Source organism: Gasterosteus aculeatus, chromosome 2 (genome assembly GCF_964276395.1).
Source record: "Gasterosteus aculeatus chromosome 2, fGasAcu3.hap1.1, whole genome shotgun sequence".
NCBI lineage: Eukaryota > Metazoa > Chordata > Actinopteri > Perciformes > Gasterosteidae > Gasterosteus > Gasterosteus aculeatus.
Genome location: NC_135689.1, coordinates 14,605,143 through 14,749,321, shown reverse-complemented (window position 1 = coordinate 14,749,321; position 144,179 = coordinate 14,605,143). Strand labels below are relative to the sequence as shown.

General features: G+C 43.0%; 2 protein-coding genes across 4 annotated transcripts; one reads left to right on the top strand and one right to left on the bottom strand.

The window, feature by feature from the left end:
- Nucleotides 1-34,332: 34,332 nt before the first annotated feature.
- sema3b (sema domain, immunoglobulin domain (Ig), short basic domain, secreted, (semaphorin) 3B) lies at nt 34,333-87,451 on the top strand. 2 transcript variants are annotated; one of them, XM_078093233.1, is made up of 18 exons: nt 34,333-35,048; nt 67,943-68,547; nt 69,760-69,917; nt 71,071-71,133; nt 77,266-77,385; nt 77,787-77,880; nt 77,985-78,104; nt 78,232-78,374; nt 78,493-78,607; nt 79,867-79,936; nt 80,336-80,480; nt 81,125-81,344; nt 81,439-81,530; nt 81,671-81,712; nt 82,058-82,215; nt 82,322-82,377; nt 83,470-83,609; nt 83,977-87,451. In XM_078093233.1, exons 2-18 carry the CDS (start codon nt 68,391-68,393, stop codon nt 84,487-84,489), a joined length of 2,406 nt encoding a protein of 801 aa, XP_077949359.1. In that variant the 5' UTR covers nt 34,333-35,048; nt 67,943-68,390; the 3' UTR covers nt 84,490-87,451. The 2 variants fall into 2 exon arrangements, with proteins under 2 accessions (XP_077949359.1, XP_040049577.2); XM_040193643.2 differs by lacking the exon at nt 34,333-35,048 and adding an exon at nt 61,975-62,599.
- Nucleotides 87,452-103,171: 15,720 nt separating this feature from the next.
- Nucleotides 103,172-143,293, bottom strand: sema3bl (sema domain, immunoglobulin domain (Ig), short basic domain, secreted, (semaphorin) 3bl). Of its 2 annotated transcripts, none has more exons than XM_040194449.2 (16): nt 142,874-143,293; nt 130,360-130,520; nt 126,794-126,856; nt 120,666-120,785; nt 113,224-113,314; nt 111,367-111,483; nt 111,131-111,273; nt 110,156-110,270; nt 110,000-110,069; nt 109,482-109,626; nt 106,487-106,718; nt 106,270-106,361; nt 106,011-106,052; nt 105,675-105,900; nt 105,333-105,460; nt 103,172-104,346 (listed from the first exon to the last, which is right to left on the bottom strand). In XM_040194449.2, the coding sequence occupies exons 1-16, from the start codon at nt 142,977-142,979 to the stop codon at nt 103,831-103,833; spliced, it is 2,367 nt and encodes a 788-aa protein (XP_040050383.2). In that variant the 5' UTR covers nt 142,980-143,293; the 3' UTR covers nt 103,172-103,830. The 2 variants fall into 2 exon arrangements, with proteins under 2 accessions (XP_040050383.2, XP_040050382.2); XM_040194448.2 differs by having other exon boundaries at nt 103,174-104,346; nt 105,333-105,463.
- Nucleotides 143,294-144,179: the final 886 nt, after the last annotated feature.

Here is a 144,179-nt window from a genome sequence, read left to right as displayed (position 1 = left end):
TGTGTAACATTGTGAGTATGTGATGTAGAGGATATTGTCTTCAACAAAGCAATGGATATGGAAATAGAACATAAATACGTGTAACTGCCTTTTGCTGCCGTGTTTATGGTTTAACCTACTTACATTTTTCAACGGCTTTAATCTGCATCAACTGTGTGGTGATGCCAAATGTATTATTCAGTCAGTGCCTTGCTCAGAGTGTGTCTGGGAACCTGCAATTCAATCCCAATACACGCTGCTGAATAAAGACAGTGAACATCTTTGGGGCACTTTGTTGATTTACAGAACCATTATTGTACTAAGTGTGCATGTCACATTTAGATATGAAACCATAACTGTAAATGGCTTTGAGTGGGGAACTTTACTTTTAAAAAGAAAGTTATCAAACACAGCGACCGCTCCGAGAACAGAATTCAGAACCAACAAGCTCATCACGTCATTCTGGCCAAGTTGGTGGTGTGAAAGTGGCCATCTTGATGGATATTAAATAATGCAATTCATTGCTCCTTTAATTATGATTCAAATGTTCTTTCTGGGAAAATGTTATTTTCCAAAGCAATATTCATTATTACGCAATTAATGTTGTTAATTAATTAATTAATTACTATTAATGAATTACTTATAATAAAATAATTTCAGTAACCATGCGTTCACGACAGTTAATTTTATATCAGTATATCAGTATAACAATATCAGTGTATACATTTGTCGATTGTCAAGAAGAGATTGTTCAACAGAAATGAGTTGACAAACAATTGCTTAGGTTTTGGAATCAAAAACTAAGAAATTAAAGTTTCAGAGCAAAACTAGGAGTTTGAGCCCTAATCAAATACTAAAAGGTAAAAGGGTAAAAAGATTTGAAACAAAAGATTTTGAAATGTTGTAATATCAACAAAAAGAAGATCATGAGTTGGCTTCAAATAATAACCTAACATAACAACTTGAATAAATAAACTATTTTTTCTCAACTTACTTAATACGTAACAAGCATTACAACAGCATGACGTCAAAGTTTCCTGGTGGTTTCACATATGACACAATCTCCGCTGTCCAGGGTCAAAGTCTGTGTTTTGTCACTTTTAAATATTTGGCTGGACAAGGAGCCACTTTACTAAGACCAGATAAGTTAAGTTAAGTCATCTTTACTTTACGTCAGACTTGGTAATTATTGATTTCAGGAGGGTTTCCGTTTGCTCCCGTCCCTCGCGTTTTATACCCAGTAGCAACGTGTCTGATGTTCGGTCTCGCTGGACTTGAAGCTGCTTTTCGTTCATTTATTGTATCCATTAGTGGACAGAGAGAATGAGAGAATGTGTGTTCGCTCTCACGCACTCTCATGTGTGCAAATTCATGTGGGTCCATCAGTGTGTGTGTGTGTGTGTGTGTGTGCGTGAGCCATAACTTCGGCTTGTGTATGTTGGGTGGGTCTCAAACAATGAGGGAGTGTGTGTGTTTTTTCATACCTGCAGGATTAGCATGTTGCACGAAGCTAAACAGGCAGGAGCTGAATCCACATAAGGAAGCAGACACACACACACACACACACAGGCTACAGTGTATGTGCCCCGTTTCTGGTCTCACTTTGTTCAACTTTTTATCAAAAGAATCCGTAGAAGTGTTCGCTTCATGAATGTATGTAGTCTGCAGCAGTGTTAAGATTCAGCAGGCAGCAGCAGTGTTTATTGTCCGCCGTTATTAAAAGGGATGTGTGCACGTATGCGTTGAATAAATGTCCCTGCTCATGTTTATTCATCCGCTGCTGAAACTTCACAGCGGAGTTTGACTAACTCTCCGCACTTTGATCTCTGGATCCCTCAAACAGCTGAGTCAGGGAAAAACCCAGGACCAACACACACACACGCACCAAAAAACACAAACACACACACGGCTGAACACAGACACTAAACATCGACACACTTGATTCATACGAATGTACTGCTACACACCGCACAAACACTCAGCGTAGACACATTTTTAAAATTCAAACACACATCCATGTTAACAAGGATCTGTTGCGACAACACACACACACACACACACACCTTACTCAACACAGTGGTGGAATTGCTTACTTATGATAAAGCCAAATGACTCCAAACGGAATATTCATAATTACAAGGTTTTCCTCTGGAGAGCCGTCTACGAGGTGAGCTTATGAATGTTGTTGGTCTTATTACAGCGACATTAGTTTTCTAGACATGCTGGTGGGATCGAGAAAGAAGAAATGGCCTCGTCAGCAGCAGGGTGGTCGGATCTAATGGCCTTGACCCAGGAGCAAGGAAAGCATTTCCTAATGCTGACAACACTGACGTGTGCTTTTGTGTGGCTCTTCATTCGCGTGAATTCCTTGTGAATTCCTTGTGTGGTCAAAATAAGGCAGCGGACTGGTGAAGTGATGGAAAGCGTCGTTTGGGGTTTTAGTCAAGTTGATTGGTCTAACTGATTGAAGCTGTGTTGCTGGCTGCGAGTGTAAGGACGTATGTATCTGGCGCTCCAGAAGAAGCAGCAGTGGGCAGCGGTAAATGACAAATATTAATACGGGACAGATTAATGCGCTTTTGCACGATAAAAGACGTATCATTGAGAATCACCTGCTCAAGTCCCTTTGTCCTTTTCAATGTTGCTTTTGTCCTTTTGGAATAATTATTTCACCTGCATTTATTTCTGCTTATATATCCTGTTGTCCTCAAAAGGAAGGTTGTGGTACTTCACGTAACATAAAAATGAGTTAACAATAATAAGGCCTAGGGTCAAAACAATCTAATGAAATACATGAAAAAATGTATTTGAATTAAAAAGGTGTCTTCGTCCAGGGAATATATTTATAAGGAAGACATTGAAACAAGAAGACAGTCCAGAGTTAAGGCATTTAACAAACAAGCTTGGTGTACTCTGGGGCATTTAAGGATGCTGATATTAATAAAGACATTATTTCTTTCTATTTCTGGCACATTCTTCTGGAGCACTGGCCCATGTTTCTGAACGGTCGCCAGGCCCAGAGCGAAATCTGTCCAGTACTCTCTCCCCTTCAAATGAAATTCTCCTGTTTTCTGTGTTTATTAAAGTATCAGCCTGTGTGTCCGAGTTTCAAGAAGACAAAAAGAAAGAGAACTAACTGAGACACAGAAAAAGAGATAATAGCCCCCGAAGCAGCCTCTCCTGGAGGATGTTAATTATATATTCAGCAGATGGATGCATGTTTCATATTTAATGACGGGAGTTGTATGTCGATCGGCTGCTCAGCCAAATTATTTTAAGCAGTTTGTTCATATGTTAATCTGAAAGTTAATTTTGAAAGATATTTTTACCAATTGATGCAGATGAAACATTAGCAATAATAAGTCAATATATCAGAATTTTCTATAATTTTGAGAGTTAGTGTAGCCGAGAAAGATCTGACAGCTCAGCTGCTGAAGTAGAAGGTTTCTTATAGGAACGGTGTCAAGGACTTAAGGGGATTTATTGGCTCAATTGGAATATATAATCCATTAGTGCGTAATGACTTGAAACTAAGAATCCCTGTGTTTGTGGGATCTTACATGAGGATGAGGATGAGTATGAACTGGGTCGTCGTGGCGCAGGGGGTAGAGCGGGTGTGCCGGGAACCACAAGGTTGTTGGTTTGCGTCCCAGCTGCCCCATGTCTCCAGTCGAGGTGTCCCTGAGCAAGACACCTAACCACCCTAATTGCTCCCCGGGCAAAAATGTAAAAAAGAAATGGGTTTAAAGTGTAATAAAAGCGTCAGCTAAATGACCTGTTATGTAACCATAAGAAGCTAAATCAACACGCCAAACTGCAACAACTTATCATTGCTTTCATCTCACGCAGTGTCTTTGTTTTCCTTCCTCAACCCTCCGCTGCTTCCCCAGGGTGCACTCAGTTTGACAACATCTGCAGGGTGCAAACATCTGCTTTAGACTATTCAAGAACACATTTCGGATCGTATTTGGTTGCAAATTCTTATCTTCTTTCCCGTGTTCACTGTAGCAGATGTTTTATTAAATAAATGCTTTGGCTAAAATGTTTTCCTAAAATGAATCTAAATTGGTTGGCTGTGGAACAACAACGATCGCCCTCAACCATCCCTCTTTCCGAACATTCAACATGCCACGTGTCATCTGAAATGACCTGCATTCTGTCAGCACTGTTGGACATTTACAAATTGCCTTCTGCTTTTTCCGCCATAAACAAAATACCCCGCTTACACTTTTTGCCCTTGAGTCAGCTGTCTCTTCCCCACACTGTTTCTTGCCTTATCCCGCCATCTCCACTTCCAGTCCTCGCTCCATCCATCACTCCTTTCTCTGTCGGCTCAGTGAGCCGGGAAGAGATTTACAGCCCGCAAACCCGACCTCTGTGTCCGCATATGCCAGCGTGTGCGTGTTTTCTACATGTGGAATGAATAACACAGCTTCGTATTCGCATGTGCCTGTATGCTACTAGTAAACAGGGGGGGGGGGATAATGGTCACATATTGATGCCTGTATCTTAAATGTTGAGGTCACTCTCTGAAGCCCCGGGTCGCCCAGCGGGTCAAACTGTCACACAAAACAAACTGGTCGGTTTGCTTGGTTAACAGGGTTCATTTGGGCTGAAGGGAAAGCTGTCAATCAAACCCCAAATTGGAACTTTTAAAGATTATCCCGCTGAGGTTTGCTGAAATTCTCAATGAAATCCCGTTTAGAAAGTCCCTGATTATGACCTTCTCCAATGTCATGTTATTTTCTGTTACTAAACTATTAAGGGTTATAATTAGTAAGATTTTGAGCAAAAAATTCATTTCAGGTGATGATCTGGTGACGTGTTTAACATATGATGTTTATGTGCGATCCGCTCAAAGCAGCAATACCGCTGCAGCACGAATAGAACGTCGAAATACGATGAACTGCAGTTGTCACAGTGTCACCCGACATCCCTAACGTATCACTACCAGTTCAATCATGACTCACGTAAGCCCTTTGTGATCAGTAATCCATATTTATGAGCTAGTAAAAAAAGGGATCTCCCTCGATTGTAATGTCACGACTGCTAGGCTGAAATTAAGAACAAATATGTTTCATCTGACAAAAAAAGAACTCAAAGATATGAATTATTTTACACATACGTAATGACGCTGCACGCACCAGCTTATTTGTCAGCCCAGTGGCCTGACAGGAGGGGCAGTTATTGCCCAGAAGTGCATTTCAGCTCAGTGAGGTCCACAAAAAACGTTTCTAAAGAACAACATTCTGAGAAGCTGTGGGGCATGAAGCGATAACACAGCTGTGTGAGTGTTTCTGTGTGTGTCTCTGTGTGTTTGTATGGCTGCATACATCTGTGTGTGTTACCTAAGTCAAATACCTCACATGCCCGCCTGTTTGTGTGTGCGTTGTGTAGCAACGCAGAATTGTCTTGAAAGAAAGTTACAAGGAACACTTGATCCAGGATCTCCTTCAAATCAGTTTATCCTACTTCTCAAGGTCATGCAGAAAAAAAAACATCCACGTTCAAACCTCCGGGATGCCGGCAGACATGGTTGGTTAGAGCTTATGACAGCGAGAGCTTAATGAAGGGACTCAGATGTGATCATGTATTTAGACTGAAGCCTGGAGGGGAGAGGGCCTGACAGAACAAGCCTCTCATCGCAGCCCAGTGGATGGTGACCAGAGGTGGAGGGAAGGAGGCCCTCAGGATGGATGAGGAAAGAGGGTAAAGTGATGGACAGCAGTGTTTGAGTGGGAGGCCTGGAGCTGGGATGAGATTGAATGACAAAAGAGGCAGCTATTTCTAGGTGAGGACAGATTAACTGAGGGGTTAAGTGCAAAGGCTTCACTCTTCATTTTCCCCTCTTGCCTCCCAGCTTATTATCTAGATGGCTGTCGGTTTATGTGTCAGTTTCTCTGTCGCTCCTTTACAGAGGTTGCTCCCTCCACGTCCTCTCCCTCTCAGTTTAATTGATTGACGTTGGCTCTCGTGCAGCCCTTGCTTTGCTTTCTGCCTTTGACCGTCTCCTCATCACACGGTTCACTTCGTTTGATTCCCCGTGGCCTTTATGTGCAGATGAACACTACAATGTCACACTACATGGTACTATCACAGTAATCACAACCCAGGAAGGAATTTGCAAGAGTCTAGAAGAAACTGGTCTTCAAAAAAATATGAGGAAAATAACTGAGAAGGACACCCGTCAATCCAGGTGCCATCTGAACCTTTTTACCCTCCAACGTGGTCGCTCGGCGTCGCTGCGGTACGCAGATACTGAAGTGCTGAAGTGCATCACACGGCGCATCATTGTCATATCTGGTCGGTGGCGCAGATTACGAGTGTTTAAGAGCTGGTGCAGGTGATACGAATCAGGTGGAGGTAATTTAGGAAATCCCCTATCCCGCATCCACACAGAGCTCGACACGGAGGATGTGAGGAAGGGCATCGGGCGTAAAACCTTTCCCAACTTTGATTTTCATAGCCGATCGCTGGAGGCCAGCTGGATGAAAATAACAAAAAAACAAAAAAGAAGAAGAAAACTATTCACATAGTTGCAGATCAAACATTGTATGGATGTAAAAGGTCAGTAAGCCCTCATTGAGAAATGCAGCGAGATATGCGCACACACACTGCAGGTTTGCCCACATTGCGGATCACGGCTGACTGTAGCAGAAGGGGAATGCGATGCTGGACTGTAATCGGCACGTTGGCCCACATGCTGATTACGACACTGCAGCTCCGACCAGAGCAAAACAACTTTGCAGCACTGAGCACTTTTTTCTAACCGCTTTTCATTACTTTACACTTTTCATCCAGTAATTATTTAAACATGAAATGTGTAAAGGGTTTAATATTTGTCAATATTTGACTCCCCTGGTTGAGCTGCATTTACTGTTTCAACCGAGGAACAAAACCAACCTTTGTAACCCAGATGAAGTTGAAAGCACGTATGTTTAATCATGACTCCTGATTTTAGCTCTAAGCTACGTCTTTATTCTCTGTGCAACAAGCATTCATCTCTATTTTCAATCACACTTTGATAGATCGCAGTGTAAACATACACTAACGTGACAGTTTAATGCATTTGGCTGCTTTTGATTTGCACATCAAAGCCTGTCTGTACAATCTCTGTCTGCATCTCACTGTGTGTCAGCAGGAACCTGTGGTGTGTTTTCTATAGAGACTATACGTATGCATTTAGTTGATGGCAAAGAAGAAACAAATAGTATTCTGTACAAACCACAAAGAAGGTTGTATTGATCACAGGGCTGCACTCCAGTCCTTCCTGCAAAGTCTGACTTTAGCAGGCAACAGCACACAGGCCCCCTTTTCTCTTTATTTAGCTTGTTGATGAAGGGGTGAGTTGTTTGGCTCACATCATGTCGGCTCACACACGCGACCACACACGCGCGCACACACACACGCACACACACAGATGGCCCTCTCTGGTGTGATGAAGCCCTGTTGACAGCATCGTTGATAAAGAACATGGTCCTTTTCTCTCTGTCGTGTGTGTTTTTCGGATCTGGAATGTGAGCGTGAATTTGCATCGGCCTCCTGAGGTCAGCGTGTGCCCGGCTGCTGGATACCTGCCTGTCAGCCTGTCAGCTCTGTAGCTGCGCTGTATACAGTCATTTTCTTTAGCTTCCCCTGTTATTTACTCTGAGCGTGACAGATGCTCTTTGCACCTGCCGAGTCGAGAAAAGAGATTTTCCGCCGCTTCACTTTATCGTCTCCATTTGAAGCATTTCAGACACTTTGTTTGTGTCGCGGCTGGTTTTATGTGAGGGCACCTTATGTGTGTGTATTTGGTGAGTCAGATTATCTAGTTCTATTTGAGTCTACTTACACCTTATTCATTATGCAGAAATAACTTTTGTACAAAATAGATTATTATATACTAGATTGAACCACATTTTCACTGTAACAGCGGAGACACTCGTGTTGCAAGAAATGGTTAGAAGTCACTGGTGTTTCAGTTGTGTGACTGTGAATTTGGCAACTGCATCAGGAACCGCTTGTGTGCCAGTGCGTCAGAGGACAGGTATTTCCTATGGCAGTGAGCCAAGAGATTGAAACCGCAGGAAGGATGTTAGGTGTTGTCTATTCAGACAAAAAGACGGGAAGAAATTGAGGGGGATTTAAAAAGATAATACAATTGGGTTGTTACATCCGTATCCAAAAGCAAAATATATTAGTTTAAGGTTTCAAATTTGGCATTACGATGCTTTTAGGCCACAACTGTCCTCTGCAGAAATCAAACCGTACAGTACATCAGTACATCCTCACGGGAGATGAGGGAGACAAGTGTCACGAGAGATTTGAGGTGAAGAAAGAAAAACTAGTGTAGGGATGACGAATGTGATAAAAAAACAGCTTTTGCAGAGTGTCTTTACCGTGTCCTTGCTCTGCTAGCATGAGCATTGGTTTACATTAGGTGAGGAGACGGATGGTCACATTTAATCACATGGAAGTGACTTTGCACACACATTGGCTTTTCATCTGTTAGTTGTTTCAGAAGAAAAAGGACATTTAGGTTGTTAAAGATGAGATGGATGTTGAATCTGAAGTCATTACAGGGGGAACAAGGCTTTAGCTGGCAGACTGTGACCAGGCTCGTCTGCCTGCCATCGTTCGTCCTTGGGATGCAGAGACAATGAGACAAGCGATAAAGGACATGGACGGCTGTTATTATGCCAAGAAAAAACACATTTCCTCCCTAACCTCTAAGAGGTCTGGACAACAGATCAAAGCCATACACAATGTCACCCTTAGATGACTGCTCATCGCTACCCAGCCGACTCATTGGAAACACAGTGTCAGGACAGTGCAAAAAAAAGCAATAAAATAAAATTGTGTGGCAGAGCCGGAGAAAGAAAATGAGACACATACAAAAGATGGAGTTGAGTGCATCTAAAGAAGAAACGCCCTGGAGGTAAAGTGCTAAATTACAGGCATGCGTAGAGCGGCCCCGTGTTTGTCTTAAGATCGCCTTCCCCCATCTCCTTTTTCTCACTCAACCCCACACTTGATATGCACACACACACACTACGCACTGGCCTTTTGAGACAAGATAAAAAAAACTGATCTGGAATGCAAATGTTGTGTATTGCATTCAGATGTTCATCAGGAACAATTCCTAATCCAATCTAATCTAATTGGGGCAGTTGTGCCCGGCCCATAGCGGCCCGTCAGGAGTCGGTCAAAGTAAAACTTGAATGTGAATCAAACAACTCCTGTTTCTACTGCTATCAACTATCTGAATAATACGTCTGTGAATGATCATTTCAATCAGGTGTGTCTTTCAATTAAAATAAATTCAGCATTCACTGAAAACTGTTGGTATTTGGATGTGAACAAGCCAATCAGCGTCCCTTTCAATGACTTCCATAGGATCTAAAATGGACAGCAGGAGAGACTAGAGGGAGCGACACATTTTAAATCTATTAAACGTTCATTTTAAAGCACATCATTAATGGTTGAAGTGTGTTTGACGTAAGCATGATATATTTTGTTACATATGTCGAAATATAATAAAAATGATTCATAGCTTTAGCTCAGGATTCTTCCGTCCATTGGAGTTATTGGGGATATAATGTCACCAGAGGGGAAATAGGGAAATGTATGGAGGAGATTTATCCTCAGGAGGCTTTCAGCATCGTGTTTTCTGGAAACTTTTTCAGTGACGGTGAAGCTGTTTTATTCTTCGGTTTGATTGAGCCATTTATAAAAAATGAAAACTCTTATAATTAGTAATTGTTAATCTTTAAAGCGTTTCATTGGTATTGAAAGATAAATAATTAGAGTAATTTCTTGATTGTTAATGATCCACTGCGTTATAGAATAATGTTATAATAATTTTTTCTTTTTCTGAACGCTATTGTACAATCTGTGCAACATTAATATAACTGAAATGCTTTTTGACTCCCAATCATAAATTAGGTTTCATTTCTATTTGTCACAAGAATGTATCACATTTTGGGGTTTTCGCTGATCCAAGAGACCTCTTACTTCAATAAAACTACATCAACTACATCATCATCATCCCTGCTGCATCTCAGAGTTTGCCTCAGTTTATTTGTGTTACTCTAATGCAGAAAAACAAGACTTCCCTCACTGATTTTGTGGTATTTTGGCACATTCTACACAGCAATCGTATTTTTCATTTCTTTGATGGTGTTTTTTATGTAATGTATTACATGACATGTTATGCCATGTAATAGAATGAATGTGTACAAGTGATCATTCCCTTTAATATTGTAATTGTATTATCGCTCTAAAAAAACTGCAATCAGATCTTTTTTTTTAATAGTTTAACACTACATAACAAAATATTTACATTATAAACAGTAACATTTTCATGCTGAAAATCAATATAAATTGAAACAGCTGAGGTATTTTGTTTTGTTTAACCTCTCAGATTCATAATGCAACGTTATGCTGTGGCTGCTAACAATACTGTGCCTATGTGGCAAACTAAACAAGGGCACTTAGGCCTAATTACTGAGGAAACAGTCTCCCGGCCGTATGGGTGGGAGTATGGATAAAGGAATAATCCCCCCTAATTCAGGCTGACGATAAGGGAATTCTTTAAATAAAGAAATCCTAATAATAATAGGACACTTTCTTGGGGCAAAACCCCACTAAGCTCCCCCGAATCCGATTACGCTGCATCATAAGGTTTTTTAGGTGCAGTTCCTCCCCCTCTTCCTCCGCATGTCCTCCAGCCACCCTGCTGCCCCCCTGCTGCACTCTCCTCCGATTGGATCAGCCCACACTGGCTGCACGCTGACCTCGAGTACCATTGGTCGGTCTTGGGACGTAAGGTATGAAACCTCCTTCATTAGGCGTTGAATCAAAGTAGTAAGTATTTCTCAGGCACGCAAACTACTTAATATAAGAATCTTTTCCTTAACCCGGTTCCATGGCTGCATTTGAGAGCCAGATTTGAATGTTTCATGGCTGCGTCATGACTACTACCATGAGGAGGGGGGTCATCTTGCGGTTTGTGTGCTCTAAGGGCGACGCAGCATTACGCAGCTCGCCACACCTTGATGAACACACACACTTAGTCTCCAATAAATCATGTTGATATGCCAACCGAACCTTCATTCCTTTCCTGCACAGACCCAAACCTATCATTTACCTCCCCAGTAGTTTGCAGGTTTCGTATTGCTCCTAATTCCTAACATTACGAGACTTACCAAGTGCTAATTAGGTTGCGTTCATACACAAGAGCTCATAAAAGCAAGTGACCATTGATATAAAGAATTTCAGCATCTGTCTTTTTAAAGTTTTTACCAATGTCAAAAAAGGTAGTAATTGTATAGTATGCAATAAGACATATTGCATTTTTATTATTACATTCATATATCTACGTATCAGTCACACTTGGCGTACTAATACTCAAAATGTGTCCGTGTTGTGCTGTGAGAAAGCAAAATAAAATCCCCAAAACACACAACGTTTGTGTTAGGTGCCTTTTTTTCAGGTTGCACCTTGACATTTAGTCCGCGTCTGGGTATTGTGTCACACTGTGTCTTCTGCACCTCCTTATTGTTCTGAGTCATGTTTACGGAATAAACACGGCGCCGTGCCCCGGAGGTGGAGAGGCATGCCTGTGCAGATCGCTCTCTTTACTGCCTCGCTCATCTCTCCGGCCCCTAACCCTTAGCCTTTGACCTTTAACCCCATATATACTGACTGCCAAATAACAGGTTATTTCTAGGGACTAAATGTGAGCTGAGATCACAGAAAATTATGTTCAGCATCTTGTTTAGATAAATGTGACGATCTCATTCCAGCATTTAAGATAGCTGGTATGTTTCAGTATCTTACAAAAAAACGGCTTCATGATCTTACATCCGAACAACTCTACCTAACTATCGACATGACCTTCTAAAATGTCGACACTGCAGGATGAATCACAGAATCGGATGTCGAGGGTGTCTTCAAAGTGTTGATTTACCTTTGCACCTGCGACCGCTCCTCTTCTGTTCTCCGCGTACTCTGGTCCACGTGAAGTAAGTTCTGACCGTGCTTCCCCGGGGCGAGATTACCTCACAGGCAGTTTCACCTCAATTCTTCCCTTGCCGTCGGCCAAACAGGACTCTACTTGTTCAGGTGAGACAAGATACCGTTTGCTCCTTGGAACGATACTTTTGAACAATAACCCCTTGAATCATTTTGTAAAAAAATGTTAAAATACTGTAAATTACGAATGATTCTTTAATGTTCATAGTCCTGTAAACATGCTAGTAATACTAGGAATTATTGATATCATTTAGATAATTAATTTATGTTATCAATAATTTATTTAGATAATTCACAATGTATTCCGAACCACAAAAATGCATATTTGGTGTTCTAGCACCTAAAAACATCAGGCAGAATATTCTTGTTGCAACACTAAAATAATCTGACAAAAAAAACAATTTCTTCCAGTTTTTAAAGTTAATACTTTATCCGTACCTCTGTGAATGAAGGATTACAGGGATGACAACTACAGAGATTTATTGTGCTGTATTTACGCAAGTAAATTGCGATGGATAATGAATATTTCCCCTACATGTAATTTTATCCATTTTATTGCCTCTTAATTTGTCCATTAAGTTATTACATTTCGAGTTCAAAAGCCAAGTGAATTTGCCTTTGAAGTATGAGGACCAGCCCAATGTTTGAATTAGCAACCTTCCTTTAATGTTTTCTAAGCTGAAGGTATCCTAGTTTCACCAGTGATTGGCATCTAGCATGAAAAACGATCTGTTTTCCTTTATCAGTCGTGGTGTTGAAAGCAAGTCCAGTGTGAAAGACTTCCTGGATACTTTTGTTTCACCAGGGTTGTAAATGTGACATTGAAGATTTGTTCGACGATCGGAATGTGGTCCAAATAAATTGTAAATGGATCCGTGCTCGTCCTAAACATCCTATACTATTAATTATCTGTGACAAAACGTGTCGTAAATCGTTTTTGTTGCTTTTCCTGGTTCTATTCTTTGTCACAAATGCTCTAACTTCATAGAGAGACTTATAAACAGTTTGGTTTCATGAATGTTTGTTAATCATTATTGAAAGACTTAGACACAGCTGTCAATATTAAAACATATAACTGTACTTCAGCAGATTACTTTGCCAGGCATCATATTGACAAATACCACATTCCTGTCCATCCTATTTACAATATCCTGAAATACCTTATAAGTATGCTGGAAGTAAACTCTATTATATCACCCATTTCCGACATGATTTGACAGTTATTGCCTAAAATATAAATCCAAAATAAAAAAAAATGCCTGAAATGAAACCACAAATAAACTAAATTTATGTCATCAACTGACAAACTTCTTGAGTTAGTTGTTGCCTTCATACTTACACACATATTTTAAGTGAACGTACCTGCTCCAGTTCCATCAATCAATTTCAACCGCCATCACAACGAGATTCATAGTCCTGTCAGTGCTGAAAGGTTTATTGAGCCTCGTGGGTTCGGTCCGGCTCGTTCCATGATGAAATAAGTTGGGTGAGTAAGAGGATGCAGCTGAGGGTCATTGAGAAGCAGGAGGGGAGACACTCTTCCTCACATGTAACCACATGCACAGAATGGCTTGTGCATTCACATAAAACACACATACACTGTACATGCACACAAGCCGCAGCATGCTGAGTTACACATGAAGAATCATGCAAGTTACAATGTTCGTTGGGATGAATTGCATTGAAATACTGTTTCATGGAAACTGAATTCAGTGACAGTATATTCTAGATAACAGCTATGAGGTATTTTGTACCTAATTTTGTTGACTGGTCTCTGTCAAACTTTGTTTCTTGACCTCTTACCTTCTTGTATCCATCCCCGCTCTCCCTTTACATACATGAAGACTTTACGCCATGAAGCTCTGCTGTGTTGTGCTCAATAGCCTCAGATTACAGAAAAGCAGACGAGCTGATATAGTTAAAATCAAATTGGCGGCATGCACATTTCTTAACGTAAATGTGTGCAGCACATATATGGAATGTAATGTGATAATAGGAAAATGATACAGCAATTATTTTGTGCAACCTACAGTATTTTATTGAAAAGGAACAACAGGAACTACAACATGTTGAACATAAGTGAAAGTGAAAGCCAGTGAGTGAATAAACAGAAATGTATGTGTCAGACTCTAAACGCTTAGCACAACACTATTATGCAGAGTGAAAGATGCGTGGCAAGTAAGTAATGATCTAATCATCTGTAACATTTCTGCCACTGAATATTTTTTTAAATTATCCAATGTGGTGACTTGTGTCATTTTAGCTGATTAATTTACACCAAGCTGCCAGGTTATTAAATACACTTTCCAACTAAGACAGTTTATTAGAACACTTCTGCAATAAACCCTTAATCCATCCAAGCCTTTGTGGGAACTGAAGGTACCTCAGTCAAGTTGATGAAAAATGTTTTCACCAACCAGCAGGCTGCTGCAAACAGTAATCATAGGAAAAACAGCTTGGAAGCTCACCTGGGGCCTCATTTATAAACGTTGCGTACGCACAAAAGAAGGCGTACGCCGCTCTCTACGCAATAATTGGTATTTACAAAAAGCAAACTTGACGGAAAAATGTGCGGTCCTTCACGCAAGCTCGGACCCATGCGTACGCACAAAAACGGGTGAAATGAGAACCGTCGGCAAATGCAAGAAGTGCGTAAGTGTGTAAAACTAGACTTTTGTGTAAAATGCCAATACTGCCTCTCATAAATAACACGAACACCCGTTTGATCGATCTGCAGCGTAAAACAAACAGAAATACAAATTAACACATTTTTAAAAAGAAAAGTGAAATATGTTCTGCAATAATATTGGCATGTTATGAAATTCATCCTCAAAAAGCTGTTGCTTGTCAGATGCAATCAAACGGACGGTAATAAAATGCTATGATGTCGTCACAATGCGTAATAATGCGCGAGATGGCTGATCTTACGCTGATCTTGCGCTCTTAGAAGATGTGGCAAATGGAAGGATTGGCGCTGTAGTGCAGCGCACCATCGGCCTGTTTAAGGGCAGACGGCGCTGCCTCGACTGCACTAGCCGGAGGTTATTGTTTACTCCTGAAAAGGTGTGCAAAACCGTGCTGGCGTGTGCTGTGCTACATAATGTGGCACAGCTTCCAAACGTGCCTCGACCCCCTGACGCCGATGTTGGCCCAGACCCTGTCCCCGACCCCCAATCATTGCCGCCAGTCTCTCATCAAGAGGGGACAGCTCCGGTGTCCCCTCCCCCCCCCATGGCAGACACACTTTGGCGATGGCGCACTAAACGCTTTTTTGCATCCACTTTGATGTCAGACCATTTTTTCTTTATTTCGGCCGGCCCGAGGTTGTGAGGCTGCAGCGTTGCTCTGCAACCTTTTGCCACTCGAGTGCCTTTTTGGCATTAGTGATGTTCACGCTGTGCCCCCCAAAGAGCATTAGACTTCTCCTTTCCACCTCCCAATGATCATTTCCACTTCACACTGAGTGAAGTTATGTTTCTTCGTTTTCCTCTCAGTGTTTGTCATGATTTCGCAATCGCTGAATATTAATTTGTGGGCGTTCCACAGACTATATATGGGCAAGCCGCAAAAGCTGCGCTGCATTTAGAAGTGATTGTGATTTATTAAGGGAAAACTGCGTAGGACGTGCACCTACGTTTCATCCGTACGCCACTTCTGGCGCAAATCCTACGCAAGGTTTTATAAATGAGGCCCCTGGGAATTTCATCCTGGTGATTAACACTGAGGCCAGCTGATTGGATAAGCCCTCCTTCATTCTACCTGCAATTACCTCAATCACCTGTTCCAACTGGGAGAAGGGACTGTGAGCCAGGACAGACGGGTAGATGTACTCCGTTAAGGCATGCGACATGAAATGTTTGGTAGTAATATATGAGAAGTTTTCTCTTAAATATAAAAGTTAAAGATACAATATCCTTTGATGTTGCACACCGAGAGTAGTAAGTGAGTAAGTAGGAAGTATGCTGGTTGATATCGCCGATAATAGGACAGCATTCGATGTGTGATCAAGGTTGGCTTATATTTTACAATTGAAAAGTGCATGTGGAAAAGTCCATTATATTATTTTATGATATAAAAGTATGTAATTATACATAATGATCCCTCACGCACTAATTTCCTACAATCTGGCTTCACCATCTACGTCTCTAAATGCTTCTTAAAAATGTTTAAGCATGTTTCTGTGCAGGTGACACATTCTCCTCCACAAGCTCGTTTTAACCGTTTTCAGCTTGAAGGCTCGTGGGTATCGAAACAAAGACATTACTTTATTCATGAACTAGGAAGGAATCTCTTATTTCCTACACACATTTCAGCGAGCGGAGCTGTCTTAACTTGTTGGGGCTCGCCAGGGGACATTATTTACACATTCTGGGAGCAAGAAAACGTAGATGTTTTAGGAACGCTTATTTGTTTGTCATTTAATTCCTAAAAGTGAATGTCAGCCGTATCACAAAGCAAATACCATAATAACGCCTGTTATCTGCTTTTGGTTTTGAATTTTTCAAAACTCAATGAATGCAAGCAGGTGTAGCTTTCACTAATTTGACATATTGTGAGAAGGTTGCGGTTCGCTGCTCTCTCTTGCTCACACATGAACTGTGCTCGAACGACAAAAAGGAAAAGTTTCTATTCAAAAACTACAAGAAAGGGAAAGAAAACGGCCGCAGTTTGTTTGGAAAGGAAACGCAGCAGAGCAGAAGCGCCAGCTGAGTATAAATGCAGAAAGGAGTGCAGGGGTGAAAGCGGCGAGACAGGAGGAAAATGGTGTGTGATAAAAGAGAAGCAGGAGGTGTGTGTTTTAGGGGTGAGAGGAAGAACTCGAGGTCAGACCTCCCCCCCGGTAAGTGGACGGGTACAGACCACATAGTCTACAAGAGGTCCTGACAAATCACATATTTGAAATCGCTGCTGATGTGAAAAATGTTAGCTGGCTTTTTGGCCGTCTGGTATCTGATGTTTTCACTTAGAGGCCGTGTAAGTGGGGAAAAAATGATTCAAAGACTTCTTCAGAACCATTTAGGCTACCGTGGAGCGGGGACATAAGGTCACATCATCCTTCATCGCTTCAGTCTAAAGAACCGCCACTGATAAACTGACTCCTTCTCTTTCCTCTGAGAGAAATGAAATGTGTCCAAGCTTTGGTCAACCTATTGGCATTAATACCAAGAAACTGTCCTTGAGAGAAATTTGGGCTTTATATATATTTACATGTTCACCTGAGGATGTTAATATAGTAATCTAGTCAGTTTTGTTTAAACCCTACATCTCAACACCAGACAGATTTATTTTCACTGGTGCCACTTTTTCTGTAAAAAACATCTGTAGAAATGATCACATTGCTGTAACATGTTACTTGTGTTCATGCAAGGATTTAAACTAACCTTTACGGAGCCTAAATGTGAGACTGTAAGTGAAACGGAACACACACATTAAAGCCTTGAATGGAGAAAGGCAAGTTCACTAGAAGAGAGAAACATTAGTCACTTCATCATGGATGTTAACCATTCATTAGTGAATTCTTGCCTTTCTGCTCGGAGACAACACTCCATTCAGTGCTCTCTAGGCTTCAGAGACAGCGATGCATGTGTGGTCAATGGGTCTGAATTTCTACACCTTCACAAGTCATTTCTTGCAGGCAGCAATGGGCTGTTAACCCTGAATGGCACGTGCACGGGTGTGCGTGTTGCACACGTACCTGCTCATGCATGTGTTGCTCTCACAGCACAAGTGTGCTTGTGCTCAAGCCGGATGGCGTGAGATAACAGAATGCAGCGGTTACTGAGCCTTCACAACTGCTGCAAAACATTTAAAACTATTAACATTTGGTATAACTTGTATTTTGTTTCGTTTTAAAGCCAAAGGGAGGACAGATCCTTTTTTTGAAAGATTAAACACATGGGCAATCCAAATGTAATAGTGTCTCCCATGTATTAATCTAAAGTAATTATTCATTTATATCTGCTCTAGATACAGCACAAATATAGCGGCGTCCTTGGAAGTGGACGTTCTGCCGGTTGAGGCCTGAACGATAGAACTGAACATAGAAATAAAAAAAAAGAAGAGTTTTTCAAGGACTCTAATCTATACAGCTGCAGACAGACCGGGGTGAGAGTCAAAGGAGTAAAAGGGAGGTTAGAGGCGTAATGAGCGATCTAAGAGAAGAGAGAAAAGCTTAAAAAGTGAATTGGGTGACAGGATGAAGGGACACAGTGAAGAAGTCCCCCTCATGGCAGAAAAGAATGGCAAACGGATTAAGCGAGGAAGAAAGCTACAAAAGAAACACACACACACACACACATGGGTTCTAAAGTCTAGACCGGGTGTTTTGTCCACGAGGTAGCTCGTTTTTCCGGTTTCAGCGATGGCTATTCAGTGATCTGAATGCATGCACAGCTTTACGCATGACTGAGTTTGCATTGCATAAAATATTCAGGCCACATATACATGCGTCTGTCTGCATGTATGTGTGCACTCAGGAATTTGGGCAAGCTTTTACATAAGCACAGTAATACATGTCTGACATTTTTCAAATGTCAAGGCATATTTGTTTCTCTTTTTGGTTCAGTCATGGAAAAGTGTAGAAAGAAAAACGTATACACTCTGTTCGAGTACTTCATCTCTATTCAAATCAAATCAATCGTATCTCTCATTATCTTGTGACACATCTCTTTCAACACTGTATATTTCATAATACCCCCATGCAGTAGCTTATTCATCTAAATACATTTAATAATAGTCCATAGATCTATATGCTAAAATGATTTAGGAAAGTCCTATATTTTGAACAGGCATGTCCTTACATTGTTCAGGAGCTACTTTTAGCCTCCGTGTCCCCGGATACAGATGACTCACTGCGGATAACAGTCGCTGGTCAAACTGAAAGGAGTTTGGGGAGAAAAGAAGTGAGTGAGGGAAATGCAAAAAGGAAACAATGGAGAAAGAGGGATGGTGATTTTTGACATTATTGCTAATGGATGAAGCAGGTGAGCCTCCACTTTAGCGGTGTGGAGATAATGAGTGTGAAGTCATGTCTGTAATATTCTATTACATATGTGGGAAGTTGACTATGAAGAGAAGAATAAGGTAATGAGACAGAAAATCTAATGGGGGACAATTGGACCGGGACGGAAGAGAAATACGAGGGGAAAAGGCTGAGAGTTAATTCACGTGCCAGCAGTGTCTGGGAAAAGTTACACAAGTTTCACTTTGGTATTTTGCTCATGATAAACTTTGCCCCAAAATGGCTTAAAAAAGATAAGGCCCACTCAACACTTTATTATTTTTTTAGCTATATACTGTCATGTGCATCCTCTCCACCGTCTCCATCTTTTGTTTTTGGTTTAACGTCAACAACAAGAGCCATGGAGGCCAGCAGTAAACAGCATTTGGATTCACAGCACAATTGATCCGCACACAAGCAGCAAGCGGTGTCATGTGGCGCCCGGCCGCCTTCCGTCTGGCCGTACTCCCAAGTGACGTAAATTAAAAAAGGACGGCAGCTTGGAAGAAAGAAACAAATGAGTTGAACAGCTTTGAAGTGAAAGGTCCAAGAAAAGCATGAAGATGGAATACACGCTACATCCAAAATATGTGCAGCCCAAAATGTGCAGATAGACTTCAGATGAGAGCATTGGGCCTCATTCACCAATATCACCAATATCAATACCAAAGTTTTTTTCTTACATTTGTTCTTAAAGTTCCTAAGAAAAGTCTACAGCGGAATCGTTGCCCCGTTGCTCCTATTTATCAAAGGTCAACGCCCCGTCAATGCCCATAAAAGGGCATGAGATGGCCCGGCCGTGTGCACGCTCAGAGAAATGTCAAAAAGACGTGGGAAAGACGGCGGAGGCCTCGACTCCAAAAGAAAGATAAGCTTCAGAGAGATATTGCTGCAAGAAGTAAGTGCAAATCGCAACATCATATTTAGTAGCGTCAGCAGTGGCCACTAAGCGCTAAATAAAACCCATGCAGTGAATGCTGTATCGGACAACAACGGTATAACTACTTATTTTGCGCAACATGTCAGCTCTCAATTGCGCGTACGACTGCTCTTGGTTGTGCGTAAATTCTGTTCTTACCTGAGAACAAATCCCAAATAAGAAAACATTGGTGAACGCCAGAATCTTCGTGAAAACTGCGTAAGGGGGATTAAGCACAAATTTGAAGAACATTTGGTGAATGAGGCCAATTTCACTTTTGATCAATGCTGTAAGACAATATTTAAGGTTCATTTATTGTTATTATGCAACACAGGGTTGCGCAACAGAATTCAGTTGTAGCCATGTTTAATACAACAAACGTGATGAACAAACTAATCAAATCAAAGACCGATGTTACTTCCAGTAAGCCTTATAAATCTTCTTTCTTTCTAAAATGTCTATTCTTTTGACTGAAATGATTGTGAAGATGGAACCGTAACGTGAATCCACTCCCATTTGAACCTGTACGCTTATCTGATTGTTGGCACACTATTTGAAGGTTAGACGTTTAAAGTAGTTCACATTTTTGGCATTTTGTGGTTAGAACCTGCTTTCATTTTATTGCATTTTCTTTTGTAGTTAAGAATACACAGAATATTGAGGGGATTACTGACTGGCTTGGAGTGCAGTTTATTTCCAGACAGACTGACTAAAATAAAGGAAAATTGCAAAACATAAATGCAAACGTATAATTGTACGTGTCTGATAAATCACAAAAAATATCAGAATGCCCATTTCACTCCATGAGGATCAGCCGTACAAGAGCTAATGTTGTGTAAACTTTGAATAATATGTGTTTTCTTGCAAACCTTTGTGAGAAGGACAACGTGGATAAATTATGGGAAGTTCGCTGGAAGCTGCTGACGGTGTAAAAATTCTAGATTCCCAACTGAAAACAGGCAGAGCGTGTGATAGCACCATACCACGACCTCTCCCAGGGTCAGGTATTCCACAAGGCCCTCCGAACCAATCTGCACGTGTTTACTGTACATTAGTCAGTGTCAGTGGCAGACAGGTAGGGACAGATTCACAGCACACGTTGCACTCTGTTGAGCCTCGCTGTGCTGTTCCAATTGTGTTGCTGCTTCATTTCACTTTCAGGAAATACACATTTTTTTCTTTAAAAAAAAAATGTATTGTTTAAACTTACAACAACGTCAAAGGCAATTGCTTTTTTTGCCACAATTGTTTTAATGTTCTGTTTTCAAGAAAAAAACTAATAATGAATTATGGGTATTTAAAGTACAGAATGAAAGCAGAGGAAGAGGAAAGTGGTAAAATAAGGAGACATGTGAGAAAACAGTTCAAACAAGAACATGATTATACAAAAAATGTAAATAACAGGAGTAGTTGAGGAGAGAAGACTGTGTGTGTGAAGGTAAATCTGAAGGTCACAGTGAAAGTTTATTATGATACGGGGTCACAGACTGTTCCCCTGCTAGTGGAACGGACGGAGGAATTGTAAGAACGCTGCAGGTGCAGATGAAAGGAGGCAGAGAGGGAAGCAGGACTAACTTAAAAAGGGAGTTGAAGGGGAGTAGCCCAGATGGAGGAGAGACATACAATAACCATACAGGAAAGATGTGCGAAGGAGGAGTACAAGAGAGATGAAATGATGGGAAACAGGAAATCTGAATTAGCTGCGGAGCACGCTGCATCGACAAGCTAACGGCACAGCTCACAAGATGAAAAAAAAAAACATATGGGTGACATGCATACATGTTGAAGGACATCTTGGTTAAACTCTTTTCTGTTTTCTGTTTGATTGTAAAAAATAATCGCTGACGCGTTGCAAAAAAATACCTTGTTTGAAACCTTTGTTTTGAAGACACCCTCGGTACTTGAGTTCAGTACGTCTGTAACTACAAGAACCATGTCAATTCTCCTTACCTAAAGGTCGTCTGTGATGCACTCAACGAACTTACCATAAGTGTGTAAAAACCAAAAAGCACAACTCTGGCATCATTCAGAAGTGGGGACTTTGGTTAAGGCTCATTAGCAGCAGTCGGCGGCTCTGTGGACTCATACGAGGCGTGTTGGTGTTCTGGTTGGACCTGGATCACATTTTCAGGCCTGTCAAACTCTGAAAGGAAGTTATTGTTATGGGGTCTTGTGAAACAGTTGCAAAACTGTCATCTGGAATTGTGTTTTAGAAGTAAAAGCTGCTTTCACTTTTTATGGGGTGTTCCTATATGGTACACACGCACTCACACACACACACACACACACACACACACACACACACACACACACACACACACACACACACAAAGCTCTCTCTCCCTGGAGGGCTGCAGGCAGGGAAGGAGGTGACCTTGAGCAAACTATAAAGATGAAGCGATGCACGTTGCAGTGCAGAAGAAGCGTGAAATGATTTGCAGCGAGAGCCACAACAGAAAGACGCTTGCTTTCCTTCAATGAGTCATTGTTCCCTCCAATTGGTGAGGACACGCTACAGAAATGACAGTCTCATGGGTCAAGAATGAAGTGGGTGGTTGTGAGTAATAACCGATGCGGCCGGACTGCTTTTTGAGATGTTTATGAGGGTTGTCGTTAGGGATCAATGCTGCTGTTCCAAGGTGCCACTGACATTTGTTCTGTAGGTAACAATCTGCGTGTTCACAAACACAGGAAGTGTTGACCCAAATTAAAGGTTTGACACTGTAACTTCCTCCCTTTCCCGTTTAATTTGCGTTGAGTGTTACTTTGTCATCTGTTGCTCGGTCTGTGGTAGATTTTTCATTGTCAGCCCTGTTGTGCATCACCAGACAATACGTCACTAAGGTTCAATACAAAAAATGAGTTCTTTGTTTCTTTGATAGGGTCAAATTATTATCTTTTTTTTAATCTGCAGATATCTTTTATTTGTATGTGCTTGAGACAGAAAAATGAAAGATAAAGTGTGTATGACTGAGGCTGATAGTTTGCCTATAATTGACCTGCCTCTGCTTCTCGCATAATTCAGTTGTCTTTATTTATTATTTGGGAGCTTTGTTATTCATCCGGCTGTGTTTATTGGACAAATGTTCATGTTTGCTCGTCTCTGTGATGGAAACTTTTTTTTTTTTTTTACCGCAGTTACTGGTTTGCATATCTCTTGTATTTGTCACTTGACAGAAAAGGAAATCCTATTCAACCCGCTGCGAGTCAGTACCACCACACTTCAGTCAAGACATGTGTTTGTTGTTCTTAGATTCTTACCACAAGAGGAAAAAAATGGCAATAATCTCCAGTTGTCATACATGTTGGTGAAGTTTGTGTTTGTGTCCCGTCTTACGTCTGATTTTGATACTTCCTGTTTTATTGTGGCGTCTAAACCCCTCTCGTTTCAGGTGCCTTGCCCTTCCTCAGGTGTCTCCTGTTGATTGTCTCCCCTGATTCCTAATTGTCTCCACCTGTTCCCTCACCTCCCTCATGGATACTTATTGTCTGCGTCTCCCTTTGCCCTGTGCCAGTGTGTCTTGTAGTTGTGCATGTCCACACCTGCGTTAGTGTTGTGTTTGTGAAAGGATCGTTGTATTTGGTATATTTAGATATAGGAATTATTGGAATAAATCTCCTGCAGTCAAACCTCTCTGCGTCCTTGTCCTCCTCCCCGGCTCCGGCCCGACTGACACCAGTATTCAAAAGTGGAGCCATTGGAAAAGATGTTTTAGAGGTCCATAAGACCCTGCCCTCTTATGTGCTTTTTTACCCTCAGAAACATTATTAAACATGAGTTGAAGTCCACAATGTGTAGATTAAATAACTTCCAATACAGCATTAGTTAGTTGTGCTTAATTCCAACCTCCTCCAGGCACCAGGAAATCAAGATGGCCAAATGCTGAAGGTTCAAAAACTGTGACGTAGAAATGACATCAGTGAGACCTAAACAGCTTCCTATTCAGCGCCTAAGGGCAAATATGTTAAGATTGGCCTCAATCAAAGTTTGAGGTTTGAAAGGACATATGCATGAATGCAGCATTAGCTTATGTTCAAACCGGCTGCAGGAGGGATCTCTGATTCCAAAGTGACCAGACAGCAAATGGAGGGAAGCAGTACGTGTTGGCAAGACAGACTTCAGTTCACCTCCACTTGCTTTATCCTGAATCCGTTGAAGATCTAAAGATGAAGATGGGTAACTGGCTGCGCCTGCACCTCCCTCTTTGCTCTTTGCTCGTCTCTCTCTAATATTGTTGCAGGTGTGCCGGTTTATGACATCATTAACCATTTAACAGCAGCTCTGTTTCACCTCTCACCTTCGGTGTGCAGGTGGGGAAACGAGGGAAGGATAGTTAGAACGCCTTTGAAAAAAGAACCCTTTAAAATATATGGCCGAGGGAAAAAGAAATACGATTTTAATATTAATGAAATTCACGGTTTAGCTTGAGACTCGTTTCTTGTTTAAGCACTGCATGATTCCTCATACTTTTCTTACTCTGGTTTGTGATGCTCGTGGTCTTTGCTGCACGACATCAGCTGAATGTTGATCGATCAGATTACACTCAACTGAGCAGTAAATAACTTCTTTATTTGAATTTGAGTGATACGATGATTTTATCTTCTATTTTCTAATCTTCAGGTTTGGGTTTAATCCATGCATGGGAACCTCCTCCAGTTCATCGGCTTGTTTTACCATTACCACGCTATCGGTGTATATTCTATTTCCCCGCCGTGTCTCTGTATCAGCATTTCTGTTTGTGTTTGCAGAAAGTGTGTCTGCAGGTCCTTTGTCCTGGTCTCATGTCTGGGACACTGGCCAGCACGTCACTGGTCTTGCGTGTGCATTCAAACGGCCATGACTCTTGTATCTCCCTGCAGTGCACTTACATAAGCCTATTTAGCCACCTAAGGGGATCCTCGCCTTCCTCCTCATCTCGCTCCCTCACTCCTCCCTGCTCTCCTTCCCTCTTGATCCCACTTACCCACCCACTCATCCCTTTAGCGCACAGACTTCAGCAAAGGGTTTTACCCGTGCTTAAGGTTTTTTTGGCCAAGACTTTAATCATGTTTGGCACAAGTTCCCAGTCTTGAACAATGGTGACGTCTATCCCCAGTGCCACTATATCCGTGTCTCTCTCTGCTCTCCATCTCTTCTACTGTCTCCATCTCTCATCTGATCCATCTGGCAGCCATTCTCTCCCTCTAGGTCACTTTCTTATCCTGTCTGCACACTTCTCATCCTCCATAAAACCCTATTCATCCCACCTTTGCCTGTATCCATCCAGCGTTTACCTTCCTCCCCGCCCTCCAGCACTTAGGCTCAATCCCTCCATCCTCGCGTATCCCTGCAGCACTCGCATACAGCTGCTCCCTCATTCCCCCCTTTGTTTGGGTTGTTTGGGGATTATATCAACCCATACTCGTTTTCAATTCATTCACTTTTTAGGCTGTATACATTTCATTTAGAACGCTACACATAACTCCTTTGATTCTCTTAACTTTCCATATTTAGTTCCCCATATCCTTCCATGTGTCTTTTGTTTCAACCATCATGCCTCCTCCAACAATGTCCCCATCATTACCATTTCCACTACCAAACATGACTGCAGGGGGAAGATGGGGAAGGACCATACCAGTCGTGTGCATATGCACAGCTCTTAGCAGCTGAAATCAGAGTTTAAATCCCTTAATAAACAGATTAAACCAATGAAAATAATGTAAAAGACACAAAGTTAAAAGTGTCTCATGCAATCAATTTCCACCTCTTACCATAAAACCCACTCCCTTCATCTGTATAATGAGTAAAGGTCATTGCAGCTGCCAATAAGAAACAACCATAGATTATATAAGCTTGTCAATAATAATGCCAAAAATTAAAAGCACGGAAAACTGAAGCACTACTATTAGTATTTGAGAGAAAATATTCACTGAAAGGAATCAACCACAGCGTTTAAAAAAGAAAAAAGACAAACCAGATTGCCAGAAAAAGCACTGCCATGTTTATCTAGCCTTTAAAGCTTGCTAACCTTATTCCTATCAAATGTGTGTTTAGAGATAACAGTTAAATAGATCCGGCCACTGAAAGGATTGATTGTTGTTTGACGCTGGATGACATGTGAAATAGATGAGGGAAATACTCCTACCAAGAGTAAGTGTGTGCTATTAAAGACCTGCCAACCGCGATCAGCTACGTCCAATCCATGCTCCGGTTACTGGGAGGTGCACGATACGAACCAGCGTCTGAGACAGCAGGGATTCAGAGTCCTACTCACCAGATATTCAAATTCCAGAAGTATTTGAACCCTTCTACTAGTCAGGCTATTTTGAGGTCTGGGAGACTGTCCCAGGCTTGACACTGTCCCCTCTGGCCTGTCCTTTCTTTGGCAAAGACCTTAAAAGGGCTGTTTATGGACTCCGACTTGTTTGTAAAGACGTGGTTAGAATAAGGTTTACGTAAGAGTGAGAAGCTACGGGGTCCTCACGAGTACAGCAAGACAGAGACGTGTCTCATTGTGTGTGTGTCTATCCGTCACCGTGAGAGACACCGTGGCTCGCTGCTCTCAAGGTTTCTAGGTGTGGGGCTGTTGTGTCGTGCCACTTATCAGCGTTTACATGTCCTTGAATAACACTGAAAAAACACACACACACACACGCACACGCAGGCAGAGACACATCCGGGTCCACATTTTGAAGCAAATTGACACATAACTCAGTTTTGAAACGTGGTGAAGCACGAAGGAAAAAGATTGGGAAGCATGCGAGTATGTATAATGAAAGCACAGACAAAGACAATTTGGCTGGACGAGGATAAATAAAGACGCACGGCTCACACACACACACATAAAGTTAAACACACACTCTAGTTTCCCACGGCACAGTGGAAGTGTATTTGGTCTGCTAGCGCCATGCTTATCTCTCTGTCTTGTCATAACAGCTCTGTGCGTTTCTCTGTGTGTGTGTGTGTGTGTGTGTGTGTGTGTGTGTTTGTGGTAGGCAGGGTAGATGCATGCATACATAGACTAAGATGCAGAGAAGCACTTGGCCCATGCAAAGGTCAAAATGGCCTCACACAGGAAGTAATATTACAGCAACCGATAACCAAACTTACTGACAACATATTGAGATGCACACAAAAATACACACACACACACACACACACACACACACACACACACACACACACACACACACACACACACACACACACACACACACAAAGGAGGAATTAGCTTCCGTCTCGCTTTGGATAAGCTAAATGACATGTAATGTCATGCGTATAACAGGCTCATTAGTCTGCTTTTATAATACTGATTAGATAATTGCTTCGATTGAATGTTCTTGAATTATTGTTGATTGCTGTGCTGTTTTTTCTTTAGTAAAAAAAGGAAATAAAAATACATGCACATCCGTCATCAGCTGCATGGAAAACCTTTTCCGATACCCAACTGTGACAGGAGAACTGAAAGGAGTAACCGAGAAAGAGAAACTTAGTGGGAGAAGTAGAAGTTGTGCAGATTTCAGTTCAATATCTTAGAGAGAAGAGAATTTACAACAAAGACCCAAAGTTGGTTTTTGCTTTTTCAAATAAATAAAAAAACAGAAATTTGGAAAAAAGTTTCTGCACTGAACGAGTTGGTAAAATAAGAGCTCGATGCAACAAAGGGTGATGGAAAACGACTTAGCTATTAAATGAAACGTGGGAGTTAATTGTCCACTGAGCCGGGCTTTTCCATTGCTTAAAAAATGAAAAAAAACTTGCTTCCGACCAAAGGAACTGGGATCGGCAACCGTTTTGATTCCTCTCAGACTTTAGTACAACCGCTGCAGCCCCATTTGAACACAGCATCACACAGCAGAAATACAGGTGGACAGAAAATACAGAGGGAGACGGACTGCGGGAGGCAAAGAGTAAGAGGAAGGAAGAAGCCATTTAATGATAGCGATGGATACATGAGTGAGGGCGTGGAGGAGATAAAGAGGTGCACAGCGCCCAGCTGTCCACGCTACTTGGTCTGGAAGAACAGAAGATAACCAACGTGGAAATAGCTCGGACCTGCCAAGTCTATCTGCTGCAACGGAAAACCTTCACAATCACCAAACGACAATGGAAAATAATGCCACGAGTTTTAAAAGGCTTAAATGCAGCGGGCCTCCGGGTTCCATCTTTTTTTCTTTTCTTTCATGTGAAGTTAAAATAGTTATTTCTATTAGCGCGGCGCTCCACGTTGAACGTCGCGCCACATTATTTGTTCAAGTTTGATGCTTTGTTGTCTCATCCAAACACGCCGACCTCCTCCCTACACGGACACTTCAACAACATCTTTCTTCTGCGTCTTACAACTTGAACGTAAACACACGTTTGCTGAAATGTCTTTGTAACCGTCCAGTCGAGAAGGTCTTCTCATAATAGCGGGTTTAGGGTGGGCTGAGGAGATAATTTAAGAGAGTAGAATGAAGATGGATGGAGGGGTTGAGGGGAGAGGAGCTGGAAGGGGCGTAGTTCAGATACTACAAGCTACTGATTCCAGTGTTTGGACAGGCAGTTTATCTAATTAGAGGGGCCCTGAGCGATGAGCAGCGCAGGGAGTGAAGGACGCTCAGGCCGGTGTTTACCTTCGGACGCCACAGGACTCCTGTCCTCCCTTTAGTGAGGAGTGAGAAATGAGAGCTGGCTGGGGCTGGAGTTTCTTACCAACAACAACAACAACAACAATGTTTATTATCGGAGGTACCAAATAAACTCCTTTCCACTGCAGAAACCTTTGAAAAAGTTAAAAAATCCAACCTGCATTTGGTTTATTATTTGGTTTATCCTTTTTCCTCAAGTAATTTCTTTTTGTGTAATTCCTGGATGCTCCCCAGCCTGGTCACACAGAGCCAAGAGATACCGACGCGATTCTGCTCTTAACTCACTTTGGACTTAATGTGCTCGGCCAGTTTGTTTTTGTGTCATTGTCTTTCAGTTCTGTGCTGTGGATCACTGGCTTTTGGTTCTGGATCTTGACCGTAAATCCCGGGAGAATTGCCCAGAACACAGGAAACACGTTGTCCTGCCCTCTCTCCTCCTCGTTCTTTCATGTATCTCAGTATCTCTCCCTCTCTTTCTCCCTTTTCCATGGAAGCAGAGCGAGAGAGAGAGAGGGAGGGCAGATTGCTGTGGTCTCAAATGTCAGAGAGTCATGGGTTTCCCAGCCGGGCGATTCCACAGGCTGCGCAGGGCATCGGTGGCTCGTGTGCGACGGACAACAACACACGTAGTCCAACCGCAAGACTTTAAAAAAAAGTCCAAATTTTCAAGTCTACACACGCATACTTTCCTGTTGCCACCTGTCACTCACACAGACACTCACACAGACACACACACATTCAGGTGTTTTTTCAATCAACGCAGCTGTGTGCTCTCCAAAGCAGTAAAATGGTTTTCAGGTCCAGTGTTGGCAGGCTTTGATGAATCCAACACACCACTGAGTCCTGGTTCATTCTATCTGCCTACAAAGGCTCTGACAGATGGCCGCTGGACTGTTATTGGGCGCTGCAACTGCACCTGCTTCACGTGTGCGAGCGCACAAGCACACATGGACACGTTCAAATACATTTTTACAGATCATGGAAGAGAGGAGTACAAAGCAAAAGGAATTTGTGCTGCTGTGGAAAATGGGCTTTCCTGTTCCATTCAATTATTTTGGAAGTGAATGGATTTAAAGAGTTCTTCAAATCCAAACTTTCTCCAATATGCTGAACCTAAAATAATCCGGCTCGACTTTGGCTCTTAAAGTTACTAATACTATATTTCATAGTGAATGAAATACGTTTTCTTGCCACGTCTGCTGTTGTGATGTTTTTTTCCGTGTAGGAGTAACATAAGTTCTCATTGAATATTCACTGTTACTCCAAATCTCCTTCATGCTCTCCTTTGGTTGAAAGAACTCTTCCTTTTAAAATGACTTGTTTTATTAAATCTACAAATGCAGAAGAGGATTCTGTGAAAGGATACTTAATTTCTATCCTCTTTTGATATTGACATGAATATAGATGAGGGCCTCTGCAGTATCTGTGTTCTGGTCCGGCAGGAAGCTGCAGGAGTGTTCTGGAGGTCAGAATCTATCAGCTTCTCTCTTCTCATCTTCATGACATAAATCATTAATGAGGTGTGTGTGTGGATCTGCCAGCTCCTCTTCCTGGTCAGTCCCGGGCCTGCAGTGCACAGCAGTGTGTGTGTGTGTGTGTGTGTGTGTGTACCAATCCACCTTTGTATGCTTCTAAATGAGTTGTGCTGCCTTAAGCTTGTGTACCTCTGTGTGTTTGTATGTGTGAGCACGATTCTTTTGCGTGACTATACTGTGTGTGTGTGTGTTCTATCATGTACGTGTTTTTATTTTTGTGTCCATTTTTGTGTGTTTTTGTGTGTTTTGAATCCAACAACTTCATATCAGTTAGTCTTTAAGGGATACAGTTGTCATTGAAATTACAAAAATATTTACCTTCAATTCAATTTTTAAAGTGCTGTACTGTGGTGCTTTGGGAGGGCGAGTTGAGAGAAAGGGAGAAGAGGACAAAGGAATGAACTTGTTTTTAAACAACAAATAAGTAAACATACACACTGCATGGTGCGGATTTGATTGGGTCTCTTTTGCAACTATTGTTGTTAAATGAAAGTTTCTGGTGATGATAAAAATACATCTTACCGTAATATCTTAATAAAGCTTACCAATAATTTAGGTTAAGAGCATTAAAAAGCCCAATCCAACAACTTCATATCAGTTAGTCTTTAAGGGATACAGTTGTCATTGAAATTACAAAAATATTTACCTTCAATTCAATTTTTAAAGTGCTGTACTTCCACCTGCAAAATAAGAGTGAAAAACTCATATTAGCTTCAAAGGGAATGTTCAAAATAAAATCGATGATGGCAATTTATTATTGAACCTAAATCAGATGTTGAGGTTAAACAGCTGATTGGTAGAATTCAAGGCGCTTTGTGGCTTTTCAAGGAGATACGGAAGTCAGTTTATTATCACATTTTCCATGTAGCTATAAATCCAACGAACACACTAAACGCACTCAATGATGTTGATCCCAGACGATTAACCCCAGATTTGTCATTGTTAAACTTTTTATTTTTAGTTCTTACATTTTTCCAATATCTGTCCATGGCCTCAAAGGCCTGTTTAAGCTTTGAGTAAAACAGTAAAAACATACAAACGACTTACTGTTACTCTTCTCTCTGCATCACAATGTCCTGTCAATCTAAATGAATGAATGCAGGCATGAAAAGCGGTGAACTTGGCTCTCTGTGTGTCTGTGTGTGTGTGTGTGTGTGTGTGTGTGTGTATTGAAGGAGTGGCAGAGAATAAACTCAGCGATTAGGCGACAGGACAAAGGACAGAAGAGGCAGAGACCTTTGCAGAAAGCCAAGTGTAAATTTCAGGTGCATCTTTATGAGTTTGTGGGTTTCTGTGTTCGTGCTCGAGCACGAGTCTGGCTGCGCGTGTGAGGCCAGATGTCAGCGCTGACAATAGCCTGTTGAGACCTGGGGGGAGACGGGCTTCATTGAAAGTGGCCTTGAACAAACAGAGAATAGAGACGGAAGAGTAGAGGAAGGTAGGCAGGGAGGGACGGCCAACGTGGGATGGAGAGAGAGAGAGAGAGAGAGAGAAAGAGCTGGAACAAACGGAGGGAATGTGGGAGAACATGTCGGAATGAGGCAAATGTGGATGAATGGAGTCAAGAAGAAATACGATTTGCACGGAGAGCTGCATATGTGTAAAAATGGAGGGGAAAAGGAATATGTGGAAGAGGGGAGGAGTTAGACGAAGCCTAATTGGAAGCGAGGGGGGAGAGGAGAGGGATTAGGGAAGTGAATGATTAAAGATTGAGCAATGAACAGAGATTTGAGGGAAGAAAGAAGCGGACAAAAGAAGGGTGGGCTGAAAAATAAATGGGTAAAAGGAAATTGGGATGGATGGAAAAATGGAAGGATTTAAAAAGGCAGGAGGACATTTTAGATAAAGGAAGGAATAGAAAGGGAAACCGCAGGCTTCTCTCAGTAAAGGTTAGCTTTGATGGACGAAAGAGGCCACAGGGTTAAGTGTGTGTATGTGTGTGTGTGAGAAAGATACACAAAAAAGAAAAAATGCACATGCTTCCATGTTTATGTGTGAAAAGAAGGGAGGGATAGGGGGTGTTGCTGATGTGTGTGTGCGTGTTTGTATGTGCATGTGTGTGTGTGTGCACTCGCTGGAGTAGTAGGCGTATGAAATCAATAATTGCTAAATAAATTATTAGCCAAAAAATTTCAAAAGGCACCAGCAAAAACAAATGATTCAAGTACTCACAGGCTAAGAGATGGATGTGTGTGTGTGTGTGTGTTTCTTTTGCTGCAAAGGAAACAATGTGCCGGATCAGTCGTGGCGGTGTTGATGTTTTCAGCACGGCGTGACAGTTTTACACGCTTGCGTCCGGTCGGCAATCAGAGAGCGTTTTACAGGCTTATCAGCCTTTTATCTGGGGTGAGGTATCACTTTTATGTGAAAAAACAAAACTCCTTCATACATGAGAAACAGTCTATTTGTTGATTTTAAAATCAACATATACATTTTACGTACTTATTTCTTGAACAAATTAATAATCTGTATGCTATCCGCCGTATCATTCTAAAGGTATCTAATAATAATGTGTCTCTTAAAATCCATAGTAAGTAAATCTCTGAAAATTGGTGTAATACTGTATTCAAATTAGTGACGGCTTACTGTTGGATGGGAAGTAGTAAGAAAACAAAGAAAGTGGCCAGCAGACATGCATGCTTTTATAATGTGAAACAATACAAATGGTATCTTCTGAATCCTATTTTATTGGGGTCTTCATTTTTTACATCAAATTAAAATAAAATAAAAACTAAAAATCAATAAAACATGTATGTACTCTCTTCATAAAATAATGACCGGAGGGTTGATGGAGCAGTTTAATTTATAAAAATCTAAATGTATAAATTGCTGTAACCTTTGGTCCATATAACAGAAAAGCTATTTGAACTGTCCTGGTTGGACTGTAATGTTGCTTTAGTCAGCACATCTGGATGAAAATCTGCGCGCACATCTGTTTATAGCATTAGTATTAGAATTTAATTTAATTTTAATTTAATTTTCTTTACTATTTCCCTCTTCTTCCTTCTATTGTATTTCAAATGCTGGTAGAAATGGACACATCAGCAGTTCACCAGTTGTCTACACACACACACACACACACACACACACACACACACACACACACACACACACACACACTCCTCTCAGTCTCCAAGGACCTACCGGCGGCTTATGTGTGGGTGATAATGAAAGCTGCTGACTGGCCGTTGTGATTGGTTCCTCTGCAGCCTCCAGAGACGGCGTCTCAATGGTGCCAGCTAGACGCCAGACAGACACACACATTACGTTTACGCGCGTGTGTGTGTGTGTGTGTGTGATACGGTCAGTGTGTTTCCATGCTCTTGTGCCCACATGAATGTCCCATCAGCGGTGTATGTGTCTGTATGTGTAATTGGACGAGTGTGGATCTCTGTCAGTGGGACATGAGCATCTGTGTGTGTGTGTGTGTGTGTGTGTGTGTGTGGCTGCATCACTGATACTGCGCCGTGCCCCTCAGTCTGCGGCCTGATTATAAACACAATAAATGAGTCCATGTTGTGTTGTAAAGGTGTAGGCTTTCCCCCGGCTTCATGCCGTCTCTGTTTCTATCCGTCTCCTTTGGATTCCGTCTCTGTCCCTTGTTCTCCGTCTCACTCTCTCATAGATTCTCGTTGATGTAAATATCAGGACGCCGCTCCTGATCTCGTGAGTATATAATTACAGTAAAAAGACGTCACTGTAAAGCGGCAGTGTTAAACCTCTGACCTGTATATCCACACTGTTGACAAATAGCACGACAACCGTTCGGACCTTTGACTTTCATTTGAAAGAGCAATGAGCCATTTCATCCTAGTAAGCTAAACGTTAACATCCATTTCCTCCACTGAATGCCAATCTAAGAAGTGACGAGAGGCTCGCGTCTTGATAACAGTATTTACAATGTTTCCTTGTTTCCGCATCGATCACATCGCGGCTCATTTTCAGTGTGGTTACATGACTGCATCCTCAAACCAAGCACGTTTTCCCATTGAGCGATTCGAGTTTGGCCCAAGTCCCGATATTGTGGCAAAGCAGAGAGGGAAGGATCAAGGCTGTTGGCGTTCAGGCCCTTTTTATTTATTTTTTTCAAATAATGGGAGAACACTGACCTCATGGATGAGATTTTTGTTTGTGCCTTGCGAAGGAACTCGCACCCTCATCCCAATCAAACTCTGATCCGTATCACGACCAGGTCTGCCAACGGTTTGCTGGATCAAACCAGCAACCAGTTCTTCAACATGCCGACACACGGACCCACAACTGAACACAACACTGAGCCTTTAGTGATGAACCGTGTTGAATCACAATAGAGGGAGGAAGACACTGCGGCTGGGTGACACAGCAATGGTGTGCGTCTACCTCTGGACTGTAGCAGAGGGAGTGGCATTAACGCAAGAGCAGCGTGTGTGTGTGTGTGTGTGTGTGTGTGTGTGTCACAGAGAGAGCTCTGCTTTCATGCCTTGCTGAGCAGTCAAAGAGTATCGCTCACAGAGATCAAGCCAAAGGAGAACAAGTAAAGTTAGGCGGACAGACCGAGACGCGAGGAGGGGGACAGAAAGGAGAGGAAGAAAAGACAGAGAAAGAGTTGGCTGAAAGCAGCTTCTGTCTTACGTCCCACCCCCTGACTGTCCTCCCCTCCTCTCTGCCCGGCCGGGAGCGACAGGGAACAGAACAGGAGAGCAGGGAGAGAGAGAGAGAGAGAGAGAGAGGGAGAGAGAGAGAGGGAGATACAGAGGGAGCTCAAGCACGCTCGCTCTTTAGCGCAGGACCTTCAGGACCTTTGGAGTGGTGCGCCAACTCACACTGACACAAACACGTGCTGCATTTCACTGAGGTGCTACACACCTCAGAGGGAGAGACACTGAGAGCATTAGAAGTAGCCCATTCCAGCCGGTTCCTCTGGACTATTTGGCCACGATGGCACCTGCCAAAGGGGAGAGTGACTAGGAGGAGCTGAGGACTGAGCCAGGGGAAGCTGCGGATGAAGGTGAGGGTTTGATTCTCTGACGGGATCTATGTCCATATGACGTACGTACATTAATTAAAGCTCAAGGAACTACCGAGGTAGGTGGTAGATTGTGTGTTTGACTGTGGGGGTGTAAATATGAAAGTGAAATGTCTTTCCAGAGCATTTCTGTTGCACTTATTTATTGTGCATTTATTGGTTTTTAACAGCCGAGTGTTAAAAGTGGGATGATTTCTGTTTCCTGGAGTTATAGAGAAACAGGGGAATAGCTGCTGGAGGTTTTTGTGATCGAATTACTCTGCTCATGATGTCAACTCTGCTGGTTTGGTGTTTGGTGTTGATCATTGGGGTGATTTCCTTGAGTAACACGATAGCATGGCTGGACAAAGTCAACCCAGCTTAATATGAGAGGAGGTCTGTTGTATGTTGGGGGAATGTGTGTCTTGGATGTTTTATTTCCTGATGGTCCACCAGCAGAAGTTTGGGATTTAAGAGGAATTATTTTCTGCAGAGAATCTTTTTCAGATGGAATTTCGTTAAACACACTGAAGTTGTGTTTCCAGTCTGCGAACATAACAAAATGTCTTTGTGGATGTTGTGGGTTTGGAATGTTGAAGGCTCAATTAAGCATTGGACGAAGTTTAACAGAGAATCCGTGTTTATTAAAGAAGTCCTTGGGTCCTTTCGCCTGCGCTCATTGTGTTTCTCGTCCCTCCGTGCTGCCACGCTGCCACGTTTGTTCTCTAATCTCATTTACTTCTGCCTTTTTTTGCAGGTTTCCGTTGAAATCCCACAACTAATGACAGAGGCTTATCCCGTGCCACTCTGCCTTACTCTCATCCTTTCTACCACCCCTCTCTTTCCTCCCCTTCATCCTCGGTTTGACAATCCATCTTTTTTTCTTTCTTTATAAAGCTTTAAATATCTGTTCTCTTTCATGCTATTTGTAGTATCAGCATCTCCTTTTTATAGCCTTCAGCGGCATGTTTAGTGCGTGAGTGGGTGTATACGTGATTTAAAACTCACAGGTGTGCATTTTGTCTGTCATCTCTCCTATTCAGTCTGGTAATCCCAGGTCTGACTGGTCTGCATAACCCCTCCACCCCAAACCTACTTCCACTATGCACAGTAACCCCCCACTACCATGCCATTGAACCTCACATGTACCCCTCTACCTTTGCACTGAGGTGTGTTGTGTCTGCAGTCGATGGTCCAACGAGGTGTTAGTCACACGATAGTTAACTGGTGTTAATTCTGGTCTTGCTTGAATGGAAAGCCTGGTACGCTGCGTAAAAGTGTGACAAATGTCCTTTAGTGTCGCGGGAGTCAGCGTAGGTTGTGTTGTTTGGAGTTTGACAGACGTTTACCGGACCTCTTAGGCTGCGCCGCATCTTCGCCACAACCACACCCTCAATGGGTTTGTTGGGGGTGAAGTTATATTGTGTGTATTGCCAACAAGGGACGAACACAAGTGAAATGAGACAGACAATACACTCCGCTGCTTTGTCCGTCGTGCCAGTTCGGACAATGATATTTGTCATTCAAAACTAAAGCGGCGAAATGCTTTTTGGGACCGGATCACAACCTCGTTTTTTGGGGGCTAATCTTGTAGGATTAAAAGAAAGAAGTAAAAAGGTCTCAAGTAGAGTAGAGAAGGAAGAACGCAAAAGGAGTCACCCAAAACAAAGCTCCTCACACTGTCAGGCCTGTAGAGATCCAGGACGGACATGTGGTCAACAAACAGGCTGAATGTGTTCTTTACTGAAGATACAAACTACATCAAAACAAAAATATAAACAGAAACATGGCAATTATTTAATTTTTTATTGACAGCGGCTTTGAAAACAGTTCTTCGGTTAATAGTTGCCACGGTGGTTATGAAAAGTTATATAACTGTTTATGACTTGGTGAACTCTTCCGTTAGCAGGAGTGCGAGGTTCAGTTTGTTAACTTCACTTTTGAGAAGTTACTCTGAAGAGAAATATTTACCACTTAAAACGTCTGTGTTTGCGCTGAACTTTGGACATTGAAAGCCCTTTGTTCTTTGCTGCAGTGATCTGTGCACCTGATATGCACGAAAAAGGTGTTTAGGCAATAACGCTACTTTGTTAACTTTGGGAAAAGATTATGGTTTTGGGTTTAGTTGGAAATGCTTCATTAAATCCAGGCAAAAAATCTACGTTTGTGTTAAAATAAGTACTGAAGGGTGTTACTTAAGTATGAGGGTACATGAGAGATAATGATGATAGATCTTTATACGCCATCTTTCCTCGTTTCTGATTACGTTGATTATTGGTTGTATATTAATGCAAAACATTTAGTACGCAAAGCTGCAAACACGTTTACTGTTGTATATCTGTTCTCTCTCTGCATCGGCTGCTCTGCCCTGGTGGCTCACGCTGCTCGTTCTAAATTGCCAGCTATTCTTCTGCGTATTCATTAAACACTGCCGCTGCTGCTGCTGCAAATCAACAACATAATACTTCTTTTGTGTGAGTATTTTTTTCCGGAGCAGACAGGCGGAGGGTTTAAAACACCGTATGAAGAATAGTTTTTACCACCTGGTTGGATTCAGTCTTCAAGTTTGTTCAGTCACGTGACAAGCGAGAGCACCAACGTGGACATTTATTTCAACCCAAAAGCTCCTACGGGTTCAAGGTGCGTCTGCTGATTGCCTGCTGATGAATTGACCACCAAGGTAACTTCATGGTTAAAATGGCTGTGCGCTGATCCACTGCCACACCTCAAAGCCATTAACCCCCGTCTCAACCCGTCCCCGCTGAAGAAAGTCATTAACCTTCCTCTTAACCCTTTCCGCAGCCTGAAATATCTACCTAGTCAGCAGAAAGTATAGATAAAAATGACCAGATTCAGGACAGTGTGGTACCTTATATGTATGTGCACATACTATAGACCACAGGAAAAATACGACCTGGATGCCTATTTGTCATTTCAAGGCTCATGAGAATATTTTGACGAATAATGAAAGATACAGATAAATGATGGAGAGAGAGAGAGAGAGAGAGAGAGGGAGAGGGAGACCGGGTAGAGATGCAGGTCTTTCTTTGTTTGAAATATTTAATGAGTGTCTCTCCTCTCTTGAAATATTGACTTTTTCCCGTATAGCCAGAGGGGACAGGCGGTAGCAGAGGTTGTTCCCTAATTTAAATAAAAAGCAAAAGACTGTTGGCATCAAACTTTCAGTAGATTCTTATAGTTATTTATTTATTGTTTTCGTTTGCAATCCATAAGCTAAAAAACAACGACATGGCACTCGTACTTGGTTTGAATGTAGCGGCTAATGAAGGGTTAAAAACTGTGCAGTGTTTGTGTGTGAGAGTTTGTGTGGAACTCTAGACGTTCTGATTGTGTGTTTTACAATGGATGAGTCTGTGGATAATGACTCTGTCTGCATACATGTGTCTGCATACATGTGCATGCACCACTGGGTTTGTGTACAGTATTTACTGTGTTATTCATGTTCTATTGTTCAAAACACAAGTTTCCACACTCATAGCATGAGCAGAAAGGATAATGGTGCTTGTAAGACGATTTTAAAAAGACAGATTTGTGTTCTGATCTAATGTTCACTGCTTCCTGCAATAGTTAGACGCTCATCTGCTGAATTTAAATGTAAAATTTGAACCTCTAGCTGCAAGGTCAGCTCTGGAAAGTAAGCACAAAAATACATGAATACAAAATATCAATGAATAAATGAATGCGCTAGAGTGAATAGCAGAACAGAGTGATGATATATTTGCTGTTTTTACTGTTCAAAAGAAATAATGTGCATGTTTGTTGTTATACATTTAATCAAAGATTTGTTTGTACTTGTCTCACATTCATAAATGTTACAAACATTTTGCACGCTAACTGACAGTCAAGACTTTCCACTATGCGGAAGTTATAGAATGAGATAGCAGATAATATATCCCATGTTTTAAAGGCGTCATTTGATATGCACAGATAACGGACGGATGCATTACAAAAGAGTTGAACCCGAGGTCATGAAAACTCTCAAAGTCATCACTTTGTTAGAAAGTCTGGTCTGACGTAAATGAAATGAAGAAAAACACTTTAGCCGAAGTCAGGCATCAACTTACTGTGAGTCGGTTGTTAAACGATAGAGAAAAAAGATGCTGCACAAGTGGAGGATTTCCATGAGAAAACACTGCAGCTGAAACTGGAGAGAGAACATCTTGTAAATGGAGCTTGGGCTGATTTTGTTTGGCAGAACAAACTTTCTGCAACTGGGATGCTCCTCTTACCTCTTTATGTTTACACGGACTTCCATCCCCACAAAACCGTCTTCCACAAATTGAATTGTATTTCATCACATCTGAATCTTTTTGCATTCCCGACTGATCCATTTTTCCTGAATATATTAATATATACATAGATTGCAATAGTGGCTTGAAAATAGCTTGTACATTGAGCATTCATAATTAAAAACAGAAGAGGTTACGCTTTGAGATCCATTCATGAATCTGGATATCTCTACAATTTCCCGACCATCTTGAGAGGAACTGTTCCATGACAGATTTATTTCACAGCAGACCTTGTGACGGTCCATTGCGGGGCAAACAGACGTGTAATTAATGAGATTTATTTATTGCCCTGTTCCATTTAAGAGGGTCAGGGCATGCCGACTCACTGGAATGGCCGTTATACAGCAGGAACATAATGAATTTGATCAGTTATAGCCGTCGACCCTGCAGGTACACAATAAAGGTGTTCTGCTGGTCGGCAAACAGACATTTACAGCTTCGCAATGCGTGACGTTATTATGCTTCTAGGAATAATATCCTGTGACCCGTCAAAGATTTTTTATCTAGACTAACATTAAAAAGATTTTAATGGTCAAATGTCTAACATCCGTTACCGACCCTTTTGGTCCTCATGTGTAAAAACACCATCGGGTAAAAGGGTTTCTGCTTCTCTAAGGATACTTTCTTTGTGCTCCTTTTCCTACCTTTACACACACACACACACACACACACACACCCTTCCTGTCTTTCCTAATTTCTTTTTCCCTCCTTGAATGCTCATGTCTGCGCAGCGCTGTAGCAGAACAACCCCTCCTTTGCCAGACTGACCTGCAATTGCACCCTCATTTTGTGTGAATATGAGCGTTTGTGCGTGCGCGTGTGTGTGTGAGCGAGAGTTTGCGCTGCGGGACGGTCCCGTCCCGTCACCTTGAGCGGTCACGCAGTGTTGAAGGTGAGCCGGAATTAGGAGGCTTTACACAGGAAGATAGGAAAATAACGAGATCCTCTCCCTCCTGTTAAAAAACACACACACATACATAGCTTATAGTTTAAGCAACAGTCTCAGTCCCTCACCCCCCCCCCCCCCCCGGCCCCCCGCCGGCCCCCCTCTATCCCCATAGGAGTGCTAGAGGGGCTTATTCAGGGGATTTTGCTGTTCTGCAGTGTGCCTGTCAGATAAGGAAGGAGACGCAGGCCTGCCTGGTGACACGCTACTAAGCGCATGCTACAGCCTCGTCGCCTTCCTCTTCCCTCTTTCACCTGTCACTCAAGTCACCTGCCACCCTCTGCTGCTACTGGCAATGACACCACGCACACGCACACGCACACACAGACTGTCTGGTATCTCATTTGGGAACTAGTGAACCTACACATTCACAGCCATTCCTTTGTTTAGATTTTGACTCTCTAGCTCCTTTTCTTTTTGTTTTTTTAGCCTCGCCCCTTCAACCTCCAACTCCTCCCTCCTTTCCTAACGTACTCCCTTCTCTCCTCAGGCTACCTCCTCCTTTTTCCACCTCTCCTTCACAAACGCTATACTCACCTTGCTTTTCCCTTTTCTTTTTTTGCCCTCCATCTCTTCACCCCACCTGTAATCCTGCTTGGTCCCTCAAAATGGTTTTCATTATCCAAGTTCTTTGTTCGATGCCAATGTTTGACCGAGGCTGGCATGCATTGCCAGCATGGTGATCTGGGACATGCATGATTGATCCGGTTCGGGAAGAGGTGCTTGGTGAGAGAACGGCATTTTGCCAGCCCTTGCTACCTCTAAGCACCCTCTCTCCATCCACGCTTCTGACGTGTAGGTGTAAACAGCAGCTGTACCCACCAGTTCCCCATCCTGTTTTAGCACGTTTATGATGACAGGCTGAGCGCTGTGGCACCACAGTCCTTGAAAACTTGCATCTGACTGTCGATGAACTGAGAGACCTGGTCCAAAGGTGAAATTACCTCCCTCCACGGAAGGACTAGTGCGCAGCCTACTTCTTCCTTCTGAAGGTAGTAATGGAAATTCAACCTTTTTCTGCTTTTATGTTCTTGCAATGTATTTGATAGCTTGCACAACACCCAGCAGGCCCTCTGTTAGCTAGTTTTCCTTCCACAGCCGCCCACCCCTAACCCATAAAAGCCTCCTCGCTGACGCCCTAAGCTCATCTTGACTACCCACCAGCTCCGCCACCGCCAACCTCTTTGCCGGCACCATCCCCCAGCCCTGTAGCCTGTCGGCAGCTCTTCCAGGCAGGCTAATTGACTCTGTCCCAGGAGGGGGGATCATGCCACATTTCTAATTTGGCTTCCCCTCCCACAGATAAAAGCTACATCTCTCTATCCTTCAACCCCCCTTGCTTCAACCCCTCGGTACCGAGCCCTTTTCTTCTTTTTGCGATTTCCCACATTTTTTTTACAGTTTAGAATGAATAACTTACATTTTCAGGTGTGTAAAAAGCATCATCTTTTAAGTTTTTGTTTTTTTTCCTTCATATTTCTTCAAATGACTGCCAGTCCCCAAAAACAGACATAATAGACAACTGAATACATGAAAGGACAGATACACAACTCTCGGAGGACCTCACATTGGCTCACTATGGGGCTCACCTTCAGAGAGCTCCATCTCCACCAGCCACACCTGGGGGCTACGGGCGTGTCCCAATGTGTGTGTGCCTATAAACTGTGCCTCATCCCAGTAAGAAGCAGTTAGACAACGAATAAAGACATTTTGTCTTCAGAATCACAAGAAATAATGTAAAATGTCTTCAATTCTGCCCAGATTATGAATTAAAGACTTTTCTTCAAACAGATGTATTATGAATTTATACAGTTGTGTCTAGTGTTGGTACTGCACTGCTATTTATATCATATATCCTTTAAGGTTCCATGTGTCAAAATGGAATGCATGAGATTTGGATGGTGAGATTATGTATATGTGTGTGTTTGAAGAAAAGCAATTAAGGCGTATTATTTTATCTACAAAAGAAAAAGTAAACATCGAGAGAATTGACCAGGATGTAGCTGATATTCTACAAATACAAGCACGCAGACACAAATGCACACACACACACACACACACACACACACACACACACACACACACACACACACACACACACACACACACACACACACACACACACACTCTTAATGTGCACTCCAGCAGCACAGCACGCGTCGGGCATCCTGACAGATTTCGGTGCAGGAAGCATGTTTGGTATGTGGCAGTAGCTGCAGCTATTAGTAAAATGGTCTTTTCAGATGGACAGATAAGGTATTTTAGCTGGAGGCTTCGGGTTCTCTGGTCTTGTGGAAAAGACATTTGACACGTAGAGACAGTTGTTGAGTTGTTACCTTCAGTGCAGTTTGTGGAAAATCCATCCCCATTTTCAAATAACAAGTGGGAGCCTTTTCCCCACAATCCAACAGATGTACAGGCGAGGAACGTTTTTTGCATTACATTTCTTACTGATGTACCACAATAGAAACACAATGGGCCCCTGATGTCTTTACCTTCTGATCCACCATCAGGGTAAAAACAAGGATTTGGACGTCAATGTGAAATTCACCATCAGGCTGCGCTTGAAAATGTGCACTTCTCTTTTAGGCCGATGAACTACTTGGTTCGGTTTATTAGAACTAAAGTTATATTTTAGATTAGACATTAATGTATTGTTCAAAATTAAAGGTGTGTTTTCTTTTCCCCTCACCCCCTCCCCCACGACCTCCTCCCTCCTGACCCCCTCCCTACACGGGACCTTCGCCAACGTTGATATAGCCAAATGTATTAGTGATACGACAAACGTATGGCACTTTACAAGAGCAAAAGCTTATCCTGTTACACAGAGGACATGGGATGTGCTGTCCTGTACCCTCTGAGATACTTGTCACAAGCCTTTTCTCTTTCTGCGATACCTTTCAGGTGCTATAAAGCCTGGGGATGCACATCTTAAATGAGCGGCATTAGCAGAGAAACCCATTAAAGATAGAAATTCAAATGTGCGTTCATTGCCATGGATAGAAAGTTTACCATCCTCCAATATAGAGCTGACTGGTCTTTGATGTGACCAGTGATGAGTAACTGAATTGGCTGATGTCTTATGTTTGGGTGAGGGGGCTTCAAACAGATCAGTCTTTCATGCTTCAGACCCCATATGCTTATCTACTGTGCACCGCGTCCCTCATTAGCCATGAGTTTGTGTGTGGCTCTTTGGGAAAAAAAGGGACAGTCGGCTCACAAATTGCCTACGTACATTTGATTTTGCACATATATATTATGCATACTTGTTAATGCATGCTATGGGACCCAACAGTTAATTACTTACTTAAATATTAACTGTGACTGCTGATTTGTTGTACAAAGAGCAGAGGAACTAAGAAGAAAGAGACACAGAAATTAAGAGTTGGTAGTGGAATGGATTTTGGATCAATGTGAAATGTGCTGCAGGAGATCGTTTCTATGAGGTAATGATGGACAGGCTTGTATAATAAGAGCTACTGATTAAAAAAACAAGTCATTTCACTTCATGTTAAGACATTTCTGCTTTTTGTTTCCTCTTTGACCAATTCTTATCACTCTCTCTTTTTATCTTCTTATCACTTACCACCTATTTTTTTATAATAAAAGATCGATGGAAGAATCCACAGGAAGTGTTGGAGGAAAGGGACGGTAATGAGGCAGCAACCAAAAGGGTCAGAAAGTCTGTACTTGGACGCTTTGGCTGAAAGGTTCAGTCAGAGGTCGGTAGCTGATGAGGGAAACTACCTGAGGGCAACATGGACGCGCCCACGTCACTTATTCATTCCTTTACTGCACTTTGTGCCGTGACGTTTCTCCGTATGTTTTTGCACACACGTGTAGTTGATGAAGTCTAGTTTAAGGTCATGGATCTGTCTTAATAACTGAAAAGCTTTGCTTGCATCTACAGCTGTGTCTAGCTTCTGACAGTAATGATGATAGATGAAAGGCAGCGACATAATGACTGACCAGCACTCAGCAGGGAGTTTAGTCTGCGTTCTGGAAATATCAGTGGAGGAAAGAAAGGAGCAGGCTGTGGCAACAGTGGCTTTCCACCAACATGCCCGGACACACCTTCACTCAACACGCAGAAACAACGTCGAGCCCCTTTAAAACTAAACTAGTGAAGGACAGGGAGGCCGTCTGGCTCATAGATGTTCCTGACAGTGGATAACTCGTTGTAATGTCCTTTACTTAAACTCTTATCAATCCACATGTGTGTTAGCATGAGAAACAATTAACGTGAAGGAAGGTACAATCTGCATGTGTTTGGCTTTTTGTGTAAGAATTTTACCATTGACCTGTTCTATTCTGGTTCAAAATCAAATTGGATACATTTCAGTATTGTTTGATGAAATAAAATCAAACAACAGATACATGTTATTTCGGTAAGATGATTGTTCGGGACCTTGTGTGATTTGTCGTGGCTAAAAATGGCCATAAAATGTCAGTATTTTTAGCGCACAAGGTACAAATATTCGGTGTAGAAAAAAAGATGATTAAATAAATACATAAGTGACTAAATTGAGTGATCCTAGATTAATTCACTGCTGGCTCAGTCATTGAGTGCTTTGGAGCAGCAGAGCAGGTTTAACAGCAGGACGCAGCGACTCACTGACGCGCTGATGCTTCCTGAAGTTATGAGCCAAATAAGTGACACCTCTCTGAAAACCAATGAAGCACAGTGTGTAAAAGTAAAACCACTTCTATCCCACGCTGCGTGTTTTGATCTCTCAGTTTGCTTAATATGAGGTCCTGTCATCCATCCCCCACGAGCCCCCACGAGCCCCAACGAACCCCCACGAGCCCCCATGAGCCCCCACGAGCCCCCATGAACCCCCACACTGTCAAGTTGTCAGTTCCTCTGTGCGACACTCTCACCAAGATTTATTGGGCTTGAAATTGCTCAAGATACTTTTTGTAGTTCCTTGGTAAAAAGCTTTTTTGAGGCCAAACTGTATGAATGAATGGGCACAATGACTCAGCTTCCCTCTGACTCGTAATGACCAACTACACTCACCAAAATAATCAGCTGTGGTCTGGGATTTGTTGTTTGTTATCAAAATATGGGGATGTGTGTGTGAGAATCGCAACTGTCCAAAATGTGGTGGTACTGATATAATAACTATGATTTGAACTCAACACTTCTTTTTAAGAGGCACAGGCAAAACAACTGTATAAGTCCAACTCATACTGGATGGGACAGCATCAGTACAGGATGGATTTGAATTTAGCTTAATTTGGGTGAAATTGTTGCTCAAACTCCTGCATTAAATATATTGAAATATATATCTTTGTGGACAGTGTAAGAATTAAGAATCATACATTTTAGTCAAGGTTTTCACGATTAGTTCTTAGTTATTAAATCCCAAAACAAGTTTAAACTGCCTGCAAACATTGAAAGAGAACAATTTGTGTTTGATTCAGATTGAAATGGCGATTTGATCTTAACTGTAAACCTTGAATTAAAACTCAATCCCGTTTACCGCTGGCAGACAGACGGAATTTACCATTGAGCCTTTCAGTCAAAAATTGAACAGCAACCATAAACTTTGGTAACTTACGACCAATTATAGAGTATGAGAATCAAAGGGAGCACGCGGAGGGAACCTGGTGAATCCAACGGCCTCGTCCTCTACGCTCTTGCTTCCATTCGGACATGAAATAGTCATTAGGTGAAGAGGTAATTCCGCCTAGCCGTCTTTCCACATTAGCTAATGTGAATCACAGACGTGGAGTGTGTGTGTGTGTGTGTGTGTGTGTGTGTGTGTCGTGTATTCTTGGACACAGTATCTGGAACCCAGTGTATGCAGGTCTGCGTGCGTCAGCATTCAGAAGTGTGTGGTTCTGTCAGGACTACAGCTCCTGTGTGTGTGTGTGTGTGTGTGTGTGTGTGTGTGTGTGCGTGTGTGCGTGTCTGTGTGCGTCTACGTCAGATGGTTCGCCTGACAAGGTTTCCGGTTATACGGTCGACAGGTGCTAAATAATGAAAGCACAGAGAACAAGTTAGAGGAGATGAAAATAAAGGAGGGCGGCACATGGAGAAGACACGAGGAGAAGCGGGACGAGAAGGAGGAAAATAAAGTGGGACGAGGAAGCACAGGAAAGAAAGGATGGAGCACAAACTCTCTACATGACAGAATGGCAGCGCGTGTGTGTGTGTATAAAAGGACCAGTTTACTGTAATATATAACCTACAGTCACAAAATTATGTCAACACTCACTCACTAACTTTTCATTTGAAAAAAGTTGTGTTCAACCTGTATCTGCATGAATGTTATTTTGCTCAGTAATAAACTGGGTTTATGATGACAGCGTGTCAACAGAATGTTTCATCCATCTGCCAGTGTTGCTTCTCATTGATTTATGCAGAGCTGAGACAGCTGTAGTCCTTGGCCCCTCGGTAACTCTATACCTAGCACACACACATACACACACACACACCTATGCACACTACGAGACACACACCTGGGCAAAGTGAATCCTGCCCCAAGGGCAGCTTTTAGGAGGAAAGCTGTCATAGAAGATAAACCACAGGAGGAGATAAACGTTAGACAGCGAGCAGCGTCCACTCTGCAGCACTACTGTGTTGATCAGAGCCAGCTGTCTTTTGTTTGTTGCATTAATACGTCATATTGTGGATTAAATGCTTTGTTGCATTACTTTAAAAACATTTTCATAAAAGCACCACCGAGAGCCACGTTAACACAATGATAACACAAAAAGCAACATGAGATAAGGGCAGCAGTACCCCCCCCCAAAAAATAATATTAGACTAGAATTCGTGCCCTAAAATATCTCATCAAGTCATTTCTGTAGTGTGCTGAGCTGAGAGTGATGCAGGTTGGTCCTCTGAAGTTTCCAACGCAGCACTGTGCAAACAGAATGACTGGTATGTGTGTGTATGTACAGTGTGTGTGTGTGTGTGTGTGTGTGTGTGTCCATGGCCGGTTGAGTAGGCTGAACATCGAGGCAATTAACAGAATTCCTGACTGCATTCTTTCTTTCATTGAAAAAACTCTCACACACACTGATCTTGTCCTGGTCAGCTTTCTCTCCGCCGTTCCCCTGCACGCTCATTCACACGTTCACATGCACTCCTCTCTTCTCCCGGCCAATAAACTCATTAGTCCGTCTCACGATGTGGTTGTCTGTACGTCCCCAGTTCTTTTATTTTTTTGACACAAAGTGGGAGAGAGACGGAAAAGAAGACGAGAGTAGACGTGACACCCAATATCCTCTAATCTCCCCTGTGTGTGTGTGTGTGTGTGTGTGTGCACACATTGTGAGACTAAGCACATTCTTGCTGACTACATCTCTAAGTGCGTGATTCTGAAATGACTGTTGCTCATATGCATCTTTCTTTAGCGTGCACGCTGCAACAAGCGGGGTAGGCCGATTTCAGATCCCTGCACATTAAATTAGCACGGTGAATTTACCAAACGGCTGCATTGCAACATTAGTTGCAGTGCGAATACTCCCGTGAACCCAACGCTTATAATTCAAGAGGTGTGGAGGCCTCAATGATTTTGTGTAATTTGCAAAACTCCTGCGTCAAATCTCTCTTGGCTGCAACTTTGTGTCTCCCAGTGAGACGTCAGGCGTGTTGACACTTATGGAAATGAATTGAGCCGAGGGTAAGAGGATTTGTTACCGATCCCATCTGTCATCTTCCTAAGTGGTCTCAAATCCTAGTTTGCGCTGTTGGATTATATGCCGGTTCCTCTGAGACGACGACGAGCTAAAGTGAGGCCGAAGCCGTTTACAGGTACAGGATTTCCCATCCGGCTCCACGGCCAGAAGGAAGTAGTTAGTTAGTTAGTTAGTTAGTTCACAAGTTGTTTTTTGGCAAACTGTGGTACAGAACTAGGTAAAGTTAAATGAAAATTGCGCCAGTTGCAGCGTTTGCTTCACTCTCTGAATGATAAATACAGTTTAAGTAATGACAGTTGAATATTTTTGCCTAATTCCTGCGTCAGATCTCATGTGGTGTAACGTCTAAGGAGACAAAGCTGCCTTGGATTTGTAGTCAATCACGCTGTTACATTTCAAGCCTGTAGTGTCGTGCTGTAGTAACATGTAAATGTTACTGTAAATCATATTTTAATACAGTACACTGTATTGGCTCCAACCTTAAAATAAATCTTTTCTAATAACTGTAATTTTATAGAATCTATAGAAAGTCAAAGTGCTGCCTGACTGCAGTGCTGGACGACCTTATTTCCTTATTCCTTATGGATGACAGACAATAGTTTCCCCTTGAGATGAAGAGGACGTACTATTTTCCACATTTAGTGAAAAGCTCAATGATGTCAAAACCTCATGCCGTGGTATTGTATGTGCTGTTCGATTTGATTGTGCTTGATATATATATTATTCAAACAATCATCCTGATGTTTTTTGAATTTACATTCATTTTTCTTATTGCCCTGATAAAGTGGGCAAATAAATGGGAGGGACTCGTGGAGGGGAAATATCAGGAGAATTCTCAAGACGGGTGTGTTCTCACACACACACACATTTCACAAAGTGTTTCTACATTGTGGAACTTCTGATCACAGTTGACCTTCAGTTCGCCCACAAACACTCGCGCTCATTGTTCGCATTCCTCGCGTTGGTCATTGGGACCAAGGGGATATTTGGGCTACGTTAGCCTCTAGCGACACGACACATGAGAGCAAATGGACACATTTCTATGTTGACGATGATGATGACGATAGGACGTTTTGCCATCCAGTACCATGACAGAAACATGGCCGTTCTCTTAATAGCTTTACCTTGGCAAAGAGACAGAGGTATTTTTTCTGATCTCACCTCACCAGCGTGTAATCCGCCCCAAAACCGGGGACGGGAGCCATAGCGAGTGTGAACTGGCAGACTGTGGTGGTTAATTGGCTAATTAAGTCTATGAAGCCCCAATCAAAGAGCCAGTTAGCATGGGACACATGCGTTTGACACGGCCAATTAGCAGCAGTTCAGTTCAGGCCAAACTCGTTAAGTATGAACTGGTTAAGGGTGCTCATTAATTAGACGGGTGAATGGGGAACTACTCCCACTGCCGAGGCCTCTGTGTGCTTCTATTGTCTACATAAATACGGCGTTTTTTTAGAAAAGGAAATTTGTGACATCAAATTAGTATTTACTCCATTTGCAGCAGAGGAAATATGGTTTCAGTTTGATCACGACCAGACAGACTGTCGGGTGAAGGTTTCTGCTTTGTGAGTCTCTTTGTGAAGTACTCGTGTGTAGCCCTGAGAGAAATGTGTGTGTGACCGTGGTCTACTCATGTGTGTGTGTGTGTGTGTGTGTGTGTGTGTGTGTGCATTTACAGTAGTTCATTGGTTTACAGCGTTAACCAGAGCGGTTCAGCTATACAACGTCAAGTTTGGGTTTTTCCTCTCTTGGGTGTTAACGATAAATGCTTATTTTGACTTAAAGTCACAGGAATGAAAAATAACCAGCGAGGGAAGGAGGTCTGTTTGAATATTTATGCATTGTTTAGAAACTTAAGAAACTTTTCTTTTTATAGATAAGCTGGTAACAATAACTTCTTGGGGTGTTTTGACACGTTTCATGAATCATTTGAATTGATTGAATGATTTGGTTACTGACAAAACACCAAAACTACAAGTAGCTGCATACTCGCCACTTATCGTGATGCTGCTAAGTGTTTACTCTGAAAGTGGAACAATATGTGTGATTTTTGTTCTGAAGTACTTGTCATGATCTTGTCACAGTTTATAAAACTGAATGACAGTAGGAATCCAGACATTTACAATATAGAGTAAGATCGTTACTCAAGCCGATGTAATTGTGTGATGTGAGGGAGACGCTGGCGTTTGGCAGGAGGACGGCAGAGGAATGACAAGTGTTCTCAGGAGGGAAGAGGAAGAAGAAATGAAATGGTTTATGAGCAGGCAGTATTATTCATTCCTCAGTTATTCCTCTAGGGCCGTCCTCTCTCTTCTCCTTTCTCCACTTCTTTTCCTCCTGGTTTTATTACCCTTTCTGTCTCGTCTTCCACGTCTTCGCCCCCCCCCCCTCTGTCAGCAGTGCACACGGTGTTTGACTAACCTCATTAACTGTGTCTGGCCTACAGCTCGGCTGCTTGTTGAAACACACTCTCCAGCTAGTCTTCATAGTGGCTCCATTAAATTACCCATCAGCCATTACCACACAGGCAGGAGTAATCACATTGCAGAGAAGAGCTTGGATCAGGAAATTATATTTAGGAATAATATATTATTATTTATTATAAAGAAATGAGGCTGACACTTTAGAAATGATTTATTGCACCAATTCAAATATAATTCAATTACAATTAAAAGATGTATCAGCTTCAAAGGTACTTAACCTTTTTCTCAGGGCAGCAAAAATCGGTGCCACATTGCAGTTTAGGAAAAGAAAAGCGGAATAACTGTGAAATCTTTTTGTCCAACGTTGACAGATCTCTGTTGCAGGTGCGCTGTGTTTCCCCAGCGTCAGACAGATAATATCGGCTGTAAGCAGAAGTTATGGCGTCTGATGTGTTTCCCATCTGAGGGATCGACTGCTGGCAGGAGGCGGCAGGAGGGGAAATCTGTTCGCAGTGGTCACGAGCTGCTTTCACACTCAGTTTAATTCAGGCCTGTTTTATTTGGTCTTTTTCTATTAGATAGAGGTCATGGAGGATGGAAAGGTGATTCAGGATAAAGCAAAATTATAGAGGGGAAGAAGAAAGAAAGATGAAGGACATACATGGGAAGAAAATAATGTCAATTTATAAAAAGAGGTGATGACGGGGAGATTAATTGAATGAGGAGGTTGAACAGGAAAACACGAAGCACATCCCATTCACAGCTCCTCCCAATGGTTGAGGACTGCTGCCAGACTGTGAACGTGTGTATTGCTTCCCCGACCAACGAACTACGTATTCACAACTTTGCTCCCTCATTCTTTCCTCTAACCAGTGAAGTCCTGACCACATATTCACAATGTTGAAGTGCACCACCTACTTTAACAAGTTTGCTGCTGCGTGTATATGTGGTGCTTTGACATGCCTCTGTCCTCCTTTAGGGATCAAACCATTGCGTGTTGTTTTTGCTCCAGATACCCATGAAATTAGGAAAAAGCACCAACACGCTAACATGCTGAGGTACTTTTTCAGTGTTTATAGTGCAGCTAAACAACCCTCCAAATGTCAAAATATATGCATTCATCAAATTGGAAATAAAGATTCAAATGACAAAACACCTTGATGACAAACAAATGAAGAAAACTAAGCACAGCTGAGCAGGGACAAACAAGCATGCACGCAGATCTGCATCTCATGAACATTTTGTCAGTGAAAGGAAAAACTCTATCACGTTGATTAGTTATTTATGTATTCAAAGTCACATTTATTTTGCTTGCTGTGGCAAAAAAAACGTTGGTTAACCACAGGCAAGGTTCCTAATACAGGGTTATATGAGGTGGCATGCAACACACACACGCTCATAACATGAATACTATATGCACACACACATTTCTCACTTGCCACTCCGGATACTAAGGGAAACGTGAAATTATCTTGTGTATCACATTTCACGTGTACTTCGTATTCCGCCAATATTTCTTAGAAACCCGAGTTAAACATCTTGGCTCAATGCAGTTTTTGTTAAACGTTAGCAAAATTGAATCATAAAGCACAGTTGCCACAAAGGGGGAGTGAGGATGAAGAGTGCAGAAGCAAACAGCAAGCATGCGAGACAGAAAGAACGTATAAGAGGGAGAATCCCACTAATGATCAACAGATGTGTGAGACATCAAACAGTTCGGTTTGATACTGAAACAGTCCGACATACATAGGCACAAAACACAAGGAAAACTCATGTAAGTATTACTTCCCTTTGCTACTTACTTGCTGTATAATGCCAAATAAAAGCAGGCCGGCAGATTACTGAAACATTTGTAGCCGTGAAAGTTGAATACAAGGAGTTACTCATGCTATGAAAAAGGAAAAGCATCATATCGCTGACGGGAAAAATGATATTAGTTGTAGAAAACAAGCTTAAGCAGCTCTCTTTACCTGCTCTTCACATCAGACGGGATTGATACGTTTTGGTAAAAGTCCGAAGGCTTGTCGACTTTAGTCACGCAGCGTGGACCAATGAGTCTTTTATTGTTTAGCAGTCCGTCATTTTGACACATCAAAGTGAGAAGAGGATTGAAAGATGTGTTTTATCTTATTGCTCAGAAAGGCGCACTAATCTGAACTGGAATAGAACAAAGCGCTTGGTCTAAATAGAAGGCCTTTGGGAGGACTTTATGTCGATTAGTCCTCAACAGGCACCTGATGGGGAGGCTCTTTAGTTTTCAGAAGAACAAAGCAGTGCATATAATGTGACTCAGCCAACATGGACGTCTATCCAGCCAGCGGAGCTGGTTGCACCGTCTCGGACTAAATCACTTTGTGGTTTCGGTTGCACTGAAAGAGGGCCGACGTGGCCATTTATCTGGCATATGATGCAAATCAGAGCTGCTGTCTGTGGTTAAAACCAGGTGTCCATCTTGGGAGTGATGGCTCAGGAATCCTTGTTTTGCTACAGATATTAGGGGAGCTTTGGAAAAAAGGGTATTTTGACTTAAAAGGTAACAATTTTCATTGAGTTTTCATTGGAACTACTCTGCAAAAAGGGAATTGCTGTGTGGAAAAGTCATCTATGAAAAGGAATTTTTGTCTTCCGACCCCAGCGTACTTAAAGGGCGGCACAAATATAGGCTTAATATTTTCTGGAAACAGCTCTACAGCAGCTGCTGGATGAAGAAAACTGTGCGGTTCTGAAAGACGGCACAGATAAAACCGAACAGTTGCCTCCAAGATCCGTATGTTCACACTGTAGAGAGAAATCTGGGGCGAAAACTTGAAGTCACAGGGCCACGTCTCGTGAATCTTTTTAAAGAGCTAAAAGTACAGAGCAAAAGCTCATCCTGTGAGTGTGTGTGTGTGCGAAGAAAATGTCAGTTTGGTTTGTTAACACAAGCATAAAAGCAGGACTATTTTAAAATAACTCAATTGCTTAAATGCTTTTGGTTCCATATTTTGGAAAGATGCACTGTTTTACAGGAAGCTCAATATTTTGGTTTTAGCTCACTTAAAACAGCAAAGATACAATTCAGATGTCTTTCTTATTCCATATGTTTCGTCCCTCCTTCATTCCTCTCCCGGTTACTTTCGCCTCCTCTGGCTTTTCATGCTGCCCAGAGTTTAAACAGCTTTGTTTTTTTCCCCCCTTGACACGTTGGCTCTGAAAAGGAGGAGGAGTGGAAGGAGGGAAGGAAAGTCGGGGTGGAGGGAGAAGACGAGCCGAGCCAGAACAGAGCAGTGACGGGTTGTTTGGTGACGGCAGCCTTTTACTTAGAATACTTTAATCTCCTCCACTTGGCCGACTACCTGTAACCTCAAACAGGAGGGTGTAGAAATGATTTCAATATGTGTGTGGCCTATAGTTGACCCAATTTCACACCCTAAATAGAATATAATACCAGGTTCTGTCTGAAATAGACTCCGCAGAATATTTCCATACATTTAAGTCTCAAAATAGGTGAAACACAGCTGCCAATTGAGCAGCATTTAAAAGATAAAATCACTGCAAATGTTTGACGTTATATAATTTTGGGAAATAAAGAATTACATAATAATTCATTTCTATTGAAGCTCCAGGTTGAGTTTATTTACATTATTAACAGGCAGCATTTTTAGCTGAGGCTGGTTTCATGTGAAAATAAAAGTCCATGCACATTTCTTCAGGAAAACATAAATGACACATTTTATTTGAAAGCCTTCTGACCTTTTCAGTGCGTCTGCGTGTGTTTGCTCTTTGTGATGTTGGGGCGATGTTAATGACAGCTGTTGCCTCAATGATAACGAGGTGATTTCCCGGTGTTGCCCTGGCAACCCTAAATCACACCCTGTGTCATCCACCCGGTGGTGTGTGTGTGTGTGTGTGTGTGTGTGTGTGAGTGTGTGTGTGAGTGTGTGTGTGAGTGAGGCCGACTGAGAGACTTTTTTTGCCCTTCTTTGTGTCTGGAATGAATATGGGCTGAAATGCTGTAGCTTTGTCATGTAGCTGAGTGCTTGTGCTTCGTTTCCATCCACGATTTTGATCGGACTTTAGAGGCATTGCGGTCCTAAAACATGTTGTAGTCAGAGGCCACATTTCAATTCCTACATGGAGTCATTTTCCCACGGTTCATTAGAAAAGCAGGTTTTTATCCCTGTGCAGTTAAATAGAAAACTAATATATGTGACATTTCACTGTGAGAAATTGTAGAATACTTTTTACAGCACGAGGTTAGAAGCACTTACGTTACCAGGGAGATCTGGGCACAAAAACAGCAAAGCTCATTCATTTCATCCTAAACCACCTTCTTCTGCAGGAAGAACGTTGGTCTTCTTGAATCAAGTGTCTGCGAGTTGCTGCACAAAGGAGCTTGGTTACCTGATAACGGGTTAATAACTTTAAATAAACTACCGCAAGTGGTAGAAGAAAGCTTTGTGAGCACACGCACAACTGTATGATCCTGTTGGTGGAAAGCCGGAGAGGGAACATGTACTTGTCACTGCATTAGTGTCCCCTTTGGGTTTATTGGAGCACATGCACATTTGAAGTTGGATCGGAGTTCGCAGCACGGACATTTAAATAGTCACAATATGCACGCAATGAGAATTCTCCATTTTTTTGTTGTTGTTTCAACACAAAAGAATTGGACAATTAGTGTTGCTCGGCAAGACGTCAGTCTTTGGTTTGACTTTGGGTGGGTCGTATTGTAAAGGTGAACTACAGCCCACGGTGTCGTGGAGCACATGTCTCTCTGTAGTCTTCACGTGGACATCAGAGACATCAGGGACATCGGCTGCGGTCCAAAAGGAAGTGAAGATATTAAATGGAAACAACAAAGTTCTGCAACAAGGTTAAAAAAATGAAACGATGTTTGCAGGGATGCGTCAGGGCGCTGTGGGTTTCTTTCTATCCTGCCATCTCCTCCCCGTCCTCATCATCATTTCACGTTTTGAACTTTATGAGCTTTCCTGTTGCAGTCCTCTATCATCCTCCCAGGTTTTTGCTTCCAAAAATAAATTCATTATCAGGTACCTTTGTGGGTGGCCTCAGTGGGAAATCAAAGTGTAAACGCGTGCGTAACTTGTGTTAGCGAGGGATTCGTATGTATGAAAGTCGTCTTACAACAGCTAAATAGAAGCATCCAACCTGCCATTTATTCATCACCTCCCTCACAGCCGCCTCTGACTGTCTTCAATAACTGGTTGATGGAGGGGATTTCTGGCCCGCCAGACACAGACAGAACACCTGAGAGATCTGTGCATGCATGTGTGTGTGTGTGTGTGTGTGTGTGTACGTCTTAAGCGTTTGATGTGAGCAGCTGTTTTGAAAGCCTAAATTTAAAAGTGAAATCCCAATTATGGCAAAGCTGAAAGTACTTTAACCACTTGTGTAATCGGCTGCAGCAGTTTTGAACTGTGCGCGTGCATGTGTGTGTGTGTGTGTGTGTGTGTGTGTGTGTAGTTCTGCTTGTCTTGCATTTTTTGCATTCCTCACTTTGGGAAAGTTACTGTAAACAAATGTAAATTAATGTTTTTTTATTGGTTTCTGCTTATGTTGCGTTTAAGGAAAGTAATTTTTTTTTTTTTAATAAAAGGAACATAAAATAGAAAATGTTCTATTTTAAACTTTAAGAGGTTCTATAGTGTGAAAAGTGAGAGATTTTCTCTAAGACATCACACATGCCAAACCGTCAGGATTTCTGCACAGTCTGATGCCTAACGACTCACTTCTGTTAATACGGGAAAGTGGTGAATAAACTAAGAAAGAATGTGAGAAATAAAGACATTTAAACACTAAATTAAGTAAACACATTCTTGTAGAAACTCAAAGTACAATTATGAACTTTAAAAGAAGCATAATATGTCTTTTGTTAGAGCTTTTAGAAGTTTCTCAGCAATTTGTTTGAGGGGTTCAAACAGATGTTTTTGGACCTGTCTAAGTTGCCAACTCAGTTTTCAGCCCTGATCGCACACAAAGGCTTCACAAACGTTTGTGTGAAGCAGCATAAAAAACGTGTTCAAAGTAAAACTAGATATAGCTTTGCAATTTTTTTACTTGGCAGAAAAAGCGGAGCGCCTCATTAAATTAGCTCCTGTACCACATTCTTTGTTGAGCTTCATTCCACAGCTCCGTATGTGAAGATGAATTCTGCAAACAGAGAAACAGAGAGATTCATTGACAATGTCTTAACTTGCATGATGGGTTTTAGGTTTACTACTAAGTGAGGCTGAAAAGTTAAAAGGAAAAATGGCATTATAATATATTTTCATATAACGTGATTCATATCCATCCCATTGTGCTTACACTGCAGCAGTTAGTTTGTGTGTGTGTGTGTGTGTGTGTGTGTGTGTGTGTGTGTGTGTGTGTGCACGTTCCACATAGTGACAAGCAGAATCACCTGTGTGTCAAAACCACTAACATTCTCATGGAACCTGCTCATTTCTGCGATGGGCTCAGATTTCCCCTGGGGGGTCTAAAGCCCGCTCACGCACTAATAATGTCTCAACAACTCCTTGGAAAGTGTGTGTGTGTGTTTCTTTACTCGAATGTGTGTGTGTGTGCAGTTAATCTGCCACAGTGCTGAGAACAGCTTGTCTGTTTGGATCAGTGCCCATCAGGATCAGGAATCGTTTGGTTGGGTCTGCTCGCTGCTATCACATCTCGGGCCTTAATGAGGCAGCACAGCAGCACTGCTGGATGTGCCACACACACACACACACACACACACACACACACACACACACACACACACACACACACACACACACACACACACACACACCGTATGCCTAATCTGCCTGCTTTTCAGCAAAATATGTCTTTCACATCCAAATGCTTCCAAATCTATTTTAACGACAGTTTTGGAATCTTTAAATTCATGAGAATTAAAAAAATAACCGCAGTTTATGTTGCACATTACAGATGTTTTAATTAGCACATAGCATAGCACTGGCTAGATAAAACATGCCGATGCAAAAATGATTGTTCCAGCCTTTTTTGTTATTCTAGATAATCAATATGATTGTTTTTACATATGCAACATAAAACCTCATGTAACCTTGTGCAGAATTCAGTGTCAGGAGTGGATGTTTGCGTTGGCTTTTAGGAACTGTCAATTTGAGTGTGTGTGTGTGTGCGGGCTGAACTTTAAAGCTTCTATCTTTTAGTAGGTGTTTTCCCCAGTTTGTGTTTCATCCTTTCACACTGTGATCTGTCCGGAATTCTCTTATGTAGCAACAAGGAGGTCTGATTAAAGTCAAGTTGTGAATTACAGGTTCCTGCCTCAAAACCAGCCTCTGCTTGCTGCATTCTCTAACTATCATATTCCATATTGTACTTGATGGAAATAATGCTGAATCGAGAGCGTTAGTTAGGTCTGACTATGCCAGTGTACCCATTTATTTTTATAGTTTTAAAATATAATGCGATGCGTGTCTTAATACACATGTGACGGCGGATTAAGTTGATAAAGTTCTTTCTGAGTCACAGACGTAAAGAAATGTCCCCATCTAGTAGAAGCAGGCCTTCATTATCTAGTGATCAGCCAGCTAGATATAATAGTGGTGGGAACCAGTGGAGCGATGCGCATTCCACCGAGAAAATACTGCTTATTGCAAGTGTGTGTGTGAGAAAGAAACAAAGCTGTGTTAATGCAAGGTGCTGTAATCCACTAAGTGACCTTCAGAACCTGCTCGGAGGTGTGTGTGTGTGTGTGTCACTGAAGCTTATGCTTGAAGGTGGTCTTATCCACCCAGTGACCCTCAGAGCCAGATGGTGTGTGACTGTGTGCCTGTGAGAGTGTGTGTCCCACCTATGAGCCTCCTGGCAACAAAGTCCACCCCCCTTCCCACCCGCCATCCACCCACCCATACTGCCCTCCTGACCGGCCAAACAACACCCGCCCCTCTCCCTTTATCCTCCATCCTTTCAGTTGGGTGTGATCACATCAAAGTGAAACAGGGAGGATTACAGGTTGGTGCCTCTAGGGTTCCCAAGCAAGACCTCCGCCTCTCTAACTGTGGCACCCTCTCTTTCTTTTCCACTGCTCTGTCAGTCTCTCCAATGGGAACCCCCCCGTAATCCCTGTGGTGTCAGGAGGCCAGGGCACCATGTCATGGACGACCTGTCAGGACACATATAATAACAGCTGGATATGGAGACCCAGCTAGCTAAGAGTAGCTCAGCTGGCCTTTTAGAAGTCTCACACATTTTTCACATCTTCTTTAATGCATTTTATTGTTTTTTCTTCCCTTGTACACATTTTCTTTCAGCCCCGCTACCTTGACAATACCCAAGCACTAGTTAAGCATGAAATGAAACCAAAATGGCTCTTTGTTCTACCAAGTCTCAATTCAACTCCTGACCCACTGCTGTGGATGCTATTAATAAAACAATGCAACCCACACACACACACTTCACCCTCGCATAGATGAGATTAGTATGCGGTTACAGCTGGCAGTACAAGCCCCATAGTTGCAATGATGCTAATGATCCACTCCATACTGGAATGTGTTTTATGTTGGGTCAGCCGGTCTGGATCTTTCTGCATCTGTTGAGGAAATGTTTATAATGCAACACATGTAATGTTGGCAGATGTCATGCTAACACATTGTCACACTAAGGCTTGGTCAGCCTGCCCTACACATGGCGGTTGAATGCGTTGTGCCTTCCCTTTGAAGAATCTGCATCTGTTCTGCAGGATTCCTCATCGAGGTGCAGCAGCAATGCAATGTGTCTCCTTAAATTCAGCTCAGTCAAATAAAAAACTATGTGAGATTAGTGTGTAGAGCATAAACAGCAGTAGGTCAAACTGAATCAGTCAAACTGAAAAGTTAAATGTCTCTTTCAAAGAAAGTTCAGTCCAGAAAAGGTTCCTCAATCAAATGATGATGTCAAAAAGTGCTTTATTTTACGTAACATCTTACTAATCAATTAATGTGGCAAAATCTTCAAAGGCCATTGTGAGATGCTTTCCACCAAATTCATTGCATGCCGGCTTCTTGACTTTATGAGGCGAAGGGCAGGACGTTGGATGACACCAATTGTGAATCCGCTGTTGCGCGTTTTCAGCCAAGTCCTCCTTCTAATGAAAACCACTAACTATTCTGCCATCTGTCAGAATTAAACACAGTGACAATGTGTCCTCCTACTTCAGGGAAACAAGAACACAATGTCTGTTGAACTCCACAGCTACATCTGGAGATGCTAAAAAGTCTATTGGAAGCCAGTGTTTAGTTAGAGATTGTAAGAAATAGCACAGCACTGCAAACGGATGCAGTTCTTTATGTCTATACGGTATAATTACGTTATTGTTATGTCATAACAGCTGGACTTTTATTTTATATTATTTACCCAATGGACCTATTATGAGTCTTGACTATACATTTTCATTACCTAAAGAAGTAGGCCATTAGGCAGCTGCGCTCAAGTGTTATTGCAGCTGAGTGGATTCTAATATACAATGCGTGTGTGTATAAAATATGGAAGCGCAATAGAAGCACGTTAACGTAATGAAATGAATGGTAATGTTTTTGCAGGGCTGATCCTGAATGAGAACGTGTCTCTGGTGGTACTGGTATATGATGTTGTGCATTATACATAACGAGCTCTACATGGCCAATAAAGCCAATTCTGATTCTGATTACGCAACAAACACGGTTAAATTATTCATCTTAGACTGAGTGTGTGTTAGGATCTGTCCTATATGTCCTCTATATTTCCACGGAAGGCCTTATCGACAAAGACCACAGGGGGAGACTCCAACATGGGAAACACCATCGTGAGTGAGCGCTCACGGCAATCCAAAGATCATTTTGGTTCATTGATTTGCAATTCACGGAGAAGCTATTAGGAAACCGAGCCTTCGTCGGTTTCTAAAGACCAGAGGCTTCGGCTGAGACAAAAGCCTTTGTCAGGATCACACCGCTCGCTCTGCAGTCTGTAGAGACGTCAGGCTGGTTTATGACAGACAGGTCAGCAGGGGCGATGGGCTGAAGAAAAACTACACAAGCAGAAACACACAGTCACAAACTCCAATAGATTTAACGGTGTATGTGCTGAAATGCAAGGCAAGTGTGTGTTGTGTGTGGGAATGCAGGCAAACTTGAAGACAGCACACACGTACTGCAATGAACCCCCTGCTGTGAGACCCATGACCTCTCTGTACCGGGACGCTGGTGACCGTTTGTAGGTAGGTGTGTGTGTGTGTGTGTGTGTGTGTGTCAGGGATCACTGCACCTGTCATTGGAATCAATACTAAGGATTTGGGACGAGTGGAGAAAAGATGTGACAGCGTTGTACTGAAAACAAGCAGTACACAAAATGAGGATTCAGATGCATGCCCATTAAATATCACAGGTAATGTTTCTATAAACTCGTATGCTTTCATACTTCTCTTTTCCTTCGTGAAAACGTCATCAAAGGAATACTTTGTGACTATCTGTGTGGAAGCTCACCGCAGCAAAACACAAGAGAACATTAAGTTTTTAAAAACCCTCTTAAGATCTTTCCACTGGCTCAGTGACTTGGAGTTTGGTGTGGCATGTGAGGCCCTTTTAAAACTTCATATCAGTGAAACTTTTCTCCTTTCATTTGAAACTTCTTAAACATTCTTGTGTTCAGATGCTGGTAATCATGATATTATACTTCCCCCTTTACTCGTGTGCAGGATGATGTGAGCCCTCATGTGTTATAAACGTCTCTTACTGCGTGTACAATGGCTTATCAGACCACATGCTGTCCACACCACCATGCCGTCATGTTATTGTCCCGGACGTCTGTCTTTCTGTTCGTGGATGCCGTCAGAGTTGTTGGATAGGAGCGACGCGTAGGTCACAGCAGGGTAAAGTCAGGCCTCTGGTCACGTCACATCTCACGGCACTTACTCCCAAATCTCAAGACTCATCTTTGTCACTGGAGGCTTCTGCACGCTGTGTTCCAACAGTGTTCTCCGCTCATCCCATGTCACACTGTTCCAGAGATGGCCAAGAAAACATCGCTCGCGATATGTCGAGTAGGCGTGACGTCCCGCCAGGGAGGCCTTTTTGGGCAGGATTTGAACTCTGGAAGCTCGCATCGGGAGGATGTTGTACAGAAATTGTACAAGTGCACTTTGAATGCGGGATTGGAACAATGCATAATGTGACTCATTGATTTTTTTCATTTCCACTCTTTCAACGGTCTCCTGAGTAAAAAAAGAGAGCACACAGCGTTCCACTCGCGATTTTTAACTTTCCAGTGAATGGTTCAAATTATCAGAGGGAGCCTCGTTTCAAACGTCTTCTTAAACACTAATCAAAGTCACTGATGGAAGTAGAAGTTATAGACAGGTATCAATACAACGCCACAGTAGCACACACACACACACACACACACACACACACACACATACACACACATAGGAAATAGGATATTGCACGTCCCTGCCCCTTTCCACTCCCCTCACCTCCCACCTTCCCCTCCTCCCTTCAACCCCTCCCTCCCTCTCTGTCTCTCTCCCCTCTTGAATTAAGTCCATTATTACTGGCTGCTCTCCCTCTGAGCACTTCTACTTCGCTCAGCTTCTGTGACAACGGGGTGTGTGTGTGTGTGTGCGCGTGAACTCGTCCCGTGTGTGTGTTAAGAAGAGTTTTATGTGTGTGCACAGGCGGCTGTGTGCTCTTCTAAGTGGAGTGCGGCCGTTCATCAGCGGGGCTGACTGCAGAGAGGGGGATACTCTGATCTCACTGCACAGCTTTTTAATTCACACACCGGCTGCTTTTTGGACTTTTTGCACCAAAGCGGGACTCTGCTCTCTTTCTGCCCTCCAGGCACCATTCCCATCACTGGAATTACTGGCTTTTACCCGCTGCAGCCTGAAAAACAACTAAATCTATTGATTATTTTGAAATTCAACATTATTATTCATCGGCTATTCCAGGGACAAATTTCAGGATTCACTTCAACTTCCATTCTTATTGAATGTATGCATGAGAGCAATGGCATCATTCATCTGAGAGCTCGTAGGTATTTAGCAATCGACTCTGATGGTCTATAATCAGGTTTGTCTCATACGGACATTTTTTTTATAAGGCAATGGAAAGATTATTAGATCAAACACGAATAAGCAGCGCGGTAACTGTGAAAACCATCAGTGCCGTCCGAGGCATGTTTGGCTCATGTGGACACTGATCCTGTCCTGGGATCTTCTGAGCTGTTCCCCTGGAAACCGCTGGACAGGTGAGTTGATATTAACTTGCCCAGTCAGGAATGTTCATGGTCGCTGTTTACGTGTTTTAATCATCATCCAAATGATGATTCAGATAATAATGCGGCGCAGGGAAGATCTGGGGCTTTCTGGCATTACTGCACTGTAATAGCTGGTATTGACTTTAGCCGCATAACTTAGTCATTTGTGGTCAAATCAACAAATCCAAATATCTCTTAATTACCTCCCCAACGACATGTGGGCTCGGGTTGAAAGTGAGTTGTCTTCTCTCGGCTGTTTGGAAAAGCTCCAGTAAGGAGACCACTAAGGTTCTGACTCACTGCTGCTTCTGGATCCAACACGGCCAAATGGTACCAGCTGCCAGCTGGGGGCCGTCGCCTCAGCGGCTCCTTCGTTGTCTCTTTTTTTCCCAGAGCCTCTTTGATGGGAGCTTTCAGGCATTCTTGTGACCGTAGGGAGGCGGTTCTTCTTTGGCCAATTCAGGCTGTGCGAGCTTAATTGATTGAAACAAAATACTGAAAACATCTGAATAGTGAGAGATGCGACGTACAGTGATGCATCGATAATGAGTGAGAGCGCTTGGGTTTGGGGGGTGCACTTGCATTTCAGACAGCTATCAACGGCTTCACAGGCTGGGAAACTTTCCATTAATGGTCGCCGGGCCAGGTGGCTCGGCCCCAGCAGCCGACATGGCGAAGTAACCTCCCTGCCTCCTTCATTTACCCCGTGTCCTTTAGAACTGTGCAGCCCCAGATCGCCTCGCTCTCCTTTTCTCACTTTTCTTTTGCAGGTTTCTAAAGAGCAAAGACCCCGAATCCCTTTTGACTTACAGCTGCTTTGCTTTGACGGTCGTGTGTGTGTGTGTGTGTGTGTGTGTGTGTGTGTCCTTACTCCCAAGACCCTCCACTGCAAACAACACTGTACTCCTATAATCCATAGTGCACGGTAGACTTTTCACGTGACTGAGCTTTTTCCCCCGTGAAGGCTTGTTCTGTACCGTTATCAACCTGTGTGGCTTTTCTCAGCTCTCTGCTCTGAAACAAAATGAACCAGTGCTTTTAAACAATAACGGGGTCACAGCTGAAAGTCTTACTGCATTCTGCTTCGTCACTTGTTTTTCACAGTCCGCAGCGTGTTGACCTGCAGCCAAAGCCGCCCCGCATCACCTGCTCGTCCTCTCTCACTTCTCTCTGCACATATTGAGGGGTCCGGCTTTCATGTGTTATCGTTTTTCATTTCTCAAGGATTATTTTGAACTGCCAAGGTCGGAATGTAGAGAGTTTGGATGTCTTTGCTGCCCTTGTACTTTCATTTAATACTTGTCAAGAAACAGACCCGCATTCATGTCTAAAGGCTTTTTATTCCACCTTAACGATCAATTACACACATGCTAATCGCAACCAACATTTCTTTATCAGTCAACTTTCTCAACTTTAACCCCCCCCCAAAAAAGTTGATGTGATAAATACGCACTACTGCCGTGGGCAAGATAGTAAAAAAGCTAAATGATACCTTGGCAGGCATGAGGTGCATATAGTTCCAACGCATGTCAGGTGTTTTTAGCATGACAATATGATTAAAATAATTCAATTCAACTGTTTGTTATGTGGTGAGTGGGAAAACAAAAACAGTATTTTGCTTCCCATAAGTCGGCTCCTTTTACCCGTCATACCTCCACTCATCTGTGTTTTAAAAGATGAGGGACAAATACTCGGTTGAGGCAGGGAGTATCCACAAGGAAATGACGTGTTATTTCAATGATTCACACCTCGAATCAACAACTTACGAATGAATAACAATCACATGCACTACGCACATGTTTCCATATTTAGTCTTCGTCTTTTTTTTGTTTCGTGCAAAGATACTAAAAAACATCAATATAGCCCTAAGACTCAAGATCAATGGGGCAATATCTTTTCCTGAGGATTGTTTTTTGCGTTCTTGCATTTCGTCTCCATAATTTGCTTTAATCCCCCCGTGCCCCCTCTTCTCCAGACAAACCGGTGCAAAAGCCACGAGTAACCTGCTGTTTCAGTAATTTTGTTCTGTAAAGCTGAGAGCCCTCCCTCCTCCTCACCCTCATTCTTCCTCGTCCTCCCTCCATCCACCCGTCCCTCCTTCCTTTCATTTCTCCTTCGCAGGGAGGCCTAGACTTGTTGGTAAGAGGCCAAGGAAACTCTTTTCTCCCTGCAGGCGAAAACAATTGGCTCCTTTCTGTACACCACCTCTCGCCTCGTTCATTTCTCCTCCCTCCCTCCCTCGTGTCCTCCGTGGGACGGGGCTGTGAGGGTGTGACGTCTGTATATTGCTCCGTCCCTTCTACTCATATTGTCTCCCTCTTGCCTCCCCCATCTCTCCTCTCCGCTAGCGAAGGCTACTTCCTTCTTAGCTTCATAAAACTCCCTCCTCTCACACTCAGTTTCTTCTCATTTTTCACTTTTCTTTTTCCAATTGCGGCTTCCTTCCTAACTTTTAGTCTCCGAAGCCTCGTTATTTCTTTGCCTTCCCTGTTCCTCCTATTTAGTGCTTGTCCTAGTGTCCCACATCACTCCTATCACCCCGGTTTCTCTCTCACTTCCTCTTTCTACCAAATGCTCTTCATATTCATTCATTTCTATCTTTCTCCCTCACTAGTAACTCGCCCTCATCCCACCCTGTGTTCTTCCCCATCAGACCCTCGGCGTCTATGACTCTCTTCCTCTCTAACCGGTGACGGTTGAAGGGCTGCAGGTCAAACTGCTGATAAACATTCATTACCTTGTGTTGTGCTGTCGGCCTGCACTCCAACCTCCATCTGAAAGGCCTGACCCGCCCTGACTGCTTTGTCCTGCCTCTGTCTCTAGTTGGGCTTTTTTAACAGGACGGCCTCCCCCCTCCTCCTCACCCCCCCTTCTCTTTATTTTTAATCCACTCCCTCTTGGCATGTCGCGGCTCCATGTCTGTTGAAGCTGAAGAATGCAAGTGTCAGTGGGCCCAATGGCTTTTTTTATTAAGATGCATTATGTAGCATGCAAGTTCGTGTATTTGTGTGTGTGTGTGTGTGTGTTTGTGTTGACTGATCTAAAGTGCTGAGAAGCAGAGAGTTTGTATATAAGTTCCTGAACATAATTGTGTGTGTGTGTGTGTGTGTGTGTGGGGGGGGGGGGGGCTCAGGGCTCTGGGATGATACAAGGCTGTGTGCGAGACAATAATGGTCCCTTAAACTCATAATAGCAGTATTGGAAGACACACACATGATGCGCACACACTCACACGGCTCGGGGAGGAACAATGGGGCCGTCCATTCCTTTTAGAGCGGCCCGCGGGAGGAAAGCGCCTCAATGCCGCCCCGCGTCACTCCCAAGAACTGTGACGCGGAGGGTTTGTGTGCGTGTTTGTGTGTCACGCAGCTGCAGCTGACGAAAGCGCTGAGGTCCTTGAAATACTGCGCCGTCTTTGCAGCAACGTGCAAACCCTGAGACTCACACACCCACACACACACACACACACACACACACACACACACACAGGCTCGCAGTCTTTATTCGGCCTTTCACACAGACACACGCATAAATATTCTGCTACGCACCTGATTTTAGGATATTCACACCTGCACATAGCCTCTTTGTGCAGTTCTGAAACATAAGGTTGTGAGTATGTTTGTCCATTCCTGTGTGTGTGTGTGTGTGTGTGTGTGTGTGTGTGCAGGTTATGTGGGAGTTTATGTTCCCGCTCAGCTCCGGCCTGTTGTGTTGCGGCCTGGGAGCCGTGAGTTTATGAGAGCTCTCCTGTCTTCACGCCTCAATAGCTCCATTATTCATAAAACGCTGTGCCAACAGCCTTGACGGGCCTGTCCGTGTGTGTACTTTGATGTGTGCGTGTGTATACTGCATCTTTCTGTATTTTAATGCGCACATGTGTGCTTAAAAGGGACCGCCGCAGCTTTCAGAAGTTTTCCCACCAGATATTTTAACAAATGAAAAGAAAAGCACAAGATGAATGAGGTGGATGACGTCACTGACCAGGACGTCCATCAGACCCCGTTACTAATCATGCATATATGTACTGTACATATTGTGATGGATCTTTGTTCTTATGCTACTTAAGTTCAGCACATATGTGGCTACGAGGTTTGAAAAAAGCTTCTTGGGGCCAGCGGGCCTCTTTTTAAACACTGGCTCCTTTAAGTCATTTCGAAGAATCCATGAACCATATGAAGAAAGGTAATAACTGTTCTCCTATTCCTGATATCACTGACAATCACATCCAGTTCCAACGAAAGGGAAAGAGGGGGGGAAGCAGAATGCCGGCCTGTTCCTGACTGAGTGCCGACTGTGAGGTGTAATATAATAAAGGAGACTGTTTCTGCTGAAAGGCTTTATTGTCACGGCCGACCGCAGGGTCCAAAGTACTGGGAGAGAGGCGTGTGAGAGTGTGCGTCTGTCCAGTGTACACTTTGACTACACAACATTCATATACGTGTGAGCTTACAAACCAGTGACCTCATTCCGGCCCCCGCTGTGGTAGAGTCGTGGTTTAACGCACTCACAGGCAAAGAACAAACTTATTGGGGCTTTTTCCGCAACAATAACAAATCTGCCACTCCAAATTTGACTCCAGCTCTCGAATTACTTCATGGTGATTCTTTTTATGTACTTCTTGACACAAAATCCCAGTAGACTCTGAAACAGAGAAACTGCTCATTGAAGACGCCGTGTGCAGAGAACATTATAAAAGCCAACAGTTTGAGGCTGTGAATAAATTATAATGAATTGTATCTACCAGCGGGTAATTCAATGCTGACTCAATATTGACTGTAATCCTATTTTCCTGAGGGAAAAAAAAACTTTATTATCTGGATTTGCTCACAAGCAACAATGGAGTCTTGCGATCAAACTGTACATTCATCCACGTGGCCGTTGGCTCATCGTGTCCTCAGCAATGAAGCGATCTCATCTGGGGACATGGTCTGCCAGTGTGGAGACACAGAGATCGGGAGACAGAGAGAAAGAAAGGGACTTTGAGTTGGCAGTGCCACAGACAGGACACTCACACACACACTCAGACGCACACAGTCCTAATTATCATGGTCAGCGTGTGTGTGTTTTGGATACTGTCCCTGGGTCTCTTTGTAATGTGCAGAGATTATAGTGGTGTTGCCATAATGGAGGCTGGCGTTGACGCAGCCTGAGGACACAAATCTGACGCTGACTAAACTTGTGTGTGTGTGTGTGTGTGTGTGTGTGTGTGTGTGTGTGTGTGTGTGTGTGTGTGTGTTTGTGTGAGTCTGTGTGCAGGGGGCATCCCTGGCACATGCAAACAAATGCTGGTTCTTTCCGATCCTAAATGGTCTCCCTTTCTGTTTCTATTTTTAGGTCCGTGCGTGACGTCGTTGCCTCGTCTCGGAGGTGAGAGGGATCTCGGTCATCCTTCACAAGTTGAGCTGTAAGTTGGCTTGGAGAGACTCCTCGGAAACAAGGGGGGTGTTATAAAGAATACGCTGAATATTAAGATCTTGAAAGGAAGCCAAGGAGAGCCCCCCTCAAGCAAACGCCAAGACAGAGAATCTGTTTTGGAATTATAGTGCCGAGCTCATTCTGAACCGTCACCAAACAGGACCCGGGCCCAAACCAAGGGAGGTGGACTGGAGCGAAGACACTGACAGAGAACAGGACGTTTTCCCTCTAAATCAGAACCAAACTAACAAAACCCAACATTTCACATTAAAGCTGACATCAATCTAGGCTGAATACCACAATCAAGTCACATACTCCAATTTCTAAGTTGACTTTGAAGAAAGGAGCTCGCTCTGAGCGAGCCGAGATGATGACCATGATGATGATGATGATGACGGTCACCTGCAGCGCTCTCTTCCTGCTGGGTCTTGCCACAACCCAAGCTTCCTCCTCTACATCTTCATCCTCCTCCTCTTCTGCCTCCTCCTCCTCCTCCTCACCCCGCATGAAGCTCTCATACAAAGGTAAGATGCAATGTTTTGCGAAGGAAAGAAGGGGAATTTCTCTTGTGTGCTTGTGAGTTTATGTCTTATGGCGCCTAATCTATACGTTGTTTTGCATGCAGTACGTGCACAGGCACACACACGTTTTCATGCATCACACAGCTTCCACAATATCCCTTTATAAACTGTAAACTGTCAACAGTCTTAAACAGCAGCAAGCTGTAATTTGTGGTTAGTGTGATTAACAGCAACACAAAAGCGAACACACAAACACACACACACACACACAGAGCTTAAACACAGCGGCGGGGTTTGAGTTTCATCTCGAGCATTGTGAAGGCGGCTCAATGCCCAACACGACCGCATAAACCAGGGATGTGTTCCATCACTGGAAGCTGCCACTTACAGCCTGAACTCGACTAGGTGCATTGTGCGTGCATTGTGTGTCTTCTCTGGGACGCGGGTTATTACCGTCGCAGCATGTCGGGGCTGAATAATAACATGTTTGCTAAAAAAGCCTCGTTAATAACAAACAAGAGCGGTATCCCCACAGTGCCTGATGTCATCCTCCCAACTGCTGGGTGGGGTTTGAGTCTTAACAAAACGTATGAATTAGAACAGCGGCAGGCCGATGAAGCCATTTTAAAGTGTAAGCAGAGCGTGGGCCAGCGGCGTAGGACGCAGTGCCTTTATTTCTTTCTTTTCCATGACTTTGGTTATTACTATTATAGCTTAAAGTAAAACATATAAGCTGAATTTTCCTGGGCACTGTTTCCCCCCCAGAATTTGTTCTTGGAAGCTCGGTAAAAGCAAGGAAAGTCACTTTTTCCATTGTAACCAATAGTCTCATTACTGTCAGATGTTTGTCCTGCCCGTTCATAAGTCACCGGACCGGCCCAGTTTAAATCAGAGAGTAACGTTCTCTGTCGACCAGACGACTTGTTGCAGCACTGTCGACAACCGACGGATATGAAGACTGATGATCTGACGGTTAATGGCCATGAATGCGTTTTCCACACTGACAACACAATATGCATTTTGTTCTTAACTCACATTTCATCAACAACATGTAGAATGCACATCAGCAGCCCACAGCCTGGAGATGCCGATACATTTACACTACAATACTGACTGCACTCCTGCAGAGGTATCTCGGTTTTAATTGAAGGTTTCTATTCCTGCACCATCAAACAGATGGAAACGATTGTCCTTTTATATCTGTGCAATTGTCAGAGTTGCAGCAGTTCCACGGGGTGCGGAGGTTCGAGCTGGAGCGCTCGTGCTGCTTCAGCGCTCTGCTGTTGGATGAGGAACGAGGCCGCCTCTTCGTCGGGGCCAAGAACTTCCTGCTGTCGCTGTCGTTAGACAACATCGCCAAGCAGGAGCACAAGGTTGGTCAGCACCAAAATACAGATGACGTGTCGAATCTTTATGAAGTTGTCAAAAAATATGTGAAAGTAGGGAAGGTTTGGTGATTAAACACTTTGCTGAGGTTTCAACCCTTTTACTCTTTGTTTTATTACACAGTATTTTAGTGGAAGACAATATGTTGAAAACAGACACAAGCTTCGCTTGGTTTGTCTCCAAGAAAACTCTGCTTGCCCTCTGGGCTTTATTAGTTACCATATGTGCCTCTTATGATCAAATCACTTTATTACTTTAGTTCGTGTTAACAACAAACTGCAGAGAGGAGATTATGCTGATCGAAATCAGGAAGTGTCTTTACAACCACTGCCATACTGTCTGATTCCTGAGAATCACCCGTTACTCTTAAGCCAAATGTGCTTCATGGGTTCGTTTTCATGTGGACCAAAAGGCACTGAGGAAAGAGAAATATTCAACTGTGGACACTTATTATAAATACGCTCCTTTGAAAATGACAGAATCATGTTTCTTGCACATATGTGATCACTTAAACGGCTTAATGTCAAACAATAGGAGAACGGTCAATGTGGGATTGATAGAGGAAGGTAGAAAGGAGCTGGAATGAGATGAAAAGACTGAATTCATTCAAAAAAACCTCATTGTGTTTGATATCTAGTGACATCGGTTTATTGAAACCTTTTCCTTTGGAGTATGTAGTCATAGCCACTGGAATACACACGAGCACATTAATACTAAAATGTACACAGTACCAACACAATGAGCGCACATAAATGCATAAAGGACCATAGATGTAAAAACAGCCCACATCTGTTCACAGCTGTTTGGAGTAAATTACATGTACTTCCCTCCTGCGCTGGATGTGAAGTCTCTGTTGGGTTGGGATTTATGGGCGGGTTTGATTTATGACCTGGGTGTGATTGGTAACCGTAGTTGGAGCTGTTTTTCAATGTGGTCGGGTCATCCTTCTTTACATGAGAGGGGAGAGTCAGGAGGTCCCATCTCAGGGGCATATTACTCATCAAGAGGGAACAAAGACCTGTTGTTTTTGCTGTTTAATACTTTAGAATTGTAAGATTTTATAGATTTTATCCAAACGCCCTTGTAATTAATTCAGATTTCAGGGACCGGATATTCTGACCTTTGGCTCTTGCGTTTCAGATCTACTGGCCAGCTCCTGTCGACTGGAGGGAGGAGTGCAACTGGGCTGGGAAGGATATCACTGTGAGTCTCTTCACACCTCTTAAACTGTGCATGAGCGCATATAATGGGAAATGTAAACCTGTATAAATCATAACCTAGGACATACATTGCACACAGAGATGAATAACGGGGCTGAGGAGCTCCTCGTGGAGGACTTTCATCTGCTAACTGGCACAACACAACACAATGCTACCGTTTAATCCACTGGAGTCATGGGAGGGATCACAAGACAGAAACACCACGTTTAAACTGATAACATGTTATAAAAGTTGCAATGCTCCTACCCTGTGGTGCAATCACACCCTCCAAATCTTTGTTCAAACGCTTTCTGACCGGCTTACTCAACATATCTTAAAGACATTTGTGTTTTCCAGTTGCATTTGCACTCTGACTTTTATTGTGTGCTTTGGCTTCATGAAAGAAACATTGTTCTTAAATGGGGACTCAGAGATACACTCGACACGTTAAGTTAGCACATGTATTGTAATATTGGGGGACAAAAACAACCACAACTTCAGGTTAACAGAACATTGGCAACACGAATCACAAATTGCTAATGTAGATCGACCATTTTTACTTAAAGAAATAGATAAACCCAGTTAGAACATGCTGTGTTCTGCTGAAACCAGATTTCTATGTGCACATACATGTTTTAGAGCTTGCGTTTTTTACTTGAGAAACATAAAACAGGGACAGGAAGTATTGCTGTCAAAGCAATGCAAAGAAACATGAGGAACAATTGGAAGTGAAGCTTTCTAGAAAAATAAACTTTAAAGTTAAAGTGAAATGAGCAGTGGCTCCGAGAGGCCTGCAGTATTCCCCCATAAGGAGTTAAATATTGAAGCATCACAAAGCACTAATAAACTGTAAGCACAGTAATTAAGACATGACAAAGACAAAATTAGGTTTGAGGTACTGGACAAATCTGTTAATTAACCCACAGCATGTAAACACGTGTTACGTCAGGTTGCAGTGTGGCTTTAATTAACTGTTATTTTACAAGGAAGACACGATTGAGACTAAAGAGTCTTTTTTCACTGCAAGAAACATTAAAGGAATCATTCAAAATTTGTCAGAAGATTATAATAAACAGAAAATAAGTTAACAATAATTTAATTATTTATAAGGTAATTTTAAGCCACCAAGGTAACAACCTAACATTAAGTTAAGTATAGAAGTGAGTGTCCTTGACTGGGATTTAACTCTGATACTTAAATCTTATTGGTGGCTTTTATTTTGATTCTCTATTTTGAGCTACAGAAAACTAGCATTTATTTTCCAAGAATATGTTGAGTCAACAGCAAAAGTGACGATTGTGTGTCTGAATGTGATGTGTGCGGACGGAGTCTGGCTTCACTGACCGACATATAGAGGAGAAGCCTGTAGACCACCCAGGACTGCCTCACACACAATTAGCCAACGCATATAGTTTGTGCGCTGCGTAGGTGTGTGCATGTGTGTGGAACAGTAACTGCCCGTCAATGCTTCCGGACACGCACAAATCTGCCAAATCTGCCTTTATTTATATATATATATATATATATACACACTGTACATATATATAAATATACGGAGTCGACTGGTAAAATAAGTGGTATATATAGTTATATATTTATATTATGTTGAAGTATTGGATGTGTGTGCGTCTGTCTCTGTGTGTGTAGAACAAGCCCTTCATCAATGTGATTACACAGCTGGAGCAGACGCACAACGAGCTCCATTCATTCAAAGCCCCAGTGTCCAGTTTCACCTGACCAGGAGTCTGTCTGACGCTGCCTTCAGGTTTCTCTGTGTGTGTGTGTTTGAAAGAGAGAGCAACAGTGGAGACGGAAGGAGAGTGATGGAGAAAAATAATACAATTGCTCCGGAGGAAGAAGGGGAGGAGAGGCGGGGGGAGGATGAGGTTAGAAAAAAATGCAATCAAACAGAATTAGGGGACATTTTGAAGACAAAAGTTACATTGAAAGGAGCTTTCCCCCCCCGGTCAGTTATTATTCTGGCTTTTCTGGCCTTTGTTATTTGTCATCCTTTATTCAACACACTCCCATTGACTTTTGGCACCTTTGTGAACGTTTACCCACACACAGAGAGCTGACCCGACCTCACAGCCTAATTACAGTGTTCACTGGATCTCTGGTCCTCCTCTCTGCACAGGCTGCTTCTCTGGGAAGTTTCTCATGTGCTTTACAACCCCGTCAGTCCTCCCAATGTCACTATGCACTTGCTCGAGGAATCCTTTCTTCCTCACGGCCGTCGTACCCTGATATTAGGCGTGTGTTGGAGCTTTTTTTACACAAAACTTGCAACGTTAGTTGAAGCAGACGTCTCATATTTCTTCTACTTTTTTCTTCTACTTTTTTTCGTTTGCTGTGATCATATCCGGTACAATTTGTGCTATGTGATAAATTAAATTGCCAGCCACCATAAAAATAACTTTTCCAGCATAGCACACCGCATCATGGGAGCTCTCCGCATAAGGAATGTGACGGGCTGAAAAACGTGCCCATTGAAAGACGACTAAGAAGACTTCTTCTAAGACACATGCACCTGAACACGGTCAGAAGTAAACTGAGACACAAAAAAAGTGCGGTTTATGCTGTCACGTCCATTGACAGAGGAGGACACTGTGGAAAAGGAGGTCAATGTTGAGGTTGAGCGATGGCGTAAACTTATAACATGAATCCGTCCACTCCACAAAGAAAACAGCGTTGGTTGTCTGTTGAAAAGGGCTGAAATGACCAACGCTTTCACATTTTGTTTTCATGCCTGTATAGCTTTCCCTGAAAGCAGAAGGCGTTTGATTTGTAATGATGATAACGTCCGCAGTGTTTGACCCTGGATAACGCAGCTTCTGCCTCCTCTGGCCGGGGTTTCTTAGCTGAAAACATTGTGTTGCCTGTCATGAAAAGAAGGATCTGCAGTCGTGTGAGAGGTTCTGTGAGGCTGCACTTGCGTCCATTTGGCGTCATGCTCACATTGACGTGCTGATTGGGAGGAACGAACAAAATAAGCTGTATTTAGTGCTTTAGGTAGTAGAAACCTGTGCTCATGAACAAGGGCGTTAACCCTCAACTATAGGTGAAGCCTTCTCCTGAAAACCACGGATTATTGGACTCTCACTGAATATAATTACATTACATTACAGGTCATTTAGCTGATGCTTTTATCCAAAGCGACTTACAATACATTTTAATCACTGAGTAGATCACTGTAGATCACTACTGGGAGGATAATTCCCTTTGCACACTCGACAACTCAGTGTTTCAATCCAACTAACCGGAAAAAAAAGGATTTCCTGCCCCACCTTGATGTGTTACTTAGTGATGTTATTACAGCTGAACAGATTGTTGGTCAGAGTGCAGAAATCATTCTTTCGCAGGAGAAAAATGTCAGACAAATGTCAATGCAGATATACGTTGTGTTTTCAGCAGAAGCAATCAGCATCCCCGGGATAATACACAGCGCTGTGTTGTGTAACTAATGCGTGTGTTCAGTCAAATGACTGCTTACATGGGTCGACAAAATATGAGGGCCAAATAAACGGGAAGAAAATGAGAGCTGTTGTTTTTAAATATCTGGAGATTTCAGTCACATTATCCAGTAAAACTAGATTCTAATACATCAAAAGAACAAAACTCAAGACATGTGGGGAACTTCCATTTTCTAAGTGTGAAAATCCTCACAATATTTAGCAGCTGACCTCTCCGTTTAACTATAAATCAATAGGTGACGTAATGCTTGAATGGAAGCCTGGCTAATGTGAGAGGGAGGGAGCCGATAGTGGCTGAAATAATAAATAGATAGATTGGGTTAATCATTTCTAGAAGGGAATGGATAGTGGAATAAAAGGAAAAAAGACATCCACTGAGGAACAATACAGCTTTATTAAACACGAGGGCGAGGACATAAAGCTCAGGCTGCAGTGAGGTCAGTGCCTGCATTTTGCTCACAGTCTCAACTAATGAGTCCGTGGTGGGTCAAAGGTCATCCAGTGAACCCTGTCACACCCACTCAGACGCACACACACACACACACACACACTGAGGATGCGTGATGTCTGGCATAATTCACCTCCCTTGTCCACCTACTTCCTTTCTGATCTTTTCAAGGTCTTTCAAGCGTCTTCTTACCTTTTCTTCTCCTCCTTCTTGTCGCATCAAAGAAGTTACTTTGTCAAACCAGTGGTGCGCTGACTCCTTCACCTTCCTCCGCCCCCCCCCAACACAGACGAACACACACAATGGGAGTGAGGTGGAGCACGACAAGTCTTCTACAGACACACACACACACATTGGGCATCTTGGCAAGAGGGTTGATTGAAACGTGGCACGAGGAGGCCGCCGAGGTGTGTTGGTTCACATCCGCGTCGCGCCGGGTGGAGGCAAAGGTGGAGAGTGTGTACCTCTTGCTTTCAAAATGGAAACAGAGGACTCCTGTGTTTGTCAACAGCTTTAATCGGCCCGTCGATTGGTTGAACGCCTTCACGTGGTCACACGTGGAAACGTGTATGCATACATCACACACACCAACCACTCAGACTCTCACCCCGAGTGGTTTTCAAAGGCTGAAAAGCCGGCCTTTGTTCTAAACCACTGAGGTGAGTGTGTGTAGGTGTGTGTGTGTGTGTGTGTGTGTGAGTGTTTCCAGGCCTAATGAGCCATAATTCCGCTTGCTGCCGCTTTCACAAACCGGCCTGTCCGTCACCCTCAGGTGACGCTTACAGAGACTGAACAAATTCCCAATGAATGGCAGCTGATTAAAGAAGAGAGTCGAGATAACACAAGATGGAGAAATGCTCCATCGTAGGAAAACATTATGCATTATTATTATAACATTATTATCTAGAGAATGTATTTGGATTGAAAGAAAAAAAATATTTAAGAGTCTCCAGACTTTGGAAGCAGGGCAACTATTAATTGACAGTCCGATTCATGTATTTATGAACCTCTTCTCCAGTCGGTCCCGGGGGTTCAACAGTGTCGGTAACTTGATCCACTTTCGTCTCCACAATGGGAGACGAACGGGAGACGTCAGAGCCAGCGTTTCTTAACAGCAAGACATTTATCAGTATACAGTTTTTTTCCAGTTTGCCATTTCCAAGACAGATGTTCAAAAGCATTACATGAGCTCATTGCGTCTCGCCAATGTGAGGGACATCCTGATTATCACGTATCGATCTTCTCTTAAAGGGTAAAAACAGGTCGATGTCATCTATGTCTGTTGTGCTGATCAGTGCCGTTGCCAGAGACGTTAGTGCACCGTAAATATCTCCAGCTGACTCCTGAGATCCAGCTTACTGTAATCTGATCCCCAGATGTGGTCAATAACCTGCTCTCCATGATATGAAGAGGAGGGATCAGACACAAAAAAGGATACTGAAAGTTGAATACGTGGAGGATTAAAGAGGAAGCGATAAACAATATTTTAACCAATCTATTCAGAATTCATCAAATGCTCTCTTCACATCATACATCAAACACATTTGAAATAATAAGTGTACTAACATTAGTATTTTACGTCACGGGGTATGATTCATTAGCCTATACAAACTTTACTACAGTAGCCAGGTTTGTCGATGCAGAATTGTCTGTGTGTTAAACAATATCCAGTTAACCAGTAACATACATCTTGTGTAGTTCACGGTTTCAGGCACTTTTTTTCATACCTTTGACTGTTGTGTGAGTTGAAATGGAGCTTTGTATGTACAGACACACACACAGATTGTATGTGTGTGCAGCGAGAACACAGAGGCTGTCACAACAGTGTGTCGGAGGCGGAGTTTGGGACTCAGTGTTGTCACAGGCAGCGAGGGTGAGATGAGCTATGTGAGGAATGTTCATCACTAAGCCTAAAAAAAAGAGCCAGAGTTTTGTAAGTTGTTCTAGTGTTTGGGTTTCTTTTCTTTCGTGGTCATGGTATCATGATTTAATACTAAAATGAGCTGCAGTTAACTGTATATTGCACTTCCTTGGTGTTTTTCATTTTTGTTTGAGTGAACTAATGTGGCATTTTGACATGTTGTATAAATTGTACAATTTTTGCCATTTAGATTTATGTCAAAGGGTAAAGCAGTATTTACACAATGGACCTCCTGCGTGTATCTAAAGCCCCCGAGCAGCATAATCCAAAACTGTATTCATGTTTGTGTTGCAGTCCGACTGTGTGAACTATGTGAAGATTGTGCACCACTTCAACCGCACCCATCTCTACGCCTGTGGAACCGGGGCCTTCCACCCCACCTGTGCCTTCGTGGAGGTGGGACACAGGATGGAGGTGAGAAAAACAACACACTGACTTGGATACTTGAAAATTCCAGTATTATAGTTGTTATTGTTGCTTATTTAATTACATAATACCATCTAGTCAATGGAAACAATTTCTCAAACAACATTTGCTTCTGCCAACCCCCCCTTTAAGTGACAAGTCAACCCCAAATGTCAGGACCTCAAAAACGAAATGCATGTTCAAAAAGATATTATGTTCACATCCAACATTTAAAATGGCTCATGCTTGGAAAGCTTAGCATAGCAAAATGTACAACAAGCGGAAATCTACACTGACACTCAATTCCCAATATTTCAACCCCCAAATCATGTGTGATTTTGACAAAAGGTAACAAAATGTAGATGTAATATCACTTTAAAACATCCCTCCATGTCCTCTCGCTCCATCAGGACCACGTGTTCAGGATTGACCCCTCCAAGGTCGAGGATGGGAAAGGGAAGAGTCCGTATGATCCTCGCCACAACGCTGCATCTGTCCTCGTCGGTAACTAACGCAACAAAGCACATTAATATCAGCTGGTTACCCATTTACTAGAAAACCCAGCCGAACCGAGCCGGTTATGATGGACGATTCATTCCGTCTCCTAGGTGATGAGCTGTATGCAGGCGTGGCCACAGACTTAATGGGACGGGACTTTACCATCTTCAGAAGCCTGGGGAAACGCCCCTCCATCCGCACAGAGCAGCATGACTCCCGCTGGCTCAATGGTCTGTGTGTGTCTGTGTGTGTGTTTTAATGATGAAGTAATCACTTCCCTTTTCAGTTGACTTCATTTCATGTCATAACAACTTGATGGAGAAACTGACATTGTTTGTGTCTGTTTTCCTCGACCAGAACCGAAGTTTGTTGGTTCCTTTTGGGTCCCAGAAAGTGAAAACCTGGACGATGACAAGGTTTTCTTCTTCTTCCGTGAGACGGCGGTTGAGGCCCAGGGGCTGGGAAAGTCCACCTACTCCCGCATCGGACAACTCTGCAGGGTGAGACGGATATTTCATCGACCAAGTCTAGCAGTCTAACACACCACAGTAAAGACTGTCACTTAATTCTTACAGATAATCTGTTAAAACAACTGCTTTTTCTTTTGTCTTGAATAAGAACGACATGGGCGGTCAGCGAAGTCTGGTGAACAAGTGGACGACATTCCTCAAAACCCGTCTCATCTGCTCGGTGCCCGGAGCCGACGGCAGCGACACGTACTTTGATGAGCTGCGTAAGTTCACATACACCCATTTGTTACTTAATCAACTTGTTAATGGGTACAATGTTGTCAAACGCAGCATGGTGTCGTAGCAATCGGTGCGTGAAGTGAAGTTAAAGTCCTCATGTGTGGATTTTGGGGATTGCAGAAAGAAGCCTGCATGTAGGAACTCAACTGCAGTAACAGAAGGGTTGAACCTGTCTAGGTTGTTAGTTGCAAGAAGCTAAATAAATAGATGATGTTTAGACAGATTTCCCAGCATTCTGTTCAGTTGACAGAAGCATAAATAAACTCAAGGAAAAGTTTAGAAATGAAGTAGGCTATTTGAACTCAAATGAGGCGTTGAGCCATTCTTGCCCACATTCCTGCTGACTTAGAGATATTAAGAGTTTGAGGCCGTTGGCACAAAGCTTAAGAGAAAGTTGCAGACTCATACCTGGTGAGTTTGTGGATGACAAAAGGCCATAATATGTTTTCATTAGGCGAAATCCAGAAGTCAACAGTTTTCCCTTCGCTAACTCTGTTCATGTAAATGTCCAATCAAAGCGTAGCGACTGCATCGGGCAGGACCGGCTCATCGATCTCTGGATCCGTTGACGTGCTGAGTATTGTCTGAGCAGTGTAAAGAGGGTGGTGTATGGAATGTTTGCATTTCAATATATAAGGACTTCCAATGGGAAGTTGCAGGATGATACACAAACATCTCACAAAGACAAACACAGAATCTCCAGTCATGTTGTTTGCACACCAGTAGGTTTTTAATCTACCTTTTTGAACAATCCTCGGGCCTTAATATGACGTCTTGGTGCTTATGTTGTTACGCAGTGAAAGCTGAACTAAGTGGAAGAATTCGTCATGACCCATTAGGCTCAGTCTGAGTCCGTCACATTGCCTCGTGTGAACAATGAGACTCTTATCTCTAGTGTTTCTTACCAAAGGACCTCCCTGTAAAAACAGCAAAACTTCAAATTCTAAAACTTTTTTAACTACAACATTGTATGACACATACGCCAGGTCTTGGAGATGCATATCATTTTGTAAAACACTATTCTATACTATTCATTCAACCACACTCAATCTTGATGACAACTAGAAAAAATCCACTGCTCGAGGCAGCGGGGAATTTGGTTCCATGTTATGACAGATATTTGCGAAATACCTGTTTAAAGTAAATATTGCCAAGGGCCTTTGCTTATCTTTCTCTTAACCTTTGACCTCTTGACTACCACCACCTGACCTGTGTGTGCGTGCGTGTGTGTGTGTGTCCTCAGGCGATGTCTTCCTGCTGCAGACGAGGGACAGAAAGAACCCTCTAGTCTACACAGTCTTCTCTACTTCCAGGTCAGAGTCCATTCACATTGCGTGTGTTTGTGCAAAAGAGAGAAAGAAAGAGAGGCAGACAGGTCTGTGTGTGTGTGTGTGTGTGTTCAGGACTTGTGGGGACATTAGTCTGATTACACATTCACAGTGTCGGTACGCGTGACAAAATCTACACCTGAGCATCATGAATCATTAAATCCTTTGGTGAAGACTTGGTTTAATGTTAGCGTAAGGAGAGGTTTCACCTTAAAATGTAGCTCGATGTAAGGTCAAGGGTTAGGTTTAGGCTGGTGATGATTACCGTTAGGGTTTTGGGTAATTCTCGAGTTAATGAACGTAAGTCGATGTAATGTCCCCAAAAGTCATGTTTGTGCGTGTGTAATGGATGTTTCTAACCCAGCGCCCCCTGTTCCCCAGTAGCAGTGTATTTAAAGGCTCAGCAGTGTGTCTCTACTCCATGAACGACATCCGGAGGGCCTTCCTGGGGCCCTTTGCTCACAAGGAGGGGCCCAACTACCAGTGGGTCCCCTTCCAGGGAAAAGTCCCCTATCCACGACCAGGAATGGTATGTCGACATGTCCTCCTTTCCGTTAAAGGTCTTAAACTGTAAAAATACAAGGTTGGACAGATTTTAATACAAACTCATATAATATCCTTGTGAAATGTCTTAGCAGCACTTATTTTACAGTATTAGACATAATTCAATCCCAAAGCTCTTCACAGCCATCTCAATCAGTACGTTCTCATTAAGGCTCTTACGTTCCACCAGCTTGCCAGCAGAGCGTCAGAAGAATTTGTTATGCAAAGCTTCAGCTGTTACAGCCTCAGCAGAACAATCCCCATTGTATGACCGCAGAATAGTAATTGCACTTGGCCTACAGTAAACCTGCTCTCACGCCATCATCAACTCACTGGGTTGTACAATTAGCGGAAATCATCAGAATAACAGATCCAGTTTTGACAAAATTAATCAAAACTGCATAGAAAGTAGATTCAGCGTGCATGAATCAGATCAAAGGTTTTTCCACTTTATTTACTAGCGCTCCTCCTTTGCACACCGTCAAAAAGTAAGAAAACTGCATGATACCAGAGTGTAGGTTGGTATGCTCAGAGTGGGACCTGAGGAGGAGATGATATCTCACACCTTTGAGACCCGTCCCAACATAACACCTCTCTGGTAACAAACTTTTTTTCATTGCCCTCCCACAGTGTCCCAGCAAAACATTTGGCAGTTTTGAGTCCACAAAGGGTTTCCCAGACGACGTGATCCAGTTTGCACGTCACCACCCTCTGATGTACAACCCGGTCTACCCAATGAGCAGACGGCCCGTCTTTGTCAGAACTAACGTGGATTACAGCTTCACCCAGATCGCCGTGGACAGAGTCAACGCAGCCGATGGACAATACGACGTCATGTTTATCGGCACAGGTGAATAACTAACAGCAGTTTTTACTTTAAACGTGAAAATAAAGACATGCTGTGGTGTGAGGTGTGATTTGATGAAATGCATCTTGCATTTCAGACAAAGGGACAGTACTAAAGGTGATCAATGTCCCCAAGGAGAGCTGGAACAACATGGAGGAACTCCTACTGGAAGAGCTTGAAGTCTTCAAAGTGAGAAAACTATGATGAAGCTAATTGGTTGTTAAGCTGCATATTGAGAGCATCTTAAAACACCTCTTTTTAATTATGCAAGTGTATTCATTTTCTGTGTCGCATAGTAGTTCATTTACTGTATCTTGTGTGTTCTAAAGGATGCCTCATCTATTATCGACATGCAGATCTCCTCAAAACGGGTATGTTTGTTTTAAACTCAACATGATTGAAGTTAGGTGGATCTAAGGCCGTTTTTCGGTCCCAGGCAGCACCTGGACATGGGAATGATGGGATGAGCCTTTAGCAGTTGACATTCAGGTACAGCGTCCCAGAGTCTAGTAACAGTATCTGAGTGTGCTTCCGTCGTTTGCTTTGGTGACTGTATGAGTTACTACAGGTTAGTTAACTATGGAAAGTTCCTGCTACGGGCTGCAGTGAATTTATGCTTAACCACAACAAAAACAACAATGACGCAAGAACGGGAGTTCGAATCCGTGTGTCCTTGTGAATCCTCAAATGTGTCCCTCCCCTCGGTGTCCCCACAGCAACAGCTGTATTTGGGCTCGGACACGAGCATCGCCCAGGTTCCCCTCCACCGCTGCAGCGTGTACGGGAAGGCCTGCGCCGAGTGCTGCCTGGCCAGAGACCCCTACTGCGCCTGGGACGGAACGTCCTGCACCCGCTACCTGCCAAACACCAAGAGGTCTGTGTCACACAAACGTCATCCAACATTTTAACCAGGAAAAACATCCTTTGCACGAATGTAAATTCCTAATGTCGTAGTAATTTGTAATGAACTCCATTTACAGACGTTTCCGCCGTCAGGACGTGAGAAACGGAGACCCCAACACCTTGTGCTCTGGAGGTATTTATCAAAGACTGTTGTCTTTTGTCTTGTTGTTTAATCTGATACAAACACAACGGCCCTGCAGCTGTTACCAGTCATTTTTAGATTAGTGAGGACATTCAAAAATCAAGCTTTACCCCCATCCTGCTCTGACTCGGAGGCTCTTGGCATCTGACATCTCAGTGTGAGACAGACAAAAAATCAAACCGTCCTTTGCCCTTCACTCTGTGGTGACCTCTGTCCTCTCACACCACAATACCAGCATTCTGCTATCGTCTGGTTTTCTACCACATAACTGAATCAGGCAAACCGTTCAAACTCTGTAAGCTCTTGGGTGATACAACGACATCATGTGGCAGGCAAGCCGTTGGTGGAAAACAAACTACGGTCAGGGTAATTGTCTCTGATCCTTCGGGGGAAAGGCGCTCTCACCAGAGCTCAGTTCAGTTTCATCATTTGTTACATGCTGGTCGTTGGAAACAGAATTCTTCATATTCTGACCCAATCAGGGTCTTAATGCTTCGATATATTATTGTAAATCTTTCTTCGGATTTCACGCTCCTACTCTGACTTGTGGCTTAGGTGGATATTTTGGGTGCAGACACGGATCCTTTGTCATTGCTAAAACTCACCACTCATTTTGACAACATGGGTTGATAAGTACTACCAGAACCAGAAGAGTCTTTGTTTGGTGTCGCCAAAAATTGTGTTCAGATATTCACAATTGTTCTGCAGGATGCAGAGTGAGTGAGAAGAACTTTCCTATCAACAGCCAACTGAGGCTTCAATGAATCAAGTTCAACTAAGATTAGTTATAACACCTATGTTGAACTAAGAACTACTGTGGTGTACATCTTTATTAATATTTGAAACAAATTCCATGACATTAGACTTAACATTAGCTGAAGGTGTCATATTATCTTTCCCAGGTCTGACCTACTCTGGTCTTTCCTTCCCTGTATGGCCTTTTCCATTTTTCAGCGTCTTATCTGTCCTGTCCTGCCCTCTTCTGGCTTTTTAATCCTTGACTGGTCCTGGATCGTTAAAGGTGAGCAGAGCCCTCGGTTACGATAGATCTCCTCACGCCCTTGTCTCTGCTGCCCCCTGCAGACCACCATAAGCACCGCGTGGCAGAGAGGAAGCTGTATGGAGTTGAGGGAAGCAGCACTTTCTTGGAGTGTATCCCAAAATCCCTTCAGGCCAGAGTCACCTGGACTTTCCAGAAACATCCACAGAACCCGCGTGAAGAGGTGAGAGGGATGGCAGAGGTGTTACAACTAAGATTTCTGACGGGAGCATTGACTACACAGACAAAAGGTTTTACACGACTGCATATATTTCACAATATGTATACATGTATTATGAGTAATCTTTATGTTTTGTCCTACATGACGTTGTTGTCAAGACTTGCCATTTAAATTTGTATTCTTGTTGTTGACAATAAACTGCAACGGCTACAACAAAATCCTTTTAGCTTTTTTCAGTCAAATGCCAACATAGACGGATCAGCATTTAGATCTATTCTGCTCTTCAGCAGTTAATGTGTGATTTAAAATGGCTTTTAAATGGCATAAAGTTCCGCTCCAACATGTTGCTGAAGTGGTTTCTTTTTTCCAGCTGCGTCTGGATGACCGCATCCTGCTGACAGACAGAGGCCTCCTGATTCGACGCGTGCTGAAGAGAGACGTGGGCGTCTACCAGTGCCATGCCATGGAACACGGCTTCACCCAAACATTACTGGGCATCACCTTGGAAATTGTACCTTCAACCTCCTCCTCGGCCTCCAATCTACCCTCTGACGCCCCCGTCCGACTGGACCCCCGCAGCGGAGCTGGGCCCCCAATGACCAATCAAAAGCTCTGGTATCGGGACTTCATGCAGCTGGTGGACCACCCTAACCTGAGCACCGTCGACCAGATTTGTGAGCAGGTCTGGGCACGAAAGAATGCCGGCAGTGAGCAAGGAGATAAGCCCTTCCCTGCTCCGGGGAAGGACGGCCCTCACGCCGGCCCCGCTGTCCGCCCACCTAACAAGAAGTGGAAGCACTTCCAGGAGATGAGAAAGGGGAGGAACCGCCGGACCCACGACGGGAAGCCGAATCCTCGGGCGCCTCGCAGCGCAGGGGAGTAACAACGTCAAGAAAGACATGGAGGGGAAAAGAATGACTAATGGAAGGAAGAAAAGAGGAAAAATTATACAGAGAGAGAGAGAGAGAGACTGAGAGATCAAGAACTCCTGGAGGCGTTCACACATACAGACACAACCACGTACAGAAGAACACATGCAGACACACACACACACACACACAGTACCTCCTCTATTGTGTATAGATATCCATGGATGCCCCCACTATTTGGTACCCAAATCTCTGGTCCTCGTCCCACTGGCCAGCTCCTGCATGTGTTGCCTTACAGCCCAAATTCATTCTGCACGATCGCTTTACACTGTTCCACCAGCGTAGTCAAGGTTACATGCAGGTACGTGGGAGTGAACCCACCTGTACCTGCGGGAAATAGACCTTTACTCACCTGTCTTCCCTGCTGCCGCTGACTATATAAGGAGAGTTAGTTGACACCACAGAAACCCCAATCTTTAGCTGCCGTCTACATAGTGTTATATGTGGGTAGTAACTACTAATAGTAGTATGAACATCTGAGCTTTGGATTGCACCGCTCTGAAAAAAAACAGCCCCCCAGTGAGGGATAAACTCTGCTCACGACTTTCCTTGCCTAAAGATTTCGTAACGACGTAGAAAATGGTGTGTGTCAACGAGGGAATGGAGAAACTGGAATATACTGGAAATGAATGGTCTCTAACTGGAAACAAATTTGAATGCAACTATTTACGTGCAAAAGCGTTCGGACACACAAACACTTTAAAACGTTGTTACTATAGGAACAGATTAATTGGTGCTCCTGTTGCACATATAAAAACTCACGTTTCACATGTTTGTGTGTGCAGAAACAGTCACGGAGGAGGTGCAGATGTCAGCAGTGTGGATTAGCCTGTGGAACAAATCAGCATGTGGCAAAACTGGTTATATTATATAGTTGTTTGTTTTTGTGGTTTCCTTGGGCACATTGAGGCATGTAGCAGCAAAATAAATCACACAATACAATGCAATTATGGTTAGAGAGCGGTCGATTGTGGCAAGATATAATTATATTGCTTTACTGGTCTAAAAGATATTCCAGGTTGTGAGGGAAGGATGAGATGTTTACAGTAAACAGAAAAGGCAGAAGCACAAATATTGAAATCTGTAAAAGCAAATAAAGCCCAAACATACCTGGATTACTTCTAGACACCTTGTAACATCTTTCACAGACACAAGAGCTTTGATATGATCTAAACCGTACTCTAAAAGGAGCTATTTATTGTTTTTGTTTCTGGCTGTGTTTAATGTTTTGTGCATTAACATGAAAGATAAATCACAAACAAGGTGGTTTGGGTGACACGATGAGGAGGTAGAGGGAAGCTGACTCTGACAAGACAACCCATGTTTCTGGGCTACAGGACGATATATATAAAATATTAGCATGTTATTTATGAGTTAAACTATGATTTTGTCTTGTATTTTAAGCGGTACTTCAACTTCTCGCTCTTTTACATTGTTCTTGCATATGTTTGTGAAGAATAGGTATATTCACAATGATATGAGATGAATTCCTCATTCAACACGGCAACATGTACAGAAGGCTGTTCTCTGCTTCCCAGAATGCATTTCAACCTCCCTCAACAACAAAACTTCCATCTGACTTCAAACACTGTTAGAATCACTTCTCAGTGCAACAGTCACTAATAACATGGCCTTCTGCGGATTAAAGATGTCATCTTTTCCCTATGGACAGTTAGTATGATCCTTCTCTCTGTGTATTATCTGTAAAGAAAGCTTTTTGTTGCTCGTCTGTGTTAAAGTGTAGTATGTGCCGGCCTCCTCAGTGTCCATTCTGTGTACAGCCTCGGGCGAGGAGCCGACCTTTGGTACCATACTTTATAACACCATAGTCTGAAAGAAAACAACTGGCCATGTTGGACGGAAGATGAATTTGTGTTGTTGCGTTCATGACTCTCTATGATGAATTCAGAAGTCTGGTGGTACGGTGTTCAGCATGCTGCAATCGGTGAAAGTCCGCGACAACAGCGGCATCACAAATTAGGTCCGCGAGTTCATTCTAGATGTATGCATTCATTGTCGTTGTTATTTATGTACCTTCTTTATAGAGATGTAATTAACTCTTTAAACTGAACTGAACTGACTGGCTCCTGTAAAAGAGACACTCTGCACTTTGACACCACATCCAGGATTTACCGCAAAAGGATGTGGCTGCTTTTCTGCATTTAAACCGTAGAATGAATTTAAGTTGTAGGCTACTATTGATTAACTAAAATTAGATTATTAGTTGCGTACTGCTTTTCCACGGTTGTGATGTCAAATTAGCTTGGGTGTCTCTTTTCAGCAGTTGTTTTGTGCTCTTTTGAAATTGCATGACCAATTCTGGTGGCTGGCGCGTTTGACAATGTGGCAAGAAAGAGCAGCAGAAAGAAAGCACAATGCTAAATATTATTATCATTCCTTTGTATTTATGTGCAAAGCTAAGCTGATATGTTGTGGTGGATTTTTTTATTTGTATTATACATTTACACGTGTTGTTCGTGTCTGCTGAAAAAGGACTAGTCCTCAAAAAATAATTGGCCACTACAGCTGATGGTGAGAAAAAAAAAGAAGCTACATCCTTTGTTGTTCACATGCCCTCCAATCAACACTCCTGTTGTATCCCATGTCATGTGACGCACCCCTGCAAGACAGCTCACAAGAAGAGGCGTATGTGTGCACGTGTGTGTGAGAGGAAGAGAGAAATGTGTGCTTGTGTTTTTATGCGTGTGAGCTTTGGGGAAAGCAGATCTCTGTATATAGAGGCAAAGGGAACAGTAGTGTGTGTATCTGTGTACAGAAGTCTAAAGTTGAAAGTTCAAAGGTCGAAGGCCAAAGTTAACGTGGTGCACTGTAATACTCCCAGAGGTCTTTGTGAAATGTCATGTCAGATTGTTTTTGATTAACACAATAAAATGATGCAGTTACTTTAAAATCAAATTGCTGATTTCTTTTTGTAAGACAGTGTGGGAAAAATAATAACAGCATAGCAGTTTAATTATAGTAACGACTCACAGCCGTTACTATAATCAAACTGCTGGAACTGCTGGAATGATTGACACTGGCAAAGGTGAGTGAAAAATTATAAATTATAGGTAGGCCTGTTGATATTAATAATAATATTAATAATAATTGTGTGCAGCACTTAATAAAGGTCTAATAAATAGGCCTATAAAATAAATAAATAAATAAAAAAAACATTGAAATTATAATGTAACATGTATTGTATATGTATGTATAACATGAATAATAGAACAACTAGCCAGCTCTTATAACTTGACCTCCAGGTGAGCATGTTCAGTAAACATTTTTTAGGTCAAGGTGAAAATGAAATGAGCAGTAGGCTCAAAACTAAAGCACAACCATAATACAGAATAATGGGAAACAAAATCAGTAGTATATGTAGGTGAGCTGGATTTGCACTTGTTGTATCTCCTCTCCTCACTTCAGGGGCCCTTCTGGAGCCCTGGCATGGAGGGATGACCGATTGAACACAAGAAGCACCATATTCAGGGTTCATACACATTTTAACCAATACTTTTCCATGACTTTTCGTCAAATTTCCACGCCTATTTTGATTAATATGTGCGAGGGAAAGAAAGCAAGACAGCGCTTAGTTTGGAGACGGTGAAAGCTCCGAAGAGAGTGAGTGCGGCGCACGCGACCGTCTCTCTCTCTGCTAACTTGCAGCTCTGCTACAGTAGCAGATCACTTTAACGTTACATGCCGGGCACATCGTCTCTAAACAGTCCGCTCACAGTGAAGTCCTGCATTGGTCACCTAGTTTGGTGACCAATGCTTAATATGATCTTGATTTCCAGTGGATTCTGCCAGGTTCTGCAGTTCCACAATTTCAGTCTCCAGATCTCTCATAGATCTGGTGATGTCACGTGTGACATTTAGAGTGTACTGCTGACAGAGCTGCTTTATCTCTATTTCCCCCCGATCCCAGCACTGTTTCAAAGAGGTAAAACTATGCTTTGTTTCTTTAAAACTGTTCCAAAACGTGCATCTTCTAAGAAAGACGTGTTAAAATGCCAGTATGCACTTTTCAACCTCACATTTTGGATAAAAACATCGCACAGAACCAGAGCACGGTCAGTGAACCCGGCAGGCAGTATGCTGCACTTTTTAAAGATGTTGAAGTGATGTTTAAAACAATAAAACCTAAAATTAAATTCCCTCTGGAATGAGCCCACATGTACTGCTCTTTGTGAAGGCCCGTGAGGTTCCTGGTGGTTCCTATCTTTTTCGTCATCCTCTGTACAGTTAAAATCCCCTCCTGGAAACAAGAAAACCTCCACCTTCACTCTGTTCAGCACACTGCTTAAAACGTTTAAAAAGACTGAACCTCGTTCAGGCCCAGCGACAGGTGCATACAAGTTTACAAAGACAAAATTAAAGCGTTCAAGTTTTGCCCTCACCACCAGCAGCCTGCCCTCCACCTTGTACTCCACCTCTAGAGCCTCCGGGGCCCATCTTTTGGAAAACAGGATCCCCACCCCCCCACTGGTGGTGCTCTTGTGGCTCCACCTCGCCCCCCCCTTCTCTCTTCCCTTTGCCTTCCTCACTTTCATTAGCTGGTGGAGTAGGGACCTCTTTACAGAGTCTCTGGCTTCATTCATATTCAGTGTGCATACGTTTAACAGACTCATAGTTAAATAAATTAAAACCAACAAACAAAACTTTGCCTTTGACTTGAAGAGGATCTGTGTGATCTTAATATTCGTCATCCCCATCACCATTGTCAATTTCCTTGTTTATTTTTTAAACTATCTTTAATGTAAAGTTATTAATGACAATGTGAGGATTTGTTGCATTTTATGCTTTTAGTTTCTGCCAATATGAGATTTCAAGAATGAAAAAATAAGTGAATTGAGAGACAATCACTAGAGCGTTTTAACAGGAGTTCATATATCTACTTTATTCTACTTTCTAGTCCTGAATTCTTAATAATTGCATTCTTGTTTTTGCCACATGGTGGCAGCTACTGTGTAACAGACCCTGAAATCTAGATGTTCTTGTTTGCTGAACTCTTCACCATTATGCAAAAAGTTGACAATAATTCATCTTAAAACAAAACAGAAGAAAACACACCAGGAAGCTCTTTTAAGTTGAAGGTGACAGTTCGGACAACGACAGTGACCGATCTCATCTCATTTCTGCCCCTTATCACCTGCTGCACTAAAGATGCACTAAACATTCACAAGAAACACAGTAACCAGTAAAGCAAAATATGCTCCTAGTTCTTTCCTCAAAACATAGACATTCATCCCACGCGGGTTATAGTAAAGTATTTTTCTCTTTAGTTTGGACTCTGTGTCATGCTTCAGTTTGTTTGTCCCTTTTTCAAGTCATGCACATGTGAGCTGTTGTTAAATAAAAAGCATTCACATATGTTAAGTACTCAGTGACGCATAAACACACACACGAGTCATGAACAAAAAATGTAATTCTGTTCTTATAACTCTAACTGTGGCGACCCAGTGGCCTCAATTTTCATTACACGTGTGTGCGAGTGAGAGAGCGAATGAGTGAGTGAGTGAGGTTCTTCAATGTGTGTGTTACCTTGTTTTTGTATGCTGATTTTACTGGTTACCTTTTGCCATTAATGTGTGTCCATGTGTCATTGTACTTTGTGAGGACATTTTGCAAAGTAATGGACAATACTTGAATTCCAGCTTCGAAAAGCAGTTTAGACTGTTTAGACTGTGACAGGAGATTTATACATCCAGAGAGAACACAACAGGATACAGGGGACAGAGAGGCACGGCAGCCACAGTACACACAAACGGACACACACAATGACTTTTAGCACATTTGGCATCAGGACACCTTGTCCAACATCCGTTGTGTAGTTTTTACATTTCCACATAAAGATGGCAGTCAGAATGGCTCAATGGATCAATACAGTTCTCAGTGAGCTCATGAAATTACCTTCATTCCAAAGAAATAACTTTGACATGAAACTATAAGACACAGCTCTGTTGTCTGTTGGAGTGTTTTGCTAAAAAACTGGTAGGTACCTCAGTGCACTGAGCATGACCAGTATTAAATGTGCTTTTAGAGATTTGCAAGTTTAAATCTCCATTGTTTGATGGAGCCAATAAAAACTCACGAGACAACAAGTCTTTTTGGCCCATTTCTCTCAGCAGCTACTGTAAAGTATGCTTTCTTCACAAAAAGGCATCTTTTTCCATTTCCAGTTCCATTTACGGTGTGTATCCCTTTGATTGCATCCCTGTCGTCTACAAGGTACAAGCTGTATGATGCAGTTTCAATGAATCATTAAAAAACAAACTTTTTTTAACAATGAGGTGGATAAATATATATATAATATGATTATGATGGGTAGAGCTCCCCCTCCCTCTACCTGTTTGGCCACACCACTTTAATTAGTGACAGGTGAGGCCAGATTACTTCCTGGTTTGAATGTAGGGTTTGCCCCAGGTTCCCGGAGCTCCACACTTGTCTCGGGAACGACTACAGCTGGTCTGGGCGCAGGACTGGGCGCTGAAGGGGACTAGTCGTAGAGCTCCCACCCAATCTGTGCAATCTCCAGGTGTGTCTGTTTTTGTAGTAGAGCGGGGGTTTTGGGGGGTTTTGTTTGGATATGTAGTGATGGCAAAGTGAAGCTTTCCAGCCAATTGTATTGGAAAAAGGTTCATTCATTCAATGCATCGCAAACTCTATGATGACCTCTGCTGTTGAAAACTTGTAGTGCAAATGTTTTGAATAGCCTACCAGTATATTTTGGCCCAATCTCTGATTATAAAAAGATGAACCAATAAATCATCTAATAAATAAATGTATTCCTATATGAATAAAACTATTGTTTTTCAGGTTTGTGTCCTTGTTTGTGTATTTCAATTCTCTGTACATTGGAAAGAAGTGGAACAAACACTTATCTATGTCTTTCTGCACCTTTGTGCATGTATGTTTGTGATCATACTAGCAGAAGAATTATTAGAAGATATATATATGACTTATATGTAAGCAATATAATTTAAAATACCAGCAAGTGTTTCCTACTGCATGTGCAGTTCATGGCAGTCATAGGGACTTTTGTGAATTGTTTGAATGTGGGAAGTGATTTGCAGAGGAAAGGTCAGTGGGGCAGTGATTGTGCTTTTGGACAGGTTTCTTATGACAGGATATTGAGGTGTTTGTGGACACATGGGATGGGGCTTGAAATTATTATTGATTTTTATTGAGAAACACATTTTTCTCCACAGTATTGGGGTTGAGTCGGTTTCTTAGATACTGTTTCTCCAGCTTTAGAAAAACCGCGCTCACGCGGCACGATGAGGCAGGAATGCTCATAAGATTACGTGCTAATACAAATAGATGTGGGTACACATGTTTGTGTTTGACCCAATATTTTAGCGGGTTTGGTTGAGCCAAATATCGGGTGGTCTCCACAATAAAAATAAACATCCATAATTACACAATACAAATGACAGACTTTGCCTGCCTATTGCTAACCTTGTTAGAGGAAATCAAATTGAAGTGCTGCCACATCTCGGAGCGACCTCTCTTTGCCACAGGTTCCATTGTAAATTTGCTCTTTGCTACAACTACTACAACAACAACACTGAATTTGACTGTATCAAACCGACAAGCCCGAACCCTTTTTCCAGCCCATTTCAATCAAATCGAAGCGGTCACTGATGACATATTTCGACACAAGCTGCAAAGCAGGAGGGTCGGAGGTAACAACACTATGGATATGCTCCGTAGCGGTGCCGTGATGTTCGGTGGAGTTTTGTAAGTTGTGTGTGACATGTGCTTCTTCTTTTTCTGTGGCAGGAACGGGGAAGTGATGTCGGCTTTCGGTGATGTCTGAGTTCCATCCACTGCTGTTTTCGCCCCCTTTTGTAAATATGTTTTGTATTTATGGTTACCTTGTTTATGTCCTATTCTGAGGTCCTCTCAATATCCGTACAGGTGGGCTGGTCATTGGCCTACAGGTGGTGGTTCACTAGGTGAAGGGATGGGATTCCTCATTTTTAAAAAATTTATTTGGCATGTTTTATATTTGTGTTCTAATTTGTGTCTTTTTTGCTTTGCAGTGTGTGTGACTTTTCTTCTCTGGTACCTGGTGGTGGCCCCTTTCCCCTTCACTCCTTTAGGCCTCCCTGATACAGTCCCCTTGTGCTGGTAAAACGCCTCAGTGTAGAGACATCATTTTTTTTAGCATAGAAATTATTTTTTTGTAATAAAAGCCTTATTTTTAAACCGATACTGTTAAACAATATGAAGCTTAAGTATAAATAAAACTGGACACTGTTCAAAGAAACTAGAAAATCTCCGCTCCCTTTTCTTAAAACAAGTAAGAGCCTAATATTCATATGTGGTGTTTTCTGGGTGAAAGTCCCAGAGTGGCGTTGTCGCATTGCGGCCAGGCATATCAGTTGCCCCAGTCAAATAATATTACATAAAGCTCAGGCATGAAAAATTCATTTCTGTAGTCTTGACTCTTAGAAATGAAAAAAAAAAAAAAACTCTTTCTTGCCCTTATTTTGCCTACCTATTCAATACAAAAGAACACCCACCCACACACACACACCCTAGCTATCACGTAGTGAAACAGGCCGACAGGTCAAATGATTGATGAACCTAATTAAGTGTAATTACTTCAGTGATTATCCTCAGCGAGCCAGAGCGCCTGTTGACACAAAGGAGGCAGAGGTCCCACTAACTAACCATGGTCCCTCATTCTATCACAACCCCCCCCCCCCCCCACACACACACACACAGACAGACTTTTGACCACAGTTTGATTTACGGTGATGCAGCCCTACCAGCTCGAAACCCCAAACAAACCCACCGCTAATTGCTTCTATAGGAAAAACAAATAGCTTAGACACAAACAAGAAAAGAAAGAAATGCCATTGCATAGTTTATCCCGACACACATCGGTCACCTCCAGTTACCACCTACCAGTTCAGTTTACAGTGCGGTATACAAAGACAGGGCGCGACCCACCAGGCACTTTAAATATCAGGCAGTTACTGAACAAAATCCGGTTGTTTAATTCTTTGCAAGTGAAATGGCAGCCGTGTCCCTGAATCACACCTCATCCAATCCCCCCTTGACACAGAACAGTTATGATCCAGGCCTCATGCCTCGATGACAAAATACTTTAGTCAGAGCCTCCCGAATCCGTCCATGTGACTGTGTTCATTGGATTGAATATGAGAACATTAAATGAACATTCTTGCAGCTTAAACTATATAAGTGTGTGTGAATGAAAAGGTTTGGTCTCTGGTGGGCAGTTACAGGAGGTGCCTGCTCTGTTACCCAGTACAGCTGCTGTAGCAATCACACACACACACACACACACACACACACAGTCTCAGGAAGGTCATTACCTCTGACAATATGAAGGCAATCTGGGAAAGGGACAAAATCAAGCATTAGCAATGTCCCTAAACAGGAAAAGGAAGTGAGCCGACTGTGTAGTAGTAAACAACCTGTGGTATTCAAGTCATCCACCCGACTTGCATACCACAGTGACAATGCACAGTCAATATTTTGCATTGTGTGTTGCTGCACAGTTTTCTTCCATCTTTAAATAACCAGGTGCTCGTCATCTTTAGTTGTTTATTCCTCTGTGAGACAAAGCAGCACCTCTCACTGCATCAGCTTCCCAAACCTCATGGATGTAACACAACATGAAAACACATGTTCTCTTTTAGATTGCAACCATGGATCTGCTCACGACTTAAATATGTTTCTTTTACTAGTTAAAAAGAATGTAGTTAATACCAGGAATAAGCCCTAGATGTCATATTAACGGTGACGATGCACACCGGCCAGTGGATCATCTGATGAAAACGAGCTGCCGCCGCCACTGAATAGATGATGGTGAGGATCAGACAGGAAGGAGATGTGGCTTTACAAAAAGCACGGAGAGAGAAAGATGATACGTTAAAAGTTGGCAAGCATGTGAACTGATTAATGCTGTGCACACAGCTTTGTGTTTTTTGGTTTATTTTAGCGGTTCCTGTGTGCGAAAGCTGGATTCCAAGCCCGGATAAATTACAGTCAAAACACGCTTAATGTGAGGATTTCATTTATAGCTTGAATTACAGATTGCTGACATAGATTGCATGCTGAGACACCTAATCTCATCCTAAGGAAGTCAATTATCTCTGTTAATTGCATTTTAATGTACTGGCATATTTATATGTATAAGTCTGTAGTATTTATGGTGGTGGAAGAGTGAGAACACAGGAGCACGCTGTCTCTCTGTGTGTGTGTTATCACTTAGACTCAACAAAGCAAAACAGATATCTGGTTCATCCTTAAATTAGGTTTTTAAATTTCAAATGTCAAACATCATGACCAGAAATGAAAATGTTCTGTGAACTGGTAATTTGCTTTGGATACGGAACTTAAACAAACTACAAACAATCATCAACTCCCGTGGCAAAATGGAGCTGTGAAATGAAAAAGAATAATCGAACCCAGTCCAACACTAAAAGGACCCGGCAGGTCGGCACTGAGTCAGTGTGAGACGGATTCTTTCCAGCACACGGACCTTATGCCTCCAATCAGGATCAATGAGTTCAACGAGTCCAGCGGGTACAATTCCGAACAGAATGAAAAAAAAAAAGGAAGTTGAACAAGAGGAAACTTGTTCGTAGTCAACCAGAAATAAAATACCAACACCGACAGTGGCCAACAGGCCGCCCGGGAACACTGCCTCTAGGAGCAACAACACTGCTGTGATGTGCTGCAATAAACATAAATCAGAGGTTATAAAACTGCTTTGTCCAACAGCTTTGAATGTTACATGTATTTTGAGACCAACCCTTGGACACAGCACTGTGGTTTCATGTCTTGAGAACACATCAGAGACCGGAACACAACATGTTTTTGGTTTTGGGAGGCCAAGGAAGGAAGAAGGGTGAACCCACGGTGAGGTAATATGTACATGCAACATTTAGAAGTTTAGTCACTTCTACAACTTTCTTTCTGGAAACATCCAGCTCTCTGCTGCAGTATTCTCAGTGGAATGGCATCATAACGTGTGTATTTGATCACTGTTTGTCAAGTTTTGATCTATAAACAACTTTCTTACTCTCTCATTAGTTCATTTTGGCAAATTGCAATGAATATGACATCATTAACTTAAGTACAAAGGGTGTTGTTTTTACTTCAGAAAGCCACAAACCGTTATAAAATACAACCTGTATTGTCCCAGACTTCTAGGTAAAAAAAACTACTTGGCTGCTTAATAGAAGCAACCAGCCACAAGTTAACCAAGTAGAGGAAGTCGGCAGCGTTTGGTAACATCCTGTATTAAGTCTGGGGTCAAACCCTTATGCTTAACCCAAACCCCGATCTTCGACCATAAATCAGAATAAACGAATAACGACAGCCGCTCAGGCAAAATGTGGTGCGTTGTGCTTGCGGAGCGTGATTTGCATGCGCAGGTGATAATATATAACTTACGTAGAATGGATAAGCTTGCTTGCTCCCTTTAGCCAACATGAGATATGAATTTCTTCTCACGTACTCTTGAGCTCAGAGCCCAACAGCTCAGCGTTACCACATCTACTGGCATCGACAGGACGTTAGTGGTGAAGCCCACCAAAATCGATTATTTCTATTTCTGCCTTTTATGAAATGTACACAGCAAAAGAGAATTGCTCTGCACGCTTTACAATGGAAAAGTAATAGTTTTACAACACAAAAAAGGGAGCTGCTATTCCAGTGCGAGAGAACTCACGACAGACTTTAAGTTAATAAAGACTAAATGCTCCCCACAAGATGGAATCCCCAAATCAGTACTGCAATGCAGTGCAGCAATATGTAATTTATCCTTCAACATATCCGTTCATCACTGTGTCATGACAGATCGTCTGGCAGACCCCAATCTCTTAGAAGCAGAGGATCCAAACCGACGTCCCAGACTTTTAGAATATGAACAACTAAAGAACAGTTGTGGCGTACTTGTTACATTCCTATATGTAGAAATAATGGGTTGGCTTTCCAGCTGTGGTACAATCCAAGTTACTGTATACTTGGCTTGTACCACAGCCACTGAGCTATCAAGCAACTGTCTGTTGAGATGCTGTGTTGCCAAGTACATTTTACATTTTACACAAGCAATACTTCATCAGATATCTTATAAGCTCAGCAATGATAAACAGAAAGGATCGTTGCAGATATCAAAGACAAATGCTCATATTTCAAACATGACAGTCCAGCATTAAATTCCTTACTTAAGGAAATTAGTGGGTTTTTTTTATTTTGGAGACAATTGTGCCGGTAATGCGTTTAAAAAACACTTCCAGGAAATTTTGTGGACATGAAATCCTGCTTTCAGCCCAAACTCGACTCCGATCTTCCTCTGAAGCAGCTCCAATGTAATCCATCAGAAGGAAGAGTACATTATTATTGATTATTTTATGAGCACTGCCCTTTGGTCATGGGCTTTATGAATGTACCAATAGGTTTTATGGTGAAGTAAAGTTTGTAGCGGGTGCACATGCAGGGAAAAGCCACGTCCCGACGGGACTGTACGGTGTGTTTGTCCATAACTAAGAAGTAATCGTGCGCCCTTTTCTGTTGTGTCCGTGGTTGCACACATCCGTTGTGTACTTTTACAGAGGTGAGGATTGTTGGTTGGCGCTGTGTTGTAGGCTGTGTGTTAGCTGGGATGGTTTTTGTGTATTTTGGCTCTCGTACTGTAAATGTGTCTATAAAGACGGCACTTTGTGTTTTTTTGTACTGATGAGGTGAATGAGTCTGAAGACCTTAACTGACATGTTAACAAAATGATGATCAAATATTATTTTACTAGTCTGGTGTGTGGCCCCTTTCCTAAAAATGAGTTTGACACCCTTGGTGTAGTGTGTACCATATTTTAAAGATGGAGAAATGTCGTCTTCCTCTCTGGCAGTGGGGGAAATTATATAAAGAGTGTAAATGGATTCTTAAGAGAAGGCTCCAGGTGAGGTGGCTGCATCATGGTGAGATGTTCACCATTGATCGCTTGCATTTTGTTTACTGTAATACTTCCCGTTGAACTATCTTTTCCTCTCAAGCACACACTCAAGTTTCTGTGGGTGGATGGAGGATTTTGAGCTGATCCCTCGCTCCACCTTCACAGCCCCAGGTTGAGATATGTTTAATCAGACATGTAGAAGTATGTAGAAGGCACACGCTCCAGCTTCATGATACTTTTGCAATTAGTTAATGTGGGCAAACAGGATCCTTGCTCTGATTCAACGTCGGCGAGCAAATTATCGTACCAATCTTCAAAACAGCATCCTTCTGAAAAGTTTCTTTTGCCCAAAAGACCTAGATTAAAAAAAAAAAAAGTATTTTAAACATTAAAGAGAGTTTGAGCAGCATGCTGCTAGACACCTGTTTCAACTCAGGCCTTTGGCTCCTAATGAAGTGTGACTCACACACACACACACACACACACACACACACACACACACACACACACACACACATACACTAATTATCACAATCAAAGCCACATAGCTCAGCGCAGTGAGGGGGCTGACATAAATGAACAGATGCAAATGGCTGAAACAGGCAGCGACTTTGTCCGGATTGGCTCCAGAGGGCCGGGAATGTCTCGTGAGGAAACATCATGCAGTGATGCTCACTGTATGTTTGGAAAACACAACTCTGGTAGAGAGATTCGAGGCAACTGTTGAATTATACACTCATTTACAATCGCATCTTCACAAAGTAAGGATTTTGAACAAAAATGTTAGAAAAATAATCTCAGAATGCATTTAAAGATATTTCTGCTGGACCGCCTGCCTGCTGTGCCCCATTAAGCATTAAGCTACAAACAGGCCAAGAGCGAATCCGCTATAGAGTGAGCTGTCCAATCAATCAATCCTCAAACACAACTCGCTTTCCAAACAGCAACGGACCTTGAGAAGAGCTAAAATTTCACCTCCTGCTTTTGTTAATGAATCCGTGGTTTCATTATATCAAAACAAGAGCCAGTTCACATGTGACATCATCCTACTCACTTCCATCGTAATGCTTCATTTGTCAACAGTTGGAAATGCAATTGTGACCCGTCTCTGTGTGGAGTCTGCACGTCTTCTCTCCGGGTTCTCCGGCTTCCTCCCACAGTCCAAAGAACCGCTCGGGGGGGTTTGGTTACTTGGTGACTGTAATTTGCCCGTAATTTTTTTTTACCCATGCTGTGGAGAACATCAACACTGGGGCAGCCTGGCACTGGCATCTCAATTGGTATCCTAAGGGTTTAACAGGCCAGTGTGTATGAACATGTACGCATTTGTGCGTCTTAATACACACATTCATCCTGCATTTGTGGTTGTGTTAATTGTCGGTGTGTGAAGTCGTTTAGTAGATTGTTTCTTTTGCAGGTTTCTTTTTTTACGAGATGGTCTGTTTGCTGCAGCGACAGACAGCTTTTGTTACTGCAGATTTTCCCAGATGTTTATTGCCCAATTACCCTCCAATCACATGCTTGGCCAGACCCAGTAACAGGGTAACGTAATGGGCCAACACTGGGTCCGTAAATCTGCAATCACACACTGACGTTCCCATTTCCTCCTGCTGAGAGCACTTTCGAGGGTGTGCACAACCACACAAAGCTAAGTGAAACACCAGAACGTTTGCACGGAGACATTTGTTGTTGTGTTCGCAAACATCTGCATTCTGGCTACGAGGAAAAGAAGCTTGATTATCCCTATTTTATGGAACGATTGTATGAAGCGTTACCCGGATACGTCGCGGCTCCCTTTAATGAGCACTGGTGTCTAGACTGATAATGAGCCAACGTGGGTTTTATGAATTCAATCACACAATGCTGCAGTGGTCGTTACAGACACACAAATCTGCACTTTACTAACTTTCCTTACTGACACTTATTTCCTAAAAACAAGGGTTCAGGTAGTTGATGCTAAACTTAACATTCTTTCCTTTGTATGTATAAAATGAAGGACAATCACGTAAACAAACAGAAATACTAAGTGAAAGCAGACATGGAGAATAAAGCCGGTCTATTTAACACTTGAATTGAATACCATACAGTCTTGTTGCAGGTGTACAGTCCGCATATTGTTTGTTCAATGTTAAATAGAACGTGTTTGTTTGCCGTCTCTGTTTGCATCACTTGAGCCGTTAAAAACACAAAATAAAATCCCTCCCACCCCTCTGAAACAAATTATTATGAACAAATTAAGAATACAAAACCCAGTCAGGGACCACCTCCGGTACGTTAGAAAACAAATATTTTAATGCTGTTAAATTGCATACAAGTACATAGCATGCATGGTAGAAAGACACTTAAATAAAAACATAAATATGCATTTAAATTAGGCTCTGTCAGAAACCCCACAACCAGCACAACTTTACAGTTCAACACAACGACAGATCTCCAAGTTAATATATCAAAGGATCCAAACCTTTTAGCCTAAATTCTACATTGAGCATATTGTTGACTGCATGTGCAGTAAGATTTCTGCAGCAAAACAGAGTTCTTGTTGAAGCTTTGAAATTGTTTTGTTGGACTTCTGAATTTATATGAAATACACTTTTGACTGCTGATTAAACTTTAAAAGTATTGACAAACTTCACTGAACTAGCCAGAGAGAGAGAGATGGCCCACAACAACTTGCTTTATACAACTATACCAACACTGCATTTCAATGTGAGCTTTGAACATTCAAAAATAAATGTAATAATTTCCAAAAAAAAGCACAGATTACTGATGTCTTTCTGATGTTACATTTTTGTTAAGTCTCAAAACAATGTCCAGCTAATAAAGGGTCAGTTTTTCGGTTCCATAATGACAATTGCTGTAAGATGGAAACATTTTTACACAATTTTACACACTTTACAATCATAGTTATAGTAGTTATATATAACAATTTCATGGGACATTACAGAGAAGAATAGGAACAGAAACCAAATATCATCTTCAGAAGCAGAACAGACAAAGTAATCATGGAGCCATTTGCAATACAAAACTACAATATATAACTAAGTGATTATTTTAAAGTTAAAACAATTCTTTAAAGTCTGTTTTTCCACATGCATTCCCTTCTCCTGTGACACATCCACACTCTTATCATTTTCTTGAAATTAGAAATTAGAAGCAATATTTGTGAAGAAAACACCATTAGTTGTGTCTAATAACCAGTCTGCTTCTCCTCGAACCAAGAAAATAAACCCCAATGCGTTCTGGGCTGTAATTACTGAGGAAAAACATATCAGCATTTGAAATGCTCTCTGCATACTGATGAATTGTAGGAATATGATAAATTATTATGATTTTCATAAGTTGCAAATACAGCCTTTTACAAGATGCTAATAGTACCTTTTTTTTTTTTTTTACAAAATCTCCCTCTCCTTCCTTCTCCTCATGTTCAGTCCTTTTCTCTTTTTGTTGTCCTTTAGACATTCACACGCCATGAAGGTTACAATAAGTTCAACAAGTTCACTGGTGCTAATGTTGTTTCCTGGCTACTTTTAAACAAGGAAAGGGCTTCTAGAAGATCAATACCATCTTCCATATGTACAAATATTGGATGGATCGCACCCTACGGCGGCCATATTGGAGGTCCTCCTTAGCAACAGGCTGTTTGTGCTCCTGACTGTTTGTAGCACTTCAAATGAATCGGCCACTTGAGATTTCCCCACATGACCAGCTTCATTTAACTGAATCCATTACAAATGTAGATAATATCTTTAAAAAGTTCAATATGAAATCATATCAAGCAACTTTCTACTCTTTCTACTATAGACACATCTTTGTGATGTTTGTTTGTTGTTTGTTTATTAGGTACACAATGTAACCCATCATTTGCACAGTTCTCCTCTTGACCTCCAAAGAAGCCAGAGGTCACCAGTCTAGTGATTCAAGTCCAAATGTCTTGTCATTTTTACATATGGAATACGGTTTAAAGCAATACTTACAACTACTTTGAGTCTGAAAATATATTCACAATTGTTTAGTCTTCTTCACTCTATGATTGTTTTTACTAATTAAACAATGTTACCAAAGCTCCAAAATGTCCAGATGCCATCCACACACACACACGGTACTTCAACCGTTTGTCCGCCTGCCTTACTGACTTACAGCTCACCTAAATAAAGTGTTTTCTTTCTCCGTCCAGTCCTTTCCATCTTTGCTTTGTCATTAATGAATTCAACCCTCCATTTTGATGGTTTTCAGTAGAAAGAAAACCACCTTTTGAATTCAGTCGCCATGAAGGTTATACAACTAAAGTGAAGACAATCAAATGTGGATTACCATGTGTTCACACCATGAACCGTCATAAAACCAGTGTTTACAAAGCAGAAAGCACCAGCATCAACCCTCCTACAGGAACTGTGGGAATATGAGTCGTGTGGGTGATTGAAGGTGAGGCTATAACATATATATATATATATATATATATATATATATATATATATATATATATATATATATATATAACACAGAGGTCAGGTTATGTGGTTTATCCTTTAACAGATGATTCTCGAGTATTCTATTGCTTAGACAAAATTATCAATCAACTATTTGAAAATAATTATAACTTGGAGGCTGTTAAAGTCTCACAGACAACAGAGCTGAGTTACAGACACTTTCCCATGGAAGCAAATATTGGCAATTGAGTAGAGCCATTAGGTACATTCCAGGAAGGGTTGTTACGGTACGAGCCCAAAAGCATCGAGAGTAAGCCACTGTGAAATACCCTTTTATGGGTCGGTGAGGGGGAATCTTGATCTGTAGCTGGCGCTAATGGAACGTTCTACCCACAGCAGTAACAATAAAGCAATACGCCTTTAATCTGTTGAACCATCAACAGTCGTCTCATGGTAGCTTGCAGCTGGAGCTGTTTGAGCTCATGCATTCAGTGTAACGGGTGAGTGAACTTTCAGTTCATGTAAGAGGGTGTCTTTGTGTGTGTGGGTGTGTGTGTGGGTGTGTGTGTGTGTGTGTGTGTGTGTGTGTGTGTGTGTGTGTGTGTGTGTGTGTGCATGAACAATGGCAGGGTCAGGTTCGATTAGCAGTGTCTTATTTCCACTGCATGTTTTGGGCAGGACACTGAACGTACTTTTGGTAACGGGTGTTTTTCTTAGTTCCATGTCCACTGCACACAGTGTCCCCTCAGTGTGAGCTGGTCCTCATAGAGGCAAAGCGTAACACTGCTATCACCTTTACGCGCTGCTCACTCCGTCCAGCTCACGCTGGTTTTATCAACAGACCATACAGGGTAACTTCCGGACAAAATGGTTTTTGCGGGCTGCCGTTTGAAAAGAAAGTGATTTTGGCTGCTAATGAAATCAGCGACTCCAAATGAAAGTATCAGCTCAGCTCGCTTGAAACTTTAAACAGGGCGGCGTCAAAACTAGAACCGTTGACTGCAGAGATGTAACATGTTTATCAATGAGACAAACTAAACTTTTGTTGATCTGAATCCACAAGAACGGTGGGAACAACCTGGACGCAATGCGCCACAACCGCATAAAAAGCAAGTGGTGTTTTCCCCAACTTTTGCAATTGGAAAACGTCAAATTAATGGTTGAAAGGCAGATGAGTGGAGCCGTGCCGAACGCGTGGAAACGCGTCTCAGCCCGGTTGCATTACTTGCATAAATACAGTACAAACTCAGTTATGTCTGGAGCTTGAGTCACACAGGAATAATTCATTCTAAAGACAGAGCGAGGCGAGAAACATGGAGCGCTAAATATTAAGTGAGAATGAGAGGAATCCAGTGATTGCGTCGTCTGAAATGTGACCAAATCAATTGAAGGTAAGTGAATGTGTCAATGTGTGTCGGACCAACACGTGAACACACAGACAAAACACAGATTCCATCAAAGAGTCAGTCCACAGGCACGTGTACCTTTAGTAGATCTGACTCGATGACATCAAAACACCGTCTTAACCCTTTTCAACTGTAAAAGTATAAAAGGGCAAAAGTGTGTGAGGGAAGGAGGAGTCCTCGGGACTCAAGACTTTAAAACATCCCCAGAGTGCACTTGAAAGATTGTCCCTCTTTATACCAACGACCTGTTCCGTTCAGTAGCAGTTCCGCCTCTTTCTCGGCCACATGTGTATTTTTGGGCCGTATCCCGAGCCACCTGATCTACACGTATATCGATTTCCTGTTTAATGGCCGAAGCGGACGCTCTGTTGGGATCTACCTCCTTCTTTCAAACCCAGGTGGCAAAGCTCCCACTGTTATGCGTTGAAGCCAGCCTCCCTTTTTTTGCTGCCTCATTCGTTTTGTCCTGTTGTGTAATCTTTGTCCCCCCCCCTCCCCCGCCCTCCTCCACCTGCCTTCCCTTCATTACTCCTCCCACGCGCTGACATCTCTCGGCGTCCGGTTGCGTTCGCCGGAGCTCCTGCTTCGTGCCTTCCTGGCGCTCTCCTGCGCTTGGCGGTATTTCTCCGACATGCTCTTGTGTTTCCTCCTCAGCTTGTCGTTGCACCACATCCTCTCGCAGTACTCCTCCACGTGCGGCAGGTTCGACGACCCAATCAGCTGCATGATGTCCTTGAACCAGGTCCGCGATTGGCCGATTTGGCCCGGCGAGCCGCCCCTGCTGAACGCGCTGCAGGGCATCCAGGCTCTGAAGCCCCCCGCGGACCGGTCCTTGAAGGACGAATCGGAGAGGCCGGTGCCGTCGCGGGCCATGAGCTCGTCCACAGTGTCCCCCTGGAGGACTTCCAGGCTGAGGCGGGCCAGCGTCTGTGTGAAGCCGTGCTCTCGAGAGCGGCAGACGTACGTGCCTTCGTCCTGGCGGGAGAGTCGACGGAACAGGAGGCCTTGCTCCGTGGACATCACGCGTTCGTCCAGCTTCACCTGAGCAAGCCAGAGGGAGAATTTATACTCACAATCACATTTTCTTTTGTAGTGTAAAATTCCTTTAGTTAAGTGGATGAACATAGAAATATGTATGTGACTTCTTTTAAATTATTCTGATGATGGATGATAGTTCTTTGTGTGTGGATTCATTCTTGTGAAATCTAATTATTGTTTGATAGAGCATACAGTTGACTACATAGACTAAACGGGTGAACTCTGAGTCTTGTGCCGTTTTCTCAGTTTGAAAAGAACCTGCAAACATATACCATAAAATCTGTCAATATTTCTGCTATTTTATTTCCTCAGAGTCTGTCTCTTGCTTTTCTTACCCCACCCAAGTCTGTCATGTATTTATTTATACTGTCTCTTATATTTTCACCTCTTACCCCCCCTCTTCAGATTCCATTCCTCCGCTTGTTGAACTGTGCCAACATAAACATGGCAGCCTTGTCAGCTGGAGTGGCAGCCAAATGTTTATTTGCACAGAATGGAGGAGAGTGGTAATGCCTTTATACTTGCATGGTTGACCGAGGGTCCGGGTTAAGCTTGAAAAACACGGCCTAAAACAAATGAATGATGACTGTGGGCGTGGGCCCCCCGGCAACATTTTCTCGGCGGCGCTTTAGCGCGCGCATGCCGTTGCCTCGCTGTGTTTAGTCACAGTGGCAGATGGACACTGAGTAACAACCTCAGCTTTTAATGTATGTGCTCCGGTTTTACATTCTCTGTTTGTCCAACACAAAGAGTGATTGTGCACTTTCCTTTGAAACACAAGTTTTGTCAACCGCGTGTCAAATGGCTGTTAAATGTGTCGAGCAGGCGCCAAATTCAAACGCCAATCTCAAGCACTGTGGCCGTGGCTGGCCGCTGTCTCCCAGAGCTTCCCTCCTCCCCCAATGACATACTGACATATATTAGGATGCGGTATTTTATTACCACAATCCTGATTGATCGACCTGATGGCTCTCTGCTTATCATCTTACCTCCTCCCTGCGGTCCTCTCGTTGGATGAGCCAGGTAACCGTAGCTTGTGGCGAGCGAGGGACACACTCCAGGAAGGTGCTGTTGTTCTCGGTCCCATACACCACCCTGTCTTCTGTCACATCGATGTCTTCTGGGGGACAGAGGGGTTATTTATTTAAGGAAGAAAGACGTAAAGGAAGGATGTAGAAGGAGTTCGATCCTCTCCACAGACTCCTGCTGTATGGTTAACATGCACCCACCAACTATAAAATATAAAATGTGTCCATGTTACCTCACTTTTCCACTTCAGATTATTATTATTTTTGCATAACAAGTAAAGAAACGGAATAAGTCCCACGTACCGCTCAGATTCTGATCCACACACTGCAGCGCGGGGTTTCCGTGCCTGATGTCCTGTCTGCGGTAGCGGCGCTTGCTGTTGGGCGTGTACCTGGCGCACAGTGACCCGTCCCAGGCGCAGTACGGGTCTCGGGCCAGGCAGCACTCGGCGCAGGCTTTCCCATAAGTCTCACAGCGATGCAGCTTAAGCTGCGCCACGCCGGCCGGAGAGCCCACGTACAGCGCTTGCTGTTTGGAAAGGCGATGGACGGAGAAAAACAGGCGTAGGACAAGATGTTGGCAACAAAAGGATCGCAGGCGTGAGCTTTGACTGAGTAATAGCCGTCATATTAACGTACCCTTTTTACAGATATGTCCATCGAGGTGATTGGAGTTGGGACCTGCAATAATGAAAATGAGTCAGTTATGAAAAGGTTTACAAAGCAAAATGATAATGTGATGAGGTTTTCTTTCAGGACATGTGGTTCCTTATCTGTTAACCACAAAGAGATTTTAGAGACTTAGTGGAAGAAATATGATGAGTTGGCTGCAATATGGCTTAAAAAAATTATTTTGGGATCATTTAAAAGAGACCTGATAAATCTGAGTAAAACTTACTTTGAAGACTTGTAGCTCCTCCAGCGTGACCTCCTCTGTGTCCAGGCTGTTTCCACTGTGCAAGGCTATGACCTTCAATACTGTGCCAACATCTGAAACACACAAACGCACACGCCACAAAGTTACAGGACAGAAACGCAGAATTTCACGTTACCACACATGATTCTCTGACACAACAATCCAGGTTCACCGCCGGGCTTCATTTAGCTCACATCACCTGTGCCGATGAACATGACGTCATACTGCCCGTCCTCGGCCTCCACCCGGTCCACCACGATTTGTTTCAGCTTGTAAGGAATGTTCGCCTTGACCAGCACAGGCTGGCGCAGAGCGGGAAACACCGGCCGCCACATCAGCGGGTGGCTGCGGGCGAACTGCAGCACTGCGTCGGGGAAGTCCTTCGTGCTGCCGAACTCTCTGCCCGGCTGGTTGGTGATTTTACTCGGGCACTGGGGAGAGATGTGGCGAGCGGAGGGAAAGGGGTGAAAGGTTATTAAACAGGTCTGGAAGCATAGTGGTAAAAGGCTCGGCTGGCTAAATGCGGATGCTGCGCTGGAGGAGAAGCCTCGTCAGCAGTTTTATGGCGGTTGAAAAGTTTAGGTGAAAGTTCAAAACCGCAGTTGTAAAGCCAGGTGTTTGGAAACAGCTGTGTGGATGCAGAGTTTGTGGCTGGTTAAAAGTTTTCCCACTTGTGTTACTGCAGTAATGAGAAGATGAATGTGATAGTACTTGGCTGAGCTACTGTGCACTACTTTATTAAAAGTATCCTATAATACATACAGCTTTTGCCTGGACTTTTACCTAAAAAAACAACTAAAAAAGCTTTTGGGATTGTATTGTACTCGTTGGAAATATAACAGTGAGATACGGTTTGCTGCTCTGTGACACGTGATAGCGTCACTGAAGCTTTAAAATACATTTATAAAACAACAGTATCTTAAATGGGGAAGTTGAGGTGACGGATAGATACTTTCCACTGCAGACATCTAACACAGCAGCTGTGAATGCCTAAAATGGAAGCATGTGCCAAAGTCATGAGCTGACAATTGTCCTAAATTTTCACTTAGAGATCAACGAGAGTTTAGACAGCGGTTTGTCATGTGACTACTCGGCATTTGTACAATATTGCTATTCCAGCCTCTGCTTCCACATGGTAGAAATCTTCTCACTCCTCTAAATCACAACAGTCCACACAATAGCTCTTTAATGGTCTGGCTTCAATTTCTATTTCGGGGGGGGGGTCTAAACTGCTCAGGAACATTAGACTGAACCTGCACAAACTGGTGGTGTATGATAGAACACTCTTCTCAGGATGGTTTACTTAATGGCCCCAATTACAATTTATTCCAGAAGGTGTGGAATGTGTAACCAAATCACAGTTCATTACCCAACTACAAGTGCTTCCTTACAATGTACATCTACAGCCGAACCTTCCTTGCTTGAGCTGTGATGTTTTATTAAGCTGTAAGATATTTGTCAAAATCATTTTCATTTCTTCACTGTTCTGTTTTCAATTTGAAACTGAGAGTCAAGTACGATTAATGACGGGGAAAGAGGATGTGAGCATGTTTGGAACACTTCTATTCATGTCCATTATACAGTAAATGTATGTAAATGTGTTTGAGAGTGTGAAGCACAGTGTACATTGTGTAAGTCATTTTTTATTGCATTAAAATACAATTATTCCATTATAAAAATGTACCCAGTAAAGGAAAGCTATTTGCTGATGTTAAAATCCTGGGAAATTTCATTCTTCATTTTTACAGGAACCCCTAGGCGTGCGTTTGCTCCATTGGAATTGTTCTATGTTGAAAACTAATAACTGGAATTAAGAGCATGTATTGTATGTATTGTAATTTCCCATCTCAAACCAAAGATGTCAGTTATATATATATATATATATATATATATATATATATATATATATATATATATATATATATATATATATATATATATATATATATATATATATATATATATATATATATATATATATATATATATATAAATACCATATGTACATATACTATACATATATTATGAAAGAAATCAGAAAGCAGTCCAAGAGAAACACCCAGAAGTCACATGGATCATGAAAGATAATGGAAGGGACTTAATTCTTTGCCATTTAAGTATCAAACATGAAGCTTTCATGATGAAAATCTATTTGGATGGAAGGTGGGAATAAAGCTTTGATGAATGTGCAGTCTAGGACATCCCATCATTTCTTCTATTACAGAACGCAGTGATTCAACCCAAGATAAACACCTTGGGAGGATAAAGCCCCTTAATCTCTCTCACCACTGCAGAGAAGGTTTTGACAGGTGAGGAAGACGACATGAGGGCTTTTTTTCTTATAAAACGTGTGACTATTTTACCTTTACTTCACCCAGAAGAGACAATACAGTTTTTTGTTTTATCATAACTTTTTAAAAGAAAACCAGGTGACTATTTTAACTCAAACATGCATGAAACAAAGCAAGCCATTCAGTTTACGGGAGTCTAGCTTCCCCCTCTTCTCTCCTTACTATCTGTGCCTCCTCTTCTGCCTCCATCCCAAGTAATCACATGCTCCCTGTTTCCTTTCCCTTTTCTTTCCGTCTTACACTCTCAGTTCCGGGCCGAGACGTTCCTGTTAATCCGAGACTGAAGCGAAGCGAAACCGGCGAGGTGTCTTTTCTGTTCTCACATCATTGATATTCCTTCTGCCTCCATGTGCCTCCTGCACTGTGCTAATGAGGCTTAATTACAAGTGTGTGCGCGCGTGTGTGTGTGTGTGTGTGTGGGTGTGTGCGTGTTGCCCTATCGGGCGTGCGTTAAGAACAGGACTGAAGTGCAGTGTTGTGGTTGGGGGAGCGTGACAGAGCTCCGCTGGGAGGCCGGAGGTGAACCAGGAGGAGGCTTAGTGCGACGTGCGCTGACACATGCAGCGAGAAACTTTTCTACAAAGCCAACACTCCTCCTGAGATGTACATTCATACACAATTATATTACGCTAGCTAAATATAAAACTTGGAAAACAAAGTTAGTGACGGTTTTAACGTTCATTCTTGTTGGAAGGATCCTTTGTTCACTTTTTAAGGTGGAAGTTTTCAATGTTTATTATTTATTTAGATCCAATATCCAATATGTTTAGAGTAAAGTCAGTGTTGGGCAAAGAGTAATAATCCCAGTTGATTTGGGTGTGGAGGTGCAGTGGTTTCACTCACCACGCCTGGTCTCGGATAGGGGACCCTGCCCTCGTAGGCCCCCCACTGGTAGTCGGGGCCCTCCTTGTGAGCGAAGGGTCCGTTGAAGGCTTCTCTGATGTCAGCCATGCGGTAAACGCACACGGCAAAACCCTGGAACACATTACTGTGGAGGCGAGAGGGGGGAACATTAACACAAATGATTGTATTATTTGTGCGACTACAGACACGGGAGGGTTGAGTTACATTTCAAGGAAACATGAACTTGAAAGAAAGAATGAACTCACACCGGCTTATAATCAGGCACCTCTGACGGGTGATGCTACGGTAACTCTACAGTGATGTACTGATGTACTCAAACTTACTTTGAATATATTAAATGACTTGAGCTGGAGCTTCTCTAAAGCCAGGACACACATTTGAAAATCCACAGAGTGCTTTGGACCTTGCTGGAGGAGCTCCATGGTAGATAATATCACGGTAAAATAAGGCAGCATATTGTATTTGTAGGAAAAACATGAAACCTTGTGGTTATTCACCTGATGGTGCTGAAGATTGCATAGACGTCTGGGTTCCTCTCGTCCTTGGTCCTCAGCAGGAAAACATCCTCTGTTTGATTTTTTGTTTTAAAAGGCCATTTAGTGTGTGTGTTGGATAGTGAAGGCTGAGAGTAAAGTGCGCGTTGTGTGTCTCACCGAGTTGGTTGAAGTGCGTGTCGATGCCGTGAGGTCCGGGTACAGAGCAGACCAGCCTGGCCTTGATGAACGTGCTCCATTTGTTCACCAGAACTCTCTGGCCTCCGACATCATTCTGGCAATAAATGACACGAAGCAAAATCTATAAAATGCAGCTGCTTATTTATTTCCAAAAAGATTTTTTGGGGGGAAATTTCACGCGCGTTTCCAAATCGTTTCCAGTGACGGCTTCTCCGATGGTGTTTTATAACGAGCCATCTGGGGGTGTCAGGTTAGGAAACACTACAACATGTGTGGGACGGGGAGGGAAGCAGAGACCGGTGGGGAGAAAGAGGAGTAAGAGAGGTGCACAAACAGCCTATAAGGAAATACGCAGCTGGCTACATGTGTGTATTCGCGTGTATTCTTCTATGCATATTTTGTGGACGGTTCATGCGGCACACATGTTTTTTGTTTTTTTTCCAAGACAAATCAATGCGTGAAAGGATTTGACAGAGCAGATGTGGATTACAGATGGCAGATTCGACAGCTGTGTGGGGTTTGGGAAAGAAAAAAAACATTCTTATGATGCCGAATAACACGATGCCTTCACAGTCGGTTTTGGGACTCGATATTTGCCTTTTCCACGAGAGGGTTTGGAACTCATAAAACGATTACCTCATGTCCTTGGAAGCAGACATTTAAATGGGACCGTGTAGGAAAGGCTGTGGTGTCATCTAACTTTTGGTGGACTGTGGGAATGTGAACATGTTCCTTAGCCTGAGAGGCTCAAAATGTAACGTCCCAAAGGCGTCTTCAGAGAACAATAACGCCCCATTGGACTTGAACGTCTCCTTCTGAAACAAATCTCTCGTTCCTGGAGGTGCAAACATCTGTGTCCTACTAGACTCTTTAAATGAACCTGAGTAAGTGGGGTAATAACCTTCTGATTAGTTGCCTGTATTAATTAATTATGAGCAGTTTATAGTGACCCACCGCGCAGACTCGTCCGACGCGTGTGTGCATGGCCCCCTCCCGGTCCCCGGGCTCCGTGGCCTTCTCCGTGAAGAAGAAGTACACTTTGTCGTTGTCTCTGTCGTCGTTGTCTGGGACGAGGTGGGCGGCAATGAACTTTGGGTCTGCAGAGGAGAGATGGTGGTGAGTTTAAAAAGACCCAATATGATAAAAATAATACCGCGGTGCAACAGGCTGATAAAGGAGTCCAACGTCACCATGTAGAAGTTTGTGGTCCGTCTCTGTTCTCATGGTGGAGCGGCCTCCCATGCTCCTGAAGATCACAGAGTCCCTCCCCAGGAAATCCGCCGTCAGTCCTGTATACAGCTCCCCACCTAGAGACGGGCGAGACGGAGGAGGTGGGAGTTTAAGAGTGAGGAAAAGAACCGATGCAACAGGAAAGAGGGTAAAAGGTGGAAGGGAATAGAGAGAAAGGAGAGAGGAAGGAGCAGATGTGAAGACACGGCAGCAGAGATGGGAAAGAGATGAGCTGAAAACATTTGGAAATCATGGGTGACAGAAAGTAGAAAAGTAGCAGTCGAGCAAATGAGGAACGGAGGGAAAGAGGAAATATAAACAGTGCAATTTACTGCAGAAAACAAAACCCTGAAATACACTTTTTGGAGATGAATTTCCTTCCCAGCACCGTGAGAATTTGACAAAAGACAGTGATCTCATGGGGTGAATGTGTCCTTATCTCATTTGGCTGCAATCAAAGTATTAGAAACACAAACAAATTCTTTACCTTACGGACCCAAACACACAGTAAATGGGGCCAGTTGAGCTTTGTGTATTTTGGGAGACTACCCTGGAATTGAGGAGAGGGGAGACTTCATTGGCTTGACAGAAGGGGAATAGGACTGTTTTGTTCAGCATCGCTTCTCTTGTTCGTCATCACCGTCGGTCGGGTTCTGTTTGTGAGTACTTGTGTGCCTGAATGTATGTGTACGCTATCTCTTGCCCCTATATCTCTTTCTTATTTTACAGATTAGTTTCGAGGCTGAAGTACTTAACATCAGAGGAATTATACAAATGGGAGTGCTGCTCAGGCCTATAGGAGCAGTTTCGTTTCGACAAACCATCGATCTCTGATGAGAGAAATCCATAGAGAGGTCAGTGGTCACGGCCTCTTTCCAGGATTCAAAATCTGTCTTCATATGTCAGTCTTTCTAAATTTGACTGTTTAAGGGCTAATGACACTCCTCAACAGCTTTGTGTGCATTGCTCTATATCTAAGTTTCAACGTTTGCTCCCGCTGAAGTCCGAACGATTCAGTTCTTGGCTGTAATTGAATGAGTTCCTGCCAAATACAATGTTTTATGGGATAAATGATGATGCTCAAAGCACCCAAAGCAGCTGCACAGAGAGGGGAGAGGCCGCTCCACACAGACCGCTCGCCTCGGTGGCTCCCAAGATTGTCTGTCGGCGTTATAAATCAGCGTTTTTTTGCAGATTAAATGTCTAATGACATACAGAGAGACTCTCCCAGAACTGTTTAACCTATTCAGTGCGAGAGTGTGTGCGTGTATGGTGTCAGAGCCAAGTGAGGTTGTGGTAGGTGTTCTTTACGTGTCGATAACTTGAAAACGAAGCAAAGATCTGCTCAGAGCAGAAAAAACCCGTACATTTTGTGTTTTTATTCTAAAAAGCTGTGATGTGGAAGATAAAGAATTCCAATTAACAAAAAGTCCATTGCCATTATCACATTGGGTCAACTTGTGAAATTTGTATTCAGTCAATATCTTTAACAGGTGATAAGAGATTATAAATGCAATGCTGATGCCTCTATGACCACTAAACAAGAGCTTCAAAGAAAAATATTGGTTCATCAATATTGGTTAATTGGTTAAAAACAATATCTGTTTTCTCTGCAGCCCATAAGGACGAGTATTTCTCTGGTTGATTCTCTACGTACATTTTGACAGTCGGTGATGATGAGACGAGGAGGGCGAGCGGTAGGACTACGAGTATCGGCCAAATTACCTCTGGAAAGTGTGTTATTACGCATTTTAGCTCTATAAACCAACTGGGGATTTCCGCTTTCATAATTAGAGACATTCTAACACAGGACTTACCACTGAAGGTGCTAGCGAATGGGAGGCTGGGGTCATGTGGCACTTTGCCTCTTCCGTTCTCCACATTTGTAGGATCTATGGTGAACACATGCTGAGGGAGAAAATAAACACAGGGACGATTCTAAGTTAGTCCAATAATTCCTGCATGTGGTTCGTCAGGTGAAATGCATCAAAAACTGTTCTCTGTTTCACATTTATTTGCCCTTCCACTGAACTCTGCTCTGAGAACTAGGACACAGTCTGAGGGACGAGGAAATGCAGCATCACGGTTGCCAGAATCACAAAGAGTTTCCCACATGGTTCCGAGTGCAAATCGACCCAGAGAGCTGAACTCCACATCAGTATGGTAATAATGGAAAGCAGACTACAAATACAACCCAACCTTCATCAACAAAAAAACACGCGCAGACACAATTCATGACTTTTATGTTCCTAGAACTCACTCAACATACTGTGCAGTAAGTGAAGACAACAGGTCTTAATGACATGGACAGTTGTTTTCACTCGTTCGTGACTATTTGACAGAAGCAAAGACGTTTTTATCTGCTGCCCCTTTTTAGGTTTTGTTGAGCGTCATTTATTTAAATGTTTCTTCATGTTGGATATGAAGTGATGTGATTCATGTGTTCACCAGCGGCAAACTGAAGAATACAAAAGTTGAATTGGCTTTTTTGTTCAAAAATGCAAATACCTAAAGAAGGTGCCAACGGTAAAGTTCATGGAAATACCTTCATGGATCTCCAAACATCAAACTACAGTAAAACCATCATTTTCCTCCGACTCCATCCGTGAAGACATAAGGAAGACATTAAAAACAATAGAGTGGTTCCTCCTTTGTCCTCCACCGGTCAGTAGAGTTCACCTGACGGACACCGGCCACATCCTTGGATTGTTTGATTTGCCAGTTCAAAACAGGGTCACTGTGGACAAAAGACATTTTGTTCCTCGGGCCTTTCTTCTCCCACTTCAACGTCGCCAGTGCGCCGGCCTGCTGGGTCCGATGAGTCCCACCGATGTCGACTTTCGTAAATCACAATGGGAATGCAAGGCGGCGCGTCTACAGCGAGACGTCCTGTTTGATTCCACGTTAATGATTTAAGTGTCCTCACAGCGAACCCTCTTACGCACAATGGAGCATTGTTCCTGCGAGAATGAGTCTTCAACTGAGCAGAGATCACAGGGGAGATGATGACATTCAAGGGAAGAATATTGTTGTGTATCACAGCGAACAATACGCACACCCTGTTCTGTACGTGCATCCACACACACACACACACACACACACACAAACCTGCACGTGGTCAGCAACACGGACACGGCAGATTCATACCGTCGGACGCACAAAATAAGGTTGTAGTTGCACTGGTTCATCCAACCGGTCTCAAGAAATATGGTGAGGCAGTTTATTTCTTGTTTGATCCACATGCTGCTTTTTTAATGACCGTTTTAATGATTTCAATGAGGTTTAAAATGTGTCAATGTCCACAAACACACACAAACACACACACACACACCACTGAGACACACTTTTTTGTTTTGTTGAGGAATATTTACGTTTACATCAACGTGAGGAATGAAGATTGCAGTCATTTTCACTTTCCTTTGTATGTATTCATTTATTTCTTAAGTTGGACGACATGTTCTTCTTTCTTTCAAAAGTGTAAGCGAAGAGAAACTATATTTACTGAATAAATTACAGCGGAGCCGAATAGGATTCCTTTTGTGCCAATGTGATGTTTTTATAATCATACACACACACACACACACTGAGCCTTTTCTTTCTTTCTTCCATCTATTTCAACCCTATTTTCATGCTTCCCTTTCATGCTCTGTGTGCCATTCTCTGTCGAGGTCTTTTAGTTCACTCGTTAGTCATCCATAATCTTTCGCCACTTCTTCGCTCATTTGTTGCTGCAGTCACAAAGTCGCCGTGTGCCTCATCAGAGTGTGTGCGTGCGTGTGTGTGTGTGTGCATGTGATGTGTGTGTGTGTGTGCGTGCTTGTGCACTTGTGTGCCCACTTTTCCACTGTGCACTAGTGTGTCTCATACATGCAGTCTGGGGTTTATGTGTGTGTTATCACGTTTAGATCCTGAGGAATGGCGTGGCTGCCTTTGCAGCTGATTAGACTGTCAGATTCACTTTGGCCAAACTCGGCCAAGATAAATACCAAGTGCTTCAACACACAGAGAGAGAGACAGAAGACATCCAGAACACTTCGGACTCAGCTGTGCAAAGCAAAATACATCAGGGCCCCTACTACGTAACCGTGACCCTTTAGACAGGTGACTACTGACACACACACACACACACACACAGCTGTCACACGTGTGCATTGGTATCATTTTCAACATGTGAGAAACTGCTTTTTTCGTTAATCAGCTCCTTTGCGTTTATTATTTATATGGAATACGACCTTACAATTTACAAATCTGTATAAACAGATTTAGCGTTGTGAACAGAATGTGAGGGGACGGGATAGGACGATCGTTGTGGAAGCGTCAAAGTAGTGTTGACCAGTCATGTTCAGCAGGGTCGGATGAATGCGGGTAAGCGTTTTAGTGGAGATGTCAGAACCCCCTGCCTAACGTCTGACAGTGATTTAGATTTTTTATCGGTTTTAGAGAACACATCGCAATTAAAAAAAAAAAAACTGTAAACGATGAGCAACGTGGAAAAGAAAGTGTTGGCCCGTCCACTAGCGTTATATCGGAAACGTAAAAGAGAAACAGTCCCTTTCCCAAAGAGGCTTATGGTAATCAGACCAGTAGCAGATGGTTCAAAGGTTGCCAATTTTCAAATTCAAAACCTAATCCCAGCTGTAATACGGACCCTAAATGTGTCTCAAAGTGAGATAAACACAACTCCTCCTCTTACAAGTAAACAGGTCGAATTTATTTGCAATAAAATGTGCCCTAATTATGCACCCAGGAGTTTTACAGCTACAGCCTTACCAAATGTGGAATGACTATTAGCTTATTGTTTATAACTACTTCTCTCTACTTGTGCTAATGTTACAGTACATCACCACATCAGTGCTATTTGGGTGACCGTGATTGCTGCTCAGCAAAGTCATATTGTCTTATCTTAAGAAGAGGAGAGAAGAAAGGACCCTTAATGTGACAAAATGATTCTCAGCATTCAACCCGTCCCACACAGAGGGAGCAGCGAGAGGCGCCGGGGAGCCGTTAGGGGTCAAGTGTCTCGCTCACGGATGCTTCAACGCGGGACACGGGAGTAAATGAGTTAAAGGAGTAATCCAGCCTAAAACGTCAAAACAGCTGCTTTATGGTTATGGATGCTGTTCGGTAACAGTTGCAAGGAGCTTGTTTTGAGTTATTTCCAGATTCCCCTTTTTTAGTTGTGCAAAGATACAGCTACTGTAGAAAAGAATAGACAGTTATTCCCCCACTTATCGTAGCCTCAATATACTAGATGCATGGCAGCCACAAGACAAAGCTGCCTTTATACACAATACTTGACCAACCAGCTTCTTGGCTGCTGCTTCTGTCCCTTCTCTGTCCCTCTGTCCTACTGGGTCGATCAAAGCAGACATCCACCTTTTGTTCTCATGTCTCCTGAACCAGGGCTGAGGTTTTAAAGTGAAGGATATCAGGGGTCACAGCTTTTATCTTCTTTTTTTAATTTCAAGCTTTGGAGACTAGCAGACCCCATGTGGGGTGTGTGCCATTTTCAGAGCAAAGTGTCCAAAGGGGTTTGATGTCATAAAGGTCGAGGGAGGTTATGACTCACCTCAAGCATCCCAAAGGCAACTCGGCCAACACACAGACCCCGATAGAAATGTTATACTTGGCCTTTTCCTCACTGCGCAGTCAAATAATGGCTGGGCTCCTTCGCTCACCACTCACAGCAGGCAAGGCTTGTTTTCTCTTAAAATCTTCTTTGTTCTTCTTCCTTCTCCATTGAACGAGCACAAGACAGTGTGAGACCCTGTCTCAGCTCTCGTCCTGGCTAAGAGCGATGGTAACGATAACAAAAGATTGTGTAAATGGGGCAAAGATTCCAGAAAAGGTAAAAGCCGTAAAATAAGTATTCGTTTATCTCCAAATTGTGGGATTTAGAGCCAATGGAAACATAAAGGAATAAATACGTTGAAAATGATTTATAAGGAATTTCTTTTTGATTAGGCTTTAAATCTTTTTAGTTCTCTTTTTTATCCACCCCAAAAAATCCCATGATGTACGTTGCCAGGAAGTGAGTTTCTCTGCAAGTTGCATCCGAGGGCCAAAAAGCTGCTCTGCAAAGTAAAAGGATGTTTTAGTGAGAAACGGAGCACCTGAACCGCTTTAGGCCCGTCTGCTATTTGTGTGTTCGGCATTACATTTCTTTTTTCCAATCTATCTCTTGTTGTAAAATAAATCTGCTTTCCTGTATATTTTTCAATCTGCGTGTCTTTCTACACATTGGCTTCTATATATTTAGGTTTATGCCTGACTGTGCATGTCTGTCATCATGTTTGTGTGTTTCTGTCACTATGTGTTTTGCTCCATTCTTTCTGTCTATGTGTGTGTGTGTGTGTTTGTAGTACCACTGTAAACTGGTGGTTTATTGTCACATGTATGACACCACGCTGGGCGCTCCAGGTTGTGTGTGTGTGTAAGAATGACATACACCCAAGAAAGATTTTAAGTTTATATTTCTGTGGAAGTAATATAAACACCATGTGGTGAGAATTAACTTAAATACGACAATGAAGAAATGGCTACACATTTGATGGATGCACAGCTTTTCGCAATTAACCTAATGAAATGTATTAATATTGCACAACAACTGTCCGAAATAATGTGAGTAATTCTGAAATGTTCTTCTAGATGATTTCACAAAAATATTAAAACTACTGACGCTCGTTTTCAGGATGACTGCGAGTCAATCGGGGGAAATACTAGAATATGGCTAAATGGCATTTATGTGTTTTCTTTCAATGAAAGCATGAAATAAAGATTAGCTCACACTAGAGAACAGTCCCCTCTTCATGGCATTTTTCAAAACACTGTTTGTCATGGAGGCTTCTTTTTAACTTCAACACAGCCAATGTAAAATGAGCTTAATCCACACTACATTACACTATATTATATTGGTATTATTGCTACATTCATACGTTTGTATGACCAATGGAAGGTCCGAAACACAGAAAAGCTGGAAAGAGAAAGGCAACAAGAGTTTGTTTCTGTCTGCCCTTCACTGAGATGTAACACCTAGGTTCAAAGGTCATCCCACCCAGAGTCTGGTCCGAGGGCTTCGCAGCTCCGCTTCCCTCGAGAGGTCAGACAAACAGACGGGTGTGTGTTCTCCACCAGTTAACGATTGGTTAAATAAATGGACAGGCTCCCTGCGGTGTCGTCCATTCACACACACACTCGGACTCGCTGAAAGGTCGGAGTTGTGGTCGGAGTGATGGAGGGACACACACACACACACACAAGCAGGACGTGAACTGGTGTCTTAACACCAGGCAGGACAGCCGAGATGGTCTAAGTTTTGACACACATACAGCGAACACAACCTGGGACTATATCTCTATCATAAGCACGTCCTCTGGTGTGATTTCAACAAATGCAGCAGTGTTTGGTAGAAAAGCTACACCACCACCTCCATCATGAACCAGTGAACAACAGACTGAAGGCCCTTCATTTGTAAAGAGTACGGGTTGCTTCACTCCGTGCATGTCGTTTTACTGCTGTACCCACAGACATTTGAGAATACGTTCCACCGCAAACCTAAACACTGTGAAAAGTCTGGCTTGTTTTGGGCTTTTTAGCCGAATCACTGCAGTTCATCACAAATATACACAGTTTCATTGGTTGTAGTGTAACGGGTTAGTTTAACCCCATCAGGTGACGATTCATTCAGTTTAATTTCCAGGGTTTTACCAAATACCAAAGCTTGGGCAGATGCCTTCTGCACTTGATAACCAATGAAAACGGCAGCCTAGTCAGTATGGGACCTTTGTTTGGTAGCCAAACCATGATGTTTTTTTCAAAGCCTGAGTGGTGTTGTTGCCTGCACCCTCACCCCCGTCTGTATCACAGCATCAACCACATCTTACAACGCTAACAGCAACCATTCAACAACAATAACCAACTGCAGACCTGCAGCCTCAACAACAGTAACCCTGGAAAACCCACCTTTCAAAACACGGCAACTCTGTCCTTCACTTACTGACGTGCGCCGTTTTTCATCATGTGCAATAAAGCCGTGCAAAAACCACACAGGATGACAGATTGAGAGGGAGACAGAGAATCACAACAAAGAGAACGCACACACTGCGACAAGCAACTAAATCTGCGAGAAGTAAAAAAAAAAGGCTCCTTCTGTGATTTATGTGCACACGGCGTCCACTACAAACACTCTCCTCACAAAACCGTTGGCAGTCTCCCACCCCAATGTCTCACTTCCCTTTCCTGAGCTTTATAGCAATATTCAGATTTCCTCTCGCTCCTCGTGTCCAGGTTAACCCCCCCGTCCCCCCGCTGGGCAGGGCGGTACACTGGGCTGCGATCTGGACCAGTGGATTACGACTCTGCCTTAATGGCTCCTTTCATTGACTATTGTCTTTCAAACGCCTTCGAGAGGGCGCCTCAGCAGATGGGGCCCTCAGCAGAGCGGGCCTCCACAGAGAGGCCCCCCCGGAGCCACGCGGCTGTGTGGAGAGCCGTCCTGCGCGGTTGAAAAGACGCGTAAGGGGGACCCAACACTAAGTAGCCCTGCAGAAAGCCTCATGGCAGAGCCGCCGGCTGAGGCTTAACCTTGAACCCCGGGGATCTGAGCCCAGAGCAGGGCCAGTCGGAGTTGGGTTTTGGCACCAACCATATTGGTTCCATTACCCTGGTTTCCTGCACAGGATTGCTTAAAGCCCCCCTGCTGATTCCCTTAACATATCAAACGTACAGCACTTCAAATGTGTTATGATACAGTGGCATCCTGTCTTTATCCTGCAATAATAATGCAGACATTTCTTCCTGACTTGTTCGTACTGTGAACAAGTTAAACAGGCATTCCTTGGAAATTTAAAAAAAATAAACTTTTATGTTAGTATAAATAGTCGTCACCAACTTGCAACAGCACTTGCTAAGGAGTGAAACTCAGGTTGCAGTCAGTTGATGTCAATGTAAACTTCACAGTCCAAATGGAGCAGGCTCTTTAAAAGCTACACAGATCGTAGAACGTTTCACTCACACTTCCCAAACATTTCCTTTTGCAAATGGTAAGGGGAGCCGCAGTAAGTCAGCATGCGCACAATAAAATAAAGGGCTTCAACTGTTATACTTGTAAATCACATCGTTTTTCTCTAAAACCACAACTGGAAAACAGTTTTGTTTCATGCATTTCTCTGTTTGTGTGTGTGTGTGTGTGTGTTTCTTTATGCATGACTAATGTACAGAGACCGTTCCCCTTCCCATGATATTTTGTGGGCTCTCTCACCTCTCCTCTGTGCCCCACGTAGACGAAGGCACACATGGGCTGGAAGGCTCCGGTGCCACAGGCCAGTATGTGGGTGCGGTTGTAGGGCTGCAGGAGACGGACAAAGTTGGCACACTCCGTCTGCAAAACACAAACACGCAGAAAATCAAATTTTGCATCACAAATTAGGTGGAAAGGGTCAAATGTATGTTAAATCAAATAACAAGATAAACCAAAGTTGATTGTTGACTCTATTAAAATATACTTGTTTGCACCTCAGCTCATAAACTTTGTTTGTTACCCACCACTATTTAACTACTGCACATGTGCCACTCACAGCAGAGACGAGAAGAAAGAGAGTTGACTCAGTAAACGTGAGTAAACGATGATTTACCAGAGTTACTTTAACTATCCTTCCACATAGATGCTGTGCGACACACAGTATCTACGCACACACACACACACACACACACACACACACACACACACACACACACACGCACCAGGAAAGGGCCTTAATAAATCAAATCTCACTGGTCATCCAAATGCAGATGAGTTCATTTTCATAACCTATCTGCATTTCTAAAGAGAAACAAAATGATTTCTCAACAGGACTCATTTATCCCACATGTTTGCAATGGGGGCCAAGAAAAGCGCTTTATTAGATGAATTGTGATATCCTTAGTGTCCCGCATTGGACTCGTGGCTCTGATTTTTTGGATTTAAGCCGACGTAAAAAAGTTTCATCACATTTGGGTCAAAGGGACATGGACAAGATTTGTAAAGCATCAGAAAAAGGGATCATCTGGATGTGAGACGTGAGCTTTTGGGTCATAACTTCATATGTGGTGTCACTATAAATAACTCGGGTAAACTCGATATCACGATGAACCGCTGTCAATGCAGAAGACCCGAAGCGGAATACTAGATTTTCAAGTTGAAGGTGTTGAAAGGCCAGACAATGAAACACAGATCAGAGAACAAGGACTAAGGAAACGGGTATTAAGACATTTCTGTACGACACAAAGGTCCAGAGGAAGCAGCGGGCCTGACTACTTCCTGTCTGTAACAGCAGACTGATAAAATGGGTGTGAACGGCATAGGAAGGGATTAGCCGGGCGTCACTTGCTCAAGTTGACGAGGTCAAACTCATATCTGCACGATAAGCGCCTGGTGTGTCTCCGTTCCAAATGTGTGCACGCACACTGTGTGTTGATGTTGAATTAAATGGTGTGTTTGCATTTCTCTGCCGTTCGCTAATTCCTCAATTATATGCACGTGCACTAGTATCTTGGTGCCTTCATAAGTGTGCTTATTGTAAGCGAACAGATCTGTGTGTGTGGCCCATGTTGCTCTCATACTCCCAGTCGGACACTCAAACATTTCCTCGAGTGCTCTGCGGCGCCGTGGACCTGATGTAAACCATTTTACTGCAGTACGAGAAATAGTTTACGTCGTCATGCTCTCCTGCGGGCTAATTTCTCTCCCCAAACATGACCAGACCACTATTGGAGTAAACAGAAACACATTTGTATCGGGAATGTATTTGATCTATTCAGAAGAAGGAGCATCTGGGTTTCACATTTGCACGTTTGTTTCTGTTGAGAAGGACGGGTTCATTTCATCCCCAATGAGAATTGAAAGGCTTTACTTGTGACTACCAGTCAACAGGAACCACCTCACGGACGGACGAGGTTCAATCCTGGACGTTGCATTATGTCCATCTGTCATTATAGATGATACAGTATATGGAAAGTCCAGGAGTGCTTCACAAGTGGACTGAGAATGAAGATAAATGTGTCTTCGCTGTGTTTCCATTCTACTACTCGGCGAGTCATCGCAGAGATCCGTGAGGCCAAGGAGGAGGAGTGGGATGAATGTTGAGAGGAGGAAATACGGCTGTGCCGTCCCACCCGGGGAGCTGGGCTTCTAAACATCTGTGTGGTCTCCCTGAGATTAAGAGGCATGAAGGGAGTGGTGAGAAAAAGAAAACAAATTGGTTTGATTACCAAATCTGGTTTTGTCTCAGTGGGAGTATTTAGGGAGTAGTCTTAACGTCCAGCCAGCGTTTAACGCATTGATCAGGGTAAAAGCTCACAATGCTCCTTTATTAACGTTGTTTTATCAAGGGGAGGTCAGCTGACCACATTTTCTCCTTCCCAGAAATACTACGCTTTTCCTTCAAGCTGTTGAAAATTTTAATTTGACCGCCGAAACCTTAGCTTTTTGTCTTGGGAATTGAAAAGAACGGTTATTAATGCATTTGCTCTGAGACACATGTGTAATTAACATAAACAAACAAGACCTCTGGCCACCTTTTCCGGCATTGACCACTTGCAAGACCTGTGGTTTGGTGATACGGGGGTTTCGGCGCTCACAATAGGAGGATATTTTAGTCCCAAAGGCAGCTTTAGGATTTAAAAGTTCAATAGCACATGCAGATTTGAAACAGCAACAGAAAAATGGTTTCTTATACGTTAATTAACAAGTCAAACAGTTGTTCTAATGGTTGAGGGTTACGTCCAGCCCAGCAGATTAATGAAGTGTTTACTTTACATCGGAGTACTGTGGGTGGAGAAGCCGAGGGGGAGACTCCAGAGAGCCCCAGTGGAGACAAATGTTTTCTTCGCTACAGGAAAAAATGAGTATATTGGAAAATGTGGTCTTTATTTGAGAAATATGAGAAGTACCACAAGCTACAAATCATTTTACTCAATGCATGGTCAGATTTGTTGACGGTAAGTGCAACATAGCGTCACGTTTTGGCGGAGACACCTTGACGTTTTGAATATGCGACGTCTAAATGAAGTCAAGGGCTCTGCTTTCTCCGTTTTCTTCTCCAGGTTTGTCTTTGGTTGGGCCAATAGTTAGAGGTTGCCAAACCAGTGCAGTGATTCATTGCTGTGAAACCCCAAATGAATTGAAGAAAAAGATGGTATTTTTGATGTCACACGTCAAAAAAATGACCCAACTTACCAGCAAAATCCACGCGACTCACAGTTTGCTGAAGGCCAATTCATTTTGTTTCAAGTGACCCGGGCAGGGAGAGGCAAGTTTGGACATGAAGAGCCGTTTCCAGGATAAACAGCCAATGTTCAGGGGAGCGACGTCGTATTCTCTAATGCTAACAGGAAATTTGAACCAACACACTCCCTCACACACATACACACACACACACACACACACACACACACAATTGTACCAGACGAGACTCAACAGTACCCCAAACACCAACACAACCACAGGCACAAATAACGTGGAGCTCAAGGCTGGACAGCTGGATGAAGTAACCTTCCAAAGTCTTTGGCTATTTTAGTCCTTGAAATAAAGGCGAGTTACTGTGTCATCCCACATCTGTATTACTGCATTACACCACTGAATACAGAAAAATAGGATTTCAGTCTCAAAAGATTGAAACAAACTGAATTAAATTGCTCTTTTCTTTCAACTTGATTTGTGGGTACTACGTTAAGGATAAGGAAACAATTAAGGTCAGTAGGTCAATGTAGCCTCTCACTGCACTCAGACACCAAACGACAAACTGGAACTGATCCCAGCTTACTAATAAAGCCAAACCAAGTTGGAGGAAAGAATACTACAGTCTGTCATGACTAAATGAAGAGCAGAAGTGGGCGTAAAACGAAGGAGCTCTTAACACACAAATCCTCTCGCTCTTTCTCTGAGCTCGCCTGTTCACATGATGGTCTCCACTCTGTGCTCAAAGGGTTGTTTTTGCACACACCAACAAATCATTCACAAGACATTAGAGATGGTGCAAATAACTTAATTAGTCCTAATGTGAGCAAAAGATGCAGATAGATGGAACGGTTGTGTTAATAGCCGGAGCGAGACTCTGCATGCATGGCTGAAGTAACGGAGTGGCTCCCCTCAGCCGCTTATTTGTTTTTGGGAGCTGTAATTGATGACGGTGAAGGTTATGAGGTTGTGACTCTGGCAGGAGACACTATCAGTAAGAACATGTTTACGGTGGCCGACACTTGTCAGATGAAGGCGGTGGAGACAGAGGCTTTCATTAAAAAAAAAAAGACCTGGTTAATCACTTTCAATGTGAACGCAGCCATGAAGCGACTGTCAATCATCGCTTTTCACTCTGTCTGTCGTGTCTTTCTCTCGATCACCAAACATACACACTCAAGTAAAAAAAAGACCTTTCACCTTTCAACCTCTGCTACGTTTTGTCAACCTCAGTTATGCCAAACAGACGCAGACTGCAAACGAAGATGGAACGTGTGTGTGTGTGTGTGTGTGTCTGTGTGTGTGTGTGTGTGTGTGTGTGTGTGTGCCTCTTTTTCTTTGTAGATGCAGATGTAGATCATTTAAGTCAAAAGCTTTGAAACAAAGAGATACACACACACACACACACACACACACGTGCAAACACACTCTCTTTATGACTGAAGTAAGGTCAAATCTCACACCTGTTTTAAGACCCATCTTATAATCAACTTCTCCTCTCCGCCGTGCACACTACAGTAGTGCACGGCAAGCGTGGTGTGAGCCCCGTGTGGAGGAAACACGAAGACACACCTGCCACTTAAAATACAGAGAACATAAAGCCTACTCATACAGACACACACACACACACACACACACACACACACACACACACACACACCTTCTGACCAGCTCCAGATGGCTGTCAATCACAAAAAGTCGCATTCATTTTAAAACTTTAAAAACCTCGAGTTGTGTTTTTGTGTGTTTGCTTGTGTGCTCAGAACATCCACGAAGTGAGACGCGTCACAAATGTCTCCCTTCCTCCTTCATTTTTTTCTTCCCCCTCCTTTCTTTCTGTGTGTTTCTTGTCTTGTTAATGTCGTCACATTAACAAGATAAATAGTTCACCTTCATCTTAGCAGCTCTGTGATGCTGAACTCCACACAATGGCCCCGGTGTTAGTGTAGCGATTACATTCGCAATTAACTCTAATCTCAATAAACACACATTGCATTCACGCGTAGAACCCGGAGGAGTGGGCACAAGATTTTGGCATCAAACACTTTTTGGTTTCCTTTTGTTTTCCTGCTAGCATTGGCCAATCGTGTTGCAGCAGGCTTTGGTTGAATGCAGGTTAACAGTCGGGATGCGGACCGAAAGAGGTGGTTTGGAATTAGCTTGTAAAACGTTGTAACTGAAGTCGCTAATCGGACTGTAATTAATGAGCAGCACAGGAGAAAAAAAGAATTGGTCTGTGGACTCCGAGACTGATTACTTACAAACAAGCAACGCATGTTAAAGCTTATTATGGTGCAACGTCAATAGCTTTTATCCTCTTGGGACCATGAATATCTATAGAACATTTCACTCATGTAGTTTATTCCTAATGACGGTTGCACTGCCTCCTCTAGAGAATGTGGAGAACACAAGCCATGCTTTGAAGAGAGAAATGTCTCTTTACTGGAGGCACTTTGGCAGAATGTGTACAGCTGCTCAACAGTGAAGGTCAACACAGCCACTTTATTTAAAGGCGGAGTCTGTTTGTTAAATTTATGACCACATTCTATGTCAGAGTAAAAGTCACTGGAAACAGTGAAGTCAATCCAAGTGGAGTCACCAAGCTCAGCTGGTAGAATAAAACACTGACAAACTAGGCAGGCGGCCAGGCCTGATAAACCCAACAATCCGTCAACAGGGAGAACGTTGGCAGCAGACCCGATTATCACGTACAGGCAGGAAACAGCAGCAGAGCATAGAACACGGGTTTTCTTGGGAAGCCTTTAAACATTCTGTTCACTGCAGGACGGATTTTCAAGAGTAGCAGCTTGAAGGCCGGTGAGCGGAAACTTCCACAGCAGACACTTTGCGAGTGGGAACAGAGTGACTTCGGGTGTTTGAGGCGGTTCTGACAAACATTTGTTTGTAATCCAGGTCATCTTGAAACAGGAAACACGACATACACACGTATATACACGTTTGTACATACGCAAGTCTATGGTGAGCGACAAGTGCGCCGTAAAATGGGCTTGATGGGTCTAAAAACTCAGCAGCTCTTTGTGTCTGGTTTAAAACCACAAGTCAGCTTCAATTTATTTGGTATGCGCCCTCTAAACTTGGCGGAGGAATGCCCCTCCGTATGAGGATACGTGGCAAAATTGAATGTGTTAAAACAAGCAACAAGTGAATCATACCTGTGGATCCTTCCCCGTTTGGATGCAGTCCTCTCTGTTGCCAGGTAACGGAGGCCAGTGGAGCTACGAAGGAGGAAGAGAAGAGAAAGAGGAAAAAAGGTCTGATAATTAATGAACTACTATCTTTGAGGAAATGCAAACAACCACCATATTCAGCCATGTTGCAAAGTGTAGTTGCTTTATTAAACCCGCAGTCTTAATGCAAGTCTTCAAATGTCTTACAAGATACTTAACGGCCCATGTGTGGTTAAATTGGAATTATTTTCCCTACAAGATCAACTCTAGCGCAAACGAGTGTTTTGTGCATGAAGGGAAATAATAGATTTGTATACAAGCAGGAAGGTTGTGCTCAACCAAACTTTCCGGACCATCTGCAGCTTAAAACTGCAAATAAATTAAAGTCTCTTCATATTTTCGACTCAAGCTCTCGCACTATAAAGGCAAGATTTACTGATTGGGAAAGTCCCAAAGTGTTCCTCTCATTCTGCCATTGAAACATGTGGAGGTGAATCTCAGAACAACCTGACGTATCATTTGAACGAATGCCACTGACGGGGAAAGTTCTGTCTATGACTATGACGCGTGTGGTAAATTTGAGTTTTCTGAGGACTACCAGACAACTTCTCCGACACAATAACGCTTTGTCTGGAACTCTTTTTGCTTGCAGAGACAAATTAAACTGACTTCCATTACGATGTCTGATTAAATTCAGTGTGAATGGAAAGCATGTGCCAAGTGGTAAGTGAGTTAAAAGTGAGTGAATGTTTGTCCTTGTGCTCCTCATGCCCTCAATTTCATGTCAACAGCTACATTTGATACAACTCGTTCCTTAATTCCAACACATCACAGGTAGGCTCACTGTAAATGAGGGTGAGTGAGAAACTCAGCTCACAAAAGATTGGATTTCTGTGACTTTGATGTGCCTGGAAATTCTTTCAGAATTTGAAAGAATTTTCTTGAAATGTACACTATTGCAAACTTGTTTTAAACAGACTGCTCCACCCTTCATCCATCTGTCACCTACAGCACGGCAACGTTTGCAAAAAGCTGTCCTATAAATGTGGAAATCCATAAATCAACTAATCCTAAACTCTGGAGCGGTTTCTCTGTCCCATCCTGGACTGATAGGAATGCGTGCCTGTCGACCGGCCTGGCTCACACGTGCAGTTTGACCTCAGGAGGCCTGACGACGCGCCTGACTGACTACTGATACGCTGTGAAATCGGGCCGGCCTCAGATCTGGCTCACGACATTCAGAGAACTGCAGCGTTCAAACTGTCGTCCGGGAGTCTCGTTCTGCACGCTCATGGAAACCTTTCGCTTTCCTCTCTCCGTTTTACTGTTTCCTGACACTTCACCGGTGTGAGTGTTTGCTCTCTCACTTACAAACCCCTCAGGTCACGTTAATCACGTCTTTGATCGAACTTGGAATAGTGTTTATTTCAGCGAGTGAGGCCAAATCACTCCAACGTCAGTCAAACGGTTCTATTTTCCGGCTGAACTTGATCCAGTTTGAGCAGATACGAGTTCACAGATTTAATCTGATGCCATTTGACATTTGTTTTCAAACAAAACCCAGTTTTTACAGTTGGTCAGAGTTAAAGTGTAAAAACGACATGAGGTATTTATTCCAAAGAGATACTGCTGACTGTGCTGAGCAAGACAGCAACAAACCAAAGAAGGAAAACGTCCCACTGGTTTACAACTTCATTCCTGATGTGAATGCACGCAGATGCCGTTTACATTTGTATTAGGTAGAATCTGTGCAACAGATGGTGTTATGCCAATTATTTCCTTCATCTCTGATTTGTGGAAGACACTGAGTAGAAACATCAGTCACACATTATAAGTTAGATGCCATTATTCAAAATGAATTCAAAAGAAAAGTTCCGTCCGGAGACGCAGTCAGTCCTCCTTAACACAAAGAGTTGAAGCAGCATAGTTGTGATCTCTAGCAGCGAAATGCACCTACAGCAGCACCTTTTACAGCTCATAGATAACACGTTGCAGCTTGTTCTTTCAACACATTTTGTGGTTTTTACACAAGGAGCTTTGCGGGGTTGGAAGGCTGGAGAAAGCTGTTCGTATGCTATGCTAAGCTAAGCTGATTGACTACTGGCTCTGGTTCAGCTGCCCTCCAACGCTGGTTGTCACAGCAACAATGATCCAATGTCAACATGTGTTCTCTGAGAGATTATTTATTCTCTGGAGGTGTTTACAATATGTCTTGTGTTCTGTTTCTTTCAGCGTTGGATTATGGAGTATTTGGCAGATGTGTTTCATCCATTAAACCTTTGTTTCACTGAACTGGCTGCACATTTCATGGCTGCTGGCTCCGTTAGAAGGCCGGGCGTTAAAGCTCAAACCGCTTGCAGCAAACTAGCATATCAGCAAGCTTCATATGTGATCATCATCTCAGACAGAGAGCAGTGCGAGGAGGCAAAGACAGGGATCATAGGGCGGATTAAGGTGGGCGACGACTGGCTCTCGGTCTGCATGAATTCCCTGTGTCATCAGTGCCTTCCCTCACATTCTGACACACACTAAAACGCATACTGCTGATTCTTTTACTGCTGAAGCACTCTGGGGTCTTCTGTTTTACAGAGTTATTTTTATTTGTTCTTTACTAAACCAGTTTAATGGAAGATTTAGTATAAGAATGTAAATTCCAACGGTAGTAGATATGGTGATGACCTTTCTTCTGTTTATTTCCTCAAATCGAAGCCCTACAAAAAGAATTGTAAATAACATGGACTTTATATTCTAACTCTATTATAAGATACCCGTTTTCCACAGTTGTTAACATACTGTTCTAGCGCTGCATCACAGTGACTTACATTCTGATTGTTGAAGTGAATTATTTCAACAGTCATAATTGAAAATGAAAGATCCAAACTCTGAAGCAATAATAACTCTGTCAGTGTTTGATGACAGTGGAAATGTGCAGCTCAGGTAACAGATCTGACTTCTGGATCATTATTTATCTCTTCTGTCTTTCTGGCAAACATAATAAACTGTAAACCAGTAACCACAGTGTTTGAAAAGTTTGAATGATAAATGAAACATACAGATTAAAAGGTGATAGACGTAAAAACTAGGTTTGATTTACGACCAGCAGCACTTTTATGGTTGTGAGATTGGCAACGAAATCCAGATGTTAAAATGGCTTGTTCAGGTCAGAACAAACTTTAATAGAAGAAGAAAGAGAGCAAACCTAAAATCTTACTGGAGTAAATGCATTGTATCCATCTTTTTCTTTCTTTAGTGTAAATATATATATATGTATATATATACATCTCTTTTTTATGAAAACAAAGACTTCTTTGTTCAACTGTTTCAGCTATTGTGTGAATGTGTACAGCGGTAAAATGGAATAATAAAAATGACTGGTCAGATTCTAGTTCTCATTTTGATGGTTAATCTTTGAGTGTTTTGAAGTCCTGCAAATACTTTTGACAAAGAACTGCAGCGTCGATCAAAATGAAAAGACCATTAACCATTAAAATACGTAAAGCACTTATTTATACTTTCAACTTATGCCATTTATTGTCTTAAAAAAGCTCCACCTCTTTGGACTCGGTGCTGACAGGTCCCAGCATGAGAGAGTAGAGGATGTCTTTTCCTCCCAGGAAGAGACGGTCACGGTACTCGTCCAGGAAGACGGCGGTGAGAGACAGCTGGTCGCGATGCCCGCTGAAGATGGACGACCTGTTGGTGGACAGCAGGTCTGCAGAGACAGATGAGGAGAAAAAGATGAGCAATGTCATCGGTTTCATTTTCACTCACACAGGAAAGAGATTCCTCTTGAGCATCAGAGCGTAAAATGCAAGCAGGAGAAGATTAACTTCTGTATTAAAAGGAGAAACGAGGTGGGTTGGTGATGCGGAGGAACGTCTTCTCTTCTTTCAAAAGCTGGCATCGCAGATTTATTTTGAGTCTATTTTCATGTTGAAGCTGTTTCCGGTTCTAATCAACTACAAATACATTTTTCCAACCGCTTATGTTATTTGACAGCGACTTTCTGCCTGTTCTACAGTATTTGTCACACGTAGCATCACAGTCTTTTGCTGCGCGTTTGTCTCGCTCCTGTTGCTGCGGTAAACACATAATGCCTGTGCGTTAAAGGATGATCCCTAAAGGACCTACACAACAAATGAGAACAGGACGTTCATGAGAGCACAGTGAGCGAGTACCAGTGGGGGGCCGCAGTCCGTTTGCACTAACCAGCCTGCACCTCCCGGCTCTCCTCTCTGATGTTGCAGCAGCTTTAAAAGATTGATGCAACTACTCTGCAGGAGTGGAAGGGGCCGGGTTGACTTTGAGTTCAGCGAGACACGGGGCGTCGTACACACACACACACACACACACACACATTTCCACAGCTTAGAAAATCTCCCACTTTCTCACACCAACACCTATCAACCTCCCCTACAAGCCCTTCTTAACTCTTCCGTTGTGTCATAGTTTTTGCTCTGTCCCCTTCTCCTCCTCTCCTCCTCTCCTCCTCCTCCTCCTCCTCCTCTCCTCCTCTCCTCCTCCTCCTCTCCTCTCTAACAAGCTGAGGAGAGAAATCTTTGTGTGAGAAGACGTCTTCGGTATGCCAAACACTCAGTGGAGTATTTTGGATGAATTGGCTTTCCGTTTGCCTCTCATCACTCGTCCGTCGCACTCGATATTCCACTCTCTCCCTTTGGCTCTTTCCAACACACACACACACACACACACGCACACACACGCAGGTTGAGAAAGTATGCCCAGTCACTCGCCACTCAGTAGAGTATTAACTGAGTGAAGCACAGAGGGCCTCCTGTACCAGCAGCACCTTGTCCATCACGGAGGCCTCGCAGACACACCGATGATCTGTTTTTATTAGAAATATCTGTTTCTCAAACTCACAAGCTTCCACACACACGCGCACACACACACAGATACACACACACGCACACGCACGCACAGACATAAAGCTTTACCCTCATTAGCAGTGCAGAAGAAACTTTACAGTTTAGCATTTATCGTGACCCACTTCAAAGCGTTATAAATGTTGTTGCAAAAATACTCTGTAGATAATTATAGTGGGAATAGATTTATAAGAAAGACTTAAAGCTGCTGGCAAGAGAATAATGAGAAGACACACGAGCAGGGGAAGACACTGGGGATGTTCTGTGGGCAGAGAGGGAGTTGGAAGATAAAGTTGGAGACGGGAGGGGGAGTGTTGTGGCTTTTCGCGGCGGGTGAAAGTCAGAAAATAATGAGTAGGAAGAGAGACGGGCGGGTCGAGAAAGCCACGTGACACAGATTGTAAAGATGTGTGATGGATCTGTGACAGACGAGGTAAGCAGAGCAACATCAGCTCCAGATCGGATTTTTGTTCGATGTTGGAGATCAGTGCTGTGGAATGATTTTGCATTTTCATACTAAACAATATTTTCTCAGTGCAGTTTGAACGCATCGATTGACACAGAATATTTTGCTCTTTGTTTTTGGCAAAGTTTCAATAACAACTACTATGTATACTATATATACAATGCACAACCAGCAAGCATATCTGCAGATGTAGAGGTCAGGACGTTACAGCTGGAATAAGTGTTTTCATGACACGGTTTATCAGCAGAACATGCAGCTCCACACAACGTCCCACAAGTTCAACTTTTTCCACGTAACTCTGAGCCCTGAGATGACATTCAGCTGGAGAGTGGCTGCTGAACGATGACATGTGATGAAACTGTGTGTGTGTGTGTGTGTGTGGTTTGTGTGAGGAAGGGGTGGTTTTGTGTGTTCGCAGACCTTCAACAGACACTGTGCGACGGTCTTATATCTGCTGTTCACGCCACACGTCTTTGTTTTGACAGGAAAGATTGCAGAAGATGGGAAATGTTATAGCTGAGGGTTACGGTTGGAAGGGAGAAGAATAAATGGTCGTGTCCTACTTAAATAACCTTACGGGTGACTGGTGGACAAATGAAACAAATTCCATTATAATCCATCAAAGAAATTCTGAAAAGTTTCACTCGGAAACCACAAATGTAAACCTCATGCTGAAAAGTCAGGGGATCACCAAAGGATGAAGGATTCAACCTCTGGGGACCATGAAGGTGTCTATAAAATATCATAGCAGGCCATCAAACGGTTGCTGAGAAGATCAATCAGGACCCAAGTGCGGACGGACCGACGGACCGAGCGACCGGATAGAAAGGATGATTCTCCCTTCATGTCACACCAGACGGGTTCTTGGTCTGCAGACCTATTAAAAAAACGTATGCGACTTATTGATGCTGTCGACAATAGTGTTTTATTCTGAAATGGATCAATCATTTAAAAGGTTGTTGTGTTTTTTGATGCTACATTTATATTGTCTCTTTTTCTTCTTTTGTTACCTTTGTATCACGCAGAAGTACACGCAAATGTTCCACAAATAACTCATATGTGCATGCGTGAATATGCGGACACACACACAGGGGGAAAGGTGAGCTAACAGCTTCTATCTGCAGCTTGTTATCACTCCGGCAGCTCATCGCCTCACTGAAGAAACCGCCGTCTCCTGCTGTCAAGCCGTCTTCACAGCTCTCCAATCTACCCGCCTGACCCCCCCCCCCCCCCCCCCCCCCCCCCCCCGCTCTCCGTCCTGCTGCCTCTCTTCTTCCCGTCCATCTCTTTCCGCTCCTCAAGTCGCTTCCAAATGGCTTCAGTTTTCCCCCGTCTCTCCCCTCCGCTGCTCGGCGTCCCTCTCCTGTCTCTCGCTGCATCCATCTCGTGTCCCGGGACCCGATGTACATCTTCGAAATCCCTCGCTGCCTCCGCGGGGAAACTTGTGCATCTGTCTCCAATGAGCCTAAAGGCAGCGGGCCGCCGCTGCGTTGACAAGCAGCCAAAGCCCAGCGACGCGCGGGGGAAGCATCTGCTTTCACTGTGCGTGTCAGACCTCGGCTGTCACGCAGCCTTCAAACGTCCGTACGCTGCGATATGTTTTGAGATTGTGTTAGACAGGCCGAGGCGCGTCCCGGTGTCCGTCAAATGTGACGTCTCGGATGTCTCAAGAGTGCCTGCTGCTGTCTATTTGCATATTTTGGATTGATGCGGGAGCTCGCGTGGGTCTTTCATCACCCCCAGGCATGCAAAATAAACTTCTGATTATAGATTACAAAACAGCGCGAGGAAACCGAAGGCAACATTACTGCAAAAATGTAAAAAAGAAAAGGAGAAAAAGTTTCAAATGAAGAAGTTCAGCACTGACAAGTCTGGAAAACAAACAAACAGAACTGAGCAGAGAAGGAAAGTTATCTTCCAAATCCCGTGTTGACACCTCTAATGTACAAATTGGTCACAAGCAGAGTGTAAGCTGTGTTAAGCTGCGCACACGCGCACACATTGCATGTAACTAGGCACACACTCACACATCAGTGTTATCATTGGCTCAGTGCGAGAGGGGGACACATCTGAAGCCTATTAGACCTCCTGTGCTACGAAATACATACCAGAAACACACGCACACACACACACACACACACACACACACACACAAACGTGTACACGCACACTACTGTTGATGAAAAGGTCCCTGCTTCAATCACACATATTCACGCCTCAGCCCACAAAACTCACCGGCAGTCTGCTATTCCCAAATATAGTTGCGTTGACATTTTGTTTTCATGCACTCTCACACGCACGCACCTACACACATGCGCACACAAACATCCATTAGACTCATTACGCCGGTGCTTCCCAGCGTGTCATTAGATTTCGGCTGTATATTGTTGCAGCGAGTCGAGTATTTCTGGAATCTGCCGCATGCACAAAAAAGTCATCTGCTTCTCCCCCTCAGCCTCCTCTCCCGGGTCTCATATTCCCTCTCATCGTCCTCGCCCTGCCTGCACGGTTTGCTGTGACATGTGCGTCAGGCCTCGACAAATTACCGTCATTATGGCCTACAGCTTTTCATACATACTGTATTTATTGTAGTACAGAAAAAGAAAATGCAGAATAAATAAATCACGAAAATAGATATTTTGCTTTTCTGTCGAATTGTTGTTTTGTCGAAGCAAATGTGACAATTTCTCTTTATCTAGAATCTAGGTCATATATCTAGATAGTGAGTGTGTTAATACGTGCAGAAATGTCAAATACTAAACAGTGCACATACTATGAATTCAGTATGGTTGTCTTATGTAATCTTGAAACGGTTGTTTCTAATACGATGCAAGGGGGTTTAAGTCTTTCTTTAAAACATTTTGAATGAAGCTCAGAGCAGTCTTGATTAAATAAACAATAATGACGATGCTATTTCACTTTTTATTTTTTACATACAAAGTGTTAGTTCACAGCTGTAAGACCTCCAGATATCTGCTTCCATGGTTTAAATTCACAGCGATGTTTCCTGAGAACTTGTGACACACAAAGTCCTTCCAACCTGTTGGGGCTCCTCATTTCCCCCACTCAACCTGCATTCTTAACACTTGATCATTTGATAAAACCTTGAAACGACAGATGAGCGCCTAAAAGCGAGTGCACAAAAAACATCTGGTGACTTTACAATTGGGTTCGGAACGCTCTTTTTTATTTCTTAATCTTTCTCTCATGAGCAAAAAGTTGTCTCTCCTCTCTTGTCTCTTTGTCGTCTCCGGATGCCGGTGAGAGTTTGTGATACTTGAGCTTCCCTGCTGGGCCAATAAAAACAGCACATTGTTACCTCATCGCCCTTGATCCTTATCAACCCTCTGTCTCCTCCGTCTCCCTTTCCTCCCTCTTTTCATTATCTACACTCTTTCTTTTTCTACCCTCAGTTTTTCTTTCTTTCAGTTGTCTTCTCTTTATCCATCTTTCCCTTCCGTCCACGCATATCTCTTCTTTTTCTCCCATTTTGAATCTCTGACTCCATTACTCACCCGTACCACACAACATCCCCACTCCCCCTTTACCTCCCTGCTGCTTACCGCTCTTATTCCAACCCGTCCTCCTCAGAGACGTGTTATCCTCCTTTCTCATCCATTTCCCGCCATTATTCCTACAAATGCCATGTATTTATTTCTTTTTTGATGCTCTTCTATTACCTTAGTCTCCTCTTGAACTTCAGTCTTTTGTTATTTTACTTTCAGCCCTTCCTCCCCCAACGTCTCCTCCGAGGCCTCCAGCTCTCTATTCAATTATCTGTTGGCTGCGTGTCCTCACACACACTCACACACACAGAGACACACACAGACACACACATGTTTATTGAATGCTGCAAAGTGCTTATTAAATTAAATTAAGTTTAGTCAAAACTTTCTTTTGTATAGTCACATTTATCAATGTGTTTGTTTGGTTTTTGTCTGTTTTTAAAGGAAATACACTTTCAGCTTTCGTAATTCCAGGAACATAAAATAAAACACGATTATTTGGACTTTCTTTAAGATAAATAGATAGTTTCTCTATTGTGCAGCAAATACGTTGCACCCCTGGAGGCCAGTAAGACGAGACATGCAGTGTTCACACATATGCACTGCCATGAGTACACGCTGAGGTTTGTTCCTAACTGCATTTGACAGCTGAGGTCTAATAGATACATCAGCACAGACTGCTGAACTCAGCTCTTCTTGTTAGCAGCGCCGGTGGAACTAATCGATTCGGTTTGTTTCTGTGGAAGGAGGAGCAGCCCCTCAGTGTGTGTGACATGTCCTGCATTAGTGAAGGTTCCCACCACCCGTAGCCGCTTCATCACTTTGCATTGGATCTGAGCCAAAGTTTAGATTTGTAGGACACTGACTTGTATGTATGTTTGTATGTGGGTGTTGGGCGAGTTTAATCAATTCCGTGTGGACCTAAACCTGTTTACGCAATTTAAGCTAAATCATTAGATTTAATTGTGAGGACTTGGTTTAATATTGTGTTTAGGTTTAGATTAAGGTTCGGTATGGGGGTACGGGTTAGTATTAGGCTGATAGCAGTATTCGTTCAGTCTAACAAGAATGAAATGCATCTTATGCTCCCAGATGACCTGAAAACAAGACTCTCTATGCATGTCTGCGTGCTCGCATCCTAGTAAGTGTTTTTCTTTCTCTTCATGCTTGCTGCTCCCTGCAGGATCATCCAGCTGTATTTTTTATTTCTTATTTCTAATCCTTTAATGTCTCCAGTGAAAAAATACACAAGCAGCGCTGATGGTGTTTATCCATCTGACAGAGAGCGGTGGGACGAATGCTTCTCTCTCAAGTTGGAACAGTGTGACGTTTTATACTGGCAAGTCCTGTGTCACCACGGCACCATGAACCAGCGTGCACTTGGCGAACACGGACGTGCAGGAGGAGGCCAAGCTCAACATTAGTCCAACGGAGTGCAACGTTTTCACAGGGTGTTATTGTGAGACTGGAACTTGTTGAAAGAATTAAAAGCTTTGGGTGGACGTGAAGAGCAGATGGTCATGCGAGTTCAATTCTATAGTTCAAGGCTACTTGTGTTTTTCGATGATTTTTGGCGCGTTGGAGACACCAGGCGCTGACACGGGAAAGGAGGCCATGACAAAACAGACGTCCATGGATAAGCCTTCACCTCTTTATTGATGACCAAAACATCTCGCGGCGTCTGTAGAACCCTGGACTGGTTTCTTGTTCAATGATGATGATGATTTTCCCTCACGCTAACCACCTGGTTATTTTCTGTTTTTATGGTGGGCTGACCTCCAGAGGTGTGCAGGGAGAAGAGCTGGTGCGCTTGCCAAGATGTTTAGACAAATTATTTTTCAGGCCTTCAACCCCCCCCCCTCCTTCCCTCGGTGAACATCCATCCATCACTCATGTTACAATAACGGCCCTCGCTTTGGGTGCTGCAGTTGCTTTTTGCTGGCCTCTTAGCACACATGCACATCTATTCTTTAACTTCCACATGCTGGTCAAACATGGGTGAATAGACATAATGATTTCACAAAGGGCGAAAGACACAGGATACTCCCACAACGTGCACAAGATACACATACACAGAGACGCACACATCTCCCATAGCTCCAGTGTGTAAGTGGGGTACTTAGTAATCTACATGACAGATGGTCAAAGCCACATTGTTGGGACTTGAACCCTCAACCTTTGCTTCTCAAAGGGACCAGTGTCTTTCAGCCGTCAGGTTAGCCTCTCTGATCCTTTTATCCACCTCTCCATCATCCCGTCTGCCTCATCTTTCACACCGCTCTACCCATCCGTCTTTTCTTTCCATTTCTTGGCCTCTGCCAGTCTTTGTTTTTTTCCTCCGTCTCTCTCTCTCTCCAGCACGGGACCATGACCTCTTTTCATGTGTACTTTAATCTCTATCTAATGCTCTTTTCCCCTCCTCTTTCCATTCACTCTTTCATGGATCCATCATTTGTTTTCTCTCCACATTCACAGATCGTTCATTCATCCCTTCCCTCCATTTCCCTTCTCCCTCTATATTCTTCCAAATTCATTGATGTTCCTTCTCTTTCATGGACATCCCCCTCCCACTATTCACCCTTCAGTTTGTTGATTCTTGCCAGCATTTAGGGGCGCACGTTTTAATTCTCAGTGTAGTCCTGGTTCAGATAGTTGAACCAGCCTTGTGTGCAACGACCTTTAAGGGGTATCAATGCAGCGTTTATCTGGACATGTTTTGCAGCAGAGTTCAGCTCCTTGAGTCCAGCAGGCGTTTATCAGTCGGTCCTGGGACTTTAAGGGGCATGGTGGGATTTATCTGTCAGGGTAGTTAGTCCAGTACAAGGCCGGCCTTACGATGTATTATTTGTATAAGTTACTTTCTAAGAATTGTAAACTATGTTAGACGTCCTAGAAGGTTATAACTGGCCTGGTCTGTTGTTGGTCACATGGGGGATGCTGTTGGCATGAGGTACACCGCTCGCTCTAAAAATTGCTTTATTGTCAAATAAAGCTACAGCTACACACTAAGCACATATAGTTCTCTGTATCGCACAGACTCACTGGCTCTCTTTTCTCTAACAAACACTCATTCTCCATCATGCCCACGGTGTCAGAAACCTTTCCAGTGTTTCCTCTCAACAGAGGCTTTGTAGCCTTCCAATAAATATGGCTGGTTGTTTTTGTGCCTCTTCTATTATAGCCGGTAGGCTATTAAATACAAAAACACAGGGGAATGAATAAAGAAATAAGAAATACCATTTACAACCAATAACTAATCTGGAAACCAATCACTGAAGTAGGGTTTTGTTCATGATTTCATATTCAACTATAGCAACTAGCACACCAATAGGTTTATGTTAGGGGTGTAACAATTCACTTTAACAACGATTCGATTCGAATCGCGATTCATGGTTGCCGATTCGATTCATCGTGCCATTTTCAATGTAAACATTACACAATAATTACACAATGTTTGGATCAATTCACAGAACCTCGGATTTTCAACCACATTGTAGGGTCGCCTCCGACACCTCCGTGTTTGCAAAAGCCAAAATGTTTCCACGCGCTGGATCGATAAGTTGGTTTGTAAATGTCTCGCTCGCAGTCGTCTCCTCCACGCTGTGTGTTGTTGTTGTTCAGAGTTTCGTGCGGCTGCCGCTGCGTACTGATGACGTCACAGACAGGCAGACTGAATCCAGTAACCTTTAACGTGTCTAAAGTGCTTAAAAACAAACAAACAAACACAAATCCATACATCCGTTTTTGTACTTAAATCCAATGTGCAGTTTCCAAGTATCGATACAATCGATTATGTACCATTTCAATCGATTCGTAATTGATATATGTCGTCCGGAATGCCGATTTGCGGAGCACAGATTGATTCAGTTGGATCGCAGGAATATAAATTGATTAATCGATTCAGTGAATGAATCGTTACACACCTAGTTTATGTGTATTAAAGTTAAACATGCCAAATTGGTTGCACCATGGCTAATGCACAGCAATCAATATATATATTTGAGTGGCTGTACTGCACGCTCTACACGTCGGGTCTGAACAGATTTTGGTTGCATTAAACTGTTATTACAAACCTTAAGAAACTTGAGCTGACCTTTTCAAACTGTTTGACAATACATCTCTTAATCACTAACGTGGGAAGCTCAAATCCATAGAGGATTACAATCTCCTTTATTTACTTTCTTTTCATTCCTTTCTTCCTTATTAAAATATGTGGACTATTGTTCACAAACTACAGCGATTGGCTGCAGAGCCTGCAGGCTAAACACCTTACACAAACATGTCAAATTCAAACACGCCAACCACTAAAACACCAAAACCTCTCTTTCTCACAGCGACAAGGGTGTGACTCTCTTCTTTGCAGTGTGTATATTTCTTTTTGAGGCTGAAGCTTTTATACATTCTTATGGGTAAACAACATGTTTCTAACAAGCCAATCGGTTTGGCCACTAACACTTTAACCTTCTCTCTTTTGTTTCCTCGCTTTCTTTCCTTTACTGGCTTTTAGATCAACCCGGGGGGCCTGGGAGCACTTAAACTGAACTGGAGGGGTAAGCGGGGGGGGCACTGGGGTTGCATTAAACAAGCTAATATGTGGAGCAGGGAGGGAGGCCGGTGGCTGAAAAAGAAGAATGGAGAAAAGAGCTGGGGCAGATAAAAGGGTGGGAGACGCCCTCGAGTCTCCAGCAGACTCCCGGTGACGGATCACGCCGCTCCGCCTAAAAGAGCGACTCACGCGCGCATCTGGGCCACGCCGACTGAGACAACAAACTCATTAATGCATCGCCTGTGAGCGAAGACAAACACAACCTCTCGCTCCGACAACTAATGCAATCCCATCAGAATGGGACAGTGATGTGTGCGTTGGGGTTTTCCAGCGCCCCCCTTCCCCCCCCCCCGGCCTTCCTTCAGCCAGGCAGAGTGAATGTTGTATGAGACGCTGAGTGTGCGTCAACAAGTCAGTGTGTGTTGTTTGTGCGAGCGAGCTCACCAATGGACACGGGGAATTCAAATGAGCAAAGACCAAGGAAGAAAGACAAAGACGGAGGAGAGACACACACACAGACAGATGGAGAAAGGCAGAGAGATGCATGATGGGAGGCTGGTAGAGATGCTTGGCAGAGGGCCGGTAGAGCAGCCAACCACACACACACACACACACACACACACACACACACACACTTTATTTGTCAAGAGATTGAATTGCAAATTCTCTTTTTTCATAAGAACTTTGGTTTTTGATTTGACTCAAACGTTTTAATAAGCAGCATCTAAATGAAAATAATGAATGGAGAAAGGAATTAGGAACAATTTAATAAAGTTCAAGTACAGATTTATTTTTCTCGCTCAAAAGCAGCCCAGATGCAGGTTAAAACTGAGATGCACCTGATGGCAGTGTTTGTTTCAGCGTTTCCTTTTTCCTACAACTGATTAAAGTTAACGTCAACAGATCAAAGTACTTTAATAGTTCGGAGGTATAAATTATCTTCTTCCTGCTTGAACTTCTACCCACTAATTGATTGAAATGAGATAATGACAGCTTTTCCTGTCGCTAAATTACCTCCACATCCTCCCGGGAATACTTGTGTCCTCTGGGCTTTTCGGGGATATAATGAAAGAAGGACCGATGGAGACACACAAACAAAAAGCAAAAAAAAGCCCTCAGGGGATACAAGAGACATTTAAATGTACCTTAAAGAGAGAGGAGATGACACACAAGGACCCACATGGAACCATTTAGCATTGAAAAGTCAGGTGAGGAAAAGAGAGACTTGAGTCAAGGGGGAAATTATGTAAAAAAAAAAAAATGAGGTCAAACCCGAGGTCATCTGAAAGGAAGCAAGAAATTGCTTCACAAATGAGAAACTTATAAGCCGCGTTTCTTCCCACACTCACTCATAATGCTTGAAAAGTGTGTTGCAGGACCTCCTAAATGTTACAATGACAACATACATTCAGTCAACTCCATGCGAGGTTATACTTTCAACATCTTCTGCACCAAACTCGCCCTCGGGATATTGGACAGTGATGAAATATCATTGTCGTCACATTCTCGACCCCCTGCTCCCATGACAACAGTGTTACATGTTACAAAACAACTAAATCTAATTTGTCTACCCGGCTTGAGGCGTGAAATGTTGCATTTGTTCTGGCACCGGCCAATTGTCGAGGTTAATTGCCGCGGCAGTAGTACTTATGTTCTTCTGGTCTAAAGGGCGCGTTTCACGGGGGAAATTCAGTCCCTCGTCTGCATCAATGAAAGCGGCCTAGTTGTGGTGAAAAACTCTGCAGTGCCTTTGTTCTCCCTCACGTCTCCTCTCCTGAGCACTATTTCCACTACACACCAACAGGAAGAACACTACACTCAGCTGGTGACTTTTCTCCTGAAAACATGGATCTGAACGGGAGGAAATCCTGTGTGATATCTGCCGATGACTGGAATGAAACAATGAGGATGGTTTGGCAACAACACACACACACACACAGAAAGTCCTCCACCCCCTTATTCTTATTAAACCTGAGTGAGTCATGTCCAACAACAGGGTTGTGATTAGAGAGGAGAGAGGCGTGTGAACGGGCCAACATGTTTGGCGCAATAAAAGACTATATAACAGAATATGCCAAATAAACCTGACATTAGAGGAACTTTTCAATGGCCATTGTAGTTTTTTTTGTTTTTTGTTTTTTAATAACACGATGCCAATCACCGCACACGTCCATGTGCCGCAGTGTAAACGCTAATTACGTAACATCCTCCCTCGGTGTTTCCGTTGCGGCTCCTAATAAAACTGTTAGGTAGCCGATGGCACCTCAGTGAAACCCGCCGAACAGCAAAACCTCCTCCGGCGGGACAGCGTGCAAAGCAGCAACCCAGCGAGTGCGTGCCTCTTAAAACAAGTAAAGCCCCCCGACCCCGAAAAACCGAAGCCAAAACATGGACCCGGGTTTAACGGACCACCGCGAAGAGTCATTAGTGTGAGAAAAATACACACGCAGGACAAATAATAAGCATTAAAGGTCACGAATGTGTCAAGCTAAATTATTTACAGAAGTGGGAGGGAAATAGATATTTGAGGGAAAGATGATGAAGAGCCCAAATACCGCGCACGAGACGGTCAAATCCCCAATTAATGCCACCTGTAGGGCCGGCGCGTGCACTGAGCCACAGCCGCGTGAGCGCGATGGAAAGATGGATGGATTCCTCAATTACCTTTATGTGATATTCTCAGCCGCGGTACATTCAACTTGTTCGATGAGCCGGTGGCGGCGAGTAGTGCGACCAAAATCATGTTGAAGAAAGGTGTAAATCCCTCCATTCTGCCGAGGAGATGCTCTGGCTCACCCGAACTAAACTTTAAAAATTATAACGTTGCCCACAAACAGGCAGGATATTCCAAGATAATTTCAGGTGGGAGCAGTTGTTGGATCCTTGTTCTTAGTGGCAACATTCGGGTTTTTCAGGTGGAATCGCCCCCCCTCCCGCTGCGTAATGCGCGCTGGACCGGACAGCTGAATCCTCTGCGATTCACTCAACTCCGCTCCAAAGGCGCACACAGCTTCAGAGCACTGGCCGACACGAGTCCGTCTCAGCCAGGGAGAGAGAGCGAGGGAGAGAGCGCCACACCACGCCTTCACAGAGAGAGAGAGAGAGGGAGGGGGAGCGAGAGGGGGAGGGGGGGGGGGAGCAGCAGCGCTTCCAGTGACCTGCCCACTTTACGCACTGCAGACTCTTTCTAGTCAAGACGCACTTAGAGGCTCCGTCTTACAGATGCTTTAGAACTTCATTTCAACATCTAGTGAAATGAAGTTCTTCATGCTTGGTGAAGCTCTTATAGAGGCCATGTATCATTTCTATAGTGTATAAACTAATACGTTGACATTTAAAGTGTATTGGTAAAGTTCTACATCAATACATAACATACCATGTGTTATTGTAAGTGTATATAATAATAATAATAATAATAATAATAATAATAATGATATATGTACTGATAAAATAAAATTCAGCCCCAAATATTCTGAACACTGAGAAAACTCTTCTTTTTCAAGATCAATTTCAAAATAAAAGAACTACTTGCTCAAAAACATTGTATTTCTTCATACATTTTTCTATTTCGGGGGATCTATCTCTTTGTGGTACCAGTTGTAAACCTAGAGCACTGGATAATAATTTTTCAAGATAATAAATGAATCAAGAAGCTCTGTGATTTATGAGCCATAAATGAATGGAAAAACATTCCCATCTCCACATTTCTCACCACTCTGAACCATGTGCATGCTTGAACTTTCTTAACCCTCTCAGTACCAATGGGACGTGTTCAGTACCTTAATTAGGTTGTAGGAAATATCCCCCGTCCCCCTCCCTCCCGTGTGAGTCTATTCACCAGCAAGCCTACAAATAAACAGAGGGGTCTCTGCAGGATGAGTGAGAGCCACTCAAGGTGTCAGTGTTACTGGGACCCACAGTACTTGCAGCATTTGTTTGTAGCAAGAAAGAGGCTCCCATACATGTTTCA

What these genes read in the sequence shown, in the direction of transcription:
- sema3b (XM_078093233.1), top strand. Translation starts at nt 68,391, where the DNA reads ATGATGACCATGATGATGATGATGATGACGGTCACCTGCAGCGCTCTC. An exon ending in GGGCTGGGAAGGATATCACT is followed by an intron (nt 71,134 to 77,265) that starts GTGAGTCTCTTC and finishes TTTGTGTTGCAG; the next exon opens with TCCGACTGTGTGAACTATGT. An exon ending in CGCTGCATCTGTCCTCGTCG is followed by an intron (nt 77,881 to 77,984) that starts GTAACTAACGCA and finishes TCCGTCTCCTAG; the next exon opens with GTGATGAGCTGTATGCAGGC.
- sema3bl (XM_040194448.2), bottom strand. Translation starts at nt 142,979, where the DNA reads ATGGAGGGATTTACACCTTTCTTCAACATGATTTTGGTCGCACTACTC. An exon ending in ACGTGGGGCACAGAGGAGAG is followed by an intron (nt 113,315 to 120,665) that starts GTGAGAGAGCCC and finishes TTTCTCCCTCAG; the next exon opens with CATGTGTTCACCATAGATCC. An exon ending in TGTGGATCAGAATCTGAGCG is followed by an intron (nt 105,464 to 105,674) that starts GTACGTGGGACT and finishes TCTGTCCCCCAG; the next exon opens with AAGACATCGATGTGACAGAA.